This window comes from Arachis ipaensis, chromosome B1 (assembly GCF_059453495.1).
Source record: "Arachis ipaensis isolate K30076 ecotype BB chromosome B1, ASM5945349v1, whole genome shotgun sequence".
NCBI lineage: Eukaryota > Viridiplantae > Streptophyta > Magnoliopsida > Fabales > Fabaceae > Arachis > Arachis ipaensis.
This window is the reverse complement of record NC_142436.1, coordinates 55,135,948-55,280,126: the sequence shown is the minus strand read 5'-3', so window position 1 is coordinate 55,280,126 and position 144,179 is coordinate 55,135,948. Positions and strand designations below refer to the sequence as shown.

The window sequence follows — 144,179 nt, the reverse complement described above, 5'->3', positions numbered from 1 at the left end:
CTGAAAAGACCTCCAAAACTGGGAATCAGAGGACTGTTGAAGCTGATACAATGGAACAAAATGATTTAAGTTCTGATGATGAGGGAGAAGATACAAGCGAGCTAACTGCAAGTTCAACGAAAAAAGGAATGAGTCTTGACATGTATTTTAAGATACATGGGATAAATTTGGAAGATGAAGAAGATGAGGAAGATGAGGAAGATGAGCTTGATGATGCTGCAAATGATGAGGGTAATGGAGGACAAGCTAGTAATGAAGGTGCTTTTCTTGTTTTACCTTATTGTCAAAATATAGCTTGTATTACTTCTAAGTTGATTTGAGTTTAAAATTCTGTTATTTTAATCGGATTTAGGCACAATAAAGAAGAAAACTCGTGGAAAGACTATGTGCAAAAAGCTTCATGCCACTGATTTTAATGATCGACGGGAGGTGGAATTTCTTGGAGGGCAGCCTATAGGTCCAACCAAGGAGGTTGTATCTAACCTCAACCAACTCTTGGGCACAACAGTTAGAAATCCTCGTTTTGTGACTTTGCTATATACTAGTTGGCATGGTGTGCCTAAAAACCTCAAAGAGGACATGTGGGAGTATGCCAATGTATGTAAGAATTATAGATAATTTTGTTAAGATTTATTTGTTACTTTATTTATGCTAACCTTTGACATTCTAATTTGTTGTCTTGTTTAGCAAAAATTCATTCTTCCAATAACTTCAAAGCCGTGGGTAATGAACGGATTTTGTCGTGCATGGAAAAAATACAAAGGCGAAATAAAAAAGGAACATTTCTTGAAGTACAAGACAAAGAAAGAAATGATAAAGAACCGACCGTTAGAGATCCCGGAGGTTCAATTTCGCAAACTAATTCGGTATTGGAGTCTTCCGACTGTTAAGGTAATATTGTCTTTTAGTTCTTTATGTGATTAAACTTGGTGTTTTAGAAAAAGGTAGTGTGATTTTGAAAAAACAAGAAAACATGTTTATTAAGAATAATAACATCTCTTTTTCATGTTTATATTTAGGCTGTGTCTACTAAGAATGCTGAAAATAGGTCAAAGCAAACATGTCCTCACCGGATGGGTTCCACAAATTTTGGAATAGTGCGCAAGCAACTGGTAATGTAACTTATTTTTTTGTGATTTCTCATTTATATTCAGGTTGTAGTTTACTAGTTAGCATGCTTCATGTAAATTTTTCTATATGTACTCTAGCGCGACTCTAAAGAGAACAGTGAAGAACCATCAAGAGTTGAAGTTTTCATAGCAACTCGCACAAGTAAAAAAGGAAAAGAAATTGATGCTAAAACGCAAAGCACAATTGTGAGTTGTTTGTATTTGTATTTGGAAATGTACAACATTAATTCTATAGTGATTTCTATAGTGATTTCTATTAATATTGTTTGTATGCTAAATTAATGCGGCAGGCTGAACTTCAAACCCGCATAGAGGCAGGGGAAAATGATGAGGATGCATTTGTAGGAGTGTTAGGAAAGGACCAACCAGGTCGAGTTCGTTGTTTTGGGGCTTCGATTACAAAAAGCTCTCTTAAAAAGGATGAGGAGATTCGACAAGTCAAGGTTGAATACAACAACAAGGTTGAATCATTAGAGAAGAAGATGGACGGTGTATGTAGTTTATTAAAGGTATTGGTGCACCAAGTCAACCCTGGAATGAGTGAGGAAGAGGTAGCAGCCTTAGTGCAAGCTGCCCAAAATTCTCCTTTGGATGCCTCAAGTAGCAGACCGAGAAATACTCCTCGCTCCTCCGAATCAACTCATATTCCACCCAAAGATGTAAGTCACTATCTTTGGATATTCGATATATTTCCATTTAAAGTAGTTGACTTATTGTTGTTGTTGATTTTGGACATTTGATAGTGAGATAAAAGATTCTAAATGGTGCTAATGGTGTTGAATTGGAATCTGAATTCAAAGTTGTTGACTTTTTAGTAGTGTTTTATTTTGTATCTAGTGTGGCATTGAATCTCAATTTTGGATTGAATCTCAATTTTGGAAAACACGAGAAATCTTTGAAGATTTGCACTTTTTCCTAATCAAATTGGATAAAGAAAAAGAAAAGAAACCATAATTGAATTTTAATGTTTTTGTTTGTTTTGATTTTTGCAGACTCCAGAAGGAATTAATGGCTCTCATGGTATATCTCATTTTGCTTGATTTATTTATTGGGGATCGGTTATAGAATTGATCCATATGCAATTTGTATTGATTTTCCAGTTGCTAGTATAAATTGTGCATGCATGTGACTGCAGGTGCAGTATAGGGCTACAAGAATGGTTAATTTGGTTGTGAAATATATTAGGAGTTAGGGTGATACATGCCATTGTTGAGAAACATGTGACTGTTGCAGAAAAAAAAAGGAGGGGAGGGGGGGCAGTTTGATTGTTAGCTTCCTAGCTATAGCAGTACCCTTTTTTCCTTTTTTGAAAACTTTAAGAACAAAAAAAGTATCCTGGCTTTCAATGAAAGAAAAGCCTTTGCTGGTTACAATTATTGTACAACTATAATATTCATTTGTTGATAATATATGTCTCCATTTTTTGGTTTGGTATAAGATGCACTAACACAACAATATTTAAAATTATGCAGGGAAGTGCTGAAAACAGTTTCGCTCACAATGGTGATCAGTAATCATGAAGTTTTATATTTTGTAATGAAGTGTAAAGGAAGTAGATAATGTAATTCATGTTGGAATTGTAATTCATGTATTAAGAAACTGCTAGTGGATGAGACTTTGATTTTTGGTATTTTGTTAGAGTATAACTAACATGTGATCAAACACTTTCTCTGTGACAAGCTTATGAAGCAAGGATTTGTTGATTTAAAATTAGTAGTCATCTTTTAAATTTTGAAATTATCTATGATTTTGTAAGGTTTATAAAAAAAGTAGTGCCAATAGGTACTGAACTATTTTACAGCCACGCTTTAAAAGGGTGGCCATACACAACAGCAATCAACAGCCACGCTTTATAAGCGAGCTGTAATTCAGTTCAGAATCTATTGGCACGCTTCTAAAGCGTACCCATATCTCTACTTGTTGCCACGCTTTGGAAGCGTGGCGATATACGTTGCAGTGCACATGAACAGCCACGCTTTAAAAGCGTAGCTGTATCTCACACCTATTGGCACGCTTATAAAGCGTAGCCATATGTCTTGCTATTGGCACGCTTTAAAAGCGTAGCTGTATCTCACACCTATTGGCACGCTTTTAATCGTAGCCATATGTCTTGCTATTGGCACGCTTTTAATGCGTAGCTATATGGCTTGATATTGGCACGCTTTAAAAGCGTAGCCATATCTTGCTTTTGGCACATTTTAAAAGCGTAGCAATAGTTCACACATATGGCCACGCTTTAAAAGCGTCCCGGTCTTTAAAAGCGTGGCAAGAAAAAAAGCGTGCCAATAGGTCACGAAAAGCATGGCGATAGAGCAACCGGCACCCTTGCAGTTGTGACCCTTTCAAAAGCGTGCCGGTAGCTCAAAAAGCGTGGCGAAAAGCTATCGCTACGCTTTTAAGGACTTTTCGCCACGCTTTAAAAGCGTAAATAATACTCTATACAAAAGAGGAATTTCAATACCATTGTTAAAATGTGTACCGACTTCCAACACAAAGGAAGTTTTAGAAGAAGTACACAGTGGCATCTGTGGCAATCATCTCGGAGCGCAGGCACTTACCAAAAAAGTACTCCGGGCTGGATTTTATTGGCCAACTCTATAAAAAGAAGTCACAGAGTTCATAAAGACATGTCCACCATGTCAGAAACATGCCAACTTTCATATCACCCCGCCAGAGGAGCTCATCAGCGTAACCTCACCCTGGCCATTCGCAAAATGGGGACTCGACCTTCTCGGACCTTTCCCTCAAGGATCAGGGCAAGTCAAATTTCTCATAATAGGGGTAGCTACTTCACAAAATGGATCGAGGCAGAACCTCTAGCTAACGCCACTGCTCAAAGAAGTCAAAAATTCCTATATAGAAATATTGTCACAAGGTTCGGAATTCAATACTCCACACCACAGACAATGGCACCCAATTCACAGATGCAGGCTCCAGAAAGTTAGTGGCCGACTTAAACATAAAACACCAATTCACTTCCGTAGAACATCCCCAAGCCAATGGACAAGCCGAAGCTGCCAACAAAGTCATATTGGCTGGGCTAAAACGGAGATTACAGGACGTAAAGGGAGCCTGGGCTGAAGAGCTCCCACAAGTCCTAAGGGCATACCGAACAACTCCACATTCCACCACAAAGGAATCACCCTTCCGATTAGCTTATGGAATGGAGGCAATTATCTCAGTAGAGATTGAAGAAGGGTCGCCCAGAGTGATCCACTATAATGAAGAAGCCAACTCCCAACTTCAAAGGAAAGAACTCGACCTACTTCCAGAAATCCAAGAAAGAGATCGGATCAGGGAAGAGGCATTGAAACATCGAATGGCTTTGAGATACAATCAAAAGGTAGTGTCATGAAGTTTTTCTGAGAATGACCTCATCCTAATCTGAAATGATATCGGAACAACTCGACCTGGAGAAGGAAAGCTGGTAGCAAATTGGAAAGGACCCTACCGAGTCATAGAAGTACTTAGAAAGGGCTACTACAGACTGTCCGAACCTGAAGGGCGAGAGCTTCCTAGGTCATGGCATGCCTGTAACCTAAGAAGGTACTATATTTAGGGGTGATAAAGGATCTTAGGATAAGGTGCACTTTTTTTCCTGAAAATATTTTTTAATGAGGTGCCAAGCCAAGACCTACAAATTGCCCGACTTAGAAAAAACTCCCACATGTATATATCTTCATTTTTCTTTTGAATAAAAATTGTTTATATCTTCTACAAATTCTCAAGATGTATTAATCTGAAACGCTAAAAATTCATCGCCCGATTATAAAGCTACAGATCGGCAGAAAGTGAAAATCAAATTCACTGCACGATCACGATAAAGACCAACAAAGATGAAAACCAAATTCATCAAAAGGTCGACCAAACGAGGATTAAACCCAATTTCTACAAAATCGGGAAAGATGAAAACAGAATAATGCAAGAAGTTATCGAAAGTGATCCATAGAAAGGACCTGGCGAGGTCTTAATAAAATGGATTGCTGAAAATAACTTAAAAGACCGGCCGACGTAAAGAAGTTAGACCAGTCGACCACAATAACCAAAGTTATAAAAATTAAATCCCTGGAAAGAGGTCTAGCCAACCCTATAAAAGAGTATTACTAAAATAACTTAGAAGGGCCCGACATGATGAAGTCAACCCAGAACATAAAGTTATAAAAGTAATCCCTGAAAGAGACCTGAACAAGGTCCAAAAAAGAGGATTACTAAAATAACTTTGAAGGGACCGACATGATGAAGTCGGCCCCGAACATAAAGTTATAAAAGTAATCCCTGAAAGAGACCTGAACAAGGTCCAAAAAAGAGGATTACTAAAATAACTTAGAAGGGCCCGACATGATGAAGTCGGCCCAGAACATAAAGTTATAAAAGTAATCCCTGAAAGAGACCTGAACAAGGTCCAAAAAAGAGGATTACTAAAATAACTTTGAAGGTCCCGACATGATGAAGTCGGCCCAAAACATGAAGTTATAAAAGTAATCCCTGAAAGAGACCTGAACAAGGTCCAAAAAAGAGGATTACTAAAATAACTTAGAAGGGCCCGACATAAAGAAGTCGGCCTAGAACATAAAGTTATAAAAGTAATCCCTGAAAGAGACCTGAACAAGATCCAAAAAAGAGGATTATTAAAATAATTTAGAAGGGCCCGACATGATGAAGTCAGCCCAGACCATAAGGTTATAAAAGTAATCCCTGAAAGAGACCTGAACAAAGTCCAAAAAGAGGATTACTAAAATAACTTCGAAAGGCCCGACATGATAAAGTCGGCCTCCCACAAACAAGTTATAAAAAGTAATCCCTAAAAGAGATCTAACAAAGGTCCTAACAAAACGGATTACTAGAAATAACTTCAGACCGAAGTAAGGAATTTGACATACAAGTTGGACCCAAACATCCACAACCTCAAAAGAATCAAGCCACAAGTATGAAAATACAAAGGCAATCACAAGAGGTCGGACAACAAGGCTCCAACAAAACCTAAAAAGGTACCAGACAGATGCAAGACAAACATGTTATGCAAAGCACAAAGTTATAATAATAACAAACTCAAGAGGCTACCAACAGTCACCCCCAAGATCTTGAGAAACTACTTTGTTTTTCAAAATAAAATTGCTAAACAAGCAACTAAAATAGTATCACAAAGTCAGAACCAATTACAAAATATAAAAAGTTCAAAGCCCACAAGCCGAGCTATATACACAAACATCCAGGATAATCATTGAGGATTTAAAGACTTCTCAGCTACATCAGCACGGGATGAAGGAGGGCGAGTCTGAAGAGGCACCGCATCCACTGTCCCATCATCCCGGTTCAAGATTTGGTAATCAGGATCCGACCGGGAATGACCAGCCTCAGCTGAAGGAATTGAAGAAGTCGGCACAACAGAAGTTTTGGCGGCAGGCACAGGAGGAGGTTCGACATCATCATCATTATCAGGGTCATCAGGGACAATCTTACCGTCCTTCACAACGTTGTCCAAGCTGAAGAGAGTAAGGTCGAGCTCGGTGCAAGAACCCGAACCTGCTCCTTCAGGTTCTCATAAGCAGCATTTACGCTGCCTACAAAGTGACCCTGAGCTCGGCATAATCAGCTCGGGCATACTCCAGATCATCCCTGAGACGCATCATTTCTCTATAAGTCGTGACATAACTCTCCTTGTGCCTCAACGCCGTGTCTTCAGCCAACTTCACAGAAGCTGCCAAGGCAACAGAACTAGTCTTCTCACCCTCCAACTCTTTCTCTAGCTTGGTCACCTTCACCTCGAGCTCCTCCTTTAAACCCATCATCCGATCAAACTCCAACTTGGCCTCCTCCATGAAGGCCTTTGTAGCATGAAGGGGAAGATCTTGGGCAGTCTGATATAAGACCACCCCCATGTGTGCCATCTTGATGCTGCTTTGAGTAATAAAATCCAGATGGCAAAGAAGAGAAACATCGTCAGTAGGGATGGTACCATAAGGACCGATTTACTGGTCCACAAACTCGACAGCATCGAAATCAGGGGCATCAAGGTTAAAAGGCTCGGCTGTTTTTTGCTTTTTTTTAGAGGAGGAGCGCCAGTAGGAGAAGAGTTAGTAGCAGAAGACTGAGTAAGATCAAATAAATGAGTTGGAGGGGTAGGGATTATCCTTCCTGACCCTGAAGCAACTGAGACCGGTTTCTTAGGAGGAACCTGCGAAGATCCCTCGCCAGCAGCCTTAGACGAAGCAAGCTGAGCTGCGGTAGCCTTCTTGGCCTTCTTAAAGGCCTTCATGGAATCTGAAGTGTTGGCCATCTCTGAAACAAACAGAAGACCAACAAAGCCAAGTTACAAATCAGAAAAGAAGACAAATTAGAAAAGAAGTAAAAACAGATAGAAAAAAGAAGTCGACCACTTCCCAGCTCGGTTCGGAGAAGCGAGGGGTCCCCTAGAAACCTCTTAGTGTCAAGATAAGGAGGTTGCCCCCAATTCTCCTCCAACACACTCACAAAGGCCTGCTCGACCTCGTCCAACATCTCCCACGAATACCTCGACACAACAACATTCTTTTGCCACTCTAAAGGAAAGGTAGGTTCATCATTCTCATCCAGGAAAAAGGGCCGAGCTCATTCAACAGCCCGGACCTTGAAAAATTAGTTCTTAAAATCACGGAAAGATTCGTCGTACATGGAAAAAACTTTCTTTCCCTGAGAAGCTCGGAAAGAAACCTAGGCAGCCTTCTTCTTAACCACCCCAGGTTTTGTTAAAACAAATAGGTAAAAGAAGAGGGATTGGGAAGGATGGACACCCAGTTCACGACACAGCAATTGAAAGATTTTTATAAAGACCCAAGAGTTGGAGTGGAGTTGGGATGGAGCTATATTACAAGACCATAACAGGTTGGTCTCAAAAGGAGTGAAAGGAAGAGTAATATTCATCTGACTAAAAAAGAAGTCATACGCAGAGAAAAAAGGATGGTCTCCAACAACCCGAGTAGAAAAGCAAACTCTCTCTTCAGAAGTAGGAGATACAAGCTCATAATTCTTTTCATTAGTACTAATACTACAAACCCTATGAAACTTCCTAAGCTGCTCACAAAATTCAGAATCAACCAGCAAAATACACAGAAGAACCATAGAATCCACCCAGTTGTCCATGCCATCAGGGACTTGGGAGGATATCTCGACAATATTTTTACGAGAATACATGAGGTCAACTAGTCCTACAACAAAGAAAAAAAAGAAAAAGTGGGATTACTACCAAAACAACCCGAAAAAATTAGGTAATAACTTGGATAGCAAAATTAAAGAGCAAGCAGTAGACTCAGCAGTAAAAGGGAAACCCCAGGACTCACACCAAAGTCCAGAGGCACCCTTTGGGGGTAGCAATAAAGAACCATCATACATCAAAGCATGCCAAATGGAAATCACCAAAAACGCAACCTTTTTCAAAAATCAAACAGCTTATTATTTCCAAATGTTTCAAAATCAGAGGACACAATCAGAGATCAGAGATAAAGCATTCAAAGCCCTAGAAGCATCAACTATCAGGAAACAAGAGAAGGTTCATGCAAAATCAAAGAAACTCTTAGAACGCATCTTACAGGCAACCAGGCACGACAAAAACACAGAAAAGATTCAAGCTTTCCAACGCAAAATTAAGCAAAGATCAAAACCTTTCAGAAATAGAAAGTAAAAGAGGAGAAAAAGAAAACCAACCTGTTAAAGAAGAAGGAGGTGATGAAAGAAGCAACAAAGAAGCCACGAAGCACGAAGACGGAAGAACTTAAGAAACGAAAGGGTAAAAACGCCGAAAGTCAGAAAAAGCGAAGAGAGAAAGCTGAAGCTTCAAAAATTCAAATGATACGAAGAGGGAAGCGAAAGGAACGGCAAAAGAGGAGTTACATGAGTCTTTAAAAACCCTCGTACGTTTCCAAGAAAAGGCACGGAGAACAAAACGCCTGTACCATTAAAAGATGAGAGAGGAAAATGTTCCGCATTCAGGCTTCCAAATAAAAGCTCTACAACAAGTTTGACAAATGCTCGAGCTCGATTTTTTCAAATAAGAAGATCAAAGTCTAGCAAAAGGACACGATCTCAAAGGAAAGACCGAGCTCAAGTAGGGGCACTGTTCACACCCTGGGTCGAGATGTCCAACCCGGAATGATAGACGATAAGCAAACCGACCTCTTCAGATCAGGAACATCCGACCTCTTCTCCAAGAGCTCGACCAAATCGCTATAGAGGCCTAATAATAGCCCAAATACAGGAACACGACCCAAATCCAAAGGCAGCCCAAGCCTACAGAGATAAGTGCGGTTCTTTTGAAGATAAGATGACTTCACTTAAAGATAAGATAAGATAAGATAAGATAACTAACTTATCTTATTTAAAAAGGCCACTCCACACCATTATAAATACACTGGGGCACCCAGGTATAACTCATACTCTGATTCTACTAAAAACCTGCTTAATACCCTTGCTAACTAATGAGCGGATAATTTATACGCTTTTTGGCATTGTTTTTAGTATGTTTTCAGTAGGATCTAGTTACTTTTAGGGATGTTTTCATTATTTTTTATTTTAAATTCATATTTCTGGACTTTACTATGAGTTTGTGTGTTTTTCTGTGATTTCAGGTATTTTCTGGCTGAAATTGAGGGACTTGAGCAAAAATCAGATTCAGAGGTTGAAGAAGGACTGCTGATGCTGTTGGATTCTGACCTCCCAACACTCAAAATGGATTTTCTGGAGCTACAAAACTCAAAATGGCGCGCTTCCAATTGTGTTGAAAATTAGACATCCAGGGCTTTCCAGAAATATATAATAGTCGATACTTTGCCCAAGTTTAGACGACGCAAACTGGCGTTCAACGCCAGCTCTCTGCCCAATTCTGGCGTCCAGTGCCAGAAACAAGTTGCAAAGTGGTGTTCAACGCCCAAACTGGCACAAAAGCTGGCGTTCAACTCCAAGAATGACCTCTCCACGTGTAGACTTCAAGCTCAGCCCAAGCACACACCAAGTGGGCCCCGGAAGTGGATTTATGCATCAATTACTTACTTCTGTAAACCCTAGTAGCTAGTATATTATAAATAGGACATTTTACTATTGTATTTGAGATCTTTGGATCATCTTTGGACGCCTAGTTCTTAGATCATGGGGGTTGACCATTCGGCCATGCCTGGACCTTTCACTTATGTATTTTTAACGGTAGAGTTTCTACACTCCATAGATTAAGTGTGGAGCTCTGCTGTTCCTCAAAGATTAATGCAAAGTACTACTGTTTTCTATTCAATTCAACTTGTTCCGCTTCTAAGATATTCATTCGCACTTCAACCTGAATGTGATGAACGTGACAATCATCATCATTCCCTATGAACGCGTGCCTGACAACCACTTCCGTTCTACATTCGATTGAATGATTATCTCTTAGATCTCTTAATCAGAATCTTCGTGGTGTAAGCTAGATTGATGGCGGCATTCATGAGAATCCGGAAAGTCTAAACCTTGTCTGTGGTATTCCGAGTAGGATTCTGGGATTGAATGACTGTGACGAGCTTCAAACTCGCGAGTGCTGGGCGTAGTGACAGACGCAAAAGGAGGGTGAATCCTATTCCAGCATGATCGGGAACCTCAGATGATTAGCCGTGCCGTGACAGGGCATCTTGGACCATTTTCACAAGAGGAGGGGATGTAGCCACTGACAATGGTGATGCCCTTGCATAAAGCCAGCCATGGAAAGGAGTAGGATTGATTGGATGAAGGCAGCAGGAAAGCAGAGATTCAGAGGAACGAAAGCATCCCTATATGCTTATCTGAAATTCTCACCAATGAATTACATAAGTGTTTCTATCCTTATTTTCTGTTTAATTATTATTAATATTCAAAAACTCCATAACCTTTTGATATCCGCCTGACTGAGATTTACAAGGTGACCATAGCTTGCTTCATACCAACAATCTCCGTGGGATCGACCCTTACTCACGTAAGGTTTATTACTTGGACGACCCAGTGCACTTGCTGGTTAGTTATGCGAAGTTGTGAAGATATGTTTAAACCATGGTTCTATGCATCCGTTTTTGGTGCCATTGCCAGGGAATCAATTTCGAACAATAATTCACAACCTGAGTAACAATTTCGCATACCAAGTTTTTGGCGCCGTTGCCGGGGATTGTTCGAGTTTGGACAACTGACGGTTCATCTTGTTGCTCAGATTGGGTAACTTTCTTTTCGTTTTCTTTTCAAAAATTTTTCCAAAATTTTTCAAAAATCTTTCAAAAATTTCTCCTTTGTTTTCAAAAAAAAAATGTTTTCAAAAATATATTTTTCTTCAAAATTTTTAAGAATGAATTCTAGTGTTTCATGAAGCATGTTGAAGCCTGACTAGCTATAAAGCCATGTCTAAATTCTTTTGGACTGAGGCTTCCAAACCATCAGCATAGAGGCAAGTTACTTTGAAAAGTAATGAGCAGTATATTCTCTGATGTTATATGCTAAAGCTTGGCTGGCTATTAAGCCATGCCTAACCCTCAGATTGGAGCTTTAGACTAAGAATGCTAGATTCCTGGAATTCATATTAAAAATTTTTGGAATCCTTATTTTTGTTTTTCAAATAATTTTCGAAAAAAATTTAAAGAAAATACAAAAAAAAAATCATAAAATCATAAAAAAATCAAAAAATATTTTCATGTTTCTTGTTTGAGTCATGAGTCATGTTATAAGTTTGGTGTCAATTGCATATTCATATTGCATTTTTCAAAAATTGCATTCATGCATGTGTTCTTCATGATCTTCAAGTTGTTCTTGGTAAGTCTTCTTGTTTGATCTTGATGTTTTCTTGTTTTGTGTTGTATGGTATTTTTCATATGCATTCTTGGATTCTTAGTGCCTAAGCATTAAAGATTTCTAAGTTTGGTGTCCTGCATGTTTTCTTTGCATAAAAAAATTTTCAAAAATATGTTCTTGATGTTCATCATGATCTTCATAGTGTTCTTGGTGTTCATCTTGACATTCATAGCATTCTTGCATGCATTCATTATTTTGATCCATAACTTTCATGCATTGCATCATTTTTCTTGTTTTTCTCTCTCATCATAAAAATTCAAAAATAAAAAAAATATCTTTCCCTTTTTCTCTCTTAAAATTTCGAAAATTAGATTTGACTTTTTCAAAATTTTTAAAATCTAGTTGTTTTTATGAGTCAAATCAAATTTTCAATTTAAAAAAAAAATCTTATCTTTTTCAAAATCTTTTTCAAAAATCAAATCTTTTTTCAATTTTTTTAGTTATTTTCAAAAATTTCAAAAATATTTTTCTTAATTTTACATCATATTTTCGAAAATAACATCATCAATTAATGTTTTGATTCAAAAATTTCAAGTTTGTTACTTACTTGTTAAGAAAGATTCAAACTTTAAGTTCTAGAATCATATCTTGTGATTTCTTGTGAATCAAGTCATTAATTGTGATTTTAAAAATCAAATCTTTTTCAAAAACTAATTTAAAAAATATCTTCTTATCTTATCTTTTTCAAAAATTTGATTTCAAAATATCTTTTCTAACTTCCTAACTTCTTATCTTTTCAAAATTTGTTTCAACTAACTAACTAACTTTTTGTTTGTTTCTTACCTTTTTCAAAACTACCTAACTAACTCTCTCTCTCTCTCTAATTTTCGAAAATATCTCCCCTCTTTTTCAAAATTTCTTTTTAATTTACTAATTATTTTAATTTTTGATTTTAATTTTCGAAAAAAACTACTAACCTTTTTCAAAAACTATTTTCGAAAATCACTAACTCCTTTTCAAAAATTATTTTCGAAAATTCTCCCTTTCTCTCATTTCCTTCTATTTATTTATTCATCTACTAACATCTCCTCATCTTCACCCCTATTCCTTTTCTTCTTCTACTAACAATAAGGAACCTCTTTACTGTGACATAGAGGATTCCTCTTCTTTTCTTTTTCTCTTCTCTTTCTTATGAGCAGGGATAAAGAAAAAGGCATTCTTGTTGAAGCTGATCCAGAACCTGAAAGGACTCTGAAGAGAAAACTAAGAGAAGCTAAATTACAAGAATCCAGAGACAACCTTATTGAAAATTTCGAACAAGTAAAGGAGATGGCAGCCAAACCCAACAACAATAATGCAAGGAGAATGCTTGGTGACTTTACTGCACCTAATTCCAATTTACATGGAAGAAGCATCTCCATTCCTACCATTGGAGCAAACAATTTTGAGCTGAAACCTCAGCTAGTTTCTCTGATGCAGCAGAACTGCAAGTTTCATGGACTTCCATCTGAAGATATTTTTCAGTTCTTAACTAAATTCTTGCAGATCTGTGATACTGTTAAGACTAATGGAGTAGATCCTGAAGTCTACAGGCTCATGCTTTTCCCTTTTGCTGTAAGAGACAGAGCTAGAATATGGTTGGACTCTCAACCCAAAGACAGCCTGAACTCTTGGGATAAGCTGGTCATGGCTTTCTTAGCCAAGTTCTTTCCTCCTCAAAAGCTGAGCAAGCTTAGAGCTGATGTTCAAACCTTCAGACAGAAAGAAGGTGAATCCCTCTATGAAGCTTGGGAAAGATACAAGCAGCTGACCAAAAAGTGTCCTTCTGACATGCTTTCAGAATGGACCATCCTGGATATATTCTATGATGGTTTATCTGAGCTATCAAATATGTCATTGGATACTTCTGCAGGTGGATCCATTCACCTAAAGAAAATGCCTGCAGAAGCTCAAGAACTCATTGACATGGTTGCTAATAACCAGTTTATGTACACTTCTGAGAGGAATCCTATGAGTAATGGGACGCCTATGAAGAAGGGAGTTCTTGAAATTGATACTCTGAATGCCATATTGGCTCAGAACAAAATATTAACTCAGCAAGTCAATATGATTTCTCAGAGTCTGAATGGAATGCAAACTGCATCCAACAGTACTCAAGAGGCTTCTTATGAAGAAGAAGCTTATGATCCTAAAAACCCTACAATAGCAGAGGTGAATTACTTAGGTGAACCTTATGGAAACACCTATAATCCATCATGGAGAAATCATCCAAATTTCTCATGGAAGGATCAAAAGCCTCAACAAGGCTTTAATAATGGTGGAAGAAATAGGTTTAACAATAGTAAACCTTTTCCATCATCCACTCAGCAACAGACAGAGAACTCTGAACAAAATACCTCTAATTTGGCAAACTTAGTCTCTGATCTGTCCAAGGCCACTGTAAGTTTCATGAATGAAACAAGGTCTTCCATTAGAAATTTGGAAGCACAAGTAGGCCAGCTAAGTAAAAGGATCACTGAAATCCCTCCTTATACTCTCCCAAGCAATACAGAAGAGAATCCAAAAGGAGAGTGCAAGGCCATTGAATTAATTACCATGGCCGAACCCACAAGAGAGGAGAAGGACATGAATCCCAAGGAGGAAGACCTCCTGGGACGTCCAGTGATCAACAAGGAGCTTCCCTCTGAGGAACCTATGGAATCTGAGACTCATCTAGAGACCATAGAGATTCCATTGAACCTCCTTATGCCATTCATGAGCTCTGATGAGTATTCCTCTTCTGAAGAGAATGAGGATGTTACTGAAGAGCAAGCTGCCAAGTTCCTTGGTGCAATCATGAAGCTAAATGCCAAATTATTTGGTATTAAAACTTGGGAAGATGAACCTCCCTTGTTCACTAATGAACTAAGCGATCTGGATCAACTGACATTGCCTCTGAAGAGACAGGATCCTGGAAAGTTCATAATACCTTGTACCATAGGCACCATGATCTTTAAGGCTCTGTGTGACCTTGGTTCAGGAATAAACCTCATGCCCCTCTCTGTAATAGAGAAACTGGGAATCTATGGGGTGAAAGCTGCTAAAATCTCATTAGAGATGGCAGACAATTCAAGAAAATAGGCTTATGGACAAGTAGAGGACGTGTTAGTAAAGGTTGAAGGCCTTTACATCCCTGCTGATTTTATAGTCCTGGATACTGGAAAGGAAGAAGATGAATCCATCATCCTAGGAAGACCTTTCCTAGCCACAGCAAGAGCTGTGATTGATGTGGACAGAGGAGAATTGATCCTTCAATTAAATAAGGACAACCTTGTGTTTACAACTCAAGGATCTCTCTCTGCATCCATGGAGAGGAAGCAGAAAAAGCTTCTCTCAAAGCAGAGTCAACCAAAGCCCCCACAGTCAAACTCTAAGTTTGGTGTCAAACCCCCATATCCAAACTCTAAGTTTGGTGTTGGGAGGTCTCAACAAAGCTCTGCACATCTGTGAGGCTCCATGAGAGCCCACTGTCAAGCTATTGACATTAAAGAAGCGCTTGTTGGGAGGCAACCCAATGTTTATTTATCTAATTTTTTTTTTCATGTTTTCTTAGGTTCATGATCATGTGGAGTCACAAAATAAATGAAAAATTTATAAACAGAATAAAAAACAATGGAAGAAAAATCACACCCTGGAGGAAGCACTTGTCTGGCGTTCAACGCCAGAACAGAGCATGGTTCTGGCGCTGAACGCCCAAAATGGGCAGTATCTGGGCGCTGAACGCCCAAAATGGGCAGCATCTGGGCGCTGAACGCCAGAATTGCACCCTGGAGAGGAGCTGGCGTTGAACGCCCAGAACAAGCATGGTTCTGGCGTTCAACGCCAGAAATGGGCAACAAATGGGCGTTGAACGCCCAAAATGGGCACCAACCTGGCGCTGAACGCCCAGAGTTGTGTGCAAGGGCATTTTACATGACTAATTTAGTGCAAGGTTGTAAATCCTTGAACACCTCAGGATCTGTGGACCCCACAGGATCATCTTAGGATCTGTGGACCCCACAGGATCCCCACCTACCTCCACTCACTTCTTCTCACCCCTCTTTCACACAATCCCATAAACACTCTTCCCCAAAATCCTTCACCAATCACCTCAATCTCTCTTCCCCATCACCTCTTCACCACTCACATCCATCCACTCTTCCCCATAAACCTAAGTCATAAACTCCACCTACCTTCAAAATTCAAAATCAATTTCCCACCCAAACCCACCCTAAATGGCCGAACCTACCCCCCTCCCTTCCCTATATAAAGCCTTCCATTCTTCCTCATTTTCACATAACACAACCCTCTCTTTCCCTTCTTGGCCGAAACACACCTCCCCCCCTTTTCTCCATATTTTCATCTTCTTCTTCTTCTTCATCTAATTCTTTCTTTTCTTGCTCGAGGGCGAGCAAAATTCTAATTTTGGTGTGGTAAAAGCATAAGCTTTTTGTTTTTCCATTACCATTGATGGCACCTAAGACCGGAGAATCCTCTAGAAAAGGGAATAGGAAGACAAAAGCTTCCACCTCCGAGTCATGGGAGATGGAAAGGTTCATCTCCAAAGCTCATCAAGACCACTTCTATGATGTTGTGGCCAAGAAGAAGGTGATCCCCGAGGTCCCTTTCAAACTCAAGAGAAATGAGTATCTGGAGATCCGACATGAAATCCAAAGAAGAGGTTGGGAAGTTCTAACAAACCCCATCCAACAAGTCGGCATCTTCATGGTTCAAGAGTTCTATGCTAATGCATGGATCACCAAGAACCATGATCAAAGTAAGAACCCGGATCCAAAGAACTATATTACAATGGTTCGGGGGAAATACTTAGATTTTAGTTCGGAAAATGTGAGGTTGGCGTTTAACTTGCCTATGATGCAAGGAGATGAACGCCCCTACACTAGAAGGGTCAACTTTAATCAAAGGTTGGACCAAGTCCTTATGGACATATGTGTGGAAGGAGCTCAATGGAAGATTGACTCCAAAGGCAAGCCGGTTCAACTAAGAAGATTGGACCTCAAGCCTGTGGCTAGAGGATGGTTGGAGTTCATCCAACGCTCCATCATCCCCACTAGCAACCGATCTGAAGTTACTGTGGATCGGGCCATCATGATCCATAGTATCATGATTGGAGAAGAAGTAGAGGTTCATGAAGTCATCTCCCTTGAACTCTACAAAATAGCCGAAAAGCCCTCTCCTGGGGCAAGGCTAGCTTTTCCTCATCTTATCTGCCATCTATGTTACTCAGCTGGAGCTTTCATAGAAGGAGACATTCATAGTGAGGAAGAGAAGCCCATCACTAAGAAAAAGATGGAGCAAGCAAGAGAAACCATTCATGGAGCTCAAGAGGCGCATGAAGCTCATCACCATGAGATCCCAGAGATGCCTCAAATGCATTTTCCTCCACAGAATTTTTGGGAGCAAATCAACACCTCCCTAGGAGAATTAAGTTCCAACATGGGACAACTAAGGGTGGAACATCAAGAGCACTCCATCATCCTTCATGAAATAAGAGAAGATCAAAAAGAAATGAGGGAGGAGCAACAAAGACAAGGAAGAGACATAGAAGAGCTCAAGGACATCATTGGTTCCTTAAGAAGGAAACGCCACCATCACTAAGGTAGATTGATTCCTTGTTCTTATTTCTTCTGTTTTTTTTTTCGTTTTCTATGTTATGTGCTTATCTATGTTTGTGTCTTCATTACATGATCATTAGTATTTAGTAACTTTGTCTTAAAGTTATGAATGTCCTATGAATCCATCACCTCTCTTAAATGAAAAATATTTTAATTCAAAAGAACAAGAAGTACATGAGTTTCGAATTTATCCTTGAACTTAGTTTAATTATATTGATGTGGTGACAATGCTTCTTGTTTTCTGAATGAATGCCTGAACAGTGCATATGTCTTTTGAAGTTGTTGTTTAAGAATGTTAAATATGTTGGCTCTTGAAAGAATGATGACTAGGAGACATGTTATTTGAAAATCTAAAAAATCATAAAAATGATTCTTGAAGCAAGAAAAAGCAGCAAAGAACAAAGCTTGCAGAAAAAAAAAAGAGCGAAAAAAAAATAGAAAGAAAGAGAAAAAGCAAGCAGAAAAAGCCAAAAGCTCTTAAAACCAAGAGGCAAGAGCAAAAAGCCAATAACCCTTAAAACCAAAAGGCAAGGGTAATAAAAAGGATCCCAAGGCTTTGAGCATCAGTGGATAGGAGGGCCTAAAGGAATAAAATCCTAGTCTAAGCGGCTAAACCAAGTTGTCCCTAACCATGTGCTTGTGGCGTGAAGGTGTCAAGTAAAAACTTGAGACTGAGCGGTTAAAGTCAAGGTCCAAAGCAAAAAAAGAGTGTGCTTAAGAACCCTGGACACCTCTAATTGGGGACTTTAGCAAAGCTGAGTCACAATCTGAAAAGGTTCACCCAATTATGTGTCTGTGGCATTTATGTATCCGGTGGTAATACTGGAAAACAAAGTGCTTAGGGCCACGGCCAAGACTCATAAAATAGCTGTATTCAAGAATTATCATACTGAACTAGGAGAATCAATAACACTATCTGAACTCTGAGTTCCCATAGATGCCAATCATTCTGAACCTCAATGGATAAAGTGAGATGCCAAAACTATTCAAAAGGCAAAAAGCTATAAGTCCCGCTCATTTGATTGGAGCTATGTTTCATTGATAGTTTGGAATTTATAGTATATTCTCTTCTTTTTATCCTATTTGATTTTCAGTTGCTTGAGGACAAGCAACAATTTAAGTTTGGTGTTGTGATGAGCGGATAATTTATATGCTTTTTGGCATTGTTTTTAGTATGTTTTCAGTAGGATCTAGTTACTTTTAGGGATGTTTTCATTAGTTTTTATGTTAAATTCACATTTTTGGACTTTACTATGAGTTTGTGTGTTTTTCTGTGATTTCAGGTATTTTCTGGCTGAAATTGAGGGACTTGAGCAAAAATCAGATTCAGAGGTTGAAGAAGGACTGCTGATGCTATTGGATTCTGACCTCCCTGCACTCAAAATATATTTTTCTTCAAAATTTTTAAGAATGAATTCTAGTGTTTCATGAAGCATGTTGAAGCTTGACTAGCTATAAAGCCATGTCTAAATTGTTTTGGACTGAGGCTTCCAAACCATCAGCATAGAGGCAAGTTACTTTGAAAAGTAATGAGCAGTATATTCTCTGATGTTATATGCTAAAGCTTGGCTGGCTATTAAGCCATGCCTAACCCTCAGATTGGAGCTTTAGACTAAGAATGCTAGATTCCTGGAATTCATATTAAAAATTTTTGGAATCCTTATTTTTATTTTTCAAATAATTTTCGAAAAAAATTTAAAGAAAATACAAAAAAAAAAAAATCATAAAATCATAAAAAAAATCAAAAAATATTTTCATGTTTCTTGTTTGAGTCATGAGTCATGTTATAAGTTTGGTGTCAATTGCATATTCATATTGCATTTTTCGAAAATTGCATTCATGCATGTGTTCTTCATGATCTTCAAGTTGTTCTTGGTAAGTCTTCTTGTTTGATCTTGATGTTTTCTTGTTTTGTGTTGTATGGTGTTTTTCATATGCATTCTTGGATTCTTAGTGCCTAAGCATTAAAGATTTCTAAGTTTGGTGTCCTGCATGTTTTCTTTGCATAAAAAAGTTTTCAAAAATATGTTCTTGATGTTCATCATGATCTTCATAGTGTTCTTGGTGTTCATCTTGACATTCATAGCATTCTTGCATGCATTCATTATTTTGATCCATAACTTTCATGCATTGCATCATTTTTCTTGTTTTTCTCTCTCATCATAAAAATTCAAAAATAAAAAAAATATCTTTCCCTTTTTCTCTCTTAAAATTTCGAAAATTAGATTTGACTTTTTCAAAATTTTTAAAATCTAGTTGTTTTTATGAGTCAAATCAAATTTTCAATTTAAAAAAAAAATCTTATCTTTTTCAAAATCTTTTTCAAAAATCAAATCTTTTTTCAATTTTTTTAGTTATTTTCAAAAATTTCAAAAATATTTTTCTTAATTTTACATCATATTTTCGAAAATAACATCATCAATTAATGTTTTGATTCAAAAATTTCAAGTTTGTTACTTACTTGTTAAGAAAGATTCAAACTTTAAGTTCTAGAATCATATCTTGTGATTTCTTGTGAATCAAGTCATTAATTGTGATTTTAAAAATCAAATCTTTTTCAAAAACTAATTTAAAAAATATCTTCTTATCTTATCTTTTTCAAAAATTTGATTTCAAAATATCTTTTCTAACTTCCTAACTTCTTATCTTTTCAAAATTTGTTTCAACTAACTAACTAACTTTTTGTTTGTTTCTTACCTTTTTCAAAACTAGCTAACTAGCTCTCTCTCTCTAATTTTCGAAAATATCTCCCCTCTTTTTCAAAATTTCTTTTTAATTTACTAATTATTTTAATTTTTTATTTTAATTTTCGAAAAAAACTACTAACCTTTTTCAAAAACTATTTTCGAAAATCACTAACTCCTTTTCAAAAATTATTTTCGATAATTCTCCCTTTCTCTCATCTCCTTCTATTTATTTATTCATCTACTAACATCTCCTCATCTTCACCCCTATTCCTTTTCTTCTTCTACTAACAATAAGGAACCTCTTTACTGTGACATAGAGGATTTCTCTTCTTTTCTTTTTCTCTTCTCTTTCTTATGAGCAGGGACAAAGAAAAAGGCATTCTTGTTGAAGTTGATCCAGAACCTAAAAGGACTCTGAAGAGAAAGCTAAGAGAAGCTAAATTACAACAATCCAGAGACAACCTTATTGAAAATTTCGAACAAGTAAAGGAGATGGCAGCCAAACCCAACAACAATAAGGCAAGGAGAATGCTTGGTAACTTTACTGCACCTAATTCCAATTTACATGGAAGAAGCATCTCCATTCCTACCATTGGAGCAAACAATTTTGAGCTGAAACCTCAGCTAGTTTCTCTGATGCAGCAGAACTGCAAGTTTCATGGACTTCCATCTGAAGATCTTTTTCAGTTCTTAACTGAATTCTTGCAGATCTGTGATACTGTTAAGACTAATGGAGTAGATTCTGATGTCTACAGACTCATGCTTTTCCCTTTTGCTGTAAGAGACAGAGCTAGAATATGGTTGGACTCTCAACCCAAAGACAGCCTGAACTCTTGGGATAAGCTGGTCACGGATTTCTTAGCCAAGTTCTTTCCTCCTCAAAAGCTGAGCAAGCTTAGAGCTGATGTTCAAACCTTCAGACAGAAAGAAGGTGAATCCCTCTATAAAGCTTGGGAAAGATACAAGCAGCTGACCAAAAAGTGTCCTTCTGACATGCTTTCAGAATGGACCATCCTGGATATATTCTATGATGGTTTATCTGAGCTATCAAAGATGTCATTGGATACTTTTGCAGGTGGATCCATTCACCTAAAGAAAACGCCTGCAGAAGCTCAAGAACTCATTTACATGGTTGCTAATAACCAGTTTATGTACACTTCTGAGAGGAATCCTGTGAGTAATGGGACGCCTATGAAGAAGGGAGTTCTTGAAATTGATAATCTGAATGCCATATTGGCTCAGAACAAAATATTGACTCAGCAAGTCAATATGATTTCTCAGAGTCTGAATGGAATGCAAGCTGCATCCAACAGTACTCAAGAGGCTTCTTATGAAGAAGAAGCTTATGATCTTAAAAACCCTGCAATAGCAGAGGTGAATTACTTAGGTGAACCTTATGGAAACACCTATAATCCATCATGGAGAAATCATCCAAATTTCTCATGGAAGGATCAAAAGCCTCAACAAGGCTTTAATAATGGTGGAAGAAACAGGTTTAACAATAGTAAACCTTTTCCATCATCCACTAAGCAACAGACAGAGAACTCTGAACAAAATACCTATAATTTGGCAAACTTAGTCTCTGATCTATCCAAGGCCACTGTAAGTTTCATGAATGAAACAAGGTCTTCCATTAGAAATTTGGAAGCACAAGTGGGCCAGCTAAGTAAAAGGATCACTGAAATCCCTCCTAGTACTCTCCCAAGCAATACAGAAGAGAATCCAAAAGGAGAGTCCAAGGCCATTGAATTAATTACCATGGCCGACCAGCAGACACGTCAGCGCCGACCAGCACAAAAGATCTCGTCCAAGATCGGCCTACAATTTCAGGTAACCCTCGGAACACCAACCTTGTCATCCTCTGGTGCACGAAATTGTGATCATTAACAATGGCGCCAAAGACTTGGAGCTCTCAAACGTGAATCACACTTTGTCACAATTCCGCACAACTAACCAGCAAGTGCACTGGGTCGTCCAAGTAATACCTTACGTGAGTAAGGGTCGATCCCACGGAGATTGTCGGCTTAAAGCAAGCTATGGTCATCTTGTAAATCTCAGTCAGGCGGATTCAAATGGTTATGGAGGATTGATAATTAAAAGATGAATAAAACATAAAATAAGATAAAGATAGAGATACTTATGTAATTCATTGGTGAGAATTTCAGATAAGCGTATGAAGATGCTTTGTTCCTCCTGAACCTCTGCTTTCCCATAGCCTTCTTCAATCATTCATACTCCCTTCCATGGCAAGCTTTATGTTGGGCATCACTGTTGTCAATGGCTACTTCCCGTCCTCTCAGTGAAAATGTTCTACGCACGCTGTCACCGCACAGCTAATCATCTGTCGGTTCTCAATCATGTTGGAATAGGATGCATTGATCCTTTTGCGTCTATCACACGCCCAACAATCGCGAGTTTGAAGCTCGTCACAGTCATCCCTTCCCAGATCCTACTCAGAATACTACAGACAAGGTTTAGATTGTCTGGATCTCAGGAATGGCCGCCAATAATTCTAGCCTATACCACGAAGGTTCTAATCTTAGATTTGAAACCCAAGAGATACACATTCAAGCTTGTTTGCATGTAGAACGGAAGTGGTTGTCAGTCACGCATTCATAGGTTAGAATGGTGATGAGTGTCACATAATCATCACATTCATCATGTTCTTGGGTGCGAATGAATATCTTGGAGAAGAAATAGACTTGAGTTGAATAGAAAAATAATAGTACTTGTATTAATTCATGAAGAACAGCAGAGCTCCACACCTTAATCTATGGTGTGTAGAAACTCCACCATTGAAAATACATAAGAACAAGGTCTAGGCATGGCCGTGAGGCCAGCCTCCCAAAAGCGTGAAAAGGTCTATCAAAAGTATATGACTAATCAAAGATAAAAATACAATAGTAAAAGGTCCTATTTATAGAGAACAAGTAGCCTAGGGTTTACAGAAATAGGTAATTAATGCAGAAATCTTCTTCCGGGCTCACTTAGTGTGTGCTTGGGCTGAGCATTGAAGCTTTCATGTGTAGAGATTTTTCTTGGAGTTAAACGCCAGCTTTTGTGCCAATTTGGGCGTTTAACTCCAGCTTTTATGCCAGTTCTGGCGTTTTGACGCCAGAATTTTTGTGCTGACTTTGAACGCCAGTTTGGGCCATTAAATCTTGGGCAAAGTATGGACTATTATATATTTATGGAAAGCCAAGGATGTCTACTTTCCAAAGCAATTGAGAGCATGCCAATTGGGCTTCTGTAGCTCCAGAAAATCCACTTTGAGTGCAGGGAGGTCAGAATCCAACAACATCTGCAGTCCTTTTTCAGCCTCTGAATCAGATTTTTGCTCAGGTCCCTCAATTTCAGCCAGAAAATATCTGAAATCATAGAAAAACACACAAACTCATAGTAAAGTCCAGAAATGTGATTTTTAAATAAAAACTAATAAAAACATAATAAAAACTAACTAAAACATACTAAAAACAATGCCAAAAAGCGTTTAAATTATCCGCTCATCACAACACCAAACTTAAATTGTTGCTTGTCTCCAAGCAACTGAAAATAATATAGGATAAAAAGAATAGAATGTACAATGAATTCCAAAAACATCTATGAAGATCAGTATTAACTAGATGAGCGGAGCTTTTAGCTTTTTGCTTCTGAACAGTTTTGGCGTCTCACTTTATCCTTTGAAGTTCAGAATGATTGGCATCTATAGGAACTCAGAATTTAGATAGTGTTATTGATTCTCCTAGTTAAGTATGTTGATTCTTGAACACAGCTACTTTATGAGTCTTGGCCGTGACCCAAAGCATTTTGTTTTCCAGTATTACCACCGGATACATAAATGCCACATACACATAACTGGGTGAACCTTTTCAGAATGTGACTCAGCTTTGCTAGAGTCCCCAATTAGAGGTGTCCAGAGCTCTTAAGCACACTCTTTTTTGCTTTTGGACCACGACTTTAACCGCTCAGTCTCAAGTTTTCACTTGGCACCTTCACGCCACAAGCACATAGTTAGGGACAGCTTGGTTTAGCCGCTTAGGCCAGGATTTTATTCATCTGGGCCCTCCTATCCACTGATGCTCAAAGCCTTGGATCCTTTTTATTTTACCCTTGCCTTTTGGTTTAAAGGGTTATTGGCTTTTTCTGCTTGCTTTTTCTTTTTCTTCTTTTTTTTTGCATATATATATTTTTTTTTCTGCAAGCTTTTCACTACTTTTTCTTGCTTCAAGAATCAATTTTATGATTTTTCAGATCATCAAATAACATTTCTCCTTTTTCCATCATTCTTTCAAGAGCCAACAATTTTAACATTCATAAACAACAAATTCAAAAATATGCACTGTTCAAGCATTCATTCAGAAGACAAGAATTATTGCCACCACATCAAAATAATTAAACTGTTTTAAAATTCGAAACTCATGTACTTCTTTTTCTTTTTCAATTAAAAACATTTTCCATTTTAAGAAAGGTGATGGATTCATTTTCATAGCTTTAAGGCATAGACACTTAGACACTAGTTATCATGTAATAAAGACACAAACATAAATAGACATAAGGCATAATTTTCAAAAAACAGAAAATAAAGAACAAGGAAATTAAAGAACGGATCCTCCTTAATGATGGCGGCTTGTTCTTCCTCTTGAAGATCTTATGGAGTGCTTGAACTCCTCAATGTCTCTTCCTTGCCTTTGTTGCTCCTCTCTCATGGTTCTTTGGTCTTCTCTAATTTCATGGAGGAGGATAGAATGCTCTTGGTGCTCCACCCTTAGTTGTCCCATATTGGAACTTAATTCTCCTAGGGAGGTGTTAATTTGCTCCCAATAGTTTTGTGAAGGAAAATGCATCCCTTGAGGCATCTCAAGGATTTCATGATGAGGAATTTCCTCATGCTCTTGTCCATGAGTGGGATATCTTGTTTGCTCTATCCTTTTCTTAGTGATGGGCTTGTCCTCTTCAATGAGGAGTCTTGGCCACAACTTCATAGAAGTGGTCTTGATGGACCTTTGAGATGAATCTCTCCATCTCCCATGACTCGGAGGTGGAAGCTTTTGCCTTCCCTTTCCTCTTTCTAGAGGTTTCTCCGGCCTTTGGTGCCATAAATGGTTATGGAAAAATAAAAAGCAACGCTTTTACCATACCAAACTTAGAAGGTTTGCTCGTCCTCTAGCAAAAGAAGAAGGAAGAGAGTAGAGGAAGAAGAAATAGAGGAGATGGAAGGGGGTTAGTGTTTTGGCCAAGGGGGAGAAGTAGTGTTTAAGATGTGTAAAAATGAAAGGGTGAAGATGGGTTTATATAGGAGTGGGGAGAGGGTAAGTTTCAGCCATGTATGGGTGGGTTTGGGAGGGAAAGTGGTTTGAATTTGAATGGTGAGGTAGGTGGGGTTTATGATGGATGGATGTGGATTGGTGAAGGGTTTATGGAGAAGAGGGTAGGATTTGATAGGTGAGGTATTTTTGGGGAAGAGGTATTGAGGTAATTGGTGAAGGGTATTTGGGGAAGAGTATTATGAAAAGGTGTGAAGAAGAGAGAGAGTGAGTTGAGGTTGGTGGGGATCCTGTGGGGTCTACAAATCCTGAGGTGTCAAGGATTTCTCATCTCTGCACCAATTAGGCATGCAAAATGTCTTCTACTGCCAATCTTGGCGTTAAACACCAGGCTGCTGCCCATTTCTGGCGTTTAACGCTAGCTTCTTACCCTTTTCTGGCGTTAAACGCGAGTCTGGTGCCCATTTCTGGCGTTAAACACCCAGAATGGTGCCAAACTGGGCGTTTAACGCCCATTCTGCTGCCCTTACTGGCGTTTAAACGCCAGTAAGCTTCTCCTCCAGGGTGTGCCATTTTTCATTCTATTTTTCATTCTGTTTTTGTTTTTTCAATTGTTTTTGTGACTTCACATGATCATCAACCTACAGAAAACATAAAATAACAATAGAGAATAAATAAAATTGGGTTGCCTCCCAACAAGCGCTTCTTTAATGTTAGTAGCTTGACAGTGGGCTCTCATGGAGCCTCACAGATACTCAGAGCATGATGATGGCCTCTCAACACCAAACTTAGAGTTTGGTTGTGGCCTCCTAACACCAAACTTAGAGTTTGGTTGTGGCCTCCTAACACCAAACTTAGAGTTTGAATGTGGGGATTTTGTTTGACTTTGTATTGAGAGAAGCTTTTCATGCTTCCTCTCCATGGTTACAGAGGGAGATCCTTGAGCCTTAAACACAAGGGAGTCCTCATTCACTTGAAGGACTAATTCTCCTCTGTCTACATCAATCACAGCTTTTGCTGTGGCTAGGAAGGGTCTACCAAGGATGATGGATTCATCTATACACTTCCTAGTGTCTAGGATTATGAAATCAGCAGGGATGTAGTGGTCTTCAACCTTTACCAAGACATCCTCTACAAGTCCATAAGCCTGTTTCTTTGAATTGTCTGCCATCTCCAGTGAGATTCTTACAGCTTGTACCTCAATGATCCCTAGCTTCTCCATTATAGAGAGAGGCATGAGGTTTATACTTGACCCTAGGTCACACAGAGCCTTCTCAAAGGTCATGGTGCCTATGGTACAAAGTATTGAGAACTTCCCAGGATCTTGTCTCTTCAGAGGTAATTTCTGCCTAGTCAAGTCATCCAGTTCTTTAGTGAGGAATGGAGGTTCATTCTCCCAAGTCTTATTACCAAATAACTTGGCGTTTAGCTTCATGATTGCTCCAAGGTACTTAGCAACTTGCTCTTCAGTAACATCTTCATCCTCTTCAGAGGAAGAGTACTCATCAGAGCTTACGAATGGCAGGAGTGAATTCAATGGAATCTCTATGGTCTCTGTGTGAGCCTCAGATTCCCATGGTTCCTCATGAGGAAACTCCTTGGAGGCTAGTGGACGTCCAGTGAGGTCTTTCTCAGTGGAGATCACTGCCTCTTCCTCCTCTCCAGGTTCGGCCGTGTGGGTCATGTTGATGGCCTTGCACTCTCCTTTTGGATTCTCTTCTGTATTGCTTGGAAGAGTACTAGGAGGGAGTTCAGTAACTTTCTTACTCAGCTGACCTACTTGTGCCTCCAAATTTCTAATGGAGGACCTTGTTTTAGTCATGAAACTTTGAGTGGTTTTAATTAGATCAGAGACTACAGTTGCTAAGTCAGAGTGGCTCTGCTTAAAATTCTCTGTCTGTTGCTGAGATGATGATGGAAAAGGCTTGCTATTGCTAAACCTGTTTCTTCCACCATTATTGTTATTGAAGCCTTGTTGAGGCCTCTATTGGTCCTTCCATGAGAGATTTGGATGATTTCTCCATGAAGGATTGTAAGTGTTTCCATAGGAATCTCCCATGTAATTCACCTCTTCCATTGCTGGGTTCTCAGGATCATAAGTTTCTTCTTCAAATGAAACTTCTTTGGTACTGCCTGTTGCTGCTTGCATTCTAGACAGACTCTGAGAAATCATATTAACTTGTTGAGTCAATATTTTGTTCTGAGCCAGTATGGCATTCAGAGTATCAATCTCAAGAACTCCTTTCTTCTGACTTGTCCCATTATTCACAGGGTCACTTTTAGAAGTGTACATGAATTGGTTATTTGCAACCATTTCAATGAGTTCCTGAGCTTCTGCAGGCGTCTTCTTCAAATGAAGAGATCCTCCAGCAGAGCTGTCCAATGACATCTTGGACAATTCAGACAGACCATCATAGAAGATACCTATGATGCTCCATTCTGAAAGCATGTCAGAAGGACACCTTCTGATCAATTGCTTGTATCTTTTCTATGCTTCATAGAGGGATTCACCTTCCTTCTGTCTGAAAGTTTGGACTTCCACTCTAAGCTTGCTCAATTTTTGAGGTGGAAAGAACTTTGCCAAGAAGGCATTAACTAGCTTTTCCCAAGAGTTCAGGCTTTCTTTAGGTTGTGAGTCCAACCATGTCCTAGCTCTGTCTCTTACAGCAAAAGGGAAGAGCATAAGTCTGTAGACCTCAGGATCAACCCCATTAGTCTTGACAGTGTCACAGATTTGCAAGAATTCAGCTAAGAACTGATGAGGATCTTCCAATGGAAGTCCATGAAACTTGCAATTCTGTTGCATTAGAGAAACTAATTGAGGCTTAAGCTCAAAATCGTTTGCTCCAATGGCAGGGATAGAAATGCTTCTCCCATAGAAGTCAGGAGTAGGTGCAGTAAAGTCACCAAGCACCTTCCTTGCATTGTTGGTGTTTTCGGCTGCCATGGCTTCTTCTTGTTTGAAAAGCTCTGTTAGGTCCTCTATAGAGAGTTGTACTTTAGCTTCTCTTAGCTTTCTCTTCAAGGTCCTTTCGGGTTCAGGATCATCCTCAACCAGAATGTCTTTGTCCTTACTTCTGCTCATATGAAAGAGAGAAGAAGAAAGTATGGAATCCTCTATGTCACAGTATAGAGATTCCTTGAGGTGTCAGAGAAAAAGAAGAATAGAAGGAGAAGGTAGATAGAAGAGAATTCGAACTTATCAAGAAGGATAGAGTTTGAATTGTACCTTGAGGAGGAGTGTTAGTCCCTTAAATAGAAGGATGTGAGAAGAGGGGAAGAATTTTCAAAATTAAAGTAAAAGATTTTGAATTAATTAAAAGAAATTTTGAAAATTTGGTAAAGGTTTTTCGAAAATCAAGATTGGGAAAGAAATTAAGTGATTTTTGAAAAAGATTTTGAAATTAGAAATAAAAAAGATATGATTGAAACTTAATTTTGAAAAAGATGTGATTGAAAAGATATGATTGAGAAGATATGATTGAAAATCAAATTAAAAAGAGAAAGTTTTAAAATTAAAGTTGATTACTTGACTAACAAGAAATTAGAAGATATGATTCTAGAATTAAAACTTTTGATCCTTTCTTAAGAGGCAAGTAACAACTAGAAAATTTTGAATTGAATCACTAATTGTGGCAAGGATTTTCGAAAAAAGTAATAAAAAAAATTGAAAAGAAATTGATTTTGAAAAGATATGATTGAAAAGATATGATTTGAAAAAAATTTGATTTTGAAAAATTATGAATATTTGAAAAAGATTTGAATTAAAAACAAAATCTTCCCTCTAGTGTCTTCCTGGCGTTAAACGCCCGGAATGGTATCCATTCTGGCGTTTAACGCCCAAAATCCTACCTTTTTGGGCGTTTAACGCCCAGCCAGGTACATTGGCTGGCGTTTAAACACCAGTTTTCCTTCTTCACTGGGCGTTTTGAACGCCCAGCTTTTTCTGTGTAATTCCTCTGCTGAATATTCTGAATTTTCAATTCTCTGTGTTATTAACTTGAAAAGACACAATTAAAAAATTTTTTGAATTTTTAAATGATGAGAAACAATAATAAAAGAATGCAACTAAGATCAAATAAACAATGCATGCAAGACACCAAACTTAGAAGTTTGTATACTACGGACTATAACAATTTGAAAATGCATATAAGAAACAACAAAAGACACAAAATAAGAGAAATTAAAGATCAGAGCACTGAAATCATCAAGAACAACTTGAAGATCAATGAAGAACATAATGCATATATTTAAAAAATGCAAGAAGAATAAAGACATGCAATTGACACCAAACTTAAAAATTGACACTAGACTCAAACAAGAAACATAAAATATTTTTGATTTTTATGGTTTTATAAATTTTTTGTGATTTTTCGAAAATTGAGTGGAGAAGAAAGGGATTCAAAATTTTTAATAAGAGTTCCAGGAATCATTGCAATGCTAGTCTAAGACTCCGGTCCAGGAATTAGACATGGCTTACTAGCCAACCAAGCTTTCAATGAAAGCTCCGGTCCAAAACACTAGACATGGCCAATGGCCAACCAAGCTTTAGCAGATCATTGCTAACAACAGCAAAATTGATAGAAATCAACAAGCTCTTGTGATGATAAGTTGAAACCTCGGTCCAATAAGATTAGACATGGCTTCACAGCCAGCCAGACTTCAACAGATCATCATGAAACTCTAGAATTCATTCTTAAAAACTCTGAAGAACAAAATAGAAAAAAAATTTTCGAAAATAAAAAGTAAAATTACCTAATCTAAGCAACAAGATGAACCGTCAGTTGTCCAAACTCGAACAATCCCCGGCAACGGTGCCAAAAACTTGTACACGAAATTGTGATCATCAACAATGGCGCCAAAGACTTGGAGCTCTCAAACGTGAATCACACTTTGTCACAATTCTGCACAACTAACCAGCAAGTGCACTGGGTCGTCCAAGTAATACCTTACGTGAGTAAGGGTCGATCCCACGGAGATTGTCGGCTTGAAGCAAGCTATGGTCATCTTGTAAATCTCAGTCAGGCGGATTCAAATGGTTATAGAGGATTGATAATTAAAAGATGAATAAAACATAAAATAAGATAAAGATAGAGATACTTATGTAATTCATTGGTGAGAATTTCAGATAAGCGTATGAAGATGCTTTGTTCCTCCTGAACCTCTGCTTTCCCATTGCCTTCTTCAATCATTCATACTCCCTTCCATGGCAAGCTTTATGTTGGGCATCACCGTTGTCAATGGCTACTTCCCGTCCTCTCAGTGAAAATGTTTTACGCACGCTGTCACCACACGGCTAATCATCTGTCGGTTCTCGATCATGTTGGAATAGGATCCATTGAACCTTTTACGTCTGTCACACGCCCAACAATCGCGAGTTTGAAGCTCGTCACAGTCATCCCTTCCCAGATCATACTCAGAATACCATAGACAAGGTTTAGACATTCCGGATCTCAGGAATGGCGGCCAATAATTCTAGCCTATACCACAAAGGTTCTAATCTTAGATTAGAAACCCAAGAGATACACATTCAAGCTTGTTTGCATGTAGAACGGAAGTGGTTGTCAGTCACGCGTTCATAGGTGAGAATGGTGATGAGTGTCACATAATCATCACATTCATCATGTTCTTGGGTGCGAATGAATATCTTGGAGAGGAAATAGACTTGAGTTGAATAGAAAAATAATAGTACTTGTATTAATTCATGAAGAACAGCAGAGCTCCACACCTTAATCTATGGTGTGTAGAAACTCCACCATTGAAAATACATAAGAACAAGGTCTAGGCATGGCCGTGAGGCCAGCCTCCCAAAAGTGTGAAAAGGTCTATCAAAAGTATAAGACTAATCAAAGATCAAAATACAATAGCAAAAGGTCCTATTTATAGAGAACTAGTAGCCTAGGGTTTACAGAAATAGGTAATTAATGCAGAAATCTTTTTCCGGGCCCACTTAGTGTGTGCTTGGACTAAGCATTGAAGCTTTCATGTGTAGAGACTTTTCTTGGAGTTAAACGCCAGCTTTTGTGCCAGTTTGGGCGTTTAACTCCAGCTTTTATGCCAGTTCTGGCGTTTTGACGCCAGAATTTTTGTGCTAGCTTTGAACGCCAATTTGGGCCATCAAATCTTGAGCAAAGTATGGACTATTATACATTTCTAGAAAGCCCAGAATGTCTACTTTCTAACGCAATTGAGAGCGTACCAATTGGGTTTCTATAGCTCCAAAAAATCCACTTTGAGTGCAGGGAGGTCAAAATCCAATAGCATCTGCAGTCCTTTTTCAGCCTCTGAATCAGATTTTTGCTCAGGTCCCTCAATTTCAGCCAGAAAATACCTGAAATCACAGAAAAATACACAAACTCATAGTAAAGTCCAGAAATGTGATTTTTAAATAAAAACTAATAAAAACATAATAAAAACTAACTAAAACATACTAAAAACATACTAAAAACAATGCCAAAAAGCGTATAAATTATCCGCTCATCATCCTCCAATTTTCTTCCACTCCTAAGTTGGATTGCTTTACATTCTTCTTTGGGATTTGGAATGGTATCACTTGGGAAGGTATTGGTTGGTCTCTCTGGTTTTTTGGACAATTGGCCTATTAGTCTTTCCAGGTTTCTCAGTGAAGCTTCATAGTTTTTATTAGCTATCTCTTGATGTTTCATCATCTTCTTCATCATCATCTCCAGATTGGAGATTCTTTGGGACTCTTGGGGTGATTGTGGTTGAGTGTGAGATGAGTATGGTTGGGGGAAATTGTTTTGGTTAGTTGATGGGTTGTGGGGTGGATAGAAGTTAGAATTGGGGTAGTTGTTTCGTGGTTTGCTGTATGGATTTTGATTAGTTTGCTGATGGTTCTGGTGGTTTGTGCGGGAGTTGCTTAAGTTGGAATTCCTTTGCCATGAATTTTGGTTCTGGTTATCTCCCCACCACAGATTGGGGTGGTTCCTCCAAGAAGGGTTGTAAGTGTCACCATGAAATTCATTTTGACCAGCACCTTGGTTGTGCATATAGTTAATTTGCTCTGGCTGCTGTTCTTCATAGATTTCTTCATTCTGCCCCACCCAGCTAGTGGTTGATTTGTAGTGTTCACTGCTGTAATTTGAAGACCATCAATCCTCTTGTCCATTATTTCCATCTGCTGCTGGATTTGTTGGTGCATCACTTTGTTTTGTGCCAAAATAGTATCCACATCTTCCAGCTCCAACACACCCTTCCTTTGAGCTAGTTGGAATTGCCTTTGATGACCATAGAAGTATTGGTTGTTGGTCATAGTGTCTATGAGATTTTGGGCTTCCTCAACTGTCTTCATCAGTTGTACTGAGCCTCCTACTGAATAGTCAAGGGCCTCTTAAGCTCTCAGTGTCAATCCTTTGTAGAAGTTTTGAAGTCTATCCCATTCACTGAACATCTCTAGTGGACACTTCCTGATTAAGGTCTTGTATCTCTCCCAGGCATCATACAGTGACTCTCCATCCATTTGAGTGAATCTTTGTACCTCTGTCTTCAGTCTGATGATCCTTTGAGGTGGATAGAATTTGGCTAGGAATTTGCTCACTAGATCTTCCCAGTTTTTGATGCTCTCCTTGGGGAATGTATCTAGCCACTGAGATGCCTTGTCTCTCAAGGAGAATGGAAGTAGCTACAGCTTATAGATGTCAGGATGCACACCATTTGTTTTGACAGTTTCACAAATCCTTAAGAAGATGGCTAAGTGCTGGTTTGGATCTTCAAGTGGACCTCCTCCATAGGAACAATTGTTCTACACCAGAGTAATAAGTTGAGGCTTCAACTCAAAGTTGTTTGCATGAACATTGGGAGTGAGTATGCTACTCCCGCAGTGTCTAGGATTGGAGAAAGTGTAAGAAGCTAGAACTCTCCTCTGAGGTGGGCCATTGTTGTTGGCCACTTCCTCTGGTAGATTAGGGAGATTTCCTTCCATCTCTTGGTCTTCCTCTTCTGAGTCTTCTTCTCCAACAACTCCCTTTCCTCTCGCTTCTCTTCTCAATCTCAAAAATGTTCTCTCTGGCTCAGAATCAAAGGAGGTGGACTCACCTCTTTTTCCTCTTGGCATCAAACAATAACAAAACCAGAAACCAAAAACAAATCACTTTACTGCTAGAGTGAGATTAAAGTTAGCTTAAACAAAATCTCAAATAGTTAGTATGCTTAACAAAAACAAAGAAAAATGCTTAATCTAGATTATCACCTACTTAATCATTGTCAATCTTTATCAATCCCCGGCAACGGCGCCAAAAACTTGATGAAGGAAAAACGATTCCACACAAACTCATCGGCAACTGTACCGGGTTGCATCAAGTAGTAATAACTCACAGAAGTGAGGTCGATCCCACAGGGATTGATGGATTGAGCAACTTTAGTATTGTGATGAATTTAGTTAAGCGAATATTTGATGGATTTGGTGAAATTTTGATTAACAGACAATAAATTGCATGAAAATAAAATGCAGAAAGTAAATTAGCAGAATCTTAAATTGCAGAAGAAATAAATTGCAGAAACATAAAGTGTAAGAAATTAAAAGAGCTGAAACTTAAATTGCAAGAAAGGTAAATAACTGAAACTTAAAGTGCAAGAAAGTTAAATTGCTGAATCTAACTTGACAGGAAACTTAAATTGCATGAAGAATAAAGGGATTTGGGTGCTGGGAATCAGAACAGAACTAGAAAATGTAAAGTGCAGTAAACTAGAGAACTCTCAGATGAAGAAATTCAAATCAGGATTTCAGTACCAAAACAGAAATGTGAAATTGCAGAAGAATCAAAACAGAATGAAAACTTAGATCAACTTTAAAATCCTAAAAAGGAAATTTACAATTGCAGAAGATTAACAAAAATAGAAAGAAAATTTAGATCTCAATTGCTCTCTTAACAAAACAGAAAAGAAGAAATTGCAGAAGAAAAAAAAACAGAAAGTAAACTATGATCAGATCTCCAACTCATAAAACTATCAAAGGAAAAATAAAAGAAAACACCACGATGAAGGAATTCAGAACAATTCTTCAATCCGAAGTCTAAGACCCAAAATAGAAAAGTAAAATTTACAGAAGGAAGAAAACGAAATAGAAGGAAAAACTCAGATCTGATCTCAATTCTAAAATTCTAAAAGGAAATTAAAAGAAGAGAGCTCCCCAATGAAATCAAATTCCTATCTATTTATACACTTTCCAATTCTGGCTTCCCGTACTTGGAGTGGGCTTTTCGGCCTTTTATGAAGTGGATCAGAATGGCACTTTTTTTGCAGCTTCCAGGGGAACGTTGCGTTCTCAAAGTGAGTGCAGTGTTCATTCACCCACGCATGCGCGTCCTATGCGCGTGCGCGTCTTTTTGCGTTTCTGCTCATCGACGCGTACGCATCACATATGCGTGCACGTCACTATTAACTCCAGATCTAGCCATGCTTGCACGCCATACTCACGCGTACGTGTCGTTGATAGCGTTCTCTTATCGAGCGCTACATTTGCTTAATGAACACTGTCCACGCGTGCGCGTCATCACGCGTATGAGTGGGTAGCAAAATATCCAATCCATACTTCAGTGCCATCCACGTGTAAGCGTGCTTCATCCCAGGTGACCCATCGACGCGTGCGCGTCATGAACACGTACGCGTCGGTTGCAAAACTTTGCTTCCAAATTTGAATCTGCCCAAACACGCTCGCTTACTGAACATAACGCTCTCTTCAAAAATGAGCGCCAACCACTTCCACGCGTAAGCATCCCGTACGCGTGCACGTCGCAAGTGAGTGCGGCGTTCTTCATTTTAACGCAACGTTATTCTGCCGTGCTTCTTGTTCTCTTCATTTTCTCACCTAAAATCAACCAAACAAGCAATTAAAGTCTCACCAAAATCACAAGGTTTTTGCATCATTAATAATCATCACTTAATTCCTGCATAAATCTCATAATTTTGTATAAAATAAATGATGGTTGATTGAATCAAAATAATCATGAAATTCCACTCCAACCACTCACTTAATGTGCAAGAAAGTGCATAAAACCTAATGAAACAAATGAAAAATTCTTGTGAAACTAGCATAAGATGACTTGTCATCAGAGGGTGGTTCATCATAATAAGGATGTGGTGTTTCATCACTTTTCATCTTTTCTACTTGTTGCACAACACACTTCAATTCCTTGTTCTCAAGTTGAGATTCTTTAGCCATGAGAGCTTCGGGTGCTGTTTGGCTTACCACTCACTCCATTTGATGAAGGGTTGCTTGAAATTGGTCCAGTGTGTCCTTAAGATGATCCCTTGACCCTTGTTCTGCTTGCATATCATAAGTAGGATCATAAGGCTCTCGGATTGATGGATATGGACATGGTGTATTTGGAGGTGGTGGTTCCTGGGAGTAATTGGGTTGGAAGTGGGGTGGCTTTATGTATGGCTCATATGGTTCATAGGGTGGTTGGTATGGTGGATAAGGGTTAGGATCATATGAGGGTGTTTGGTAGTAGGGGGCTTGTGAGTATGGGGGGTTCAATGCTATGTTGAGGAGGGGGTTCATAGGCGTATGGCGGGGCTTGTTGGTAACTACAAGGAGGTCCACCATAGCTATTAGATTGATACGCATCTTGGAATGGCTCTTGCTCATAGTACGTTGGTGGAGGTTATTGCCAAGAGGGTTGATCAAATCCTTGTGGCTCCTCCCATCTTTGATTATCCCATCCTTGATGCATGTTCTCATTATAGCTTCCATTCCCTACAACATAATTTGAACCAAACTCATAGCCAAAAGGATGAGAATTCATAGTAGCAAGTAAAAACAAAAACTAATAAGAATTAATGAAAATAAACTCCTAAAACTAGAAACACTAATAAAGAAACAAAAAAGCAAAATTATTCACAATATTCACAATAACCAATAATAAGGCACACGTTTTCAATTCCCCGGCAACGGCGCCATTTTGATGAACGAATTTTTGCTAGTAAAGAATTCACAATAAATCCTCGTTGCTAGTATAGTTTCTAAACCAACAAAGAATCCTGACGAACGGATTTTTGCTAGTAAAGAATTCACAAATAAATTCTCGTTGCAAGTATAGTTTCTAAACTAACAATAATCCTTTCATAAAAAAACTTGTTTGTCACTTAAGCAAACTCAATAAAAATAAACCGAAGTATTTAAACCTCGGGTCGTCTCTCAAGGAATTGCAGGGAGGTGTGCTTATAATTGGTTATGGAAAGGTATATTTTGGGGTTTTTTAAGATAAGAAGCAAGAATAGTAAATGGCAAGAAGGTAGACTAATGATCATGAAAAACCTTGGCAAGGTTTGAGAACTGGATGTCCTATCCTAGTTATCCTTATCAATTGTAATGAGAATTGTTCATTGCTCCCACTAGGTCAACCTCTAACTATGAAGGTAAGTTAAGTGGATAAATTAGTTTGATTCCTCAGGTCCTAGTCAATTCCTAAGGAAAGACTAGAGTTATTGGAATTCAAATCAACTAACAAAGATAACAATTATCAATTAACAAGGAGTTTGATAACTCAAGTGTCTCCAATTACTCAACCCAAGCTGAGGATGTAAAAAGCTAAATTAAATCATAAATATGAAATACTTCTAATTGCAATAAATAGAAAATCAAATTAAACATGAGAATTCATAAATTAAATAGCAACATAAAGTAATCAACAAGGGAAAGCAAATAAACTAGAATAATAGAACAAATAAAAATAGAAGAGAAAACTAAATAAGAAAAGCTAATCCTAAAATCCTAAAACCCAAGAGAGAGGAGAGAGCCTCTCTCTCTAGAAACTACATCTAAAACTTGATTAATGTGAAGGAAAAGTTGTGTGAATGGATTCACCCACTCTGTAGCCTCTAATCTGTGTTTGTTGGGCCGAAAACTGGGTCAAAAATAACCCAGAAATCACTGGGGACAATTTCTGATACGTTCAGCATGTCGCTCTGTCACGCGTACGCGTCATCCACGCATACGCATGGATTGAACTTTCGCCAGGTCACGCGTATGTATAATCCACGCGTGCGAATCGCCTAACAGCACGCCAACTATAACAAATTATATATCATTTCGAAGCCCCGGATGTTAGCTTTCCAACGCAACTAGAACCGCCTCATTTGGACCTCTGTAACTCAAGTTATGATCGATTGAGTGCGAAGAGGTCAGGGCTGGCAGCTTTGCAGTTCCTTCAGCTTCTTGTATTCCTTCCACTTTTTCATACTTCCTTTCCATTCTCTAAGCCATTCCCGCCCTGTAATCTCTGAAAATACTTAACACACATATCAATATATCGAATGGTAACAAGATAGGATTAAACATAGCAAGTTTAAGGCCAAAGAAGCATGTTTTCAATCATAGCACAAAATTAGGAAGGAAAGTGTAAAACATGCAATTTACATGAATAAGTGTGAGAATAATGGATAAAATCCACTCAATCAAGCACAAGATGTACCACAAAATAGTGGTGCATCAAATCTCCCCACACTTAAACATTAGCATGTCCTCATGCTAAGCTCAAGAGAAGCTATAGGAGTGAAGATGAATGGTAGAAAGTATGAGATGCAGCCTATAAATGCAACTATATACTAAGTGTTTCTGTCTACTTGGTTAAATGCAAATAAGTTCTTCAAGACAAATATAAATCAAATTTCACCAATTCAAATCATACAATAAAAGATAAGTAAACTTGTAAGAAGATAGCTCATGAAAGCAGGAAACATAGAATCAAGCATTGAACCCTCACTGGTAGTGTATATGCACTCTAATCTCTCAAGTGTCTAGGGTCAATCACTCTACTCTTCTCTAATCATGCTTTCTAAAACTTTGTTCTTCATCTAACCAATCAACAAGTATTTAGTATACCAATGCAAACATCATGAGGTCTTTTCAAGGTTGTAATGGGGCTAAGGTAAGGGTGAGGATATATATATGGCCAAGTGAGCTAAAATATGAATCTTTGATTAACCTAAGCTCTCACCTAACACACACACACACACACACTCTATGTGATTCTAAAATTATGCTTAGCTACCCAAAATTCCCACTTTTTGCATTACATACTCATGCATAAACTTTTCTTTAATTTTATTACATATGCATTGATCTTTTTATGAAGAAGAATGCAGTATGCAGCTAATTTATGCAGAGATGATGAATGGATACTGAGAAAAACAAAATAAAATAAAGTTAAGGAAGAAAACTGAAAGGTCGTACCATGGTGGGTTGTCTCCCACCTAGCACTTTTCTTTAATGTCCTTAAGTTGGACAGTTCACTAGCTCAATCTTCTGCTATAGGTGGATCCTCCAAGAGGAAGATCTCCAGCTCCTTGTTTTTCTTCATCCTCTGACCGTGGTATAGCTTTAAGCGATGTCCATTGACCTTGATGAATTTGGAGCTTGAAGGATGACTCAGGTGAAAGACTCCGTATGGCTTTGCCTTCTCGATTCTGTAGGGACCTTCCCATCTGGATCTCAGCTTGCCTGGAATGAGCCTCAGTCTGGATTTGTAAAGGAGAACCAACTCCCCAGGTCTGAATTCTCTCCTTTTAATGTTCTTGTCATGCACAGCCTTCATCTTCTCTTTGTATAGCCTGGAGTTATCATATGCTTCTAGGCGAAGGTTCTCTAATTCCTGTAGTTGCATCTTCCTTTCAGCTTCGGCCTTCTCAAATCCCATGTTGATCTCTCTTACTGCCCAGAATGCTTTGTGTTCTACCTCGACTGGGAGGTGACAGGCCTTTCCATAAACTAGGCGGAAGGGGCTCATCCCTATAGGTGTCTTGTATGCTGTCCGATATGCCCAAAGCGCATCGTGTAGCCTAGTGCTCTAGTCCTTCCTATGAGGCTTGACTATCTTCTCCAGGATATGCTTTAACTCTCTGTTAGACACCTCTGCTTGTCCATTACTCTGAGGATGGTAGGCTGTCGCTACCTTGTGAATAACGCCATGCTTTTTCAGTAGAGCGGTCAATCTCCTGTTACAAAAATGGGTGCCTTGATCACTCACAATTGCTCGTGGTGATCCAAAGCGACAGATAATGTGGTTTCTAACAAAAGAGACAACAGTGTTAGCATCATCAGTATGGGTAGAAATTGCTTCCACCCATTTAGAGACATAATATACAGCTAACAATATATATAAGAAATCGCTAGAATTTAGAAACGGACCCATGAAGTCAATGCCCCACAAATCAAAAATCTCACAGAACAACATAATTTTTTGGGGCATCTCATCCCTCTTGGATATATTACCAAACCTCTGGCATGGGGAACAAGATTTACAGAAGGCAGTAGCATCTTTAAAAAGAGTGGGCCACCAGAATCCACAGTCTAAGATTTTTCTAACTGTCCTTTGAGGACCAAAATGGCCACCACTCTCAGAGGAGTGGCAGGCCTCCAAAATGGTCTGGAATTCTGATTGAGACACACACCTTCTAATTATCTGGTCAGTACCATACCTCCATAAATACGGATCATCCCATATATAATATTTGGACTCGCTTTTCAGTTTGTCCCTTTAATGCTTAGTAAAATTGGGAGGGAAGGTATGACTAACTAGATAATTAGCTATAGGCGCATACCAAGGGACTACTTCGGATATTGCATGCAAGCTGTCAAATGGAAAAGCATCATTGATAGGAGTGGATTCATCCTTAATGTGCTCAAGGTGACTCAAATGGTCCGCCACTAAATTCTGAGAACCACTCTTATCCTTAATTTCTAAATCAAATTCTTACAGCAACAGTTTCCAACGTATTAGCCTTGGTTTGGACTCTTTTTTAGCTAATAAATACTTTAGAGCTGCATGGTCTAAGTACACTACCACCTTAGTACCAAGTATGTATGCTCAGAATTTATCCAGAGCGAAAATAATAGCCAGAAGCTCTTTTTCAGTGGTGGTGTAATTAGACTGAGTAGCGTCTAAGGTCTTTGAAGCATATGCAATTACAAAAGGATCCTTACCTGTGCGCTGGGCCAGCGCTGCTCCTACAGCATGGTTAGAGGCATCACACATAATCTCAAAGGGCTAGCTCCAGTCTGGTCCTCTCACAATTGGAGCTCGAGTCAAGGCGATCTTTAGCTTATCAAACGCTTCCATACAATCCTCACTCAGCTCGAATTCAACATCCTTCTACAGCAGTCTGGATAAGGGCAATGCTATCTTACTAAAGTCCTTGATGAATCTCCGATAGAAACCTGCATGGCCAAGGAACGAACGGACTTCCCTTACAGAGGAGGGGTAAGGTAAACTAGAAATGACATCTACCTTTGCTGGATCTATAGTAATACCAGTATTAGAGACAACATGTCCTAGAACAATACCTTGTTTGACCATAAAATGACACTTTTCAAAATTTAAAACAAGGTTTGAACTAACACACCTGTCTAATACTCTAGATAAACTATCCAAGCAAAGGCTAAAGGAATCACCGTATACGCTAAAATCATCCATAAAAACCTTCATACAGCTCTCAATAAGATCAGAGAAAAAACTCATCATGCACCTTTGGAAAGTGGATGTGCATTGCATAAGCCAAAAGGCAATCTCTTGTAAGCATAAGTTCCAAAGGGACATGTAAAAGTAGTCTTTTCCTGATCTTCAGGAGCTATATGAATCTAGAAATAGCCTGTGTAACCATCTAAAAAGTAATAATGTGATTTACCTGACAGGCGATCCAGCATTTGATCAATGAAAGGCAGGGAGTAGTGATCCTTACGAGTGGCCTGGTTGAGGCACCTGTAATCAATGCAAACCCTCCAAGAATTCTACACTCTAGTTGTTATGAGCTCTCTTTGCTCATTCTTCACTGTAGTGACTCCAGACTTCTTGGGCACCACTTGTACTGGGCTGACCCATTCGCTATCTGAGATGGGGTAGATGATATCTGCCTCAAGTAATCTGGTCACTTCTTTCTTGACAACCTCCAAGATGGTGGGGTTCAGTCTTCTTTGGGGTTGACGGATAGGCCTTGCTCCCTCTTCTAAAAATATTCTGTGCTCACAAAATTGAGGGCTGATGCCTACTATATCCGCCAAGCTCCACCCAATAGCCTTCTTGTGTCTTCTTAGCATACTAAGCAACTGCTCCTCTTGTTGGGAAGTGAGTTCCCTTGTAATGATGACTGGGAGCTTCTGATTATCCTCAAGGTAAGCATACTTGAGGTGGGGTGGAAGGGGCTTTAACTCCAATTTCTGCTCCTGACTGGGCACTGGATCTTTTGGAGCTAGTGATAATGGTAAAGTGTCCTCATTGTGTTTAGAGGGTTTTCCCACACTTGGACCATGCTCCATGTGCATCTCTTCTATTTCTTCTTGGTGAACTGCAGCTACAGTCTCATCAATGATGTCGAACTGGAAGATGGAATGATCTTCCGGAGGGTGCTTCATGGCTTCATTGAGATTGAAGCTTACTGCTCGGCCATCTATCTCAAAAGAATAAGTTCCTGAGAAGGCATCCAGCTTGAACTTTGAAGTCTTCAGGAATGGTGTTCCAAGTAGGATGGATGACGGTCTTCCTGAGTCATTCTGGGGCATGTCCAAGATATAGAAGTCAATGGGAAATGTGAGCCCCTTAATGCTTACTAGCACGTCCTTAGCAATTCCAACCACTAAAATAATGCTTTTATCTGCTAACACAAAATGAGCTTCCGACCTTTTTAAGGGAGGGAGCCTCAAAGCATCATATATAGATGATGAGCGGATATTTTATACGCTTTTTGGGGTTAATTTCATATAGTTTTTAGTATGTTTTAGTTAGTTTTTAGTTTATTTTCATTAGTTTCTAGGCAAAATTCATATTTATGGACTTTACTATGAGTTTGTGTATTTTTCTATAATTTCAGGTATTTTCTGGCTGAAATTGAGGGAGCTGAGTAAAAATCTGATTCAGGCTGAAAAAGGACTGCTGATGTTGTTGGATCCTGACCTCTCTGCATTTGGAATAGAATTTCTGGAGCTATAGAAGTCCAATTGACGCGCTTCTAATTGCGTTGGAAAGTAGATATCCAGGGCTTTCCAGCAATATATAATTGTTCATACTTTGCTCAAGGATAGATGACGTAAACTGGTGTTCAACGCCAGTTCCATGTTGCTGTCTAGAGTCCAGCGCCAGAAACACGTTACAAGTTGGAGTTCAACGCCAGAATTACGTTACAGCCTGGCGTTGAACACCCAAAACAGCCCAGGCACGTGAGAAGCTTTAGTCTCAGCCCCAGCACACACCAAGTGGGCCCCAGAAGTGGATTTCTGCACTATCTATCATAGTTTACTCATTTTCTGTAAACCTAGGTTACTAGTTTAGTATTTAAACAACTTTTAAAGATTTATTTTGTATCTCATGACATTTTAGATCTGAACTTTGTAATCTCTGATGGCATGAGTCTCTAAACTCCATTGTTGGGGGTGAGGAGCTCTGCTGTGTCCTGATGAATTAATGCAAGTATTTCTGTTTTCTATTCAAACATGTGTGTTCCTATCTAAGATATCCATTCGCACTTCAACATGAATGTGATGAACGTGACAATCATCATCATTTCCCCACGAACGTGTGCCTGACAACCACTTCCGTTCACCGTAGAATGAATGAATATCTCTTGGATCTCTTAATCAGAATCTTCGTGGTATAAGCTAGATTGATGGCAGCATTCAAGAGAATCCGGAAAGTCTAAACCTTATCTGTGGTATTCCGAGTAGGATTCAGGGATTGAATGATTGTGACAAGCTTCAAACTTGCGAGTGCTGGGCATAGTGACAGACGCAAAAGGATAGTAAATCCTATTCCGGTACGATCGAGAACCTACAGATGATTAGCCGTGCGGTGACAGCGCACCTGGACCTTTTTCACTGGAAGGATGGATGGTAGCCATTGATAACGGTGATCCACCAACACACAGCTTGCCATAGGAGGACGTGCGTGCGTGAATCAGAAACAGAGGAAAGCAGAATTTCAGAAGACAAAGCATCTCCAAAACTCCAACATATTCTCCATCATTGCATACAAGTATAATTTGTGTTCTGCCCTTTTATTCCTTGCAATCAAATTTGATAAGTGAATTATTTTATTGTTTTCCTGAATAAGAGTTACAAGATAACCATAGATTGCTTCAATGCAACAATCTCCGTGGGATCGACCCTTACTCACGTAAGGTATTGCTTGGACGACCCAGTGCACTTGCTGGTTAGTTGTGCGAATTTGTGAAGAATTGTGATTTTCAATTTCGTGCACCAAGTTTTTGGCGCCGTTGTCGGGGATTGTTTGAGTTTGAACAACTGATGGTGAATCCTGTTGCTTAGATTAGGAAAATTTTGTCTTTTGGGTCAGAGTCTTTTATATTCTTTTCAAAAAAAAATTAATATAAAAATAAAAATAATATTTTTTCTTAGTTATTAAAAATATTTTTCAAAACAAGTGTTACATTTACTGCCCATTTGGCTAGAGCGTTGGTCTGTGTTCTTGGTAAATTGGGTACCTTCTTTTTAAAATTCTTTTTCAAAAATAATTTTTACATTAAATCTTGTGAATCTTCAAAGTGTTCTTGAGTTTTCCTTGTGTCTTGATCTTAAAATTTTTAAGTTTGGTGTTCCTTGGTGTTTTCCCTCCAAAATTTTCGAAAACAAGGAGCATTAGATCTAAAAATTTTAAATCTTGTGCTATCTTATTGTTTTTCTCTCTCCTCTTTAAATTCAAAAATATCTTTTCTCTCTATTTTAAAGCAAATTTTCGAAATTTACCTTTAAAATTCAGATTTTTATTTCAAAATTTAAAACCTTTTTCAAAAATCATCATATCCTTTTCAAAATTTCCTAACCACTTTCTCTCTCCTCATTTTTTTGAAAATCTTCACCCATTTTTATTTATTTTATTTTAATTTATTTTTGAAATAAATAATTAAATAAATAAATAAATAAAAATAATTTTTTTTATTACATCATCTCCCTTTCTCCATCATGGATCTAAGTGGAAATGAACAGTCTAGAAGGACTCTGGGGTCATATGCTAACCCCCCTACTGCTTCATATGGGAGTAGTATCTGCATACCCTCCATTGGAGTCAGTAGCTTTGAGTTGAATCCTTAGCTCATTATCATGGTGCAGCAAAGCTGCCAGTATTCCGGTCTTCCACAGGAAGAACCTACAGAGTTTCTGGCACAGTTTTTACAAATTGTTGACACAGTACATGATAAGGAAGTAGATCAGGATGTCTACAGATTATTACTGTTTCCATTTGCTGTAAAAGACCAAGCCAAAAGGTGGTTAAATAACTAACCTAAGGCTAGCATAAGGACATGGAAACATCTGACAGAAAAATTCCTGAATCAATACTTTCCTCCAAAACGGATGACACAGCTAAGGCTGGACATCCAAGGCTTTAAACAAGGAGATAATGAATCTCTTTATGATGCCTGGGAGAGATATAGAGAGATGCTATGAAAATGCCCCTCTGAAATGTTTTCAGAGTGGGTTCAGTTAGACATCTTCTATTATGGGCTTATAAAAAGAGCTCAGATCTCTCTAGATTACTCAGCTGGTAGATCTATCCACATGAGAAAGACAATTGAAGAAGCTCAAGAGCTCATTGATACAGTTGCCAGAAATCAGCATCTGTACCTAAGCAATGACCCTTCCATGAAAGAAGAGGTTAAAACAGTAACTGCTGAACTCAGTCCTGTAGAACAAGCTGCTGAATTCAATCAGCAATTGGACTTTCTAACACAACAGTTAGCCGAATTCAAAGATAGACTACAAGAGACAAGGATGGCTAATATAAATATGGAAGAACAATTGAAGCAAACAAAACAGCAGCTGTCAAAACAAATAACAGAAGAATGCCAAGCAGTTCAATTAAGAAGTGGAAAAACATTAAATACCCCACCTCAAGGCAGCAGGAAGCCAAGGAATGAGAAAACCACCCAAAATCCATCTGAGGACAGTAAGAGCCCAGGAAAAAATAAGTCTGGCATTAAAACGCCAGAAATTGGGTGAAAGGCTGGCGCTGAACGCCCAGACCATGCTCAAAACTGGCGTTCAACGCCAGAAACAAGCAAGGAACTGGCGTTGAACGCCCAAAAGAAGCACAGTTCTGGCGTTCAGATGCCAGGAACAGATGAGGAATTGGCGTCTAACGTCACTCCAGCTTCTAACTCTGGCACTCAAATGCCAGAGAGGGATCAGACACACATAAGTGCTGATGACAACCCCTCTAAAAAGGCTTCTTCAACTATTGCTGTAGGAAATAAACCTACAGCAACCAGGGTTGAGAAATATAAAGCCAAGATACCTTATCCTCAAAAACTCCGCCAAGAGGAGTAGGATAAACAATTTGCTCGCTTTGCAGATTATCTCAGGACTCTTGAAATTAAGATTCTGTTTGCGGAAGCACTTGAGCAAATACCTTCTTATGCCAAGTTCATGAAAGAGATCTTGAGTCATAAGAAGGATTGGAGAGAAACTGAAAGAGTTTTCCTCACTGAAGAATGCAGTGCAGTCATTCTAAAAAGCTTTCCTGAAAAACTTAAAGATCCCGGAAGCTTTCTAATACCATGCACATTAGAGGGAAATTGCACCAGGACAGCTTTATGCGATCTTGGGGCAAGTATCAACCTAATACCTGCATCCACTATCAGAAAGCTTGGTTTAACTAAAGAAGTTAAACCAACCCGGATATGTCTCCAACTTGCTGATGGCTCCATTAAATACCTATCAGGCGTGATTGAGGACATGATTGTCAGGGTTGGGCCATTTGCCTTTCCCACTGACTTTGTAGTGCTGGAGATGGAGGAGCACAAGAGTGCTACTCTCATTCTAGGAAGACCTTTCCTAGCAACTGGACGAACCCTCATTGATGTCCAAAAGGGGGAAGTCACCCTGAGAGTCAATGAAGATGAGTTTAAGTTGAATGCTGTCAATGCCATGCAGCACCCAGACACACCAAAAGACTGCATGAAAGTTGATCTTATTGACTCTTTGGTAGAAGAGATCAACATGGCTGAGAGTCTCGAATCAGAGCTGGAAAACATCTTTAAAGATGTTCCACCTGATCTAAAGGATTCAGAGGAATTGAAAGAATCTCTGAAATTTCCTCATGAAGAAGAAAAACCTCCTAAACCCGAGCTCAAACCATTACCACCATCCCTGAAATATGCATTTCTGGGAGAGGGTGATACTTTTCCAGTGATCATAAGCTCTGCTTTAAATCCACAGGAAGAGGAAGAACTAATTCAAGTGCTAAGGACACACAAGACAGCTCTTGGGTGGTCCATAAGTGACCTTAAGGGCATAAGCCCAGCTAGATGCATGCACAAGATCTTATTGGAGGACAATGCTAAGCCAGTGGTTCAACCACAGAGGCGGCTAAATCCAACCATGAAGGAAGTAGTGCAGAAAGAGGTCACTAAATTACTGGAGGCTGGGATTATTTATCCTATTTCAGATAGCCCCTGGGTGAGTCCTGTTCAAGTTGTCCAAAAAAAGGGAGGCATGAAAGTGGTTCATAATGAAAAAAATGAACTGGTTCCTACAAGAACAGTTACAGGGTGGCGTATGTGTATTGATTACAGAAGGCTCAATACAGCCACCAGAAATGATCATTTTCCTTTACCATTCATAGACCAGATGCTAGAAAGACTAGCAGGTCATAATTATTACTGCTTTTTGGATGGCTATTTAGGCTACAACCAAATTGCAGTAGATCCCCAGGATCAAGAGAAAACAGCATTCACATGTCCATCTGGAGTATTTGCTTACAGAAGGATGCCTTTTGGGCTGTGTAATGCGCCTGCAACCTTTCAGAGATGCATGCTCTCTATTTTCTCTGATATGGTGGAAAAATTTCTGGAAGTCTTCATGGATGACTTCTCAGTATATGGAGACTCATTCAGCTCCTGTCTTGATCACCTAACACTGGTTTTGAAAAGATGCCAAGAGACCAACCTGGTTTTAATCTGGGAAAAATGTCACTTTATGGTGACTGAAGGGATTGTCCTTGGGCATAAAATTTCATACAAGGGAATAGAGGTGGATCAAGCTAAAATAGAGGTAATTGAAAAACTACCACCACCTGCCAATGTTAAGGCAATCAGAAGCTTTCTGGGGCATGCAGGATTCTATAGGAGGTTTATAAAGGATTTTTCAAAAATTGCAAAACCTCTAAGCAACCTGCTAGCTGCTGACACGCCATTTGTGTTTGACACAGAATGCCTACAGGCATTTGAAACTCTGAAAGCCAAGCTGGTCACAGCACCAGTTATCTCTGCACCAGACTGGACATTACCATTCGAATTAATGTGTGATGCCAGTGATCACGCCATTGGTGCAGTACTGGGGCAGAGGCATGACAAGCTTCTACATGTCATTTATTATGCTAGCCGTGTTTTGAATGATGCCCAGAAAAATTACACAACCACAGAAAAAGAATTGCTTGCAGTGGTTTATGCCATTGACAAGTTTAGATCATACTTAGTAGGATCAAAAGTGATTGTGTACACAGATCATGCTGTTCTTAAATATCTACTCACAAAGCAGGATTCAAAACCCAGACTCATAAGATGGGTGTTGCTTCTGCAAGAGTTTGATATAGAAATAAGAGACAGAAAAGGGACAGAGAACCAAGTGGCTGACCATCTGTCCCGGATAGAACCAGTGGAAGGGGCGTCCTCCCCCTTTATTGAGATCTCTGAAACTTTTCCGGATGAGCATTTGTTCACCATTCAGGAATTACCATGGTTTGCAGATATTGCAAACTACAAAGCTGCAAGGTTCATTCCCAAGGAGTACAGCAGGCAACAAAAGAAAAAATTAATTACTGATACAAAGTACTACTTGTGGGATGAACCCTATCTCTTTAAGAGATGTGCAGACGGTATAATCCGTAGGTGTATGCCTAAGGAAGAAGCACAAAGGATCTTATGGCATTGCCATGGGTCACAATATGAAGGTCATTTCGGAGGTGAGCGAACAGCCACCAAAGTCCTCCAATGTGGTTTCTACTGGCCTACACTTTACAGAGATTCCAGAGAGTTTGTTCGTAACTGTGACAGTTGCCAGAGAGCTGGTAATTTGCCTCACAGTTACGCCATGCCTCAACAAGGAATCTTGGAGATTGAGTTGTTTGACGTATGGGGTATTGATTTCATGGGGCCTTTCCCACCATCATACTCAAACACTTATATTCTGGTGGCGGTTGACTATGTATCAAAGTGGGTAGAGGCCATTGCCACACCTACCAATGATACTAAAACAGTACTAAAATTTCTCCAGAAACATATATTCAGCAGGTTTGGTGTCCCTAGGGTACTAATCAGTGATGGGGGCACTCACTTCTGCAACAAACAGCTTTACTCTGCCATGGTCCGGTATGGGATTCACCATAAGGTGGCAACTCCATATCATCCACAGATAAATGGGCAAGCTGAAGTCTCTAACAGAGAACTAAAAAGAATCCTGGAACGGATTGTAAGTACCCGTAGAAAAGATTGGGCACGAAGCTTGGATGATGCTTTGTGGGCTTACAGAACAGCATTCAAGACTCCCATAGGGACCTCTCCTTACCAACTTGTGTATGGTAAGGCTTGTCACCTGCCCGTGGAACTGGAACATAAGGCCTACTGGACAACCAGATTCCTTAACTTTGATGCCAAATTAGCTGGAGAGAAAAGATTGCTCCAGCTGAATGAGCTAGAGGAATTCAGATTCACTGCTTTCGAAAATGCCAAGCTTTATAAAGATAAATAAAAAGGTGGCATGACGAAAGCTGTCATCTAGAATCTTTGAACCAGCACAAAAGGTTCTGTTGTTTAACTCTAGGCTCAAGCTATTTCCCGGGAAACTGAAGTCCCGGTGGAGAGGACCATATGTGATTACAAGTGTATCACCATATGGTTATGTGGAGCTTCAAGATATTGATTCTGATAAGAAGTTCATTGTTAATGGACAGAGAATCAAGCACTATCTTGAAGGTAATGTTGAGCAAGTGTGCTCAAAGCTGAGGCTAGATTAAAAACTCAGCAAGGTCCAGCTAAAGACAATAAATAAGCGCTTGTTGGGAGGCAACCCGGCCAGGGGGCATCACTTCCTCTAAGCATTTTGCCCTATTCTTGATTTTATTTGTTTACATAAAGTTCATCGATACTAAGGTAAAGAGTCAATTGTATAAGTTTACAGGGTTACAGAAGGATTCTGCACACAAAACAGAGAAAAAGAGCTCACTGGCAAGAAAACGCCAGTAAAAGTCTGTTTTGGGCGTTCAACGCCCAAAAGAAGCATCCACTGGGCGTTGAACGCCAGTAAGGATAGCCATCTGGGCGTTAAACGCCAGAAAGAAGCATCTTCTGGGCGTTGAACGCCAGAAAGAAGCTCCTTCTGGGCGTTTAACGCCAGATTTACAGCGTCCTGGGCATTCAGAAAAACGCCCAGTGACAAAGGAGTTCCTGGCATTCAACGCCAGAAAGAAGCAATAGCTGGGCGTTGAACGCCCAGGAGAAGCAGCAGTTGGGCGTTGAACGCCCAAAACATGCAGCGTTTGGGCGTTCAAACGCCAGGATGGTGGGGAGGAGGTAAATTCGTTTTTTCTTCATATTTTTCATTTTAATCTTAATTTTCATGTTTCAATTCATGATTTCTTGCATAAACATGTTACAAACCCTGATTTCTAAAATCCCTAATTTCAAAAAAAACCCCACTTTAAAAATATCAAATGTATCTTAATCCATAAGCACAAATCATTTTTTCAATCCAATTCAACTCTTTTTCAAAAATTTTCAAAACAAATCTATCTCTTTTCATTCAAAAATCTTTTCAACTAATCAATATCTTTTTCAAATCTCCATATTATCTTTTTCAAAAATCCAATTTTATCTTTTTCAAATATCCTTCATATCTTTTCAATTTTAAATTATATCTTTTCTTATCATACTTATCTCTTTTTTTTTAAATCATATCTTCTATCTTATCTTTCTCCCTACTTTCGAAAACCCCCCCTCCCTTTTAAAAACCCATTCGGCCTCCTTCCTCTCATCCACCATTCAACACTAGCTCTCCTTCTATCCCTCTCCTTTCTTATCTTTTGCTTGAGGACAAGCAAACCTCTAAGTTTGATGTGTTTATCCGTGATCACTAAACCATACCCACTAAGATCATGGCTCCTAAAGGAAAACAACCCACTCCAAGAGGCAAGAAAGAGAGTGTTCCAAAATCACTTTGGAATCAAGGGAGGTTCTTAACCAAAGAACATTCAGACCATTACTACAAAATAATGGGTCTAAGATCTGTGATCCCAGAAGTCAAGTTCAATCTGAAAGAAGATGAATATCCGGAGATCCAAGAGCAGATTCGAAACAGGAACTGGAAAGTCCTAGCTAATCCTGAAACGAAAGTGGGAAGGAATATGGTTCAAGAATTCTATGCTAATCTGTGGCAAACAGACAGGCAGAGAATATCTGGAGCTGCCCTCTATGACTACAGGACTGTGGTCAGAGGAAAGATTGTTCACATCCACCCTGACAAAATCTGGGAGATCTTTAAGCTACCTCAGCTGAAAGATGACCCAGACTCCTTCAATAGGAGAATGATAAGAACAAACAAGGGCCTGGATAAGATTCTAGAGGATATATGCATCCCTGGAGCCAGGTGGACCACCAGCACGAAGGGTGCCCCAAGTCAACTCAAGAGAGAAGATCTCAAACCAGTCGCCAGAGGATGGCTGGACTTCATTGGGCGTTCTATATTGCCCACCAGCAACCGTTCTGAAGTCAATATTAGAAGAGCAGTGATGATCCATTGCATTATGTTGGGAAAAGAAGTAGAAGTTCATCAACTGATCCCATCTGAATTCTACATACTTGCCAACAAGAAATCCAAGGATGCCAGGTTGGCTTATCCAAGCCTAATCTCTATGCTCTGCAAAGATGCTGGAATAAAGATGAGAATAACAGAGTATATCTCAGTGGAGCAACCAATCACTAAAATCACAATGGAAAAACAACAAATGCAGGATGACCCCATCAAGAGGAGGGCACAAGAATTCCTACCAGAACTTCCTCAATTTGAATACTGGGAGCATCTTGAGGCATCTGTCACTAAGTTGCAAGAAACCATGGACCAATTGAAGGAAGAACAGCAAAATCAAAATAGCATGCTTTGCAAACTGCTCAGAGAATAAGAGGTGCAAGGGCGTGAATTAAGAGAACTAAGCGTCAGAAACTATCTCTTGAAGGTCCAAGCACCCCACAGACTAAAGAGGCATCCGCTTCCCAAAGTCAAGGTTGTTGAGTTCTGATCTTAACCTTAACCCTGTGATAACTTTCTTTTCTATTATTTGAGTTTCACCTTAGGAGTCATATAATGGCAATTAGTATTTATATTTTGATTTTATCCCCAATTAAGCTATAATTTATTTTTCTCATCATCATTAAACATGAATAAAATAGAAGATTTTCTTTAGAACAAGGAGGCAATAATTTTTGAGTTTTTAATAAAACAAATTCTAATTGTTTACATGTGGTGGCAATGCTTTCTGCCTTCTGAATGAATGCTTGAACAGTGCATATGTCTTTGGAATTTGATGTTCTTGAATGTTAAATACGTTGGCTCTTGAAAGAATGATAAACATGAGACATGTTATTGGTAACCTGAAAAATCATAAAAATGATTCTTGAAGCAAGAAAAAGTAGTGAATACAAAGCTTGCAAAAAAAAAAGTAAGCAGAAAAAGCCAATAACCCCTTAAAACCAAAAGGCAAGGGTAATAAAAAGGATCCAAGGATTTGAGCATCAGTGGATAGGAGGGCCTAAGGAAATCAAATCCTGGTCTAAGCGGCTAAACCAAGCTGTCCCTAACCATGTGCTTGTGGCATGAAGGTGTCAAGTGAAAACGTGAGACTGAGCGGTGATGAGCGGATAATTTATACGCTTTTTGGCGTTGTTTTTAATATGTTTTTAGTAGAATCTAGTTACTTTTAGGGATGTTTTCATTAGTTTTTATGTTAAATTCACATTTCTGGACTTTACTATGAGTTTTTGTGTTTTTCTGTCATTTCAGGTATTTTCTGGCTGAAATTGAGGGACTTGAGCAAAAAATCAGATTTAGAGGTTGAAGAAGGACTGCTGATGCTGTTGGATTCTGACCTCCCTGCACTCAAAATGGATTTTCTGGAGCTACAGAACTTAAAGTGGCGCGCTTCCAATTGCATTGGAAAGTAGACATCCAGGGCTTTCCAGCAATATATAATAGTCTATACTTTGCCCAAGTTTAGATGACGCAAACTGGTGTTCAACGCCAGCTCTCTGCCCAATTCTGGCGTCCAGCGCCAGAAACAAGTTGCAAAGTGGAGTTCAACGCCCAAACTGGCACAAAAGCTGGCGTTCAACTCCAAGAATGACCTCTCCACGTGTAGACTTCAAGCTCAGCCCAAGCACACACCAAGTGGGCCCCGGAAGTGGATTTATGCATCAATTACTTACTTCTGTAAACCCTAGTGACTAGTTTATTATAAATAGAACTTTTTATCATTGTATTCGTAGTCTTGGTTACTCCGGTTCCCCTCTGGGGCCGAGACCAATGAACTCCATTATCACTTATGTATTTTCAACGGTAGAGTTTCTGCACTCCATAGATTATGGTGTGGAGCTCTGCTGTTCCTCAAGGATTAATGCAAAGTACTACTGTTTTCTATTCAATTCAACTTATTCAGTTTCTAAGATATTCATTCGCACTTCAACCTGAATGTGATGAACGTGACAATCATCATCATTCCCTATGAACGCGTGCCTGACAACCACTTCCGTTGTACATTAGATTGAATGAGTATCTCTTAGATCTCTTAATCAAAATCTTCGTGGTATAAGCTAGATTGATGGCGGCATTCATGAGAGTCCGGAAAGTCTAAACCTTGTCCCTGGTATTCTGAGTAGGACTTTGGGATTCAATGACTGTGACGAACTCCAAACTCGCGAGTGCTGGGCGTAGTGACAGACGCAAAAGGATAGTAAATTCTATTCCAGTATGATCGAGAACCTCTAAGATGATTAGCCATGCAGTGACAGCGCATCGGACCATTTTCACAGAGAGGAATATGATGCAACCAATGACAAGGGTGATGCCTCCAGACGATTAGCCGTGCTGTGACAGAGCATTTGGATTATTTTTCCGAGAGGATTGAAAGTAGCCATTGGCACCGGTGACATCCTTACACAAAGCCAGCCATAGAAAGGAGTAAGACTGATTGGATGAAGACTGCAGGAAAGCAGAGGTTCAGAGGAATGAATGCATCTCCATACGCTTATCTAAAATTCTCACCAATGATTTACATAAGTATTTCTATCCTTATTTTAGTATTAATTTCGAAAACTCCATAACTATTTTATATCCGCCTGACTGAGATTTACAAGGTAACCATAGCTTGCTTCATACCAACAATCTCCGTGGGATCGACCCTTACTCACGTAAGGTTTATTACTTGGACGACCCAGTGCACTTGCTGGTTAGTTATGCGAAGTTGTGAAGATATGTTTAGACCATGGTTCTGTGCATCCATTTTTGGTGCCATCGCCAGGGAATCAATTTCGAACAATAATTCACAACCTGAGTAACAATTTCACATACCATGTTTTTGGCGCCGTTGCCGGGGATTGTTCGAGTTTTCGGCAAGCTTTTGGTCCGGTAACATCAGTGCCAAGTTTGATCCGGCAACAACACCAAGTTTTTGGCGCCGTTGCCGAGGATTGTTCGAGTTTGGACAACTGACGGTTCATCTTGTTGCTCAGATTAAGTAACTTTATTTTTGTTTTCTTTTCAAAAAGTTTTCAAAAATCTTTCAAAAATTTCTCCTTTGTTTTCGAAAAAAAAAAAAGAAAAAAAAAAGAAAAAAAAATGTTTTCAAAAATATATTTTTTTTCAAAATTTTTAAGAATGAATTCTAGTGTTTCATGAAGCATGTTGAAGCCTGACTAGCTATAAAGCCATGTCTAAATTCTTTTGGACTGAGGCTTCCAAACCATCAGCATAGAGGCAAGTTACTTTGATAAGTAATGAGCAGTATATTCTCTGATGTTATATGCTAAAGCTTGGCTGGCTATTAAGCCATGCCTAACTCTCAGATTGGAGCTTTAGACTAAGAATGCTAGATTCCTGGAATTTATATTAAAAATTTTGGAATCCTTATTTTTGTTTTTCAAATAATTTTCGAAAAAATACAAAAAAAATTAGAAAATCATAAAAATCAAAAATATTTTTTGTGTTTCTTGTTTGAGTCTTGAGTCATGTTATAAGTTTGGTGTCAATTGCATGTTCATCTTGCATTTTTCAAAAAAATTCATGCATTCATAGTGTTCTTCATGATCTTCAAGTTGTTCTTGGTAAGTCTTCTTGTTTGATCTTTGCATTTGCATGTTTTGTGTCTTTTCTTGTTTTTCATATGCATTCCTGAATTCTTTATGTCTAAGCATTAAAGAATTCTAAGTTTGGTGTCTTGCATGTTTTCTTTGCATTAAAAATTTTTCAAAAATGTGTTCTTGATGTTCATCATGATCTTCATAGTGTTCTTGGTGTTCATCTTGACATTCATAGCATTCTTGCATGCATTCATTGTTTTGATCCATAACTTTCATGCATTGCATCATTTTTCTTGTTTTTCTCTCTCATCATAAAAATTCAAAAATCAAAAAAATATCTTTCTCTTTTTCTCTCTTAAAATTTCGAAAATTAGATTTGACTTTTTCAAAAAATTTTAAAATCTAGTTGTTTTTATGAGTCAAATCAAATTTTCAATTTAAAAAAAATCTTATCTTTTTCAAAATCTTTTTCAAAAATCAAATCTTTTTTCAATTTTTTTTAGTTATTTTCGAAAATTTCAAAAATATTTTTCAAAAATCTTTTTCTTAATTTTACATCATATTTTCGAAAATAACATCATCAATTAATGTTTTGATTCAAAAATTTCAAGTTTGTTACTTACTTGTTAAGAAAGATTCAAACTTTAAGTTCTAGAATCATATCTTGTGATTTCTTGTGAATCAAGTCATTAATTGAGATTTTAAAAATCAAATCTTTTTCAAAAACTAATTTCTATCATATCTTTTCAAAAATATCTTCTTATCTTACCTTTTTCAAAAAAGTGATTGCAAAATATCTTTTCTAACCTCCTAACTTCTTATCTTTTCAAAATTTGTTTCAACTAACTAACTAACTTTTTGTTTGTTTCTTACCTTTTTCAAAACTACCTAACTAACTCTCTCTCTCTAATTTTCGAAAAAATCTTCCCTCTTTTTCAAAATTTCTTTTTAATTAGACTAATTATTTTATTTTTTATTTGAATTTTCGAAAAACTACTAACCTTTTTCAAAAACTATTTTCGAAAATCACTAACTCTTTTTCAAAAATTATTTTCGAAAATCCTTCTCCCTCATCTCCTTCTATTTATTTATTCATCTACTAACACTTCTCTTCATCTCACATCTCTGCTCCTATCATCACCTTGGTGTTTGGATTCTTCATTCTTCTTCACCCCTATTCCTTTTCTTCTTCTACTAATAATAAGGAACCTCTTTACTGTGACATAGAGGATTCCTCTTCTTTTCTTTTTCTCTTCTCTTTCTTATGAGCAGGGACAAAGAAAAAGGCATTCTTGTTGAAGCTGATCCAGAACCTGAAAGGACTCTGAAGAGAAAACTAAGAGAAGCTAAATTACAACAATCCAGAGACAACCTTATTGAAAATTTCGAACAAGTAAAGGAGATGGCAGTCGAACCCAACAACAATAATGCAAGGAGAATGCTTGGTGACTTTACTGCACCTAATTCCAATTTACATGGAAGAAGCATCTCCATTCCTACCATTGGAGCAAACAATTTTGAGCTGAAACCTCAGCTAGTTTCTCTGATGCAGTAGAACTGCAAGTTTCATGGACTTCCATCTGAAGATCCTTTTCAGTTCTTAACTGAATTCTTGCAGATCTGTGATACTGTTAAGACTAATGGAGTAGATCCTGAAGTCTACAGGCTCATACTTTTCCCTTTTGCTGTAAGAGACAGAGCTAGAATATGGTTGGACTCTCAACCCAAAGACAGCCTAAACTCTTGGGATAAGCTGGTCACGGCTTTCTTAGCCAAGTTCTTTCCTCCTCAAAAGCTGAGCAAGCTTAGAGCTGATGTTCAAACTTTCAGACAGAAAGAAGGTGAATCCCTCTATGAAGCTTGGGAAAGATACAAGCAGCTGACCAAAAAGTGTCCTTCTGACATGCTTTCAGAATGGACCATCCCAGATATATTCTATGATGGTTTATCTGAACTATCAAAGATGTCATTGGATACTTCTGCAGGTGGATCCATTCACCTAAAGAAAACGCCTACAAAAGCTCAAGAACTCATTGACATGGTTGCTAATAACCAGTTTATGTACACTTCTGAGAGGAATCCTGTGAGTAATGGGACGCCTATGAAGAAGGGAGTACTTGAAATTGATACTCTGAATGCCATATTGGCTCAGAATAAAATATTGACTCAGCAAGTCAATATGATTTCTCAGAGTCTGAATGGAATGCAAGCTGCATCCAACAGTACTCAAGAGGCATCTTCTGAGGAAGAAGCTTATGATCCTGAGAACCCTGCAATAGCAGAGTTAAAATACATGGGTGAACCATATGGAAACACCTACAATCCATCATGGAGAAATCACCCAAATCTCTCATGGAAGGATCAAAAGCCTCAACAAGGCTTTAATAATGGTGGAAGAAACAGGTTTAGCAATAGCAAGCCTTTTCCATCATCCACTCAGCAACAGACAGAGAATTCTGAGCAGAATCCATCTAGCTTAGCAAATTTAGTCTCTGATCTATCTAAGGCCACTGTGAGTTTCATGAATGAAACAAGGTCTTCCATTAGAAATTTGGAAGCACAAGTGGGCCAGCTGAGTAAAAGGATCACTGAAATCCCTCCTAGTACTCTCCCAAGCAATACAGAAGAGAATCCAAAAGGAGAGTGCAAGGCCATTGAATTAATTACCATGGCCGAACCCACAAGAGAGGAAAAGGACATGAATCCCAAGGAGGAAGACCTCCTGGGACGTCCAGTAATCAATAAGGAGCTTCCCTCTGAGGAACCTAAGGAATCTGAGACTCATCTAGAGACCATAGAGGTTCTATTGAACCTCCTTATGCCATTCATGAGCTCTGATGAGTATTCCTCTTCTGAAGAGAATGAGGATGTTACTGAAGAGCAAGCTGCCAAGTTCCTTGGTGCAATCATGAAGCTAAATGCCAAATTATTTGGTATTGAAACTTAGGAAGATGAACCTCCCTTGTTCACCAATGAACTAAGTGATCTGGATCAACTGACATTGCCTCAGAAGAGACAGGATCCTGGAAAGTTCATAATACCTTGTACCATAGGCACCATGATCTTTAAGGCTCTGTGTGACCTTGGTTCAGGAATAAACCTCATGCCCCTCTCTGTAATAGAGAAACTGGGAATCTATGGGGTGCAAGCTGCTAAAATCTCATTAGAGATGGTAGACAATTCAAGAAAATAGGCTTATGGACAAGTAGAGGACGTGTTAGTAAAGGTTGAAGGCCTTTACATCCCTGCTAATTTCATAGTCCTGGATACTGGAAAGGAAGAGGATGAATCCATCATCCTAAGAAGACCTTTCCTAGCCACAGCAAGAGCTGTGATTGATGTGGACAGAGGAGAATTGATCCTTCAATTAAATAAGGACAACCTTGTGTTTACAACTCAAGGATCTCTCTCTGCATCCATGGAGAGGAAGCAGAAAAAGCTTCTCTCAAAGCAGAGTCAACCAAAGCCCCCACAGTCAAACTCTAAGTTTGGTGTTGGGAGGCCACAACCAAACTCTAAGTTTGGTGTCAAACCCCCATATCCAAACTCTAAGTTTGGTGTTGGGAGGTCTCAACAAAGCTCTGCACATCTGTGAGGCTCCATGAGAGCCCACTGTCAAGCTATTGACATTAAAGAAGCGCTTGTTGGGAGGCAACCCAATGTTTATTTATCTAATTTTATTTTTGTTTTTCATGTTTTCTTAGGTTCATGATCATGTGGAGTCACAAAATAAACGAAAAATTTATAAACAGAATCAAAAATAGCGGAAGAAAAATCACACCCTGGAGGAAGCACCTGTTTGGTGTTCAACGCCAGAACAGAGCATGGTTCTGGCACTGAACGCCCAAAATGGGCAGTATCTGGCGCTGAACGCCCAAAATGGGCAGCATCTGGGCGCTGAACGCCAGAATTGCACCCTGGAGAAGAGCTGGCGCTGAACGCCCAGAACAAGCATGGTTCTGGCGTTCAACGCCAGAAATGGGCAACAAATGGGCGTTGAATGCCCAAAATGGGCACCAACCTGGCGCTGAACGCCCAGAGTTGTGTGCAAGGGCATTTTACATGCCTAATTTGGTGCAAGGTTGTAAATCCTTGAACACCTCAGGATCTGTGGACCCCACAGGATCCCCACCTACCTCCACTCACTCTCTTCTCTCTTCTCAATCATCCTCTATTCCCAATAAACACTCTTCCCCAAAACCCTTCACCTATCACCTCCATCTCTCTTCCCTATTAACCCTTCACCACTCACATCCACCCACTCTTCCCCATAAACCTACCCAATAAACTCCACCTACCTTCAAAATTCAAATCAATTTCCCACCCAAACCCACCTATATGGCCGAACCTTAACCCCCCCTCCCTTCCCTATATAAAGCCTTCCATTCTTCCTCATTTTCACACAACACAACCCTCTCTTCTCTTCTTGGCTGAAACACACCTCCCCCCTCTTCTCCATCTTTTCTTCTTCTTCTTGATCTAATTCTTTATTTTCTTGCTCGAGGGCGAGCAATATTCTAAGTTTGGTGTGGTAAAAGCATAAGCTTTTTGTTTTTCCATTACCATTGATGGCACCTAAGACCGGAGAATCCTCTAGAAAAGGGAAAGGGAAGACAAAAACTTCCACCTCCGAGTCATGGGAGATGGAAAGATTCATCTCCAAAGCTCATCAAGACCACTTCTATGATGTTGTGGCCAAGAAGAAGGTGATCCCTGAGGTCCCTTTCAAACTCAAAAGAAATGAGTATCCGGAGACCCGACATGAAATTCAAAGAAGAGGTTGGGAAGTTCTAACAAATCCCATCCAACAAGTCGGCATCCTAATGGTTCAAGAGTTCTATGCCAATGCATGGATCACCAAGAACCATGATCAAAGTAAGAACCCGGATCCAAAGAACTATGTTACAATGGTTCGGGGGAAATACTTGGATTTTAGTCCGAAAAATGTGAGGTTGGCGTTTAATTGCCTATGATGCAAGGAGATGAACGCCCCTACACTAGAAGGGTCAACTTTAATCAAAGGTTGGACCAAGTTCTCATGGACATATGTGTGGAAGGAGCTCAATGGAAGATTGACTCCAAAGGCAAGCCGGTTCAACTAAGAAAATTGGACCTCAACCCTGTGGCTAGAGGATGGTTGGAGTTCATCCAACGCTCCATCATCCCCACTAGCAACCGATCTGAAGTTACTGTGGATCGGGCCATCATGATCCATAGCATCATGATTGGAGAAGAAGTAGAGGTTCATGAAGTCATCTCCCTTGAACTCTATAAAATAGCCGAAAAGCCCTCTCCTGGGGCAAGGCTAGCTTTTCCTCATCTTATCTGCCATCTATGTTACTCAGCTGGAGCTTCCATAGAAGGAGACATTCACATTAAGGAAGAGAAGCCCATCACTAAGAAAAAGATGGAGCAAGCAAGAGAGCCCATTCATGGAGCTCAAGAGGCGCAGGAAGCTCATCACCATGAGATCCCGGAGATGCCTCATATGCATTTTCCTCCACAAAACTATTGGGAGCAAATCAACACCTCCCTAGGAGAATTAAGTTCCAACATGGGACAACTAAGGGTGGAACATCAAGAGCACTCCATCATCCTTCATGAAATAAGAGAAGATCAAAAAGCAATGAGGGAGGAGCAACAAAGACAAGGAAGAGACATAGAAGAGCTCAAGGACATCATTGGTTCCTCAAGAAGGAAACGCCACCATCACTAAGGTGGACTCATTCCTTGTTCTTACATTCTCTGTTTTTCGTTTTCTCTATGTTAAGTGCTTATCTATGTTTGTGTCTTCATTACATGATCATTAGTAGTTAGTAACTTTGTCTTAAAGTTATGAATGTCCTATGAATCCATCACCTCTCTTAAATGAAAAATGTTTTAATTCAAAAGAACAAGAAGTACATGAGTTTTGAATTTATCCTTGAACTTAGTTTAATTATATTGATGTGGTGACAATGCTTCTTGTTTTCTGAATGTATGCTTAAACAGTGCATATGTCTTTTGAAGTTGTTGTTTAAGAATGTTAAATATGTTGGCTCTTGAAAGAATGATGACAAGGAGACATGTTATTTGATAATCTGAAAAATCATAAAAATGATTCTTGAAGCAAGAAAAAGCAGCAAAGAACAAAGCTTGCAGAAAAAAAAGAGTGTGCTTAAGAACACTGGACACCTCTAATTGGGGACTTTAGCAAAGCTGAGTAACAATCTGAAAAGGTTCACCCAATTATGTGTCTGTGGCATTTATGTATCCGATGGTAATACTGGAAAATAAAGTGCTTAGGGCCACGGCCAAGACTCATAAAATAGCTGTGTTCAAGAATCATCATACTGAACTAGGAGAATCAATAACACTATCTGAACTCTGAGTTCCTATAGATGCCAATCATTCTGAACCTCAATGGATAAAGTGAGATGCCAGAACTATTCAAGAGGCAAAAAGCTATAAGTCGCGCTCATTTGATTGGAGATATGTTTCATTGATAGTTTGGAATTTATAGTATATTCTCTTCTTTTTATCCTATTTGATTTTCAGTTGCTTGGGGACAAGCAACAATTTAAGTTTGGTGTTGTGATGAGTGGATAATTTATACGCTTTTTGGCGTTGTTTTTAGTATGTTTTTAGCAGAATCTAGTTACTTTTAGGGATGTTTTCATTAGTTTTTATGTTAAATTCACATTTCTGGACTTTACTATGAGTTTGTGTGTTTTTCTGTGATTTCAGGTATTTTCTGGCTGAAATTGAGGGACTTGAGCAAAAAATCAGATTTAGAGGTTGAAGAAGGACTGCTGATGCTGTTGGATTCTGACCTCCCTGCACTCAAAATGGATTTTCTGGAGCTATAGAACTCAAAATGGCGCTCTTCCAATTTCATTAGAAAGTAGACATCCAGGGCTTTCCAGAAATATATAATAGTCCATACTTTGCCTAAGTTTAGATGACGCAAACTGGCGTTCAACGCCAGCTCTCTGCCCAATTCTGGCGTCCAGCGCCAGAAACAAGTTGCAAAGTGGAGTTCAACGCCCAAACTGGCACAAAAGCTGGCGTTCAACTCCAAGAATGACCTTTCCACGTGTAGACTTTAAGCTCAGCCCAAGCACACACCAAGTGGGCCCCGGAAGTGGATTTATGCATCAATTACTTACTTCTGTAAACCCTAGTGACTAGTTTATTATAAATAGAACTTTTTATCATTGTATTCGTAGTCTTGGTTACTCCGGTTTCCCTCTGGGGCCGAGACCAATGAACTCCATTATCACTTATGTATTTTCAATGGTAGAGTTTCTGCACTCCATAGATTAAGGTGTGGAGCTCTGCTGTTCCTCAAGGATTAATGCAAAGTACTACTGTTTTCTATTCAATTCAACTTATTCAGTTTCTAAGATATTCATTCGCACTTCAACCTGAATGTGATGAACGTGACAATCATCATCATTCCCTATGAACGCGTGCCTGATAACCACTTCCGTTCTACATTAGATTGAATGAGTATCTCTTAGATCTCTTAATCAGAATTTTCGTGATATAAGCTAGATTGATGGCGGCATTCATGAGAGTCTGGAAAGTCTAAACCTTGTCCGTGGTATTCCGAGTAGGACTCTGGGATTGAATGACTGTGACGAACTCCAAACTCGCGAGTGCTGGGCGTAGTGACAGACGCAAAAGGATAGTAAATTCTATTCCAGTATGATCGAGAACCTCCAAGATGATTAGCCATGCAGTGACAGCGCATCGGACCATTTTCACAGAGAGGAATAGGATGCAACCAACGACAAGGGTGATGCCTCCAGACGATTAGCCATGCTGTGACAGAGCATTTGGACCATTTTTCCGAGAGGATTGAAAGTAGCCATTGGCACCGGTGACATCCTTATACAAAGCCAGCCATAGAAAGGAGTAAGACTGATTGGATGAAGACAGCAGCAAAGCAGAGGTTCAGAGGAATGAATGCATCTCCATACGCTTATCTGAAATTCTCACCAATGATTTACATAAGTATTTCTATCCTTATTTTAGTATTAATTTCGAAAACTCCATAACTATTTTATATCCGCCTGACTGAGATTTACAAGGTGACCATAGCTTGCTTCATACCAACAATCTCCGTGGGATCGACCCTTACTCACGTAAGGTTTATTACTTGGACGACCCAGTGCACTTGCTGGTTAGTTATGCAAAGTTGTGAAGATATGTTTAGACCATGGTTCTGTGCATCCGTTTTTGGTGCCATCGCTAGGGAATCAATTTCGAACAATAATTCACAACCTGAGTAACAATTTCGCATATCAAGCGGTTAAAGTCAAGGTCCGAAGCAAAGAGAAGAGTGTGCTTAAGAACCCTGGACACCTCTAATTGGGGGCTTTACCAAAGCTGAGTCACAATCTGAAAAGGTTCACCCAATTATGTGTCTGTGGCATTTATGTATCCGGTGGTAATACTGGAAAACAAAGTGCTTAGGGCCACGGCCAAGACTCATAAAAGTAGCTGTGTTCAAGAATCAACATACTGAACTAGGAGAATCAATAACACTATCTGAATTTTGAGTTCCTATAGATGCCAATCATTCTGAGCTTCAATGGATAAAGTGAGATGCCAAAACTGTTCGGAAGCAAAAAGCTACTAGCCCTGCTCATTTAATTAGAATCTGAGCTTCACTCAAAAACTCTGAGATATTATTGTTTCTTGACTCATTTGTATTCTATTTTATTTATCTAGTTGCTTGAGGACAAGCAACAGTTTAAGTTTGGTGTTGTGATGAGCGGATATTTTATACGCTTTTTTAGGGTTAATTTCATATAGTTTTTAGTATGTTTTAGTTAGTTTTTAGTTTATTTTCATTAGTTTCTAGGCAAAATTCATATTTCTGGACTTTACTATGAGTTTGTGTGTTTTTTTGTAATTTCAGGTATTTTCTGGCTGAAATTGAGGGAGCTGAGTAAAAATCTGATTCAGGTTGAAAAAGGACTGCTGATGCTGTTGGATCCTGACCTCTCTGCACTTGGAATGGAATTTATGGAGCCACAAGAGTCCAATTGACACGCTTTCAATTGCGTTGGAAAGTAGAAATCTAGGGCTTTCCAACAACATATAATAGTCCATACTTTGCTCAAGGATAGACGACGTAAACTGGCATTCAACGCCAGTTCCATGTTGCTGTCTGGCGTCCAGCGCCAGAAACACGTTACAAGTTGGAGTTCAATGCCAGAATTACGTTACAGCCTGGCGTTGAACGCCCAAAACAGCCCAGGCACGTGAGAAGCTTTAGTCTCAGCCCCAGCACACACCAAGTGGGCCTCAGAAGTAGATTTCTGCACTATCTATCTTAGTTTACTCATTTTCTATAAACCTAGGTTACTAGTTTAGTATTTAAACAACTTTTAGAGATTTATTTTGTATCTCATGACATTTTAGATCTGAACTTTGTAATCTCTGACGGCATGAGTCTCTAAACTCTATTGTTGGGGGTGAGGAGCTCTGCTGTGTCCTGATGAATTAATGCAAGTATTTCTGTTTTCTATTCAAATATGTGTGTTCCTATCTAAGATATCCATTCGCACTTCAACATGAATGTGATGAACGTGACAATCATCATCATTCCCCCACGAATGCGTGCCTGACAACTACTTCCATTCACTGTAGAATGAATGAATATCTCTTGGATCTCTTAATCAGAATCTTTGTGGTATAAGCTAGATTGATGGCAGCATTCAAGAGAATCCGGAAAGTCTAAACCTTGTCTATGGTATTCCGAGTAGGATCCAGGGATTGAATGACTGTGACAAGCTTCAAATTCGCGAGTGCTGGGCGTAGTGACAGATGCAAAAGGATAGTAAATCCTATTCCGGTACGATCGAGAACCTGCAGATGATTAGCCGTGCGGTGACAGCGCACCTGGACCCTTTTCACTGGAAGGATGGATGGTAGCCATTGACAACGGTGATCCACCAACACACAGCTTGCCATAGGAGGACGTGCATGCGTGAATCAGAAACAGAGGAAAGCAGAATTTCAGAAGACAAAGCATCTCCAAAACTCCAACATATTCTCCATTATTGCATACAAGTATAATTTGTGTTCTACCCTTTTATTCCTTGCAATCAAATTTGATAAGTGAATTATTTTATTGTTTTTCTAACTAAGAGTTACAAGATAACCATAGATTGCTTCAAGCCAACAATCTCCGTGGGATCGACCCTTACTTACGTAAGGTATTGCTTGGACGACCTAGTGCACTTGCTGGTTAGTTGTGCGAATTTGTGAAGAATTGTGATTTCCAATTTCGTGCACCAATAGACAAAGGCCTAAAACTCACGCACGCTCCTAAATCACACATGCAGTCAGAAAATATTACACCCCCAATGGTACAGTTAACCATGCATGGACCTGGGTCACTACATTTTTCAGGTATATCCCTTATTAAAGCAGATATGGAACTACCTAAAGGAATAGTTTCTAATTCATTAGTTTTATCCTTATGTATGCACAAATCCTTTAGAAACTTTGCATATTTAGGTACTTGCTGAATAACATCAAAAAGGGGAACAGTTACTAACGAACGAGATTTTTGCCAGTAAAGAATGTCATAAAAATAGTCGCGTTGTAGATATAGTTTCTAAACCAACAAAAATCCCTTTCGTGCAAACGTTTTGGTTGTCACAAGTAACAAACCCCTTAAAATTGATAACCGAGTATTTAAACCTCGGGTCGTCTTCTCAAGGAACTGCAGGGAAGTATGTTCTTATTATTGGTTATGGAGATTGTAAATTCGGGGTTTTAAGAATGAGGAACAAATATGACAAATGATTTAAATAGCAATTAAAATAAATAAATACTGTAAAGCAAACTCTTGGTAAGGCATGAGAAATTAGAGGTCCTATCATAGCTATCCTTATCAATGATGATGATGGTTGAATCCTAATTCCACTTTGTTAACCTTTACTAAGATAAAGGAAGGTCAAGGGATTAATTGACTTGATCTTCGAATCCTATTTATTTCCTAAGAAAAGATTGGGATTATGGAAGTTCAATTCAATTAACAAAGATAACAATTATCAATTATGCTGTTGAATTGGATAACTCCTGAGTTACTGATTTCTTAACCAAGACCAAAAGGAGAAAAATAAATCTACTTGGAATAAAAATGTCTTCAGAGTAAAAGTAACAATAGCATGAATAAGAGTAATCACTATTAAACTGAAATACCTCAAACAACATTAATAAAAGAGTAATCTGTAACATGAAAGGATTCATAAAGTAGCTTGCAAAAGTAAATAAAAGGAATATTGAACCTGATCAAAAGAGATAATCTTGAAAGTGAATAAAAATCCTAAATCTAAATCCTAATCCTAAAGAGAGAGAGAGAGAGAATCTCTCTCTAAACTAAATCTAATTCATGCAAAGTAAAAATTGGCGAGCTCCCCCTGAATGGATGCATTCCCTCACTTCATAACCTCTGGTCTATGCCTTCTGGACTTGGATTTGGGCAAAAAAGGGCTTCAGAAATCGCTGGGAGCGTTTTCTGTAATTTCTGGTGCGTAGCCTCTGTCACGCGTCCGCGTGGGTCACGCGGTCGCGTCGTTCGGAGCTTTTCCTTGCCACGTGGTCGCGTCAGTCAAGCGACCGCGTCATATTCGTTCTGCTTAAGGCGCGCAGTCGCGTTAGTCATGCGGCCGCGTCGCTGTTGATTCGCGCTTGGCACGCGATCGCGTCGTCCATGCAATCGCGTGGATGCCAGTTTCTTCAAGGACTCCGTTTTGTACTTTTCTTCCATTTTTGTATGTTTACTTTCCATCCTTTGAGTCATTCCTGCCTTAGAAGATCTGAAACTACTCAACACACTAATCACGGCATTGAATGGAAATAAAGGTAATTAAAATAACTAATTTTAAAGCATAGGAAACATATTTTTCACATACATCACATAATAAGGAAGGAAAAGTAAAACCATGCAATTAATCTGAATAAGTGGGTGAAGGATTGAATAAATCACTCAAATTAAGCACAAAATATATCATAAAATATGGATTTATCAGTTACCTCAATCTTTTTGAAGATTTCTACCATTTTGGGATCAAGTTCCATCTGCTTTCTGGACTTCCTTGCAAGGTGTAGAAATGGGATAGAAATGGCGTCTCTTTCAGCTTCAGCTTCCTTTGGTTCTCCATTCCTTGGTTGAGTTACTTCTTCTTCAACCATGTCTTGTACTTCATCTTCCTCTTCAACATCCTCTACTTCTACCATGTCCTCAACTGGGGCGTGTTCTTGTGGGCTTGGCTCCTCATGATTCCTCTCTTGCAGTGTGGTTTCGGACCTCAAAGTGATGGCATTGATGCCACCTTTGGGGTTGGGTAAGGGTTGAGAAGGAATTCCACTGGAGCTTACAGGTTGAGTGTTAGAGATACTCGATGATCCCATCTGGGAGACGAGAGATTGTATAGCAGAAGTTAGACCGTTAAGTGTACTTTCCATGGTCTTTTGTCCTTGCACAAGGGACTGAAGCAACTTGTCATTAGAAGAAGAGGGGTAAGTAATCTGAGGAATCTGCTGTTGGTTGTTCTGAGGTCATTTGGACTGCCTTAGGTGAGGTGCTCTATAAGGCTGGTTCTGATTCTGCTGTTGATAGGAATGGTTCTGCTGATTCTGGTTCTGCTGATTGTTATTATTATTCCACCTCTGATTGCTATTATGGTCTCTTCCTCCTCTGTTGTAGTTGTCCCTCCAACCTTGGTTGGAATTATCTCTCCAGCCCTGGTTGGAGTTGTCTTGCCAACCTTGGTTATAGTTCCCACCTTGGTTATAGTTGCCGCCTTGTTGATAGAATCCTTGATTTGGGCGGTCATAGAAATTGTGAGTAGCTGCCAAGGTGTTGTCCTCTTGATGGAGCTATGGACACTCGTCAATGTAGTGATTATAATTAGCACATATTCCGCATACTCTTTGAGGAACCAGTTTTTGACTATGTTAGGGTGAGGGGGGTTGAGATTATTGTTGATTCAGATGTATCTGTATCAGTAGGTTGGTCATTGATAAACCACTATTTTGTGGTTTATCTTGTGCTAATTTGAGTGGTTTTTATCAACTCTTTACACGCTTACTCATACTATTTGCATGATTTTGCAATTCCTAAATTTATTCTATGATTGAAAACTTGCTTCCTAAGCCTTTAAATTGTGTATTTTTAATGACCTTTCGTACCATTCGATCCCGTGATCCGTGTGTTCAGTGTTTTCAGGCTTTACAGGGAAGGAATGGCTTAGAGGATAGAAAGGAAGCTTGCAAAAATGGAAGGAGCACAAAAAATAAAGGAGATAACCAGCGAGAAGTGATGCGCACGCATGGCTCACGCGTGCGCGTGATTTGGAGAAATTTACAGCGACGCATGTGTGTACTTGACGCGTACGCGTGGAGGCGAATCTGCACAGCGACACGTGTGCGTACCTGACGCGTACGTGTGACACGCAAAGATGACCAGCGACGCGTATGTGTGATATGCGCGATCTGCAGAAATCACAGAAAATGCTGGAGGCGATTTCGGGCCGAGTTTGGACCCAGTTTTTGGCCCAAAAACACAGACTAGAGCCAGGGAACAGCAGAGACTCAACAGACATTCTCATTACGCATAGTTTTAGTTTAGTTTTTTGAATCTTAGAGAGAATTCTACTCCTTCCTCTAGGGTTCTTCACATTCACAATTTTAGAGTTTCATGCTTTTGCATTTGGATACTGAGAAGAATCATCACCTCCGTTGAAGTTTCATTATTCTAGTTTGTTTTCTTATTCCTTTACTTTTTACTGCCCATTAACCCTGTTTGGATAAGTATGTTGTATTTTGGGATTTATTAATGCAAGGAACCATTTTTACTTTTAATTGATTTTTAATTATTGTTTATCATGTCTTCCTTTTATTCCCTTTTTAATTATGTGAAGTTTATATTCATGATAATGGAGTAGTTTCCTAACTTGATTGGGAGTTGATTAAAAGGAGAACCTTGAGTTAGAATACTCAAATGTTAATCCTAATTGGTAGTTGATAACTGACAACTCTAGTCTCTCACTCTAATCCTTCCTTAGGAGAGGATTAGGACCTGAGAATATAGTTAGTTAGTTAGTTACTTGACTTTCCCTTATTAATTAAGGGATGACCAAGTAGAGCAATAACCTTTTATTATTACACTTGGAAAATTCCAACAAGGATAGAAATTCCAATTAATCTTCTCTCAGACAAGGCTTTTAATTGAATTATATAAATTCTCTCGTTAGTTTTCGTTGCTTAATTTTACAATTATTTATTTTTCTATTTCTGAAACTCAAAATTTCTGGGAAAAACCTCTAACCGATAAGCTGCACTCTTTTGTCAACTCGTTGGGAGACGACCTGGGATTCATACTCCCAGTATTTTATTCTTAAATCTGTGACAACTCTTCTAAATTGATAAGTGGATTTTTGCTGGTTAAGAACTGTACTTGCAACGTATTTCTATTATTAATTTCTTAATCGGCCAATTTTCGCCACGTCAATTTTTGGCGCCGTTGCCGGGGAGTTGCAATAGTGTGCTAATTTATTGGTTGAAATTTATTTATTTGTATTTTATCTTATTTTGTTTTATTGCCATGAGCTGTATGTTTCTTTTGTTGAATGACGCATTCAGTCATCTCACACACAGCATGTGTGAAAGCAGTAGTCTCACTGCCAGGGGAGACCTCTGCAATAGCTTTGGGATGGTTCCTGTGTCTGGCATTCCGAGTGGACTCAGCTAGATCGGCAATCAGCTGCCACGCTTCTGTTGCCATCTTGTACTTCTTCAGAGAGCCATTACTTGCAGCATCTAGTGTGGTCTTGTCCTGATGCTTCATGCCTTGTGTGAAGTAGCTGATCAACACCATCTCATCAATCTTGTGGTGGGGACATGAATCTAAGAGGTTCCTGAAGTGTTCCCAGTACTCATAAAGGTTTTCTGACTCTCCTTGGATAATGCAGGAGATCTCTTTCCTCAGTATGTCTGTAACTTCAGCCGAAAAGTATTTGTCCAGGAACTCTCTCCTGAGTGAAGCCCAGTTGGTAACGACCGCTTCAGGTTGAGTGTAGAACCACTTCCTTGCCTTTCCCTCAAGAGAAAATGGGAAGGAGATCAGCCAAATAGTAGTCTCATCTGCACCATGACGCCTAACAGTAGAACAGGCCGTCTGAAAATCCCTGAGGTGCTTTATAGGCTCCTGAGAAGGTAAGCCATGAAAATTAGGTATTAGGTTGATTAGCGAAGTCTTCAGTTCAAAATCTGCAGCCAGATTTGGCTGACGCACTAGATACAGTTGCAGGGTAAAGTCTAGGGCTCCAGCTTCCTGGAGAGTAATTCTCCTGGGCTCTGTCATGTCACCTGCACGTAAATCAACTAAATCAATAGTAGGTGAGCCTGTTTCTTCCTCAAATGGCGGTTCAGATTCACTCTTAGATAAAACTGGTGAATTGGCAACAACCACTTCACTACCCTCAGAGGCTAATCGATGCTGAGCTCGCCTATTATGTGAAAGAGTTCTTCCGATTTCAGGATCAAATGCGGCTAAGCTCGAATCAGGCAGTGAACGCGTCATTCAACGAAAGAAACATATAGCTCATGGTAATAAAACAAAATAAAATAAAATGCAAATAAATAAATTCCAACCAATAAATTAGCACACGTTTGTAAATTCCCGGCAACGGTGCCAAAAATTGACGTACAGATTTTTGCTAGTAAAGAATTAACGGATAAATTCTCGTTGCAAGTATAGTTTCTAAACTAATAATAATCCTTTCATACAAAAACTTGTTTGTCACTTAAGCAAACCCAATAAAAATAAACCGAAGTATTTAAACCTCGGGTCGTCTCTCAAGGAATTGCAGGAAGGTGTGCTCATAATTGGTTATGGAAAGGTATATTTTGGGGTTTTTTAAGATAAGAAGCAAGAATAGTAAATGGCAAGAAGGTAGACTAATGATCATGAAAACCCTTGGCAAGGTATGAGAACTGGACGTCCTATCCTAGTTATCCTTATCAATTGTGATGAGAATTGGTCATTACTCCCGCTAGATCAACCTCTAACTATGAAGGTAACTTAAGTGGATAAATTAATTTGATTCCTCAGGTCCTAGTCAATTCCTAAGGAAAGACTAGAGTTTTTGGAATTCAATTCAACTAACAAAGATAACTATTATCAATCAACAAGGAGATTGATAACTCAAGTGTCTCCAATTACTCAACCCAAGTTGAGGATATAAAAAGCTAAATTAAAATCATAAATATAAAATACTTCAAATTGCAATAAATAGAAAATTAAATTAAACATGAGAATTCATAGATTAAATATCAACATAAAGAAATCAACAAGGGAAAGTAAATAAACTAGAATAATAGAACAAATAAAAGTAGAATAGAAAACTAAATAAGAAAAGCTAATCCTAAAATCCTAAAACCTAAGAGAGAGGAGAGAGCCTCTCTCTCTAGAAACTACATCTAAAACCTGACTAATGTGAAGGAGAAGTTGTGTGAATGGATTTTCCCACTCTGTAGCCTCTAATTTGTGTTTTTGGGCCAAAAATTGGGTTAAAAACAACCCAGAAATTGCCCCCAGAGATTTCTGATACGTCCAGCATGTCGCTCTGTAACACGTACGCGTTGTCCACGCATACGTGTGGATTGAACTTTCGCCAGGTCACGCGTGCGCGTCACCTAACAGCACCGCAACTATGGCAAATTATATATCATTTCAAAGCCCGGATGTTAGCTTTTCAATGCAACTGGAACCGCCTCATTTGGACCTCTGTAGCTCAAGTTATGATCGATTGAGTGCGAAGAGGTCAAAGCTGACAGCTTTGTAGTTCCTTCAGCTTCTTGTATTCCTTCCACTTTTGCATGCTTTCTTTCCATCCTCTAAGTCATTCCTACCCTGTAATATCTGAAAACACTTAACACACATATCAAGGCATCGAATGGTAACAAGAGAGGATTAAACATAGCAAGTTTAAGGCCAAAGAAGCATGTTTTCAATCATAGCACAAAATTATGAAGGAAAGTGTAAAACATGCAATTTACATGAAAAAGTGTGAGAATGGTGGATAAAATTCACTCAATCAAGCACAAGATGTACCACGAAATAGTGGTGCATCAAATCCTTTCATACAAAAATTTGTTTGTCACTAAAGCAAACCCAATAAAAATAACCGAAGTATGAAACCTCAGGTCGTCTCTCAAGGAATTGCAGGGAGGTATGTTACTATTGGTTATGGGGTTGTATCTTTTTGGGTTTTGAGTTTAAGGAACAAGGAAAGTAAATGACAAGAGAATAAACTAACAACTAGAAAAGCTCTTGGCAAGGTATGAGAACTAGACATCCTATCCTAGTTATCCTTATTAATTGTGATGAGAATTGTCCATTGCTCCCACTTACTTAACCTCTAATTATGAAGGAAACTAAATCAATTTGATTCCTCAAGTCCTAGTCAACTCCTAAGGAAAGACTAGCTTTAGAGGGATCCAAATCAACTAGCAACTTTCAACTATCAATCAACAAAGGAGTTTGATAACTTAAGAGTCTCCAATTACTCAACCAAAGCCAAGAGGAGAGAAATCTACACTAAAATCCAACCAAGCATTTTCTCAAATACTTGGAAGTCACAACATAAAAGCATAGAAAAGTAATAAGAGATAATAAAATCCAAACAACCAATTGCAAGCATCAATAATATAAATTGAAGAAAACAATCATAAATATGAAATACCTCAAATTGTATTAAATAGAAAATCAAATCTAACATGAGAATTCATAAACTAAATTGGAGAATAAATAAATCAACAAGAGAAGATAGATAAACTAGAGTAGTAGAATAAATAAGAGTAGAAGAAAAACTAAATTGAAATAGAGTAGAAATCTAAAATTGGAAATAGCTAAACCTAAGAATCCTAAAACCTAGAGAGAGGAGAGAGCCTCTCTCTCCAGAAAACTACATCTAAGACCTAAAATTATGTGAATGAATGTTGTATGAATGAATGAATGATTCTCCCAATCCACAGCCTCTAATCTGTGTTTTTCGGGCTTGAAACTGGGCCAAAAATAGCCCAAAAATCGCCCCCAGCGTCTACTGCAATTTATGCACGTGGCGCATGTCACGCGTACGCGTACATCACGCGTACGCGTCGACGGTCTTCTACGCGTGTCACATGTACGCATATATCACGCGTGCGCGTCACCTAACAGTATGGCAACTATGGCAAAATGCATATCATTTCGAAGCTCCGGATGTTAGCTTTCCAACGCAACTAGAACCGCCTCATTCGGACCTTTGTAGCTCAAGTTATGATAGATTTAGAATGAAGAGGTCAGGCTTGACAACTTAGCAATTCCTTCAATTTTTTGTAATTCTTCCACTTTTGCATGCTTCCTTTCTATCCTCTAAGCTATTCCTACCCTATAAACCCTGAAAGCACTTAACAAACATATCACGGCATCGAATGGTAATAAGAGAGGTGATGACATGTCATCATGTCATGTTTTTCTATGCTTTTTCATACAAGATATTGATTATTAGTGCTTAAATATTGAATGCTTTTGTGCTTAAATGGTATATTTCTTTGATCTTTTAATTTTATAAACTTTGTAGGAAATAAGTGGAAAAAGAAGTAAAAAGCACAGAATAAGCTATAAAGGAGAAAAAAGGAATTCTGGGGCACATTTTGGAGCTTGGGCACACTTTGGAGCCTTAGGCCACGCTTTTAAAAGCATGGCCCATGATTTAAACAAAGAAAAGGCTCTTGGCGCGAAAACGTCACAACGCGCACGCGTCGGGCAAGGAATTTTGAAGAACTATGCATACGCGTGGAAATGACTAGCGTTCATTTGCATAGAGAATGCTACGTTCACTAAGCCAGCATTTTCGGGCAAGTTAAAATTTGGAGGCAAAGTTATGCAAACGACGCGCACGCGTGCTTGACGCGCACGCGTCGACGGTGCACCTGGGACAAAGCACGCGCACGCGTGGCTGGCGCTGAAGCTTGAATTGAGATTTTGCTACCCACGCGCACACGTGCATGACGCGCACGCGTGGAGTAGCGTTCACTAAGCTAACGTAGCGCTCGATAAGAAAACGCTATCAACGACGCGTACGTGTGAAAGGAGCGCGCGAGCTTTAGGAGCTGAAGATTGATAATGACGCGTACGCGTACATGACACGTACGTGTCGATGGGTCAGATTGCCAAAGCATGCGTAAGCGTGAAGGACACATACGTGTGGAAAGCCCAAAACGCAAAAAGTACGCGCACGCGCAGAGGACGCATACGCGTGGGTGCAAAAGCGTTCCGCTCACTTAATGAACACTACGCTCTCCTGGAAGCATCACCTCTGCCCAATTTATCTTATTCCAAGCCTAAGTGAACTTCAAAGCAAGCAGAGCCCATTTTCATCACTCAAAGGCACAAGAAATAGTTAGAATAGGAATTTTATTTGAATTGTAATTTGTTTCAATTTCAATTTCATTTTCATTTTGTAAAGTCTATATAAAGGCATCAGTTTCATTTCAAAGAAGAGGGAGAGCACAGTAGGAGTAGGAGTAGAATAGAAGGCTCAGGCTGGAGGATTAGAGACTCCAGATCTCTCTTGGAGGATTAAAGACTCCAGAGAGCTTAGCATAGTTTGATACACTCTTAGCTTTCTGCATTTGTTACATTTCAGTATTGAATTCAATTTAAATTTTCCTGTAATTCTGTTCCTCTACAATTTTCATTTGAGTTTGCTGTGATCTGAATTTACTTTTCATGCAATTTAAATATTCTACAATTGTTATGAGTTTTGAATTACTGCTTCCTTTAGTTTCCCTGCACCTAACTCCCTTTACATTTGCTGCAATTTACATTTCTTGCTATTTAAGATTCTGTTAATTTACTTTCTGCAATTTAAATTCATTGCAATTTACTTTTTGCTAGTTCAATTTCACCCAATTCACAACTGATAGCTTGACTAAATTAATCACCTCACTAAAGTTGCTTGATCCATCAATCCCTGTGGGATCGACCTCACTCTTGTGAGTTATTACTACTTGATGCGACCCGGTACACTTGCCGGTGAGTTTGTGTGGAATCGTTTTTCCCTCATCAAGTTTTTGGCGCCGTTGCCGGGGATTGATATAGATCGACAATGATTAAGTGGGTGAGAAGTTTAGATTAAGAATTTTCCTTGTTTTTGTTCTTTTAATTTTCTGTTTTAAGCTGATACCAACGTGTTTGAGTTATTGCCTCACTAAGAAATTCTCATCTGTGATATGAATTTCAATTTTCATTGGTGATGTATTTTACAAAATTCAAATGGAGTTCAACTCATCTTATGATCAAACAAATTTCATGGGATATTACCCACCATCACCAAATGACTATTCTAATGGTGGTTGGGAATATCACCAAGAAATCACAGATTCTGAGCACTCCAATCAATGGAGATATGCTTCAGAGCCACAAGATGAGCAAGAGAATCATATGGGATATTTCCCACCACCACAATGTGATTTAATTCATTATCCTAATGGTGGCTGGGAGTATCACCAAGAATTAACAGATTCTGAGCAACCCAATCAATGGGGATATGCCTCAGAAAATGATCAAGACAATTTCATGAGATATTGCCCACCACCACAAGATGATTTAGATCATTATCCTCATGGTGACTAAGAATATCAACAAAGAATGAGGGAGTATGAACAATCAAGTGAAATGAACTACTTCCCAGAGCCACAAAGTAACTCATATTGTTATAATACTGACATAAATTATGGCTGTGAAGGGAATTTCAATGTTTCATCTTTTGTTTATCAAGAAACATCATCATTTGATTGTGCTGTCAATTCATACATGGAAGATTGTCCCCAATGCAACAAAATGATCCACACTTTGATGAATTCTACAATGATTCACATTGTAGGAGGGAGGATCAAAACCAAACAGCATTCAATAGTTCATACTCCACTCATCAAGAAACATCATCACTGGAGTGTGCTTTCAATAAATTCATGCAAGATTGTCCCCCAATGCCACAAGATGATCCATACTGTGATGAATTCAAAAATTCTTCAAGTTGTGCTTGGGAGGATCAAAATCAGAGAGCACCCAATGTGTCATACTCCATTAATCAAGAGCCATCATCACTTGAGCAAACCTTCAATTCATTCATGTTAAATTGTGCAACCTCACCTCCCAGTTTTCCACTTGAAAATTTTTCATCACTTGATTTTACCTCAACACAAAGCCTCCCTCAAGATCCATACAACTCATTTCACCAACCACAAAATTCATTCCACTACACAGGAAACTCATCTCAACAGTCATAAAACTCATTTCATAACTCACAAGATTCATTCCAGACTACTCAAAACAACCTCACCACAACATATCCATATACACAAAATTTCTCTCAACCTTCATCTTTTGAGCTAGTAGCTGAGGATCCCCTTCAAAAGTCCAGAGAATTATTGGAAAGACAAGAGCAATCCTGGAGAGAACAAGAAATCCTTCTTCAAAAGATGGATGACCACTTGGAGAAAATAAGGAAACACTCAAAACTGCTAAGCAAGAAAGATGAAGACCAATTGGTGGATGTAAAGGACGAAGTAGAAGAGCAAGATGAAGAGGTCTCTGTGTCAAGTGAATTTTCAGTGAAGAAGGAGGAGATGGTAGAGGTATTTGAACCTGAACTTGCATATCCACAGAAGCCACTTGAGATGACAAGGGAACATGAAAACTTACAACCCTCACAAATTTCCGTGAACCAAAACGTCTCAGCACTTAAATCCATGATTGAAATATATGAAGAGGAGATGAAGAAATCTTGGGAAGATCAACAAATCTCCTCCATAAAAGTGCTATTAAATTAAATGTTGAGTGCAAAAAAGAAAGTAGAAGAACAAGAAAGTGAGGAAGACAATCAAGAGAGTCCATACTCAAGTGAGGCAGAAAGTTGCATAGAAGAAGGGCTCACTAAACCACCAATTCAAAAGGCTTTTGATGAAGATAAAGCTCCAACAATCACACAACCACCAAGTCTTGATATCCAAGAAGTGAAGGCAACTAACAAGAGCACCGAGAAGAGGATTGTGACCAAGATACCAAGGACAACATTCAAGAAAAGGTCAACTACGAACAATCTTACCCCTGATCCAGCAAGCAAGCTCAAACAAGCAACTTATAAAAGAAAGCTTGCTGAGGAGAGACCAAAACAGGGGACAATAGCTGAATCTTCTCCCCCTTAAGGTCATTTCTCTTAACAAACTGGAAGAAGAGGAAGAAAGTGAAGAACAACATGTCAAGCTAAGGACACTAAAAGAGTGCTTGTTGGGAGACAACCTGATGAGCGGATAATTTATACGCTTTTTGGCATTGTTTTTAGGTAGTTTTTAGTATAATTTAATTAGTTTTTACTATGTTTTTATTAGTTTTCAAGCAAAATTCACATTTTTGGACTTTACTATGAGTTTGTGTGTTTTTCTATGATTTCAGGTATTTTTTGGCTGAAATTGAGGGACCTGAGCAAAATCTGATTCAGAGGCTGAAAAAGGACTGCAGATGCTGTTGGATTCTGACCTCCCTGCACTCGAAATGGATTTTATGGAGCTACAAAAATTCAAATGGTGCGCTCTCAATTGCGTTGGAAAGTAGACATCCAGATATTTCCAGCAATATATAATAGTCCATACTTTGCCCGAGTTTTGACGACGCAAACTAGCGTTCAAACGCCAACTTCCTGCCCTATTCTGAAGTTAAACGCCAGAAACAGGTTACAAACCAGAGTTAAACGCTACAAACAGGCTGCAACCTGGTGTTTAACTCCAAGAGAAGCCTCTACATGTGTAAAGCTCAATGCTCAGCCCAAGCACACACTAAGTGGGCCCCGAAAGTGGATTTCTGCACTATCTGCACTTAGTTACTTATTTTCTGTAACCCTAGCTACTAGTTTAGTATAAAAACAACTTTTAGAGACTTACTATGTACCTCATGACATTTTCTACACTTCACATTGTATTTCTGACGGAATGAGTCTCTAAACCCCATGATTGGGGGGAGGAGCTCTGCTGTGTTTCGATGAATTAATGCAATTACTACTATTTTTCAGTCAATCACGCTTGTTTCTATTCTAAGATATTCACTCGCACTTCATCCTGATGAATGTGATGATCCGTGACACTCATCATCATTCTCATCTATGAACGCGTGCCTGACAACCACCACCGTTCTATCTGTATTAGCTTGAGTGTGTATCTCTTAGCCTCCTGGTTCACGATCAGAGTCTTCGTGGTATAGGCTAGAACTATTAGCGGCCATTCCTGAGATCCGGAAAGTCTAAACCTTATCTGTGGTATTCTAAGTAGGATCTGGGAAGGGATGACTGTGACGAGCTTCAAACTCGCGAGTGTTGGGCATAGTAACAGACGCAAAAGAATCAATGGATTCTATTCCAACATGAGTGAGAACCGACAGATGATTAGCCGTACAGTGACAGCGTATTTGGACCATTTTCACTGAGAGGATGGATGGTAGCCATTGACAACGGTGATTCACCAACATAAAGCTTGCCATGGAAGGAGACCTGCGTGCGTGAAGAAAAAGACAGTAGGAAAGCAGAGATTCAGAAGACAGAGCATCTCCAAAACCTCAATCTGTTCTCTATTATCGTATAACACGTATTATTTATTTTACGTTAATTACTTCTCATAAGCCCAACCATTTTTATTATTAATTTCCTGATGCACGGAAACTTGTCTCTCAACAAATTTTCTTTCGGCAAGTATACCGAATTGTCGTCAAGTAAAAACTCACAATAGAGTGAGGTCGAATCCCACAGAGATTAACGGATTAAACAATTAATAGTTGATAAATTATCCTAGTCAGACGAATCAGATTGGAGTGATAAGCAACAAGAAAATGTAAATTGCATGAATGTAAAGGAAAAACTATAAAGTGCAGAAAAGTAAAATGGCAAGAAAAGTAAATGTAAGAACTAAAAATAAAATGAACATTGGGATCTAGAGATATTGCAATCCTCCGGATCAAGTTCATTCTCATCTCTTTCTCAATCAATGCATTCATTGATCTCCTTGGCAATCTTAAGTGATTGGATCCCAATTCCTTGGCAACCCAATCTCTCTAAGCTTGAACAATTTTCCAATTCCTTGATTTAATTGCTCATGGAAAGAGATGAAGTTTAGTCACTGATTATACCACACACATTCATAGATCAAAGTATTGGTAGGATTAAATATCACAATATCCATCCAACCCCAACCTAATCTAATGTGAGAGAGCATTTCTAGCATGATCTCCTCATTCCTCTTCCAAGGTTTAGAGGAAATCCAAGTATGAGCAATTTCTCTTCCGAGACAATTACCCAATTGGATGAAGATCGAAAGCTCTCTAGTAAAATCAAGAGAAAAGAAAGAAGAAGAAGAATAAGAACGACAATTAATCCATTGAATCACAATAGAGCTCTGTAACCCAATGAAAAGAGTTAGTTGATCATTGTTCTACCAAAATAGAAAAGAAAGAAAGTGCAGAAAAGTAAAGATGAAGATTAAAACTAAAATTGAAACTTCAAAATTCATAAATGAAAAGTACAAAGAAAAGAAAGAGAAGGAAAAGTGTGTGAGGGAAGGGAGTTCGAAAACCCCTCTTTAATCCCCAATTCTAGAATGAATTTAATGTAGAAACTAAGGCCTTTTTATAGGCTCTCCTAAATTACAAAATGAAATTAAAAGCAAATTACAATGAAATGAAAATTAACTATTCTAGATGCTTCTTGTGGCCGTGATGGATTGATACTTGTGGGCTTGCTTCCTTGAGGTTGGGTGGTCCTTGTAAGTGAATCAAGTTGAGGTCCAGGTGCTAATGTCAGTGCTAACGTTAGCCACACTAACGCTACAAGTGTGGCGTTAGTGCTGAAGTTAGTGTGGCTAGCGTCACACTTGCTACCCAGTTGGTGTTTTTAGGGCTTAAAAGATGCCTCTAGTTTGTACTCCAATTTCATGCCTACTATAGAGTATTATATATCGTTGGAAAGCTCTGAATGTCAGCTTTCTAATGAAACTAAAATCACCTCAATTGGACTTCTGTAACTCAATTTATTCTCCTTTGAAGGGGACAGGGTTGCTGGCATAGTGGCTGGCGTTATTGGCAAAAGTGAGTGCCAATAATGTCCGCGTCCAGGGGGTTAATATTGCCAGGTTCTGGAGCTCAAACTTAATGTCCACCCCATACTATTATATATTGTTGGAAAGCCCTGGATGTCTACTTTCCAACGCCTATGAAAGCGCATCATTTGAAGCTCTACAACTCGAGTTACACTTCTTGGAAGGTGAAGAGGTCAGCTGGCCTTACTACAGGTTGATACCATGTTAATCTTTGCACTTTTGGGGCAGGTTTTTTCTCTCAAATTTAGTGTCCACCATGTAGTTCAATATATGCTTGGAAAGCTCTGGAATCCTACTTTCCAATGCCACTAGAATCACCTCATTTGGAGATTTGTGGCTCAAGTTATCCTTGTTTGAAGAAGGCATGGTCAGGCTGCCGGGTGAGATTTTGCCCACGTTAGTATCCACGTTAGTGTAACTAACGTGGCCACTAACATAGGCCTTCTTTGCTTCGCAAATATTAGTGGCATTCACTTTTTCCACTAACTTTCACAGCTGCCTCCTTTCTTCCACGTTAATGCCCACGTTAGTGTAACTAACGTGGCTATTAACATGGGTCTTCTTGGCTTCACAAACGTTAGTGGCGTTCACTTTTTTCACTAACTTTCACAGCTGCCTCCTTTCTTCCACGTTAATACCATTAACTTTCTCACTAACGTTGAGGCTTCTCCTATTCTTCCACGTTAGTGCCCACGTTAGTGGAGCTAACGGGGTCGCTAACATGGGTCTTCTTGCCCTTCGCTAACGTTAGTGGCATTAACGTTCTCACTAACTTTCCAAGCTTTCCTTCCTTCCACTTTAATGGCCATGTTAGTGGCACTAACGTAGCCACTAACGTGGCTCTTCTCTGCTTCTTGTTACCTGAAATCAATCAAACAAAGTACATAAAAGTCTTGCTCTTAATCATGAGATCATGCATCATCCATTTTATCATTCAATTCATGCATAATTCTCATGAAATCATTCAAAATTCACAATGTTTGCTTGAATCATGGTATGAATGCTTTTTCAACCAAATACTTTCTTATTTCCTAAGAAAATGCATGAAACCAACCTAAAGCATACAAAAAATGGCTAGTAAAATTAGCCAGGATGCCCTGGCATCACAACACCAAACTTAAATCTTGCTTGTCCCCAAGCAAGAAAAGAACTATGCACAAAGAATTCTCTTAATTGGAATGTATTGAAGAATTGCTTATGATGCCTTAGTGGGTGAAGTGAATAAGTGACACTGGGGTTAACTCTAATTTGTAGGCTTATGCAAGGATTCCAGTGCTCATTAGTCCTTACATTTTGGAAGTCTTAGATCTTAGGACTTTTATTCAAATGATATTATAGAATCCTCTTTATAGATTGTCACCTTTGAAGCAGCACTTATTTTCTAGCATTTTTTCTTTTCTTTCTGTATCTTGGCCTCGACTCTAGGTATCATGTCTCAAAGTGGCTTTTTATGATAAGCTTTCAATCAATACTCCCAAACCAGTTGGTCTAAGGTATTAGGTGTTGAAGCACCCCTTAGGATATACTTGCTCAAGCCTCTCTCTTTGATACAAATCCACCACAAGCATTTAACTAGGACAATAACTCTTTGAGTTCTTGTTTCTTTTTTTTCTTCCTAGTAATTGATGCTCAGAGCCTTGGGCTTGTTCTTTGTTTTTCTTTTTCTTTTGTTTTCTTTTTGCTTCTTCTTGGATCAATAAATGTTTGAGAAATTCCATAATACTTCTCTAAATTTCAATTCCTATCTATGAGCTCCATGCAAGTTTTCACAAACATGCAACCTCAATACACAATCATACAATGAGAACCTCCACTCCTCTTAATCTTTTGCTTGCCCCAAAAATTCTTTAACATTTTCCTTTCAAAAGAATGATTTCTTTGTTGCAATATTAAAGATATTGGGTGCAAGTAAAATTCAAGATGATAATCGTGATATCATAGCAACATGTTACAAATCAAATATCAAATTATGCTTATTCACAAGGAGTAATCACACATGCATAAATAGAAGACAATCATGCAATTTAAAGTGTTGGAAATAAGTAAGAGGAAAAAGAAACTTTACCACCTTGTAGTTCATCTTCATTGTTGTTGTCCTTTTTCTCCTATTCTTCCTCTTCCCACACTAAATTTAGAATGATTACTTATCCTCAAGCAACAAGTAAAACAGTGGTGATGGGTTTATGATAGATCATGAATGTCTTAGAATAAAGTGTGAGTATGCATGTGTTTCAGCAAGCAAGATTAAGGATCACAAAAAAGGCACAAGAACTAAAAACAGCAACATTGTGATGGCATTAATAAGTTGTGTTGGCATGGTACTTTGCATGAAAGTTAAGTGCCAACACCAAACTTAGTGTGACACTGTCATTTTAGAATGATGCAAATACCTAGTGAAGATTGAAAATCATTTTGTTGCATGGTAACACCAAACTTAGAATGCAATCATATGTCAAATTATTGAAAGTAAACTAAGCAAGGAAAGAAAATGTTACCTACGGTTGGGTTGCCTCCCAACAAGCGCTCTTTTAATGTCATTAGCTTGACATGTTGTTCATGAATTTCTTCCTCTTCTTCCAGTTTGTTAAGAGGAATGACCTCAAGAGGAAAGAGGAGCCAGTTAATGCCCCTTGTTTTGAGTGCCTCTCTCCAGCAAGCCTTCTTCTGTTGTTAGCTTGAGTAAACTTGCTTATTGGGGTAGGGGTGGGATGGCTTTTGGTTGACCTTTTCTTCTTCATGGATATTATCCTTCTTTTCTTGGTCACCATCCTCTTTTTAGTGCTCATGTTGATTGCTGATGAGCGGATAATTTATACGCTTTTTGACATTGTTTTTAGTATGTTTTTAGTAGGATCTAGTTACTTTTAGGGATGTTTTCATTAGTTTTTATGTTAAATTCATATTTCTGGACTTTACTATGAGTTTGTGTGTTTTTCTGTGATTTCAGGTATTTTCTGGCTGAAATTGAGGGACTTGAGCAAAAATCAGATTCAGAGGTTGAAGAAGGACTGCTGATGCTGTTGGATTCTGACCTTCCTGCACTCAAAGTGGATTTTCTGGAGCTACAAAACTCGAAATGGCGCGCTTCCAATTGCGTTGAAAAGTAGACATCCAGGGCTTTCCAGAAATATATAATAGTCCATACTTTGGCCAGGAATTGACGACGTAAACTGGCGTTCAACACCAGCCTTCTGCCCAAATCTGGCGTCCAGCGCCAGAAAAGGATCCAAAACCAGAGTTGAACGCCCAAACTGGCACAGAAACTGGCGTTCAACTCCACAAATGGCCTCTGCACGTGCTACACTTAAGCTCAGCCCAAATACACACCAAGTGGGCCCAGGAAGTGGATTTATGCATCAATTACTTACTCATGTAAACCCTAGTGACTAGTTTATTATAAATAGGACCTCTTACTATTGTATTAGGTATCTTTGGTCTCAGTTTTATTCCATTGTTCATCTTTGGATTACCTTATGATCCTTTGATCACGTTTTAGGGGGCTGGCCATCTCGGCCATGCCTAGACCTTCACTTATGTATTTTTAACGGTAGAGTTTCTACACTCCATAGATTAAGGTGTGGAGCTCTGCTGTTCCTCAAAGATTAATGCAAAGTACTTCTGTCTTCTATTCAATTCTTCTTATTTCGCTTCTAAGATATCCATTCGCACCCAAGAACATGATGAAGGTGATGATTATGTGTGACGCTCATCATCCTTCTCCCTTATGAACGCGTGCCTGACAAACACTTCTGTTCTACATGAATTAAGCTAGAATGAGTATCTCTTAGATCTTCTAACCAGAATCTTCGTGGCGTAAGCTAGAATGATGGCGGCATTCAAGAGAATCCGGAAGGTCTAAACCTTGTCTGTGGTATTCTGAGTAGGATTCAATGATTGAATGACTGTGACGAGCTTCAAACTCGCGAGTGCTGGGCGTTAGTGACAGACGCAAAAGGAGGGTGAATCCTATTCCAGCATGATCGGGAACCGACAGATGAATAGCCGTGCCGTGACAGGGGGCGTGAGCATATTATTCACTGAGAGGAGGGGATGTAGCCACTGACAACGGTGATGCCCTTGCATAAAGCCAGCCATGGAAAGGAATAAGACTGATTGGATGAAGATAGCAGGAAAGCAGAGGTTCAGAGGAACGAAAAGCATCTCCATTCGCTTATCTGAAATTCCTACCAATGAATTACATAAGTATCTCTATCCCTATTTTATTATATAATATTCGAAAACACCATTATCACTTTATATCTGCCTGACTGAGATTTACAAGGTGACCATAGCTTGCTTCATACCAACAATCTCCGTGGGATTCGACCCTTACTCACGTAAGGTATTACTTGGACGACCCAGTGCACTTGCTGGTTAGTTGTATCGAAGTTGTGACAATTATGAATTAAGATCAGAGCACCAAGCTTTGGAGCCATTACCAGGATTTGTTCGAACCTGGAGATCACAATTTCGTGCACCAAGTTTTTGGCGCCGTTGCCGGGGATTGTTTGAGTCTTCGGCAAGCTTTTGGTCCGGTAACATCAGTGCCAGATTCCCTTTTGATCCGGCAACAGCACCAAGTTTTTGGTGCCGTTGCCGGGGATTGTTCGAGTTTGGACAACTGACGGTTCATCTTGTTGCTCAGATTAGGTAATTTTCTCTTTATTTTATTTTCAAAAAAAATTTTTCAAAAACTTTTTCAAAAAAAAAATTCTTCTTTGTTTTCGTTTTTCTTCAAATAAATTTTCGAAAAAAAAAATGTTTTCAAAAATAAATTATTCTATGGCTTCAGAATTTTTAAGAATGAATTCTAGTGTTTCATGAAGCATGATTGAAGCCTGGCTGGCTGTAAAGCCATGTCTCAATCCTTATACCCAAGAGAAGAGCTTCTTTATCTTTCTTAGCCAATTGGCTGTTGAATGTAAGGAATGTCAGGCGTGTCATGTCTGAGTTACATACTAAAGCTTGGCTGGCTATTAAGCCATGCCTGACCCTTTGATTGGAGCTTTAGAGCATAAGATTCCTGGAATTCATATTGAAAAATTTGGAATCCTTATTTTTCTTTTTTAAAATAGTTTTTCGAAAAATATAAAATAAAAATCCAAAAAAAAATTAGAAAATCATAAAAATCAAAAATATTTTGTATTTCTTGTTTGAGTCTTGAGTCATATCATAAGTTTGGTGTCACTTGCATATGCATCTTGCATTTTTTCGAAAATTCTCATGCATTCATGGTGTTCTTCATGATCTTCAAGTTGTTCTTGGTAAGTCTTCTTGTTTGATCTTGATGATTTTTTGTTTTGTGTCTTTTCATGTTTTTCATATGCATTCTTGAATTCTTAGTGTCTAAGCATTAAAGAATTCTAAGTTTGGTGTCTTGCATGTTTTCTTTGCATTAAAAATTTTTCAAAATTATGTTCTTGATGTTCATCTTGACATTCATAGTGTTCTTGGTGTTCATCTTGACATTCATATCATTCATGCATGCATTCATTGTTTTGATCTAAAAATTTCATGCATTGCATAATTATCATGTTTTTCATAAAAATTTCAAAAATCAAAAAAATATCTTTCCCTTTTTCTCTCATCAAATTCGAAAATTGAGTTGACTTTTTCAAAAATTTTTAAAATCAAGTTGTTTCTTATGAGTCAAATCAAATTTTCAAATTTGAAAATCTTATCTTTTTCAAAATCTTTTTCAAAAATCAAATCTTTTTCAAAATTCTTAGTTATTTTCGAAAATTCCAAAAATATTTTTCAAAAATCTTTTTCTCATTTTAAATCATAATTTTCGAAAATAACTTAAACAATTAATGTTTTGGTTCAAAAATTTGAAGTTTGTTACTTGCTTGTTAAGAAAGATTCAAACTTTAAGTTCTAGAATCATATCTTGTGATTTCTTATGAATCAAGTCATTAATTGTGATTTTAAAAATCAAATCTTTTTCAAAACTAATTTCAATCATATCTTTTCAAAAATATCTTCTTATCTTTTCTTTTTCAAAAATATCTTTCCAAAATATCTTTTCTAACTTCCCAACTTCTTATCTTTTCAAAAATTTGTTTCAACTAACTAACTAACTTTTTGTTTGTTTCTTAACTTTTTCAAAACTACCTAACTAACTCTCTCTCTCTCAATTTTCGAAAATATCTCCCCCCTTTTTCAAAATTTCTTTTTAATTAACTATTATTTTAAATTTTAAATTCTAATTTTCGAAAAAAAAAGAAAAAAAAATTTCGAAAAAAAATACTAACAATTTTCAAAAAAAAAACAATTTTCAAAAATCACTAACTCTTTTTCAAAATAATTTTCAAAAATTATTCCTCCCCCATCTCATTCTATTTATTCATTCATGTCCTAACATCTCATCTCACATTCCAATCCTCACAGTTGTGTTTCTTCCTTTACATCACATCCTTTATCTCCCCCTCTTCTTCTACTTACAAAGGGATCCCTATACTGTGGTATAAAGGATCTCTATTATTATTATCATTTTTCTGGCCATTCTTCCTTGTCATATGAGCAGGAGCAAGGATAAGAACATTCTTGTGGAAGCAGATCCAGAAACTGAAAGGACTCTGAAGAGAAAATTAAGAGAATCTAAAATACAACAATCCAGAGATAACCTTTCAGAAATTTTCGAACAGGCAGAGGAGATGGCAGCCGAAAATAATAATAATGAAAGGAGGATGCTTGGTGACTTTACTGCACCTAATTCCAATTTACATGGAAGAAGCATCTCCATTCCTGCCATTGGAGCAAACAACTTTGAGCTGAAACCTCAATTAGTTTCTCTGATGCAGCAGAACTGCAAGTTTCATGGACTTCCATCTGAAGATCCTTTTCAGTTCTTAACTGAATTCTTGCAGATATGTGATACTGTAAAGACTAATGGAATAGATCCTGAAGTCTACAGGCTCATGCTTTTCCCTTTTGCTGTAAGAGACAGAGCTAGATTATGGTTGGATTCTCAACCCAAAGATAGCATGAACTCTTGGGATAAGCTGGTCACGGCTTTCTTAGCCAAGTACTTTCCTCCTCAAAAGCTGAGCAAGCTTATAGCTGATGTTCAAACCTTCAGACAGAAAGAAGGTGAATCCCTCTATGAAGCTTGGGAAAGATACAACAGTTGACCAAAAAGTGTCCTTCTGACATGCTTTCAGAATGGACCATCCTGGATATATTCTATGATGGTTTATCTGAGTTATCAAAGATGTCATTGGACACTTCTGCAGGTGGATCCATTCACCTAAAGAAAACACCTGCAGAAGCTCAAGAACTCATTGACATGGTTGCTAATAACCAGTTCATGTACACTTCTGAAAGGAATCCTGTGAGCAATGGGACGCCTATGAAGAAGGGAGTTCTTGAGGTTGATACTCTGAATGCCATATTGGCTCAGAATAAAATATTGACTCAGCAAGTCAATATGATCTCTCAGAGTCTGCATGGAATGCAAGCTGCATCCAACAGTACTCAAGAGGCATCTTCTGAAGAAGAAGCCTATGATCCTGAGAACCCTGCAATAGCAGAGGTAAATTACTTAGGTGAACCTTATGGAAACACCTATAACTCAACATGGAGAAATCATCCAAAATTCTCATGGAAGGATCAAAAGCCCCAACAAGGCTTTAATAATGGTGGAAGAAACAGGTTTAGCAATAACAAGCCTTTTCCATCATCAACTCAGCAACAGACAGAGAACTCTGAACAAAATGCTTCTAATTTAGCAAATCTAGTCTCTGATCTATCTAAGGCCACTGTAAGTTTCATGAATGAAACAAGGTCTTCCATTAGAAATTTGGAAGCACAAGTGGGCCAGCTGAGTAAAAGGATCACTGAAATCCCTCCTAGTACTCTCCCAAGCAATACAGAAGAGAACCCAAAAGGAGAGTGCAAGGCCATTGACATAAGCGCCATGGCCGAACCTGTGAGGAGAGGAGAGGACGTGAATCCCAAGGAGGAAGAACTCCTGGGACGTCCAGTGATCAATAAGGAGCTTCCCTCTGAGGAACCAAAGGACTCTGAGGCTCATCTAGAGACCATAGAGATTCCATTAAACCTCCTTATGCCCTTCATGAGCTCTGATGAGTATTCCTCTTCTGAAGAGAATGAGGATGTTACTGAAGAGCAAACTGCCAAGTTTCTTGGTGCAATCATGAAGCTGAATGCCAAATTATTTGGCATTGATGCTTGGGAAGTTGAACCTCCCTTGTTCATCAATGAACTAAGTGATCTGGATCAACTGACATTGCCTCAGAAGAGACAGGATCCTGGAAAGTTCATAATACCTTGTACCATAGGCACCATGATCTTTAAGGCTCTGTGTGACCTTGGTTCAGGAATAAACCTCATGCCCCTCTCTGTAATAGAGAAACTGGGAATCTATGGGGTGCAAGCTGCTAAAATCTCACTAGAGATGGCAGACAGCTCAAGAAGACAGGCTTATGGACAAGTAGAAGATGTATTAGTAAAGGTTGAGGGCCTTTACATACCTACTGATTTCATAGTCCTGGATACTGGAAAGGAAGAGGATGAATCCATCATCCTAGGAAGACCTTTCCTGGCCACAGCAAGAGCTATGATTGATGTTGACATAGGTGAAATAGTCCTTCAATGGAATGAGAACTCCCTTGTATTCAAAACTCAAGGATCTCCCTCTGCAACCATGGGGAGGAAGCAGGAAAAGCTTCTCTCCAAGCAAAGTCAACCAGAGCCCCCACAGTCAAACTCTAAGTTTGGTGTTGGGAGGCCACAACCAAACTCTAAGTTTGGTGTTGAACTCCTATATCCAAACTCTAAGTTTGGTGTTGGAGAGTCTCAACAAAGCTCTGCACATCTGTGAGGCTCCATGAGAGCCCACTGTCAAGCTATTGACATTAAAGAAGCGCTTGTTGGGAGGCAACCCAATGTTTATCTAATTCTTATTTTTATTGTTTTCCATGTTTTCTTAGGTTCATGATCATGTGGAGTCACAAAATAAATAAAAAAAAAATCAAAAACGGAATCAAAAACAGCAGAAGAAAAATCACACCCTGGAGGAGCATCTGTCTGGCGTTCAAACGCCAGAACAGAGCATAGTTCTGGCGCTGAACGCCCAGAATGGGAGCATCCTGGCGCTGAACGCCCAGAACAAGCATGGTTCTGGCGTTCAACGCCAGAAATGGCAGCAAAGGGGCGTTGAACGCCCAAAATGGGCACCTACCTGGCGCTGAACGCCCAGAGTTGTGTGCAAGGGCATTTTGCATGCCTAAATTGGTGCAGGGATGTAAATGCCTTGACACCTCAGGATCTGTGGACACCACAGGATCATCTCAGGATCTGTGGACCCCACAGGATCCCCACTTTACCTCCTCATAATCCTAGTTTTTATTTCCACATCTTCTTCTTCATCTATTCCTTCTTCTTTTGCTCGAGGGCGAGCAACATTCTAAGTTTGGTGTGGTAAAACAATTATGTAAAGGATCTATAGCTCAGTGGTAGAACATTTGACTGCAAATCAAGAGATCCCTGAGATACCTCAGGGGATACATTTTCTTCCACACAATTCTTGGAAGCAACTAAGGGTGGAATATCAAGAGCACTCCATCATCCTTCATGAAATCAGAGAAGATCTAAAAGCAATGAAGGAGGAGCAACAAAGACAAGGAAGAAACATAGAAAAGCTCAAGGACATCATTGGTTCCTCAAGAAGGAAACGCCACCATCACTAAGGTGGATTCATTCCTTGTTCTTCTTTCTCTGTTTTTCGTTTTCTATGTTATGTGCTTATCTATGTTTGTGCCTTCATTACATGATCATTAGTAATTAGTAACTTTGTCTTAAAGATATAAATGTCCTATGAATCCATCACCTCTCTTAAATGAAAAATGTTTTAATTCAAAAGAACAAGAAGTACATGAGTTGCGAATTTATCCTTGAACTTAGCTTAATTATATTGATGTGGTGGCAATGCTTCTTGTTTTCTGAATGTATGCTTGAACAGTGCATATGTCTTGTGAAGTTGTTGTTTAAGAATGTTAAATATGTTGGCTCTTGAAAGAATGATGACTAGGAGACATGTTATTTGATAATCTGAAAAATCATAAAAATGATTCTTGAAGCAAGAAAAAGCAGCAAAGAACAAAGCTTGCAGAAAAAAAAAAAAAGAAATAGGCAAAAAAAAAATAAATAATAGAAAGAAAAAGAAAAAGCAAGCAGAAAAAGCCAATAACCCTTAAAACCAAAAGGCAAGGGCAAATAAAAAGGATCCCAAGGCTTTGAGCATCAGTGGATAGGAGGGCCTAAAGGAATAAAATCCTGGTCTAAGCGGCTAAACCAAGCTGTCCCTAACCATGTGCTTGTGGCGTGTAGGTGTCAAGTGAAAACTTGAGACTGAGCGGTTAAAGTCAAGGTCCAAAGCAAAAAAAAGAGTGTGCTTAAGAACCCTGGACACCTCTAATTGGGGACTTGAGCAAAGCTGAGTCACAATCTGAAAAGGTTCACCCAATTATGTGTCTGTGGCATTTATGTATCCGGTGGCAATACTGGAAAACAAAGTGCTTAGGGCCACGGCCAAGACTCATAAAGAAGCTGTGTTCAAGAATCATCATACTAAACTAGGAGAGTCAATAACACTATTCGAAATCTGAAGTTCCTATAGATGCCAATCATTCTGAACCTCAATGGATAGAGTGAGATGCCAAAACTATTCAAGAGGCAAAAAGCTATAAGTCCCGCTCATATGATTGAAGCTCTGTTTCATTGATAGTTTGGAATTTATAGTATATTCTCTTCTTTTTATCCTATTTGATTTTTAGTTGCTTGGGGACAAGCAACAATTTAAGTTTGGTGTTGTGATGAGCGGATAATTTATACGCTTTTTGACATTGTTTTTAGTATGTTTTTAGTAGGATCTAGTTACTTTTAGGGATGTTTTCATTAGTTTTTATGTTAAATTCACATTTCTGGACTTTACTATGAGTTTGTGTGTTTTTCTGTGATTTCAGGTATTTTCTGGCTGAAATTGAGGGACTTGAGCAAAAATCAGATTCAGAGGTTGAAGAAGGACTGCTGATGCTGTTGGATTCTGACCTCTCTGCACTCAAAGTGGATTTTCTGGAGCTACAGAACTCGAAATGGCGCGCTTCCAATTGAGTTGGAAAGTCGACATCCAGGGCTTTCCAGAAATATATAATAGTCCATACTTTGGCCAAGAATTGACGACGTAAACTGGCGTTCAACGCCAGCCTTCTGACCAAATCTGGCGTCCAGCGCCAGAAAAGGATCCAAAACCAGAGTTGAACGCCCAAACTGGCACAGAAACTGGCGTTCAACTCCACAAATGGCCTCTGCACGTGCTACACTTAAGCTCAGCCCAAATACACACCAAGTGGGCCCAGGAAGTGGATTTATGCATCAATTACTTACTCATGTAAACCCTAGTGACTAGTTTATTATAAATAGGACCTCTTACTATTGTATTAGGTATCTTTGGTCTCAGTTTTATTCCATTGTTCATCTTTGGATTACCTTATGATCTTTTGATCACGTTTTAGGGGGCTGGCCATCTCGGCCATGCCTGGACCTTCACTTATGTATTTTTAACGGTAGAGTTTCTACACTCCATAGATTAAGGTGTGGAGCTCTGCTGTTCCTCAAAGATTAATGCAAAGTACTTCTGTCTTCTATTCAATTCTTCTTATTTCGCTTCTAAGATATCCATTCGCACCTAAGAACATGATGAAGGTGATGATTATGTGTGACGCTCATCATCCTTCTCCCTTATGAACGCGTGCCTGACAAACACTTCTGTTCTACATGAATTAAGCTAGAATGAGTATCTCTTAGATCTCCTAACCAGAATCTTCGTGGCGTAAGCTAGAATGATGGCGGCATTCAAGAGAATCCGGAAGGTCTAAACCTTGTCTGTGGTATTCTGAGTAGGATTCAATGATTGAATGACTGTGACGAGCTTCAAACTCGCGAGTGCTGGGCGTTAGTGACAGACGCAAAAGGAGGGTGAATCCTATTCCAGCATGATCGGGAACCGACAGATGAATAGCCGTGCCGTGACAGGGGGCGTGAGCATATTATTCACTGAGAGGAGGGGATGTAGCCACTGACAACGGTGATGCCCTTGCATAAAGCCAGCCATGGAAAGGAATAAGACTGATTGGATGAAGATAGCAGGAAAGCAGAGGTTCAGAGGAACGAAAAGCATCTCCATTCGCTTATCTGAAATTCCTACCAATGAATTACATAAGTATCTCTATCCCTATTTTATTATATAATATTCGAAAACACCATTATCACTTTATATCTGCCTGACTGAGATTTACAAGGTGACCATAGCTTGCTTCATACCAACAATCTCCGTGGGATTCGACCCTTACTCACGTAAGGTATTACTTGGACGACCCAGTGCACTTGCTGGTTAGTTGTATCGAAGTTGTGACAATTATGAATTAAGATCAGAGCATCAAGCTTTGGAGCCATTACCAGGATTTGTTCGAACCTGGAGATCACAATTTCGTGCACCAATTGCCTTCACCACCTTGATTTCAAGACTTGGGTGTTGTATGATGGTTGGAGCATCCTCTTCATCAAGTGCTTCTTGAATTGGTGGTTCAATGAACTCACCCTTTAAGTAACTTTCTATTTTATTGGAGTAGTGTAGACTCCCTTGATTGACTTCCTCTCTTTCTTCTACATGATGTTGCATTGAGTTTTTTGGAAGTGAGTTTGCATGTTCCTTTGTCACCCTTAGTAGCCTCTGTGGGTATGGAGCTTTGGGCTTATATACTCTCATAACCTCCTCCTTCTTGATAGAAATCTCACTTGGTATGGGTGCCTCCTTTTCTTGTTCTTCTGATTCCTCCATTGTTCTTGACCTTTGAATGAACTCCTCTATTTCTGGAGAGAGTGAAGTGGTCTCTCTTTGTGATCTCAGCTCTTCAATGAATTATTCTTCAGAATAGAGTTGTGCATTCTGTCTCAATTTTTCTTCATGGTCTCTTTTTGCTATTTCCTCCTCTTCGTTTGTCTTTATCATTTCTTCAAGGAGGAGTTCTATCCTAGCGAGTCTCTCTTCTTCTCTACTTTTTTTGAGTTCTTCAATGATGAGTTCCATCCTAGCAAGTCTATCTAAAGGATGTTGGGTAGGTTGTAATGGTTGGTCGGGGTTGGCTTGTGAATGGAATTGGTTGTTTTGTGGTTGTGTGTTCTGAAAGTGGTACGACTCTTGTGGGTAGTGGATTGAGTTTTGTGGATGGTGAAATGAATTGTATGGATTTGGGATAGACTTTTGTGCTGAGGCATACTCAAATGATGAAGAATTTAGGCATGTAAAACTTGGAGGTGAGGTTGTATAATTGAGAGGTGATGGCTCTTGATGAATGGGGTATGAATGAGTTAAATCTCTTTGGTTTTGATCTTCCCAGGCACAGCTTGAGTAGTGATCAAAGTCATCAACATATGGACCATTTTGTGACCCTAGGAAGCACCCCATTTCATCTTCTTGATATTCCCAACCACCATTATCATAATAACCTGAATTATTTTGTGGTGGTGAGAAGTATCCCATGTAACTTGATTGACCAAAAGATGATCTATACTCCATTTTTCTTCAAAATACTCTGTACCAAACAACAATCACCAAGATAAAAGAGATTTGGAATTCCCCTTGTCACAGATGAGGAAATTCCCAGTGAGGCAATATCACAAACAGTTAGTTAGCAAAAGAAAATAAAGAAACAAAAAAAAATGATGACAAAAGAAAAATGTCTAATCTAGTAAATCAATCAACCGGTAGTTTGTTAATCAATATTAATCCCCAGCAACGGCGCCATATACTTGATGCACGGACACTTATCTCTCAACAAATTTCCTTTCGGCAAGTATACCGAATTGTCGTCAAGTAAAAACTCACAATAGAGTGAGGTCGAATCCCACAGAGATTAACAGATTAAGCAATCAATAGCTGATTAATTATCCTAGTTAGACGAATCAGATTGGAGTGATAAGCAACAAGAAAATGTAAATTGCATGAATGTAAAGGAAAAACTATAAAGTGCAGAAAAGTAAAATGGCAAGAAAAGTAAATGTAAGAACTAAAAATAAAATGAACATTGGGATCAAGAGATATTGCAATCCTCCGGATCAAGTTCATTCTCATCTCTTCCTCAATCAATGCATTCATTGATCTCCTTGGCAATCTTAAGTGATTGGATCCCAATTCCTTGGCAACCCAATCTCTCTAAGCTTGAACAATTTCCCAATTCCTTGATTTAATTGCTCATGGGAAGAGATGAAGTTTGGTCACTGATTATACCACACACATTCATAGATCAAAGTATTGGTAGGATTAAATGTCCCCCGAACCTAATCCAATGTGAGAGAGCATTTCTAGCATGATCTCCTCATTCCTCTTCCAAGGTTCAGAGGAAATCCAAGTATGAGCAATTTCTCTTCCGAGACAATTACCCAATTGGATGAAGATCGAAAGCTCTCTAGTAAAATCAAGAGAAAAGAAAGAAGAAGAAGAATAAGAACTACAATTGATCCATTGAATCACAATAGAGCTCTGTAACCCAATGAAAAGAGTTAGTTGATCATTGCTCTACCAAAATAGAAAAGAAAGAAAGTGCAGAAAAGTAAAGATGAAGATTAAAACTAAAATTGAAACTTCAAAATTCATAAATGAAAAGTACAAAGAAAAGAAAGAGAAGGAAAAGTGTGTGAGGGGAGGGAGTCCGAAGACCCCTCTTCAATCCCCAATTCCAGAATGAATTTAATGTAGAAACTAAGGCCGTTTTATAGGCTCTCCTAAATTACAAAATGAAATTAAAAGCAAATTACAATGAAATGAAAATTAACTATTCTAGATGCTTCTTGTGGCCGTGATTGATTGATACTTGTGGGCTTGCTTCCTTGAGGTTGGGTGGTCCTTGTAAGTAAATCAAGTTGAGGTCCAGATGCTAATGACAGTGCTAACATTAGCCATACTAACGCTACAAGTGTGGCGTTAGTGCTGAAGTTAGTGTGGCTAACGTCACACTTGCTACCCAGTTGGTGTTTTTGGGGCTTAAAAGATGCCTCTGGTTTGTGCTCCAATTTCATTCCCACTATAGAGTATTATATATCGTTGGAAAGCTCTGAATGTCAGCTTTCTAACGCAACTAAAATCAACTCAATTAGACCTCTGTAACTCAATTTATGCTCCTTTGAATTGGGCAGGGTTGCTGGCATAGTGGCTGGCGTTATTGGCAAAAGTGAGTGCTAATAACGTCCGCATCCAGGGGGTTAATATTGCAAGGTTCTGGAGCTCAAACTTAATGTCCACCCCATACTATTATATATTGTTGGAAATCCTTGGATTTCTACTTTCCAACGCCTTTGAAAGCGCATCATTTGGAGCTTTACAACTCGAGTTACACTTCTTGGAAGGTGAAGAGGTCAGCTGGCCTTACTACAGGTTGATACCATGTTCATCTTTGCACTTTCGGGGCAGGTTTTCTCCCTTAAATTTAGTATCCACCGTGTAGTGCCATATATGCTTGGAAAGCTCTGGAATCCTACTTTCCAATGCCACTGGAATCACCTCATTTGGAGCTTTGTGGCTCAAGTTATCCTTGTTTGAAAAAGGCATGGTCAGGCTGCCGGGTGAGATTTTGCCCACGTTAGTGTCCACGTTAGTGTAACTAACGTGGCCACTAACGTAGGCCTTCTTTGCTTCGCAAACGTTAGTGGCGTTCACTTTTTCCACTAACTTTCACAACTGCCTCCTTTCTTCCACGTTAATGCCCACGTTAGTGTAACTAACGTGGCTATTAACGTGGGTCTTCTTGGCTTCACAAATGTTAATGGCGTTCACTTTTTCCACTAACTTTCACAGCTGCCTCCTTTCTTCCACGTTAATACCATTAACTTTCTCACTAACATTGAGACTTCTCCTATTCTTCCACGTTAGTGCCCACGTTAGTGGAGCTAACGGGGTCGCTAACGTGGGTCTTCTTGCCCTTCGCTAACGTTAGTGGCATTAACGTTCTCACTAACTTTCCAAGCTTTCCTTCCTTCCAGTTTAATGGCCACGTTAGTGGCACTAACGTGGCTCTTCTCTGCTTCTTGTTACCTAAAATCAATCAAACAAAGTACATCAAAGTCTTGCTCTTAATCATGAGATCATGCATCATCCATTTTATCATTCAATTCATGCATAATTCTCATGAAATCATTCAAAATTCACAATGTTTGCTTGAATCATGGTATGAATGCATTTTCAACCAAATACTTTCTTATTTCCTAAGAAAATGCATGAAACCAACCTAAAGCATACAAAAAATGGCTAGTAAAACTAGCCAAGATGCCCTGGCATCATTTCCTGACTAAGAATTACAAAATAACCATAGCTTGCTTCAAGCCGACAATCTCCGTGGGATCGACCCTTACTCACGTAAGGTATTACTTGGACGACCCAGTGCACTTTCTGGTTAGTGGTACGAGTTGTGAAAAGTGTGATTTACAATTCGTGCACCAAGTTTTTGGTGCCGTTGCCGGGGATTGTTCGAGTTTGGACAACTGACGGTTTATTTTGTTGCTTAGATTAGGAAAAATTTTTCTTTTTTGGTTTAAAGTCTTCTATTATTGTTTTTATTTGAAAAATTTTTTTAAAATCCGTATTTTCTTTTTCAATTTTTTTTCAAAAATTTTTATAAACTAATAATTGAGTTTTTTTGTTTGAGTTTAGTTTCATATTTTAAATTTGGTGTCCTTTGTGTTTTTGTTTTCCTAAAAATTTTTCAAAAGTTGTTCTTAGCGTTCATCGTGATATTCAAAGTTTTCCTGTTTGTTTCCTTTGTTTTGATCTAAATATTTAAGTTTGGTGTCGTTTTTACTATTTTTCTCTTCATTAAATTCAAAAATATTTTTCCTCTTTATTCTAATTGATTTTCGAAATTTTCTTTAAAAAATTCAGATTTTTATTTTAAAACTTTCTATTTTATCTTATCTTAGTTTTAAAAATTCAAAATTCAAATCTTTTTTGAAAATCATATTCAAAAATTTTCAAATCTTTTCAATTAATTAGTCAATTCAACAATCAAATTTCTTTTTATTTTCCTTTTTTTTAATTTTTGAAATCCATATTTTATTTTTTTATTATTTTACTTTATTTTATTTTGTTTTATTTTCTTTTTTTAATTCGGTTATTTTTAATTAAATAAAATAAAAATAAAAATATATTTTACTTGCAATTCACATCATCTCCCTTTATCCATCATGGACTTAAGTGGAAATGAACAGTCCAGAAGGACTCTGGGGTCATATGCCAACCTCATTACTGCTGTATACGGGAGTAGTATCTGTATACCTCCCATCAAAGCAAGCAGTTTTGAGCTAAATCCTCAGCTCATTATCATGGTGTAGCAAAATTGTCAGTATTCCGATCTTCCACAGGAAGAACCTACTGAGTTTCTGGCGCAGTTCTTGCAAATTGCAGACACAGTACGTGACAAGGAAGTAGATCAGGATGTCTACAGATTATTACTGTTTTCATTTGATGTAAAAGATCAAGCTAAGAGGTGGTTAAATAACCAACCCACAGCAAGCATAAGAACATGGAAACAATTATCAGACAAATTCCTAAATCAATATTTCCCTCCAAAAAGGATGACACAGCTAAGGATGGACATCCAAGGCTTTAAACAAGAGGATGATGAATCCCTTTATAACGCCTGGGAGAGGTACAGAGGGATGCTAAGGAAATACCCCTCTGAAATGTTTTCAGAGTGGGTACAATTAGACATCTTCTACTATGGGCTTACAGAAAAAGCTCAGATATCTCTAGACCATTCAGCTGGTGGATCTATACACATGAGAAAGACTGTTGAAGAGGCTCAAGAGCTTATTGATATAGTTGCTAGAAATCAACATCTGTACATAAGTAATAAGTCTTCCATGCAAGAAGAAGCTAAGGTATAAGGTAGTATCAACTGACTTTAGTCCTCAGGAACAAGTTGCTGAACTCAATCAGCAACTATTTCTATAACAAGACAGTTAGCAGAATTTAAGGAGATGCTACAAGAGACCAGAATTGCTAACAAGGATATGGAATCACAATTGAATCAGACAAAACAGCAGTTATCAAAACAGATAACAGAGGAATGCCAAGCAGTTCAATTAAGAAGTGGAAGAACGTTAAATACTCCAACTCAAAGTAGCAGAAAGCCAAGAAAAGAACAGCTGACAAAGGATGAACAACCTGCTACCCAAAATCCCTCTGAGGACAGTAAAAGCCCAGAGAGGAATAGGTCTGGCGATCAAATGCCAGAAACAGGTGAAAAACTGGCATTAAACTCCAAATCCACGTCCAGTTCTGGCGTTCAAACGCCAGAAAAGGGTAGGAACCTGGCGTTAAACGCCCAATCCATGTCCAGTTCTGGTGTTCAAACGCCAGTGAGGGATCAGACACCTGCAAGTGCTGATACTAACTCCCTCAAGAAGGCTTCTCAACCTGCCTCTGTAGGAAATAAACCTGCAGCAACTAAGGTTGAAGAATATAAAGCCAAAATACCTTATCCTCAGAAACTCCGCCAAACGAAATAGGATAAACAATTTGCTCGCTTTGCAGACTATCTCAGGACTCTTGAAATAAAGATTCTGTTTGTAGAGGCACTTGAGCAAATATCCTCTTATGCTAAGTTCATGAAAGAAATCTTAAGTCATAAGAAGGATTGGAGAGAAATAGAAAAGTTTTTCACACTGAAGAGTGCAGTGCAGTCATCCTAACAAGCTTACCAGAGAAGCTTAACGATCCCGGAAGCTTTATGATACCATGCACATTAGAGGGTACTTGTACCAAAATAGCTCTATGCGACCTTGGGGCAAGTATCAATCTAATCCCTGCATCTACTATCAGAAAGCTTGGCTTGGCTGAAGAGGTCAAACCAACCCGGATATGTCTTCAACTTGCTGATGGCACCATTAAACATCCATCAGGTATAATTGAGGACATGATTGTCAAGGTTGGGCCATTTGTATTTCCCACTGACTTTGTAGTGCTGGAAATGGAGGAGCACAAAAGTGCAACTCTCATTCTAGGAAGACCCTTCCTAGCAACTGGACGAACCCTCATTGATGTCCAAAAAGGGGAGGTGACCTTAAGAGTCAATGAGGACGAGTTCAAGCTGAATGCTGTTGAGGCAATGAAGCATCCAGACACATCACAAGACTGCATGCGTGTTGATATTATTGACTCCTTGGTAGAGGAGATCAACATGGCTGAGAGTCTCGAATCAGCGCTAGAAGATATCTTTAAAGATGTCCAGCTTGATCTAGAGGAATCAGAGGAAATAAAAGAGCATCTAAAAATTCCTTGGGAAGAGGAGAAACCTCCTAAACCCGAGCTCAAACCACTACCATCATCCCTGAAATACGCATTTCTGGGAGAAGGTGACACTTTTCCGGTGATCATAAGCTCTGCTTTAAATCCACAGGAAGAGAAAGTATTACTTCAAGTGCTGAGAACACACAAGGCAGCTCTTGGGTGGTCCATAAGTGATCTTAAGGGCATCAGCCCAGCAAGATGCATGCACAAGATCCTATTGGAGGATGATGCTAAGCCAGTGGTTCAACCACAGAGGCGACTAAATCCAGCCATGAAGGAAGTGGTGCAGAAAGAGGTCACCAAGTTACTGGAGGCTGGGATTATTTATCCCATTTCTGATAGCCCCTGGGTGAGCCCTGTCCAAGTTTTCCCCAAGAAGGGAGGCATGACAGTGGTTCATAATGAAAAAAATGAAATGGTTCCTACAAGAACAGTTACAGGGTGGCGTATGTGTATTGATTACAGAAGGCTCAATACAGCCACCAGGAAGGATCACTTTTCTTTACCATTCATAGACCAGATGCTAGAAAGACTAGCAGGTCATGAATACTACTACTTTTTGGATGGCTATTCAGGTTATAACCAAATTGCAGTAGATCCTCAGGACCAAGAGAAAACAGCATTCACATGTCCTTCTAGAGTGTTTGCCTAGAGAAGGATGCCTTTTGGTCTGTGCAATGCACCTGCAACCTTTCAGAGGTGCATGCTCTCTATCTTCTCTGATATGGTAGAGAAATTTCTGGAAGTCTTCATGGATGACTTCTCAGTATTTGGAGACTCATTCAGCTCCTGCCTTGACCATCTAGCACTTGTTCTAAAAAGATGTCAAGAGACCAACCTAGTTTTAAACTGGGAAAAATGTCACTTTATGGTGACTGAAGGAATTGTCCTTGGGCATAAAATTTCAAACAAGGGAATAGAGGTGGATCAAGCTAAAGTGGAAGTAATTGAAAAATTACCACCACCTGCCAATGTTAAAGGCAATCAAAAGCTTTCTGGGGCATGCAGGATTCTATAGGAGGTTTATAAAGGATTTTTCAAAAATTGCAAAATCTCTGAGCAATCTGCTAGCTGCTGACATACCATTTGTGTTTGACACAGAGTGTCTGCAGGCGTTTAAAACTCTGAAAGCTAAGCTGGTCACAGCACCAGTTATTTCTGCACCAGACTAGACATTACCATTTGAACTAATGTGTGATGCCAGTGACCATGCCATTGGTGCAGTACTGGGACAGAGGCATAAGAAGCTTCTGCATGTCATTTATTATGCTAGCCGCGTTTTAAATGATGCCCAGAAAAATTACACATTCACAGAAAAAGAATTTCTTGCAGTGGTTTATTCCATTGACAAGTTTAGATCATACTTAGTAGGATCCAAAGTGATTGTGTATACTGACCATGCTGCTCTTAAATATCTACTCACAAAGCAGGATTCAAAACCCAGGCTCATAAGATGGGTGTTGCTTCTGCAAGAGTTTGATATAGAAATAAGAGACAGAAAAGGGACAGAGAACCAAGTGGCTGATCATCTGTCCCGGATAGAACCAGTAGAAGGGGCGTCCTTTCCCTCTATTTAGATCTTTGAAACCTTTCCCGATGAGCAATTATTTGCCATTCAGGAAATACCACGGTTTGCAGAAATTGCAAACTATAAAGCTGCAAGATTCATACCCAAGGAGTACAGCAGGTAACAAAAGAAAAAATTAATTACTGATGCAAAATACTACCTGTGGGATGAACCATATCTCTTTAAGAGATGTGCAGACGGAATAATCCGTAGGTGTGTGCCTAGAGAAGACGCACAAAAATTCCCCAAATGTGAAATAAAGCATTACACATGGGGTAAAAATAAACATTGAAACATGAGCATGTAACATCAAAAGTGGGAAAATATGGGAAAATAGGTAAAGAAGCTTTGCTTTAGAAAGTATGTATGTTAGGTGAGATCTTAGACTAATTAAGGATTCACTTATTAGCTCACTTAGCCTTATAGATATACCCTTACCTTTACCTTGGCCCCATTACAACCTTAATTCAAGACCTCATGAATTTTGGTATGTCTATATTCTATAATTGTTGATTGGTTAGATGAAGAACAAAGTTATAGAAAGAAAGAATAAAAGGAAGAATAGAGTGATTAACCCAATAAACACTGAGTGACTAGAGAGTAAACACAAAATCAGTGAGGGTTCAATAGCTCATTAACATATATCTCTTCTTAGATTATTAATTGTCTTTCAAGTTTATAAAATGTTTTTTTTTTCTTTCCCATCTCAATTGTAAAGGCACTTTATCACTATCTAAAGTTTGGCTACATATATATATGACTCCTTGAAAATGTGAATTAATTCAACTACATGCAAGCTTTATATTCAAGTGAATAAAAATTAGAATTGCATGATGCATCATTCATTTAGGTAGTTGCATTTAGATTAGATTACATTGCATGACATTGCACCACTTTAACCTTACCTTACTCTTTATCTTGGACTTAGCATGAGGACATGCTATTGTTTAAGTGTGGGGAGGTTGATAAACCCATATTTTATGATATATTTTGTGCTTAATCTGAGTGATTTATTCAATCCTTCACCCACTTATTCATATTAACTGCATGGTTTTACTTTCCCTTCCTTATTATGTGATGTATGTGAAAAACATGTTTCCTATGCTTTAAAATTAATTATTTTAATTACCTTTATTTCCATTCGATGACGTGATTAGTGTGTTGAGTAGTTTCAGATCTTCTAAGGCAGGAATGACTCAAAGGATGGAAAGGAAACATACAAAAAAGGAAGGAAAGCATAAAACGAAGTTTGTGAAGAAACTGGTAGCCACGCGATCGCATGGACGACGCGGCCGCATGCCAGTGCGAAGAGAGCGCGATGCGAACGCGTGACTAACGCTATCGCGCGCCTCGAGCTAAACACATATGACGCGGTCACATGACTGACGCGACCACGTGCCAAGGAAAACTACAAATGATGCGACCGCGTGACCCACGCGGACGCGTGACAGAGGCCACGCACCAGAAATTGCAGAAAACGCTCCCAGCGAATTCTGAAGCCCTTTTTGGCCCAAATCCAAGTCCAGAAGGCATAGACCAGAGGTTATGAAGTGGGGGAATGCATCCATTCAAAGAGAGTCTCCACTTTAGTTAGTTTTCATGATTTAGATTTAGTTTAGAGAGAGGTTCTCTCCTCTCTCTTCTCTCTTTAGGATTAGGATTTAGAATTAGGATTTTATTCGCTTTCAGGATTATCTCTTTATCAGGTTCAATATTCCCTTTTATTTACTTTCGCAATTTAATTTATGAATTCTTCGATGTTACAGATTACTTTTTTGAATTAATGTTATTTGAGGTATTTCAGTTTAATATTGCTTTATTTTATTTATGTTGCTATTATTCCCAATCTGAAGACATTTTTATTCCAGTAGATTTACTTTTCTCCTTTTGGTCTTGGTTAAGAAATCAGTAACTCAGGAGTTATCAAACTCAAACATGATTGATAATTGTTATCTTTGCTAATTAAATTGAACTTTAATAATCCTAATCTTTTCTTAGGAAATAAATAGGATCCGAAGATCAAACCAATTAATCCCTTGACCTTCCTTTATCTTAGTAAAGGTTAATAAAGTGGAACTAAGATTCAATTTTCATCATCATTGATAAGGATAGCTAGGATAGGACCTCTAATTTCTCATACCTTGCCAAAAGTTTATTTACAGTCATTTATTTATTTTACTTGCCATTTAAATTGCTTGTTCTTCATTTACTTTATTTGCTAATTAAACTATTCACTCCTCATTCTCAAAACCCCAATTTACAATCTCCATAACTAATAATAAGAACATACTTCCCTGCAGTTTCTTGAGAAGATGACCCGAGGTTTGAATACTTCGGTTATCAATATATTTAGGAGTTTGTTACTTGTGACAACCAAAACGTTTGTACGAAGGGATTTCTGTTGGTTTAGAGACTATATCTACAACGCGACTATTTTTATAAAATTCTTTACTGGCAAAAATCCTAACGTCAGACGTATGGGGTATTGACTTCATGGGGCCTTTCCCACCATCATACTCAAACACTTATATTCTGGTGGCAGTCGAGTATGTATCCAAATGGGTAGAGGCCATTGCAACACCCACCAATGATACTAAGACAGTGCTGAAGTTCCTCCAGAAACATATCTTCAGCAGGTTTGGTGTCCCTAGAGCACTAATCAGTGATGGGGGCACTCACTTCTGCAACAAACAACTTTACTCTACTATGGTCCGATATGGAATTAGCCACAAGGTGGCAACTCCATATCATCCACAGACAAATGGGCAAGCTGAAGTCTCTAATAGAGAACTAAAAAGAATCCTGGAACGGACTGTAAGTACCCGTAGAAAGGATTGGGCAAGAAGCTTGGATGACGATCTGCGGGCATACAGAACAGCATTCAAGACTCCTATAGGGACCTCTCTATACCAGCTTGTGTATGGTAAGGCCTGTCATCTGCCCGTGGAACTGGAGCATAAGGCCTACTGGGCAACCAGGTTCCTAAACTTTGATGCCAAATTAGCTGGAGAAAAAAGATTGCTCCAGCTGAATGAGCTAGAGGAATTCAAACTCACTACTTTCGAAAATGCCAAGCTTTACAAAGAGAAAGCAAAAAGGTGGCATGACAGAAAACTGTCATCTAGAGTCTTTGAACCAGGACAGAAGGTTCTGCTGTTTAACTCTAGGCTCAGATTATTTCCCGGGAAACTAAAATCCCGGTGGAGGGGACCATATATGATTATAAGTGTGTCAACATATGGCTTTGTGGAGCTTCAAGACATTGATTCTAATAAGAAGTTCATTGTTAATGGACAGAGAGTCAAGCATTATCTTGAAGGCAATTTTGAGCAAGAATGCTCAAAGCTGAGACTAGATTAAAAGCTCAGTAAGGTCCAGCTAAAGACAATAAAGAAGGGCTTATTAGGAGGCAACCCAATTTTTACTTATCTATGTTAATTTTCTGTTTTCCATTTTTATTTTATGTTTTCTTTAGGATGATGATCATGTGGAGTTACAAAAATCAAAGCAAAATCAAAAACAGCATTAAAAATAGCTCACCCTGGAGGAAGAGCTTACTGGCGTTTAAACGCCAGTAAGAAGCATCAGACTCGTGTTTAACACCAGAAAGAAGCATCAAGCTGGCATTAAACGCCAGAAACAAGCTATAGTCTGGTGTTTAACGCCAGAAATAAGTACCAACTTGGTGTTAAACACCAATAAAGGGAGAAAAGCTGGCGTTTAACGCCAGAAACAAGCAGCAGTCTGGCGTTAAACGCCAGGATTGCACTCTAAGGGCATTTACAGGCCTGAATGGAGCAGGGATGCTAAGTCCTTGACCCCTCAGGATCTGTGGACCCACAGGATCCCCACCTACCCCACCCTCTTTTCCATACTATCTTCACCACTCACATCCATCCATCATAAACCCCTCATACACACTATCACCCTCCCTTGGCCGCACCCACCACACATCTCCATCTCCTCCTTTCTTTCTTCTTTTGCTCGAGGACGAGCAAACAGTTTAAGTTTGGTGTGGAAAAAGCCCCGCTTTTTAATTTTCCATAACCATATGGCACCTTTCATAAGATTAGAGAAGATCAAATAGCTATGAGGGAGGAGTAACAAAGGCAAGGAAGAGACATAGAGGAGCTCAAGAGCACCATTGGTTCTTCAAGAGGAAGAAGACGCCACCCTTACTAAGGTGGACCCGTTCCTTAATCTCCTTATCTATTTATTTTTTCTGTTTTCGCTCTCTATGCTTTATGTTTATTTATGTTTGTGTCTTTCTTACATGATCATTAGTGTCTAGTGTCTATGCCTTAAAGTATGAATGTCCTATGAATCCATCACCTTTCTTAAATGAAAAATATTTTTAATCACAAAAGAACAAGAAATACATGATTTCAAATTCATCCTTGAAATTAGTTTAATTATTTTGATGTGGTGACAATACTTTTTGTTTCTCTGAATGAATGCTTGAACAGTGCATTTGTCTTTTGAATTTGTTGTTTATGAATGTTAAAATTGTTGGCTCTTGAAAGAATGATGAAAAAGGAGAAATGTTATTTGATAATATGAAAAATCATAAAATTGATTCTTGAAGCAAGAAAAAGCAGTGAAAAGCAAAAGCTTGCGAAAAAAATTGGCAAAAAAAAAAGAAGAAAAAGCAAGCAGAAAAAGCCACGAGCTTTTTAAACTAAAAGGCAAAAGCAAAAAGCTAGTAACCTTTTAAACCAAAAGGCAAGGGCAAAATAAAAAGGATCCAAGGCTTTGAGCATTAATGGATAGGAGGGCCCAAAGGAATAAAATACTGGCCTAAGTGGCTAAACCAAGCTGTCCCTAACCATGTGCTTATGGCGTGAAGGTGTCAAGTGAAAAGCTTGAGACTGAGCGGTTAAAGTCGTGATCCAAAGCAAAAAAAAAAAAAAAGAGTGTGCTTAAGAACCCTGGACACCTCTAATTGGGGACTCTAGCAAAGTTGAGTGATAAACCACTATTTTATGGTTTATAATGTGTTTAATTGTGTGGTTTTATCATGATCTTTACCCACTTATTCATATAATTAGCATGCATTTATATTTCCTTCCTAAAATTATTACATGATTTAAAACTTGCTTCCTAGAGATTTTTAATTATGTATTTTAATTCTCCTTTATTCCATTCGATGCCGTGATCTGTGTGTTAAGTGTTTCAGGCTTTATAGGGCACGAATCAGTTGGAGATTGGAAAGGAAGCTTGCAAAAATAGAAGGAACACAAGAAATTAAGGAGATGACCAGCGAGAAGTGACGCGGCCGCATGGCTCACGTGACCGCGCGAAAGAGAGGAAATCGCAGTGACGCGGCCGCATGGCTCACGCGACCGCGCGGATTGGAATAGCATAAGTGACGCGGAGGCATGGACGACGCGCCCGCGTGGCAAAGATAAACGCCGAATGACGCGTCCGCATGAATGACGCGATCGCGTGACGTGCGTGATCTGCATAATCTGGAGAATTCGCTGGGGGCGATTTTGGACCCTGTTTTGACCCAGTTTTCGGCCCAGAAAAGCAGACCAGAGCCAGAGAACATGCAGAAACGAAAACAACATTCATTCTACACAATTTTAGTTTTTAGATCTAGTTTTACCCCTCCTCTAGGTTTTCTCTCTACACATTCATAGTTCTTAGGATTTTTATTTTCTATTGCTCTTTGCATTGGGATATTGAGAAGAGTTATTACCTCATCAAGACTTCGTCATTCTAGTTCGTTTTCTTTACTTGGCTTTACTCTTCCATGTCCTTTAATTTATTCACTTTCACTATTGGATTATTTTAGAATTTATTAATACAAGAATTACTTTTATTTTTAATTGATTCCTTTGAGTTTTATTTATCATGTCTTTCTTTAATTCCCTTTCCTATGTTATGAGTTCTACATTCACAATGAGCGAGTAGTTCCCTAACTTGATGGGGAGTTGATTGAAAGGAACCCTTGAGTTGGAATGCTCAAAGGAGAAATTGTAATTGGGTTTATTGTTGGATTGCTCTCTAGTCACTAATGCCAGTCCTTCCAAATAAGCGGATTGGGACTTGTGAATAGAAACAGCATTCCAACTTGTTTGACTTTCCCTTACCTAGTAAGGGATAACTAAACAGAACAACCTTCAATTATCAATTAATCTTGAGAGTACTGCAGCAAGAATAGGGCTTCCAACTAATCTACTCCCAGTCAAGGCTTTTATTTAAATTACTTAATTTCTCCAATTTAATTTTCTGTTTATTCAACTCAAACTCTTTTTTTGAAAACATCTGATTAATAAAATAGCACACCTTTCTGCAACTCGTTGGGAGACGACCTGGGATTCATACTCCCAGTATTTTAATTTTAATTTTTGTGACAACCCTTCTAAATTGATAAGCGGATTTCTGGTTGGTTAAGAACTATACTTGCAACGCATATCTTATAACAATTCTTAACTCGCCAATTTCTGCCACGTCAATTTTTGGCGCCGTTGCCGGGGAGTTGCAATAGAGTGCTAAAGTTATTAATTGGAATTTTATTTATTTGTATTTTATTTTATTTTGCTACTATGAGCTGCTTGTTTCTTTCGCTAGATGACGCATTCACTTCCTGATCCAAGCTTGCCAGTATTCGATCCTGAGATTGAAAGAACTATTTCACAAATAAGGCAAGCTCGACGTCGGTTAGTCCTCTCTGAGGGCGGATCTGAAACGTCATTTGAGGAAGAAACCAGCCCCCGTTCTACTGATTTGGTTGATTTACGTATCGGTGACATGGCAGCACCTAAGAGAGTTACTATCCAGGAGGCTGGAGCCCCTGATTTTACAATGCAACCGTTTCAAGCGCATCACCCAGCGGTGGCTATAGACTTTGAAATAAAGACTGCACTGCCCAATTTGATGCCCAAGTTTCATGGCTTACCTGCTCAAGAGCCTATCAAGCACCTGAGAGATTTTCAAGCAGCCTGTTCTACTGTCAGGCGTGACGGTACAGATGAAACTTCAATTTTGTTGAAAGCTTTCCCGTTTTCTCTTGAGGGAAAGGCAAGAGAGTGGTACTACACTCAACCCGTAGCAACTGTATCCAACTGGGATACACTGAGAAGAGAATTCTTGGAAAAATTCTTTCCCGCTGAAGTTACTGATAAACTGAGGAAAGATATTTCTATGATTGTTTAGGACGAATCCGAGACTCTCTATGAATACTGGGAGCGCTTCAATAATCTTCTGGAAGCTTGCCCCCACCATTTGATTGATAAGATAGTGTTACTCAGTTACGTCACACAGGGCATGAGGCCCCAAGATAAGACCACATTGGAAAGTGCTAGCAATGGGTCTATGAAAAAGTACAAGACCACTGATGAGGCATGGCAATTGATTAGCAACTTAGCTGAATCTACACGGAATCACAGGCAGAAATAAGGCCGTTCAAAAGCCATTACAGAAGTATCCTCTAGCAGAGAGACTGCTGCTCTAACTTACAGCATCTGTGAAATGACCAACTTGCTGAAGCAGATGCAATTGAATCAACAACAAGTTCAGCAAGCTCAACCTTCTCCACCACAGCAAAACCAATAGTTAGTCCCACAGAGATTTTACGGAATCTGTGCTGATTATAGCCACTATACTGATGAATGTCTGCAGCTCCAGCAGGAAGACAACACCGTGGCAGCCACTCATAACTTCTATGACCACCCCAACCAAGGGTACAATCAAAGTGGCAATTACAACCATGGATGGCAGGACAATTCTAACCAGAATTGGAGGGACAACAACAATAGAGGAGACAGAGACAATCAGGAAAATCAGAGGTGGAATAATAACAACAACAGGCAATAGAACCAGTACCAGCCATACAGAGCACCTCACCAGAGGCAATCCCAAGGACCACAGAATACCCAATAGCAGACCTCTCAAATTACCTATCCTTCTTCATCTACTAATGATGACTTATTACAATCTATTGATCGGAGACAACAGACCATGGAAAATAAATTAATGCCACTCTAAATGGTCTGAACGCTACTTTGCAAGCTCTTGTCTCATAGATTGGATCAATGAATAACTCCAATAACCAGCATTTGAGCTCCAGTGGAATTCCCTCTCAACCATTACCCAATCCCAAGGGTGGCATTAATGCCATCACCCTAAGGTCCGGAACCACACTACAGGAGAGGAACCAGGAGGAGCCAAGCCCACCAGAACACACCTCAGCTGAAGAGGTAGTGGAAATAGAAGATGTTGAAGAGGAAGAAGGCATACAGGACATAGCTGAAAAAGAAGAAGTTCAACCACAGGAGGAAGCATCAAAAGGCGCAGACACTGCAGAAGACACCACTCATATTCCATTTCCACAACTTGCAAGGAAGCCCAGGAAGCAGCTGGAACCTGATCCAAAAATGGTAGAGATATTCAAAAAGGATGAGGTAACTGTTCCTCTATTTGATGTTATTCAACAGGTACCTAAATATGCAAAGTTTCTAAAAGATTTATGTATACATAAAAACAAAATTAATGAATTAGAAACTATTCCTTTAGGTAGTTCCATATCTGCTTTAATGGGTGGTTTACCTGAAAAATGTAGTGACCCAGGTCCTTGTATGGTTAATTGTACTATTGGTGGTGTGATAATTTCTGACTGCATGTGTGATTTAGGAGCATGTGTAAGTATAATGCCTTTGTCTATATATGATATTTTGAGGCTCCCTCCCTTAAAAAGGTCAGCAGCTCGTTTTGTGTTAGCAGATAAAAGCATTATTACAGTGGTTGGAGTTGCTGAAGATGTATTAGTAGGCATTAAGGGACTCACATTCCCCACTGATTTTTATATTCTGGAGATGCCCCAAAATGACTCTGAGAAGCCGTCATCAATCCTACTTGGAAGACCTTTCCTGAAGACATCAAAGTTCAAATTGGATGCTTTTTCAGGAACATACTCTTTTGAAATAGATGGTCGAGTAGTAAGCTTCGATCTGAATGGAGTTCTGAAGTACCCTCCAGAAGATCATTCTATCTTCCAGTGTGACATCATTGACGAAACCGTAGCTGAAGTTCACCAGGAGGAGTTAGAAGAGAAGCACACAGGACAAGGTCCGAGTGTGGGGACACTCTTGAACGACAATGATGGCACTTCGCCATTTTCACCAGCTTCAGACAATCCAGAGCCTGACCATGAGCAGAAGTTAGAGTTGAAACCCCTTCCTCCACACTTCAAATATGCTTACCTTGAGGACAAGCAAAAGTGTCCAGTTATCATTGTAAGGGATCTCACTTCTCAACAAGAAGAGCAGTTACTTAGTGTGCTGAGGAGGCACAAGAAGGAAATTGAGTGGAGTTTGGCGGATATAGTAGGCATCAACCCTCAAGTCAGTGAGCATAGAATATTTTTAGAAGAGGGAGCAAGACCTGTCCGTCAACCCCAGAGAAAACTGAACCCCACTATCTTAGAGGTTGTCAAGAAAGAAGTGACCAGACTACTAGAGGCAGATATCATCTATCCCATTTCAGACAGTGAATGGGTGAGCCCAGTACAAGTGGTGCCCAAGAAGTCTGGCGTCACTACAGTGAAGAATGAGCATGGAGAGCTCATAGCAACTAGAGTACAGAACTCTTGGAGGGTCTGCATTGATTACAGACGCCTCAACCAAGCCACTCGTAAGGATCACTATCCTCTTCTATTCATTGATCAAATGCTGGATCGCCTGTCAGGTAAATCACATTATTATTTTTTAGATGGTTACACAGGTTATTTCCAGATTCATATAGCTCCTGAGGATCAGGAAAAAACTACTTTTACATGTCCTTTTGGGACTTATGCTTACAAGAGAATGCCCTTTGGCTTGTGCAATGCACCAGCTACCTTCCAAAGGTGCATGATGAGTCTTTTCTCTGATCTTATTGAGGATTGTATGGAAGTTTTTATGGATGATTTTAGTGTGTATGGTGATTCCTTTAGCCTTTGCTTAGATGGATTGTCTAGAGTATTAGATAGATGTGTCAGTACAAACCTTGTATTAAATTTTGAAAAATGTCACTTTATGGTAAAATAAGGTATTGTACTAGGACATGTTGTGTCTAATACTGGCATTTCTGTAGATCCAGCAAAGGTGGATGTTATTTCTAGTTTACCTTACGCCTCTTCTGTGAGGGAAGTCTATTCGTTCCTTGGCCATGCAGGTTTTTACAGAAGATTCATTAAGGACTTCAGTAAGGTAGCACTTCCCTTATCCAGACTACTGCAGAAGGATATTGAGTTCGAGTTCAGTGAGGATTGCAAACAAGCATTTGATAAGCTGAAGACCGCCCTGACTCAAGCTCCAATTGTGAGAGGACCAGACTGGAGCCAGCCATTTGAAATAATGTGCGACGCCTCCAACCATGCAGTAGGAGCAGCACTGGCTCAGCGTGAAGGTAAGGATCCTTTTGTTATCACTTATGCGTCTAAAACTTTAGATGCCGCTCAGTCCAATTACACTACTACTAAGAAAGAGCTTCTTGCTATTGTTTTTGCTCTGGATAAATTCTGAGCCTATTTACTTGGTACTAAAGTAGTAGTGTATTCAGACCACGCAGCTCTAAAGTATCTATCAGCTGAAAAGGAGTCCAAACCAAGGCTTATACGTTGGATACTACTATTACAAGAATTTGATTTGGAAATTAAGGATAGGAGCGGTAACCAGAATCTAGTGGCAGACCACTTGAGTTGCCTTGAGCACATTAAGGATCATTCTAATCCTATAGATGATAATTTCCCATTTGATAACCTGCAAGCAGTATTTGAGGTAGTCCCTTGGTATGCACCTGTAGCTAATTATCTAGTTAGCCGCACTTTTCCTCCAAACTTTTCTAAGCATCAAAGAGACAAGCTGAAAAGTGAGTCTAAATATTATATATGGGATGACCCATATTTATGGAGATGTGGTGCTGACCAGGTAATTAAGACAGTGTGTACCTCAATCAGAATTTCAGTCCATCTTAGAGGCCTGTCACTCATCTGAGAGTGAAGGACATTTTGGCTCTCAAAGAACAGCTAGAAAAATCTTAGACTGTGGATTCTGGTGGCCTACTCTTTTTAGAGACGCTGCTAAATTTTGTAGATCTTGTTTTCCATGCCAAAAATTTGGTAATATATCCAAGAGGGATGAGATGCCTCAACAAATTATGCTTTTCTGTGAAATTTTTTATGTTTGGGGCATTGACTTCAAGGGTCCTTTTTCCAAATTCTAATGGTTATTTTTATATATTGTTAGCTGTGGATTATGTTTCCAAATGGGTGGAAGCAATTTCTACCTGCACTGATGATGCTAACACTGTTGTTTCCTTTGTGAGAAACCACATTATTTGTCGCTTTGGATCACCACGAGCAATCGTGAGCGATCAAGGCACCCATTTTTGTAACAGGAGACTAACAAGATTAATGAAGAAGCATGGGATCATTCATAAGGTTGCAACAGCATACCATCCTCAGACTAATGGGCAAGCCGAGGTGTCAAACAGAGTCACGCAGGAGCATGGCTGGAGGCGTGCCAATGGCACAAATTGCCCCACGTGACCGCGTCACCGACGCGTCCGCGTCGAGTGGGAACATTGGCCTCCCACGCGACCGCGTCACCCACGCGGCCGCGTGCCCTGGAATTCGACGTAAAAAGGGTGCAAGACCGAAAGTTGTGCTAGAGTGGTGCTGGATTAGTGCTGAACGCACAATTCTTCCCACGCGGCCGCGTGACCGACGCAACCGCATCACATCCTTCTAATGGCCACTCACGCGATCACATGCCCCACGCGATCGCGTCACCCAATATTTGGCAATTAATGATTTTGAACAGAGAGTTGTGCGAGTGCAAGGCTGCCCTCACGCCAGTGGCATAAAATGGGTCACGCGACCGCGTGACCGACGCGACTGTGTCAATCAGTAAAACGGGTCCCATTACGTCTTTCCAAGCACTCACGAGTCCTCCTTCACTGCGGACATGGCCGTTCTACTATGGTGCATCCTTACAGACCAACCTCTGAACCTACCAAGACACATCCGGAATGCCATGGGATACGTACAAATCGTGGGCAACTTACCTTTCCCCGCCTTGGTCTCAGATCTTATCTCAGCAGCCAGAGTCTCCTTCAGAGCTGGGGACACCAAAGCCATACTTCCACGGGATGATCAATATGTCCCTAATGGGAAATATATCAGACCCTCAGCAGCCACTACAAGCCAGCCCACTGAACCGGCTCAGGACATTTCTCCTTCCGTACCACAAGCACCTACAACAGACCAACTGCTCCATCAGATACTCGACAGGTTGGATCGGCAGGAACACAAAGCTAAGATGAGAGAGCGCCGTAACAAGCACCGATTCACATACCTCAAGGAGCTGATTATGGGAAAATTCAAGGACTCAGACACCCCGGACTCCACTTCCTTTACCAGCATAGGGAGCCATGATGGTCCCAACTGTGGAGATACTGCTACCAGCCCACCCCTATTCCTGACAGATGGCACCGAAGAAGGTGCAAAGCCTTAAGTGTGAGGAAGTCGGTCAGTACCTGACTTTCGGAGGTAATTTCTCTTCCCTAAACACCAATAAATTAGGATATTTAGTTAGTTTTTCTTTTGTAGAATAGGATAAATTGCATAGTAATAGATTAGTTGCATGCATGTTCTACTTGATTGAAAAGACAATAAGTTTCTTCTAAGACTCTATTTTTGGAACAAATTTTCACTAATTTTAATTAAAATTTTTATGTTAAATTTGCTTGAAGTTGTATTTGGAACATGATTTTTAAGCTAAAGAACACACAACCTGTGAGATTTGAGCCTTTATGCATGGTTACATTATTTAACCATAATTATTTTATTCTTGTGTGTTTACTTCTCTATGATTGTGATCTATATTTTGTTCCATCCTATATGTCCAATGTTTATTATATTTATATGTTTGCATATGATTGAGGCCATTAATTGTTTAACTCACTTATCCAAATTAAGCCTACCCTTTCAATTACCTTTGTTAGCCACTTTAAGTCTTTAAATCCCATTTGTTCTATATTTTACCACATTACTAGCCTTAAGTAGAAAAACAATTATATATCCCAAATTGAATCTTTGGTTAGCTTAAGATAGAATTGTGTGTGCTAATTAAGTATGGGAAATTGTGGGAACAAAAGATAATAAGGGAGTGTATCATGATAATATAATGGGAATTTGGAAACCTACTCATGTGAAACTATAAGAATAAAAAATCTATGTGCATTGATAAGCTATGTTTATTTTTATGTTTATGAAAAAAAATAAAAAATATTCAATAAATAAATAAGGGGACAAAATTACCCCAATGCTAAGTTAAGAATTCAAGGATCAATGCATGTATGATAAAATTAAAATAAAAAGTTGATACATGAGTATGGAATGTGAAAGGAAATTCTGGGTAGCTAGGTATGAATTCTAAAGTTATATAGAATATATATAGGTTATGTTAAAGCTTGGGTTAATTAAAGATTCAGTTTATAAGCTCACTTAACCATATATGTATCCTTACCATTACCTTGGCCCCATTACAACCTTGAAAAGACCTCATGATGTTTGCATTGGTATATTAAATGTTGTTGATTGGTTAGGAGAAGAACAAAAAAAAATTTAGGGAGCATGATTAGAGAAGGATGGAGTGATTACCCTATACACTAGAGAGACTAGAGTGTACATGCATCTTCAGTGAGGGTTCAATGCTTGAAATTCTATGTTCCCTGCTTTCATGAGCTATCTTCTTGCATTTTTATCTGTTCTTGCTGTATGAGAATTGAATTAGTGGAATTTGATTTGTAATTGTTTTGAAGAGCTTATTTACTTTTGATCAAGTGGACAAGAATCATATAGTTGCATTTACATATATAGGTTGCATTGCATTGCATGAGTTCTACATGTTCCTACTCATTTATTTTATCTCCTTCAACTAAGCATGAGGACATGCTAATGTTTAAGTGTGGGGAGGTTGATAAACCACTATTTTATGGTTTATAATGTGTTTAATTGTGTGTTTTTATCATGATCTTTAAACACTTATTCATATAATTAGCATGCATTTATATTTCCTTCCTAAAATTATTACATGATTGAAAACTTGCTTCCTAGAGACTTTTAATTATTGTATTTTAATTCTCCTTTATTCCATTCGATCCCATGATCTGTGTGTTAAGTGTTTCAGGCTTTATAGGGCACGAATGAGTTGGAGATTGGAAAGGAAGCTTGCAAAAATAGAAGGAACACAAGAAATTAAGGAGATGACCAGCGAGAAGTGACGCGGCCGCATGGCTCACGCGACCGCTCGAAAGAGAGGAAATCGCAATGACGCGGTCGCATGGCTCACACGACTGCGCGGATTGGAATAGCATAAGTGACGCGGAGAAAGAAGGATGTTGCAAATTCAAGAGTTGGAAGAATTCAGAGCTGAAGCTTATGAGAATGCCAAAATTTACAAAGAAAGAACAAAGAAGAAGCATGACAGCAACATAGCCCCAAGGAAATTTGAAGAAGGACAAAAAGTATTGCTCTACAATTCTAGGCTGAAGCTATTTCCAGGGAAGCTAAAATCAAGGTGGTCTGGACCATTCCTTGTCACCAAGGTCTCCAAATATGGACAAGTAGAAATCATGGAAGAAAAGTCACAACGAACCTTCATTGTGAACGGTCAAAGACTCAAACATTACTTGGGAGATGTGGAGGAGAAGGACAAAGTTAAATATCACCTCAACTGAGGAAGCTGACCGTCAAGCTAATGACGTTAAAGAAGCGCTTGTTGGGAGGCAACCCAACCTGAGGTAATACCTTGTTGCTGTTTCTTTTATTTGTTTCAATAAAAAGGGTGAAGTAGTTTCTGTGCATTGCAAAGAATTAAGTTTGGTGTTTCACACCAAACAATGAATTCATGGATCAATAATTCAAAGGGGAATGTGTGACTCTAAGTTTGGTGTTCCACCATAAAGATCAACTGAACACAACAACCTTTGAATTATATGAAAGGAACAACCATTCTAAGCAGTCACAGAAATGCTTAAAACCCTTAGTAGCAACTTCATTCCAAGAGAACTCAAGGATTCAAAGAACAGAGAAGTAAGTGGGAGACTAAGTTTGGTGTTCACACACCAACCTAAGACTCCGATACTTACCCACACATAGTTGAGCTAACCACTCAAGTGCTTGAGAAGCAAGCAACTTCATCACTCTTTGCAGGAAAAGAAACAAGAATCTTAAAGCATGAAGCAACATTTAGGAGAAGAAGGAGAAATCAAATTGTTTCCTGACAACAAAGAGAAAACAAGGAATTTCACAAGGTGGTATTGTTCCTTGATAATTCTTTAAAAAGGGCAAACAAAAGCATGCGTGTTCTGGTTTAAACTGTAAATGTTGAATCTTTCTGTTATGTGGAGTTTTTTTTAGTATGAGTGTCTGTTTATTGCTTTGAATAAAGTGAATGCCTAGATGTTTGGATATAACTTCACCTTCTTAAACGAGTGCTTGCCATGCTTGTTCTGTTTCCAAAAATAAAAGAAAAGTTTGAACAAAAGTAACTTGGCTAAATTAGTGACAAATCAAGTAGAATTAAGTGGTGGTATGCATGCTTGATTGTTTAGTCAGATCACTAGAATTAGAGTGTAGAATTATCATTCTTTGTGTAGAAATTGAAAACTGTCTATGGATCTTGATGAATAAATGTCTTTGGCCATGAAAAAGAAAGAAAAAGAAGAAGAAAAAGCCACTGAAAAAGGGCAACCAAAAAGCAAAAAAATTGAGAAAATAAGCTAGGTACCAATGGTTTGAACTTCTGAGACAAATGCCTGTGGTGTTTATGTATTAAGGATATGCTTGGATGAATAGGTTCTGAGGAGTGTTTCAACACTTGGTAACTTGGGTTAACTAACCCGGGATTATCAACCAAAAGTCCATTATCAAGAGCAACCTAAATACAAAACATTTAGTCACACAAAGAGGTGCTGGGCACCAATGTCTCAAGAAGAAATGTGAACTAAAATGCCTAAAGTGGATATGTGTAGTGCACTGATAAGAAAAAGAAAATGCCAAAGGCTTGTGCAACACATGACACTAAGCAAACAAGGAGCAAAAGAAGCTCTAAGAAAAAGAAAAGAAAAACAAAGAAGAGAAAAGTGCCAAAGACATAAAAATAACAAGAGGCCATAGCAGTGTTTGATGGATGCAATGAAAAAGTGATAATCTTACCTGATAAGTATGAAAAAGTGATGCTGCAACTTTCTGCATAAAACCCTTCTGAGGAACTTCAAATGCTTGCTAATATAGCCAATGTAATTGCTTTCTGTTTCATACTTTCTTCTTAAATAACTCAGGACTTGCTTAGGGACAAGCAAGTATTAAGTTTGGTGTTGTGATGCCAAGGCATCTTAGGCTAGTTTCACTAGCATTTTTCTGTTAGTTTTAGTTGTTTTATGCATTTTCTTGAGCTTAAAGCAACCAAAAATGGTTAAATGAAGAACAAAGCAATGAACCATCCAAACAATATGATTTTGATGCAAATTCCATGAGTTTTAGTTATATTACTTGAATGCTATGAATGGAAGATTTCTCATGAAATTTTGCAAGACTTTGATGTATTTGTTTGGATGATTTCAGGGAAGAAGAGGCTAAGCAAGGAAGCAACAAAATCAATAAAGGAAGCTTGAATATCACATGTGGAGTTTAAGTTCCAGTTTAAGCCTAAACTGGAGCTTAAACGCCAGAATCATGAAGGCTAAGGAATGCTGGAATTGAAGTTTAACCTCCAGTTTAACCTTAAACTGGAGGTTAAACGCCAGAATGGAAAGTCTCACCAAAGAAGCATGCCCACGTTTAACCTCCAGTTTGACCTTAAACTGGAGGTTAAACGCCAGAATGAGAATGCCACTCAGCAAGGAGTCCACGTTTAACCTCCAGTTTAACCTTAAACTGGAGGTTAAACGCCAGAAGTGGGAATAGCACCAGGGAGCCATTTCCACGTTTAAGCTCCAGTTTGACCTCAAACTGGAGCTTAAACGTGTTCGACAGCCTTTCTCCTCCAGGGTTGCTCTCTCCATTTCCACGTTTAACCTCTAGTTTGACCTCAAACTGGAGGTTAAACGTGTTCGACACCTCCAGGGCTACCATTCTAAGCTTCCACGTTTAACCTCCAGTTTGACCTCAAACTGGAGGTTAAACGTGTTCGACCTCCAGGATGCCTCCTTCCTTTTCCACGTTTAACCTCCAGTTTAACCTTAAACTGGAGGTTAAACGTGTTCGACCTCCAGAGCTGCCCTTCCTTTATCCACGTTTAAGCTTCAGTTTAACCTTAAACTGAAGCTTAAACGTGTTCGACTACATTACTCTCCAGGGCTGCCTTCTTCCATTTCCACGTTTAAGCTTCAGTTTAACCTTAAACTGAAGCTTAAACGTGCTTCTACAAAAAGGCTCACTGGAAGTATCTGGCGTTTAAGCTGCAGTTTAAGCTTAAACTGCAACTTAAACGCCACTCTTGGAAAAGGTTTATGGACCAAAAATATTGTGGTTAAGTTAGTAATTGAGCACAAACATTAACTTAAACTTATTCTGGTATGAAACCCAATTGAATATCATGGTTTATGGGATTGGGCCTGAAGGATTGATGAGTTTGAAATCTCAATTTATTGAGTCATGTGTCATTATTTGATTATCACTAAGTTGGCTCAATGAATGTTACAGAATTTGGATCAACAGCCTCATCAAGATTATGGATCATAAACCCAAGGCAAAAGGAAAGCATGGAGAGGCCTCAAAGCCCAAGAAACACAACAGAAGCTCAATATAGAAAGTGTATAAATAGGATAGAATTTAAGTTAGAAAGGGACCTTTTACTTTTACCTTCACTTTTAGCTAGTTTTCATATCTTTGTAATTGAATTCAGAGCTATGACTCACTAAACCCCCTTTCATTGGGTTAGGGAGCTCTATTGTAATTCAATGAATCAATAATAGTTTATCTTCTTCTTCAATCTTTTCTCTTGAATTTTGTTAGAAAGCTTCTCGATCTAATTCCATTGGGTAGTTGTCTTGGGAAAGAAACTACCCATAATTGGGATCCTTCGGAACCTTGGGAAAGGAATGGAGGATTCATGCTAGAGAAGCTTTCTCACAGTGAATTGGATTGGGGTTTGGATGGATATTGTGACATGTAATCCTACCAAATTGTGGTTCATGAAACTGTGTGGTATAATCAGTGATCGAACATCATCTCTTCTTATGAACACTTAAACCAAGGGATTGGGAATTTGTTCATTTTTAGAGAGTATTGGTGAGCCAAGGGATTGGGATCCAATCATATAAGATTGCCAAGCAAAATTCAATGAACGCATTGCTTGAGGAAGAGATAAACATGTTTTGATTTGGAGATCTCAATATCTCCTATAACCCAATGAATCCCCCAATTCTGATTTCCATCTTCTCTTTACATTCTGCAACTCCATTCATGCAATCAACCCCCATTCCCTTTTAATTTCAGCAATTTAGTTTCTGCTCTTTAATTCATGCAATTTAAGATTTCGCCATTTAATTTTTTTGTCATTTATTTTTCCCGCCAATTTTACATTCCGCAATTCTCATCTCAAATCTTGATTCCGCTCAACTAGAACACACTTCTAATCCGAATTGCTCACTCAACCAATCCTTGTGGGATTCGACCTCACTCTATTGTGAGTTTTTACTTGACGATAACCGGTGCACTTGCCGGAAGGAATTTTGCCGATCGTGCAATTTCCTAAATCGTAGCATAACTAGTTTATGCGCATCAAGTTTATGGCGCCGTTGCCGGGGATTGGTTTTCGATTGACAATTCTCAAATTGGAAGCTAACTAGATTGAGCAATTTCTCTTGCTTTGTTAATTCTGTTCAAGTTACTTGTTGAATTTTAATTTCTGCACTCGGTTACATGTTTTCTTTCTTTATGCCTTTAAATTCAAGCAACTAACTCACTGACTCACTAACTGTTTGAATTAATTCCTCAATTGCTCTAACCATACTCTTCCATTAACCAAGAGTATTTCACTTGTTTGTGCCTGTGCTGTGTTCTTGTATGACAGGTAGGAGAGGAGAGACATCAACTCCTCCATATACCGAACCAGAGAGGACCCTTCATAGACTGAGAAGGGAAGCAAGAGGGAAGAGAGTAGTGGGAGAAGAGGAATCTGAAGGAGAATCTGAGGATAATTTTGAGGAAGCTCTAGATCTCAACATGGATAGAGAAGTTCACAACCATGAGAGAGCTGATGGAAACAATGCCATTCCTGAGAGGAGGGTTCTTAGTTCATACATAAACCCAACCTCTGGGAATTGTGGTAGCAGCATCCAGAAACCACCCATTCAGGCCAACAATTTTGAACTCAAACCACAGCTAATATCACTTGTGGAGAATCATTGTTCATTTGGTGGAAGTGCTAATGAAGACCCAAACCAACATCTCACAAAATTCCTGAGAATTTGTGACACTGTGAAGTCCAATGGAGTCCAGGAAGATGCCTATAAACTGCTTTTGTTCCCATTTTCACTTAGGGACAAAGCAGCTAAGTAGCTGGAATCATTCCCAAGGGGGAGTCTAACAACATGGGATGAGGTGGAAAGCAAGTTTCTGGCACGTTTCTACCCCCCACAAAAGGTCAATAGGCTTCGATCTGAGGTTCAGACTTTTAGACAACAAGATGGTGAAACTCTCTACGAGGCATGGGAGAGATTCAAGGACTTGACAAGGAAATGCCCACCAGACATGTTCCATGATTGGGTGCAATTGCATATTTTCTATGATGGACTCTCTTATGAATCAAGGAAGGCTGTAGACCATTCATCAGGAGGTTCATTGAACAGGAAAAAGACTATGGAAGAGGCCATTGAAGTGATTGAGACAGTGGCTGAGAATGAGTACTACTATGCATCAGAAAGGCACAACACTAAGGGAGTCATGGAGCTGAACCATGTTGATACAATTCTAGCCCAAAACAAGGTGTTTGCCAAGCAACTAGCAGAGCTTACCAGGCAATTAGAAACAAAGCAAGTGGCTGCAATACACACACAAGATCAAGAGGAAGTAAGCATTGAAGGAGGTGATTGGGATGAGGCCAATTATGTGGGAAACCAACAAAGGCAATCATATGACCCACATTCCAACACTTACAACCCAGGCTGGAGAAACCACCCAAACTTTGGGTGGGGGAACCAACAAACCCAACCACAAAACCACAAACCTTACAACCACAACCAACATAACAATTCCACATACCAAAACTCCAACCAAAGATCATACCAAGCCACACAAAACACTTACCCCCAACCATCATATCATGGCCAAAATAATCAACCTACCCAACCTAATCCGAACCAACAATTTCAAGATCAATTAAACCGGATAGAAGGAATGCTTGCAACCATGAGCCAAGACATAACCGAATTGAAAGCTTTTAAGGAAGAAGTAAATTCTAACTTGCAAAACCAAGGAGCTGCCATCCAGAAGCTAGAAAATCAAATTTTGTATTTGACTAAGCAAGCCCCTGGGACAAGCGGCTCTCATGCTGCCAAGGCTATTGCAAGGGAAGAATGTAAGGCCATAACCCTCAGAAGTGGAAAGAATCTAAAGGAGATCTCAAAGGAAACCACAGAGGATGAAGCAAAGGAAAATGTGAAAGACAAAGAACAAGGACGATCTTTTACACCGTCTGCAACAAAAGAAAAAGAAAAAGAGGTCCTGAAGCCTTACACACCTAAAGCACCTTATCCTCAACGTTTGATGAAAAGTGAAAAGGATGGCCAATTCTCCAGGTTCTTGGAGATTTTCAAGAAGCTTCAAATCAACATTCCCTTTGCTGAGGCAATAGAGCAAATGCCACTCTATGCAAAATTCTTAAAAGAATTAATGACCAAGAAGAGAAGCTGGAGAAATGAGGAAACTGTGTTGTTAACTGAAGAATGCAGTGCCATCATTCAGCACAAATTGCCTCAGAAATTGAAGGACCCAGGCAGTTTCCAAATCCCCTGCATCATAGGAGAAGTCATGGTGGAGAAGGCCTTGTGTGACTTAGGGGCCAGCATCAATTTGATGTCGCTAACAATGATGAGAAGAATGAAGATTGAGGAAGCCAAACCAACAAGAATGGCCCTCCAATTGGCAGATCGAACTTTTAAATTCCCTCATGGGATAGTTGAGGATTTGTTGGTGAAAGTGGGAGAATTTATATTTCCTGCTGATTTTGTGGTGTTAGATATGGAGGAAGAAGCCAAAGCTTCAATAATTCTGGGAAGACCCTTCCTAGCTACTGCTGGAGCCATCATAGATGTACAAAAGGGTGAACTCACTCTTAGACTACATGATGAGAAATTGGTGTTTAATGTATTCAAGGGAATGAGCTATCCATCAGAATCACTAAGGGAATGCATGAGGGTTGATGTAGTGGACATTGCAGTACAAGAAACTTTTGAGGAAACAATAAAGGAAGTGGCAGAGGAGGAGTTCACCAAGGATATTGAAGTTAGTGATATCAAGGGTGCTGACACAACCATGCTAAGCATGCCAGAGAGAGTGAAAGAAGAAAAGGAAGCACCAAAACCTGAGCTCAAAGCATTGCCCCCTAATCTCAAGTATGCATACTTGGGTAGTGATGAGAGTCACCCTGTTATCATTAGCTCTGCCCTTAGCCAAGAACAGGAAGAAGAATTGATCAAGGTGCTGCAAACTCATCAAGATGCCATTGGATGGACCCTAGCTGATTTGAAGGGGATAAGTTCATCCATATGCATGCATAAAATCTTGTTAGAAGAGGATGCTAGACCCTCCATTCAAGCTCAGAGAAGATTGAATCCCGTCATGAAAGAAGTGGTACAAAAGGAAGTCAGGAAGTTATGGCAGGCAGGGGTAATCTACCCCATTTCTGATAGCCCATGGGTTAGTCCCATCCATGTAGTTCCCAAGAAAGGTGGCATAACTGTGGTGCCAAATGAGAAGAACGAACTCATACCCACAAGAACCGTCACTGGGTGGAGGATGTGCATAGACTACAGGAAGCTCAATGAAGCCACCAGAAAGGATCATTTCCCACTCCCATTCATGGATCAGATGCTTGAAAGGCTTGCCGGACATGCTTACTATTGCTTCTTGGACGGATATTCAGGCTACAACCAAATAGTAGTTGATCCTAGTGATCAAGAGAAAACATCATTTGTTTGTCCATATGGAGTTTTTGCTTATAGACGCATGCCCTTTGGATTGTGCAATGCACCTGCCACTTTCCAAAGATGCATGCTGTCCATCTTTTCGGACATGATTGAAAAATTTATTGAGGTCTTCATGGACGATTTTTCTGTGTTTGGGGATTCTTTTCCCAGCTGCCTACACCACCTTGCCTTGGTGCTTAAGAGGTGCCAAGAGACTAACCTAGTATTAAACTGGGAAAAGTGTCATTTCATGGTCACAGAAGGAATAGTCCTTGGCCACAAAATCTCTAATAGAGGCATGGAGGTGGACAGAGCTAAGGTGGAAATCATTGAAAAACTACCTCCACCAAGTAATGTCAAGGCAGTTAGGAGTTTTTTGGGACACGCTGGTTTTTACAGAAGGTTTATTAGAGACTTTTCTAAAATAGCCAAACCTTTGAGTAACTTGCTTGTCTCTGATACACCCTTTGTATTTGATAAAAATTGCATGCTAGCCTATGAACTTTTGAAGCAAAAACTTTCCTCTGCACCTATCATTGCCCCACCTGATTGGAACTTACCTTTTGAACTGATGTGTGATGCATCAGACCTTGCTATTGGGGCAGTGTTAGGACAAAGGAAAGACAATTTGGTACATGTGATTTATTATGCCAGTAAAGTCTTGAATGCTAACCAAAGGAATTACACAACCACTGAAAAAGAACTCTTGGCAATAGTCTTTGCATTTGACAAATTTAGATCCTATCTCATTGGATCTAAAGTCATTGTCTTCACTGATCATTCAGCTTTAAAATATTTACTTGCTAAACAAGAATCTAAACCAAGACTTATTAGATGGGTTCTTTTGTTGCAGGAATTTGACATTGAAATCAAAGACAAGAAGGGTGTAGAGAACAAGGTGGCAGACCATTTATCAAGGATACCATGTGAAGAAGGAAGCACACAAAGCACACATATAAATGAGTACTTTCCTGATGAACAACTCATGGTAATTCACAAAGCACCCTGGTTTGCAGACATAGCAAACTTCAAGGCCACTGGGAGTTTACCGTTGGAATTTAACAAACATCAAAGGAAGAAATTGGTAAATGATGCCAAATACTTCATCTGGGACGAACCATACTTGTTCAAAAAATGTTCCGATGGCATACTCAGAAGATGCATATCCGAGGAAGAAGGAAGGGAAGTCTTATGGGACTGCCATGGCTCCACTTATGGAGGGCATTTTGCAGGAGAAAGAACAGCAGCTAAGGTGTTGCAGTGTGGTTTTTATTGGCCCACTATCTTCAAAGATGCAAAAGAATTAGTGAAGCACTGCCATGAATGCCAGAAAGCGGGGAACCTGCCAAGAAGAAATGAAATGCCACAACAATTCATTCTGGAACTTGAATTGTTTGATGTATGGGGGATAGATTTCATGGGACCATTTCCCTCCTCATACTCAAATAATTACATTCTTGTGGCAGTAGACTATGTCTCCAAATGGGTTGAAGTAATAGCAACTCCAACCAATGATAATAAGGTAGTCATGAACTTCCTCAGAAAACACATTTTTTGCCGTTTTGGGGTTCCAAGAGCAATCATCAGTGATGGAGGAAGCCACTTCTGCAACAAACCATTAGAGGCATTGCTTCTAAAATATGGAGTCAAACACAGGGTAGCCACACCATACCATCCACAAACAAGTGGGCAAGCCGAAATATCTAACAGAGAACTCAAAAGGATCCTGGAAAAGACTGTGGGAACTTCAAGGAAGGACTGGTCGATTAAGCTAGATGATGCTCTTTGGGCATATAGGACAGCTTTCAAAACACCAATTGGAATGTCTCCTTACCAACTAGTATACGGAAAAGCTTGCCATTTGCCACTGGAGTTGGAGCACAAGGCATACTGGGCCTTGAAACTTTTGAACTTGGACAGCAAAGCTGCTGGAGAAAGAAGGATGTTGCAAATTCAAGAGTTGGAAGAATTCAGAGCTGAAGCTTATGAGAATGCCAAAATTTACAAAGAAAGAACAAAGAAGAAGCATGACAGCAACATAGCCCCAAGGAAATTTGAAGAAGGACAAAAAGTATTGCTCTACAATTCTAGGCTGAAGCTATTTCCAGGGAAGCTAAAATCAAGGTGGTCTGGACCATTCCTTGTCACCAAGGTCTCCAAATATGGACAAGTAGAAATCATGGAAGAAAAGTCACAACGAACCTTCATTGTGAACGGTCAAAGACTCAAACATTACTTGGGAGATGTGGAGGAGAAGGACAAAGTTAAATATCACCTCAACTGAGGAAGCTGACCGTCAAGCTAATGATGTTAAAGAAGCGCTTGTTGGGAGGCAACCCAACCTGAGGTAATACCTTGTTGCTGTTTCTTTTATTTGTTTCAATAAAAAGGGTGAAGTAGTTTCTGTGCATTGCAAAGAATTAAGTTTGGTGTTTCACACCAAACAATGAATTCATGGATCAATAATTCAAAGGGGAATGTGTGACTCTAAGTTTGGTGTTCCACCATAAAGATCAACTGAACACAACAACCTTTGAATTATATGAAAGGAACAACCATTCTAAGCAGTCACAGAAATGCTTAAAACCCTTAGTAGCAACTTCATTCCAAGAGAACTCAAGGATTCAAAGAACAGAGAAGTAAGTGGGAGACTAAGTTTGGTGTTCACACACCAACCTAAGACTCCGATACTTACCCACACATAGTTGAGCTAACCACTCAAGTGCTTGAGAAGCAAGCAACTTCATCACTCTTTGCAGGAAAAGAAACAAGAATCTTAAAGCATGAAGCAACATTTAGGAGAAGAAGGAGAAATCAAATTGTTTCCTGACAACAAAGAGAAAACAAGGAATTTCACAAGGTGGTATTGTTCCTTGATAATTCTTTAAAAAGGGCAAACAAAAGCATGCGTGTTCTGGTTTAAACTGTAAATGTTGAATCTTTCTGTTATGTGGAGTTTTTTTTAGTATGAGTGTCTGTTTATTGCTTTGAATAAAGTGAATGCCTAGATGTTTGGATATAACTTCACCTTCTTAAACGAGTGCTTGCCATGCTTGTTCTGTTTCCAAAAATAAAAGAAAAGTTTGAACAAAAGTAACTTGGCTAAATTAGTGACAAATCAAGTAGAATTAAGTGGTGGTATGCATGCTTGATTGTTTAGTCAGATCACTAGAATTAGAGTGTAGAATTATCATTCTTTGTGTAGAAATTGAAAACTGTCTATGGATCTTGATGAATAAATGTCTTTGGCCATGAAAAAGAAAGAAAAAGAAGAAGAAAAAGCCACTGAAAAAGGGCAACCAAAAAGCAAAAAAATTGAGAAAATAAGCTAGGTACCAATGGTTTGAACTTCTGAGACAAATGCCTGTGGTGTTTATGTATTAAGGATATGCTTGGATGAATAGGTTCTGAGGAGTGTTTCAACACTTGGTAACTTGGGTTAACTAACCCGGGATTATCAACCAAAAGTCCATTATCAAGAGCAACCTAAATACAAAACATTTAGTCACACAAAGAGGTGCTGGGCACCAATGTCTCAAGAAGAAATGTGAACTAAAATGCCTAAAGTGGATATGTGTAGTGCACTGATAAGAAAAAGAAAATGCCAAAGGCTTGTGCAACACATGACACTAAGCAAACAAGGAGCAAAAGAAGCTCTAAGAAAAAGAAAAGAAAAACAAAGAAGAGAAAAGTGCCAAAGACATAAAAATAACAAGAGGCCATAGCAGTGTTTGATGGATGCAATGAAAAAGTGATAATCTTACCTGATAAGTATGAAAAAGTGATGCTGCAACTTTCTGCATAAAACCCTTCTGAGGAACTTCAAATGCTTGCTAATATAGCCAATGTAATTGCTTTCTGTTTCATACTTTCTTCTTAAATAACTCAGGACTTGCTTAGGGACAAGCAAGTATTAAGTTTGGTGTTGTGATGCCAAGGCATCTTAGGCTAGTTTCACTAGCATTTTTCTGTTAGTTTTAGTTGTTTTATGCATTTTCTTGAGCTTAAAGCAACCAAAAATGGTTAAATGAAGAACAAAGCAATGAACCATCCAAACAATATGATTTTGATGCAAATTCCATGAGTTTTAGTTATATTACTTGAATGCTATGAATGGAAGATTTCTCATGAAATTTTGCAAGACTTTGATGTATTTGTTTGGATGATTTCAGGGAAGAAGAGGCTAAGCAAGGAAGCAACAAAATCAATAAAGGAAGCTTGAATATCACATGTGGAGTTTAAGTTCCAGTTTAAGCCTAAACTGGAGCTTAAACGCCAGAATCATGAAGGCTAAGGAATGCTGGAATTGAAGTTTAACCTCCAGTTTAACCTTAAACTGGAGGTTAAACGCCAGAATGGAAAGTCTCACCAAAGAAGCATGCCCACGTTTAACCTCCAGTTTGACCTTAAACTGGAGGTTAAACGCCAGAATGAGAATGCCACTCAGCAAGGAGTCCACGTTTAACCTCCAGTTTAACCTTAAACTGGAGGTTAAACGCCAGAAGTGGGAATAGCACCAGGGAGCCATTTCCACGTTTAAGCTCCAGTTTGACCTCAAACTGGAGCTTAAACGTGTTCGACAGCCTTTCTCCTCCAGGGTTGCTCTCTCCATTTCCACGTTTAACCTCTAGTTTGACCTCAAACTGGAGGTTAAACGTGTTCGACACCTCCAGGGCTACCATTCTAAGCTTCCACGTTTAACCTCCAGTTTGACCTCAAACTGGAGGTTAAACGTGTTCGACCTCCAGGATGCCTCCTTCCTTTTCCACGTTTAACCTCCAGTTTAACCTTAAACTGGAGGTTAAACGTGTTCGACCTCCAGAGCTGCCCTTCCTTTATCCACGTTTAAGCTTCAGTTTAACCTTAAACTGAAGCTTAAACGTGTTCGACTACATTACTCTCCAGGGCTGCCTTCTTCCATTTCCACGTTTAAGCTTCAGTTTAACCTTAAACTGAAGCTTAAACGTGCTTCTACAAAAAGGCTCACTGGAAGTATCTGGCGTTTAAGCTGCAGTTTAAGCTTAAACTGCAACTTAAACGCCACTCTTGGAAAAGGTTTCTGGACCAAAAATATTGTGGTTAAGTTAGTAATTGAGCACAAACATTAACTTAAACTTATTCTGGTATGAAACCCAATTGAATATCATGGTTTATGGGATTGGGCCTGAAGGATTGATGAGTTTGAAATCTCAATTTATTGAGTCATGTGTCATTATTTGATTATCACTAAGTTGGCTCAATGAATGTTACAGAATTTGGATCAACAGCCTCATCAAGATTATGGATCATAAACCCAAGGCAAAAGGAAAGCATGGAGAGGCCTCAAAGCCCAAGAAACACAACAGAAGCTCAATATAGAAAGTGTATAAATAGGATAGAATTTAAGTTAGAAAGGGACCTTTTACTTTTACCTTCACTTTTAGCTAGTTTTCATATCTTTGTAATTGAATTCAGAGCTATGACTCACTAAACCCCCTTTCATTAGGTTAGGGAGCTCTATTGTAATTCAATGAATCAATAATAGTTTATCTTCTTCTTCAATCTTTTCTCTTGAATTTTGTTAGAAAGCTTCTCGATCTAATTCCATTGGGTAGTTGTCTTGGGAAAGAAACTACCCATAATTGGGATCCTTCGGAACCTTGGGAAAGGAATGGAGGATTCATGCTAGAGAAGCTTTCTCACAGTGAATTGGATTGGGGTTTGGATGGATATTGTGACATGTAATCCTACCAAATTGTGGTTCATGAAACTGTGTGGTATAATCAGTGATCGAACATCATCTCTTTTTATGAACACTTAAACCAAGGGATTGGGAATTTGTTCATTTTTAGAGAGTATTGGTGAGCCAAGGGATTGGGATCCAATCATATAAGATTGCCAAGCAAAATTCAATGAACGCATTGCTTGAGGAAGAGATAAACATGTTTTGATTCGGAGATCTCAATATCTTCTATAACCCAATGAATCCCCCAATTCTGATTTCCATCTTCTCTTTACATTCTGCAACTCCATTCATGCAATCAACCCCCATTCCCTTTTAATTTCAGCAATTTAGTTTCTGCTCTTTAATTCATGCAATTTAAGATTCCGCCATTTAATTTTTTTGTCATTTATTTTTCCCGCCAATTTTACATTCCGCAATTCTCATCTCAAATCTTGATTCCGCTCAACTAGAACACACTTCTAATCCGAATTGCTCACTCAACCAATCCTTGTGGGATTCGACCTCACTCTATTGTGAGTTTTTACTTGACGATAACCGGTGCACTTGCCGGAAGGAATTTTGCCGATCGTGCAATTTCCTAAATCGTAGCATAACTAGTTTATGCGCATCACCAGAGCCAGAGAACATGCAGAAACGAAAACAACATTCATTCTACACAATTTTAGTTTTTAGATCTAGTTTTACCCCTCCTCTAGGTTTTCTCTCTACACATTCGTAGTTCTTAGGATTTTTATTTTCTATTGCTCTTTGCATTGGGATATTGAGAAGAGTTATTACCTCATCAAGACTTCGTCATTCTAGTTCGTTTTCTTTACTTGGCTTTACTCTTCCATGTCCTTTAATTTATTCACTTTCACTATTGGACTATTTTAGAATTTATTAATACAAGAATTACTTTTATTTTTAATTGATTCCTTTGAGTTTTATTTATCATGTCTTTCTTTAATTCCCTTTCCTATGTTATGAGTTCTACATTCACAATGAGCGAGTAGTTCCCTAACTTGATGGGGAGTTGATTGAAAGGAACCCTTGAGTTGGAATGCTCAAAGGAGAAATTGTAATTGGGTTTATTGTTGGATTGCTCTCTAGTCACTAACGTCAGTCCTTCCAAATAAGCGGATTGGGACTTGTGAATAAAAACAGCATTCCAACTTGTTTGACTTTTTCTTACCTAGTAAGGGATAACTAAACAGAACAACCTTCAATTATCAATTAATCTTGAGAGTACTGCAGCAAGAATAGGGCTTCCAACTAATCTACTCCCAGTCAAGGCTTTTATTTAAATTACTTAATTTCTCCAATTTAATTTCCTGTTTATTCAACTCAAACTCTTTTTTTGAAAACATCTGATTAATAAAATAGCACACCTTTCTACAACTCGTTGGGAGACGACCTGGGATTCATACTCCCAGTATTTTAATTTTAATTTTTATGACAACCCTTCTAAATTGATAAGCGGATTTCTGGTTGGTTAAGAACTATTCTTGCAACGCATATCTTATAACAATTCTTAACTCGCCAATTTCCGCCACGTCACTGAGTCACAATCTGAAAAGGTTCACCCAGTTATGTGTCTGTGGCATTTATGTATCCGGTGGTAATACTGGAAAATAAAGTTCTTAGGGCCACGGCCAAGACTCATAAAGTAGCTGTGTTCAAGAATCAACGTACTGAACTAGGAGAATCAATAACACTATCTAAATTCTGAGTTCCTATAGATGCCAATCGTTCTAAACTTCAAAGGATAAAGTGAGATGCCAAAACTGTTCAGAGGCAAAAAGCTACGAGTCCCGCTTATCTAATTGGAGCTAATTTTCATTGATATTTTGGAATTTATAGTATATTCTCTTCTTTTTATCCTCTTTTATTTTCAGTTGCTTGGGGACAAGCAACAATTTAAGTTTGGTGTTGTGATGAGTGGATAATTTATACGCTTTTTGGCATTATTTTTAGGTAGTTTTTAGTATAATTTAATTAGTTTTCAAGCAAAATTCACATTTCTAGACTTTACTATGAGTTTGTATGTTTTTCTGTGATTTCAGATATTTTCTGGCTGAAATTGAGGGACCTGAGCAAAATCTGATTCAGAGGCTGAAAAAGGACTGCAGATGCTGTTGGATTCTGACCTCCCTACACTTGAAATGGATTTTCTGGAGCTATAAAAATCCAAATAGTGTGCTCTCAATTGCGTTGGAAAGTAGACATCCACGGATTTCCAGCAATATATAATAGTCCATACTTTGCCCGAGTTTTGATGATGCAAACTGGCATTCAAACGCCAACTTCCTGCCCTATTCTGAAGTTAAACGCCAGAAATAGGTTACAAATCAGAGTTAAATGCCACAAATAGGCTGCAACCTGGCGTTTAACTCCAAGAGAAGCCTCTACACGTGTAAAGCTCAATGCTCAACCCAAGCACACACCAAGTGGGCCCCGGAAGTAGATTTCTGCACTATCTGCACTTAGTTACTTATTTTCTGTAACCCTAGCTACTAGTTTAGTATAAAAACAAAATTTAGAGACTTACTATGTACCTCATGACATTTTCTACACTTCACATTGTATTTCTGACGGAATGAGTCTCTAAACCCCATGATTGGAGGGAGGAGCTTTGTTGTGTTTCGATGAATTAATTCAATTACTACTGTTTTTCATTCAATCACGCTTGTTTCTATTCTAAGATATTCACTCGCACTTCATCCTGATGAATGTGATGATCTGTGACACTCATCATCATTCTCACCTATGAACGCGTGCCTGACAACTACCTCCGTTCTATCTGCATTAGCTTGAGTGTGTATCTCTTAGCCTCCTGGTTCACGATCAGAGTCTTCATGGTATAGGCTAGAACTATTGGCGGCCATTCCTGAGATCCAGAAAGTCTAAATCTTGTCTGTGGTATTCCGAGTAGGATTTGGGAAGGGATGACTATGACGAGCTTCAAAATCGCAAGTGTTGGGCATAGTGACAGACGCAAAAGAATCAATGGATTCTATTCCAACATGAGTGAGAACCGACAGATGATTAGCCGTGCGGTGACAGCACATTTGGACCATTTTCACTGAGAGGATAGATGGTAGCCATTGACAATGGTGATCCACCAACATACAGCTTGCCATGGAAGGAGACCTGCGTGCGTGAAGAAGAAGACAGTAGGAAAGCAGAGATTCAGAAGACAGAGCATCTCCAAAACCTCAATCTGTTCTCCATTACCGCATAACAAGTATTATTTATTTTATGTTAATTACTTCTCATAAACCCAACCATTTTTATTATTAATTTCCTGACTAAGAATTACAAAATAACCATAGCTTGCTTCAAGCCGACAATCTCCGTGGGATCGACCCTTACTCACGTAAGGTATTACTTGGATGACCCAATGCACTTGCTGGTTAGTGGTACGAGTTGTGAAAAGTGTGATTTACAATTCATGCATGATGCCAGGGCATTCTGGCCAGTTTCACTGACCTTTTCTTTATGGTTTTAAGGTAGTTTCATGCACTTTCTAAGGTAACAATAAAGAAAAGGTCCAGCACGACAATTTCGCAATTAGGGCAGTGTTAGGACAGAGGAAAGATAACTTGGTCCATGTGATATACTATGCCAGCAAAGTCCTCAATGATACTCAAAGAAACTATACCACTACTGAAAAGGAGTTGCTGGCAATAGTTTTTGCATTTGACAAGTTTAGATCATACCTCATTGGCCTAAAGAAAACTACCTTAGGTTGGGTTGCCTCCCAATGAAGCGCTCTTTTAGCGTCGCTAGCTCGACGATTTCTCCATCAGTTGAGATGATATTTCATTTTGGGGCTTTCCCCCATGTTGCCCATGTAGTGCTTGAGCCTTTGTCCGTTCACAGTGAACGTCCTCCTTGAACTTTCCTCCATGATTTCTATGTGTCCATATAGCGAGACCTTTGTGACAAGAAAAGGTCCTGACCACCTTGACTTGAGTTTCCCAGGGAAAAGTCTTAATTTGGAGTTCTAGAGGAGCACTTGCTGTCCTTTCTCGAAGCTCCTGGGTGTTAGATGGACGTCGTGCCTTTTCTTTGCCTTTTCTTTGTAAATTTTGGCATTTTCATAGGCTTAGATCTGAATTCCTCCATTTCCTGCAGCTGTAAGACCCTCTTTTCACCAGCAGCAACACTATCAAAATTTAGTAGCTTGAGAGCCCAGAGGGCTTTGTGTTCCAACTCCAATGGTAAATGACAGGCCTTTCCATACACCAGTTGATATGGGGACATCCCGATTGGTGTTTTGAATGCCGTTCTGTATGCCCAAAGAGCATCATCCAGCTTTTTTGACCAATCCTTTCTTGATGCTCCTACAGTCTTTTCCAGGATCCTTTTTAGCTCTCTGTTAGATATCTCGGTTTGCCCACTGGTTTGGGGTGGTAAGGTGTGGCAACCTTGTGTTTCACTCCGTATCGTAGGAGGAGAACTTCTAGTGGTCTGTTACAAAAATGGCTCCCTCCATCATTGATGAGTGCTCGTGGGACTCCGAACCGGCTAAAGATGTTCTTTCTGAGGAAGTTCATAACCACTTTGTTGTCATTCGTTGGGGTTGCAATAGCCTCTACCCACTTGGAAATGTAATCCACTGCTACCAAGATGTACTTGTTTGAATATGAGGTTGGGAATGGTCCCATGAAATCGATTCCCCACACATCAAACAGTTCCAGTTCTAGGATGAAATTTTGTGGCATCTCATTTCTTTTGGGTAGGTTTCCAGCTCTTTAACATTCATTGCAGTTCTTTACTAGTTCTTTGGCATCCTTGAATAGGGTGGGCCAAAAGAATCCGCTTTGTAACACCTTGGCCGCAGTTCTATCCCCTCCAAAATGGCCTCCATAGCACGAGCCGTGGCAGTTCCACAAGACCTCTCGTCCCTCTTCTTCCGAAACACATCTTCTCAGGATTCCATCTGAACACTTCTTGAAGAGATATGGTTCATCCCAAACAAAATACTTTGCGTCATTGATGAGCTTTCTTTTTTTATGTTTGTTGATTTCTGGAGGTAAAGCCCCAGTTGCCTTAAAATTGGAAATATCTGCAAACCAGGGTACTCTGTGAATCGTCATCAACTGTTCATCTGGGAAGAACTCATTTACATTTGTATCATGTGTTCCTCTTTTATCATGAGGGATTCTGGATAGGTAATCTGCTACCTTGTTCTCCACTCCTTTCTTGTCTCTGATTTCAATATTGAATTCCTGCAACAATAAGATCCATCTTATTAGTCTTGGTTTTGATTCTTGCTTGGCAAATAAATATTTAAGTGCTGTGTGGTCTGTGAAGACAATCACTTTGGCACCAATGAGGTATGATCTAAACTTGTCAAATGCAAAAACTATTGCCAGCAACTCCTTTTCAGTAATGGTATAGTTTCTTTGAGTATCATTGAGGACTTTGCTGGCATAGTATATCACATGGACCAAGTTATCTTTCCTCTGTCCTAACACTGCCCCAATTGCGAAATCAGATGCATCGCACATCAGTTCAAATGGTAAATTCCAATTAGGTGGGGAAATGATAGGGGCAGAGGATAGCCTCTTTTCAAGTTTTCGAATGCTAGCATGCACTTCTCATCAAAGATAAATGGTGTATCAGATACAAGGAGATTGCTTAAAGGCTTGGCTATCTTTGAAAAATCTTTAATAAACCTTCTGTAAAAGCCAGCATGTCCTAGAAAACTCCTAATTGCCTTAACATCACTTGGTGGGGGTAATTTTTCAATGAGTTCCACTTTAGCTCTGTCCACCTCAATGCCTTGGTTAGAAACCTTATGGCCAAGAACTATTCCTCCTGTCACCATAAAGTGACATTTCTCCCAGTTCAAAACCAAATTAGTCTCTTGACATCTTTTCAATACCAGGGCCAGGTGATTTAGGCAATTAGGAAAGGAATCTCCGAATACTGAGAAGTCATCCATAAAGACTTCGATGAATTTTTCTATCATATCTGAGAAAATGGAGAGCATGCAGCGTTGGAAAGTATTGATGCTAGTTTCACTGACCTCATCTCTATCTGCTTTGTTTAATTTCAATAAATTGGCATATGATTACATTCTAAGTTTGGTGTTGCCCAGCAACAATTTGTTTTCAATCTTTCTGGATGATTGCATCAAATCAAAAATGAAAGTGTCACACTAAGATTCTAAGTTTGGTATGCCACGTATTTTCTATGCAAGTTATTCAGCAACACTACTTGTCTGCATAATCATAATGCCTTTGCAGTGTTATCTTTCTTTTAGTTAGACAATTTTATTTTTCTCTTTACTTTAGTCATTTCGGTATTTTTAATGCTTTCATTTATTTTGCTCCTTAACTGTTTTTGTTAATACCTCACCAAGAAATCCTTATTCATGACAGATTCTTGGCTTGGTGATTGTATTTAACATATAACAGTTTCATTTGCTTAGTTTTAGTTCAAATAAATGGACATGTGATTGCATTCAAAGTTTGGTATTGCTATGCAAAAAAAAATTATTTCTAATCTTTATTGGATACTTGCATCAATTCCAAGTGAAAGTATCACACTAAGTTTGGTGTGCCACTATCTTTTATGCAATGTATGATGCACACCCTTCTTATTTTTACAATCGCAATGTCTCTGTTTCCTGTGCCTTCACTGTTATTTTTTATTTTGCTTGCTTAAACACATGTACCACTAACATTTTTATTGTATAAGACATTCATGGTCCATTTTAGACCCCATCACCATTGTTCTAATTGTTGCTTGAGGATAAGCAAGCATTCTGAGTTTGGCATGGGAAGGGAAAGAATAGAAGGAAAAGGACAACAACAGGGAAGATGAACTACAAGGTTGTAACACTCCTTTCTCCTCCTACTTACTTCAAGCACTGAAAATTGCATGATTGTCTTTATCTTCTTTGTATGCATGTGTTTTATGAATAAGCATAGTTTGATTACTGATTTTTAACATCTTGCTGTGATATTATGACTACCAACTTGAGTTTTGTGAGTTCAAAAGCAATAAAGTATCATGATCATAAACAAACAAGGGACTAAAGAAGAATTTAGCATGAGCATACAAGTATTGGAAGGCTAGTATGATTAATTGTTTCTCAATTGCATTAGATTTTATTCAATTGAAGTTTTTATCTATGACATTTTATGAAATTTTTGAAATCATGAAAACCTTGAAGAAGCAAATGCAGTTAAGGCAAGAAAAGCAAAAGGAAAAGAATGAGAAAGCTGAAGGCTCTGAGTACCAATGACAATTCAATTGTCAAGTACTTGTGGTGTTTGTGTATCAGGTAAAAAGCTTGAAAACAAAACACTTAGGGTCAAGGCTAGGCACAAGTGCAAATGCACTCCCTCAAAGCTCAAGGCTCTGAGCATCAATGATTAGAGAGTCAAGAAAAGAAACAAATAAGCTTAAAGAAGTCCTCTAATTAAATGCTTGTGGTGCTTATGTATCAAGTGGTAATACTTGAAAACAAAGCATTTAGAAGACGTAGCTTTGTTATCAACTCATAGGGCAAAAAACCGCAAAGGATAAGCTAATAAAAAAATGAAAAGCTTGTTTCAAGGAAGAAATATAAAGAAAAGATTTCATAAAATGAGCTAGATAGAAGCATCAATCATTTACATTTCTTTTGTGATTGTGGCATGCATAGAAAACTAGCCAACTATGAACATCAAATTGCTATTCTTCTCACCTTGGTTTGTCAAAATTTACTGCATGATTCTTTTCTTGCTTGGGGACAAGCAAGGTTTAAGTTTGGTGTTGTGATGACATGTCATCATGTCATGTTTTTCTATGCTTTTTCATACAAGAAATTGATGATTAGTGCTTAAATATTGAATGCTTTTGTGCTTAAATGGCATATTTCTTTGATCTTTTAATTTTATAAACTTTATAGGAAATAAGTAGAAAAAGAAGCAAAAAGCACAAAATAAGCTAAAAAGGAAAAAAAAGGAATTCTGGGGCACATTTTGGAGCTTGGGCACACTTTGGAGCCTTAGGCCACGCTTTTAAAAGCGTGGCCCATGATTTAAACAAAGAAAAGGCCCTTGGCGCAAAAATGTCACGACGCGCACGCGTACAAGACGCGCACATCGGGCAAGGAATTTTGAAGAACCACGCGTATGCGTGCATAACGCGTACGCGTGGAAATGACTAGTATTCATTTGCACAGAGAACGCTTCGTTCACTAAGCCAGCATTTTCAGGCAAGTTAAAATTTGGAGGCAAAGTTATGCAAACGACGCGCACGCGTGCTTGACGCGCACGCGTCGACAGTGCACTTGGGACAAAGCACGCGCACACGTGGCTGGCGCTGAAGCTTGAATTGGGATTTTGCTACCCACGCACACGCGTGCATGACGCGCACGCATGGAGTAGCGTTCACTAAGCTAACGTAGCGCTCGATAAGAAAATGCTATCAACGACACGTACACTTGAAAGGAGCGCGCGAGCTTTGGGACCTAAAGATTGATAATGACTCGATGGGCCAGATTGCCAAAGCACGCGTAAGCATGAAAGGCGCGTACGCGTGGAAAGCCCAAAATGCAAAAAGCATGCGCACGCGCAGAGGACGCGTACGCGTGGGTGCAAAAGCGTTCCACTCACTTAATGAACGCTACGCTCTCCTGGAAGCATCACCTCTGCCCAATTTATCTTATTCCAAGCCCAAGTGAACTTCAAAGCAAGCAGAGCCCATTTTCATCACTCAAAGGCACAAGAAATAGTTAGAATAGGAATTTTATTTGAATTGTAATTTGTTTCAATTTTAATTTCATTTTCATTTTGTAAAGCCTATATAAAGGCATCAGTTTCATTTCAGAGAAGAGGGAGAGCGCACAGTAGGAGTAGGAGTAGAATAGAAGGCTTAGGCTGGAGGATTAGAGACTCCGATCTCTCTTGGAGGATTAGAGACTCCAGAGAGCTTAGCATAGTTTGATACACTCTTATCTTTCTGCATTTGTTACATTTCATTATTGAATTCAATTTAAATTTTTCTGCAATTCTATTCCTCTACAATTTTCATTTGAGTTTGCTGTGATCTGAATTTACTTTTCATGCAATTTAAATCTTCTGCAATTGTTCTGAGTTCTGAATTACTACTTCCTTTAATTTCCCTGCACCCAACTCCCTTTACATTTGCTGCAATTTACATTTCTTGTTATTTAAGATTCTGTCAATTTACTTTCTGCAATTTAAATTCATTGCAATTTACTTTCTGCTAGTTCAATTTCACCCAATTCACAACTGATAGCTTGACTAAACTAATCACCTCACTAAAGTTTCTTGATCCATCAATCCCTATGGGATCGACCTCACTCTTGTGAGTTATTACTACTTGATGCGACCCGGTACACTTGCCGGTGAGTTTGTGTGCAATCATTTTTTCATTATCAAGAGGATTAAACATAGCAAATTTAAGGCCAAAGAATCATGTTTTCAATCATAGCACAAAATTAGGAAGGAAAATGTAAAACATCCGAATTCTATGAATAAGTGTGAGAATAGTGGATAAAATCTACTCAATTAGGCATAAGATGTACCACGAAATAGTGGTGCATCACTCATGCTTCCTCTCCTTTTGGTGCATCCTCAAGTAAGAGCACCTCCACTTTCTTTGGTAATTTGTAGCCATGGTACTTCTTCACTCTATGGCCATTCACCTTGAAGGTTGCCTCACTTTGAGGATCAATTAATTCCACCACAACATAGGACTTTACCTTCTTCACTTTGAAGGGCCCTTCCCATCTTGAACGAAGCTTTCCAGGCACGAATCTGAGCCTCGGGTTGTAGAGGAGGACTTCATCACCTTCTTGAAAATCTTTCTTCCGAATATGGTGATTATGAAATGCCTTAGTCTTCTCCTTGTAAATCCGAGCATTCTCATATGCCTCCATCCTGAGACATTCAAGCTCCTCCAGTTTCAATTTCTGGGCTACACCCACCTTGGTGATGTCCATGTTACACTGCTTCACCGCCCAATAGGCTTTATGCTCAATCTTCACTGGAAGGTGGCATGCCTTACCATAGACGACCCGAAAGGGGCTCATTCCTAACGGGGTCTTATAGGCCGTCCTGTATGCCCATAATGCATCTCCCAACCGAGAGCTCCAGTCCTTCCTTTGTGGATTCACCACTTTCTCCAAAATTCGCTTAATCTCCTAGTTGGACACTTCTGCTTGCCCATTCGTTTGGGGGTGATAGGTAGTTGAAACCTTGTGTGATATCCCATAGCGCTTCAGTAGTGCTTCTACCTTCCTGTTACAAAGTGAGAACCTTGGTCGCTCACGATTGCTCGTGGCGACCCATAGCGGCACACAATATTATTTCTAATGAAAGAAATCATGGCATTAGCGTCATCAAAGCGGGTAGGTATCACTTCCACCCACTTTGAGACGTAGTCAACCGCCAACAAAATATACAAATACTCACTTGAGTTAGGAAATGGCCCCATAAATTCTATGCCCATACATCAAAGATTTCACAAAATAACATCGGTTGCTGAGGCATTTCATCCCTTTAGGATGAATTTCCTGACTTCTGACATTGGTGACACGACACACAAAATTGGTTAGTATCCTTGAATAGTGTTGGCCACCAGAATCCACAATTCAACCTTTTTAGCCGTCTGTTGTTGGGCCAAAGTGGCCGCCACACTCGGATGAATGACAAGACTCAAGAATGGGTTGGATTTCGGATTCTGGGACACATCTACGAATTACTTGGTCTACTTCCCTCTTCCAAAAGTGAGGGTAATCCCAAATGTAATATTTGGAATCACTCCTCAACTTATCCCTTTGATGCTTTGAAAAGTTGGGAGGGAAAATCTTAGCAACCAAGTAGTTCGCCATAGGAGCAAACCAAGGAAAACTATCCGAAACAGCATGCAAACTATCCAAAGGGAATGAGTCATCAATCGAAAATGGGTCATATTTGAGATTTTCAAGGCAGCTTAGATGGTCTGCAACTAGATTTTGTGACCCACTTCGATCCCTAATCTCAATATCAAATTCTTGCAAGAGCAAGATCCAACGTATGAGCCTAGGTTTTGACACATTCTTAGTCAACAAATATTTTAAAGCTGTATGATCCATGTATATCACTATCTTGGAGCCTAGCAAGTAAGATCGAAATATATCCAATGCATGAACAATGGCTAAAATCTTTTTCTCAGTAGTGGTATAGTTAGATTGTGTTGCATGCAATGTCTTTGAGGAGTAAGCAATGATATAAGGGAGCTTACCTTCGCGCTGTGCAAGCGCGGCACCTACGGCTGATTTGACGCGTCGCACATGATCTCGAATGGTTGCGTCCAGTTATGGCCCCTCACAATTGGTGCTGTGATAAGAGCTCTCTTCAACTCCTCAAATGCTTCCGCACAAGCACTATCAAACTCAAAGTCCACGTCCTTTTGGAGTAGGCGCGACAATGGCAATTCAATTTTTCTAAAATTCTTGATAAAGCGCCTATAGAATCCTACATGCCCCAAAAAGAAATGGACCTCCCTCATAGATGAGGGCTGAGATAAACTGGTAATGACATCAACCTTGGCCGGGTCTACAGAAATGCCCTTATCAGAGACTACGTGTTCTAACACTATACCTTGTCTCACCATGAAATGACATTTTTTGAAATTTAAGACATGGTTAGTATCAACACACCTAGCTAAGACCTTGGCCAAGTTCTCCAAGAAACTATCAAATGAAGTCCCATGCACACTGAAGTCATCCATAAAGACTTCCAGACAACTCTCCATAAGATCAGAAAAGACACTAGTCATGTACCGCTGAAAAGTGGCGGGTGCATTGCATAGCCCAAATGGCATCCTTTTGTAGGCAAAGGTGCCAAAGGGACATCAGGAGCAATGTGAATCTGGAAGTAGCCAGTAAAACCATCAAGAAAGCAGTATGAGATTTACCCGCAAGTCGGTCTAACATCTGGTCAATGAATGGCAAAGGTTAGAGGTCTTTCCTTGTTGCGGCATTCAACCTCCTATAATCGATACACACCCGCCAAGCATTTTGCACTCTTGTGGTAACCACTTCACCATCTTCCTTTTTGACAGCAGTGATGCCCGATTTCTTTGGGAAAACTTGGACCGAACTCACCCATTCACTATCAGAAATCGGGTATATGATACCCACCTCAAGTAGCTTTGTGATTTCCTTTTTCACCATATCAAGGATAGTGGGGTTGAGTCTTCTTTGGGGTTGTCTAACCGGCCGAGCTCCTTCTTGGAGGAAGATACGATGCATGCACATACGTGGGTCAATTCTCACAATGTCGGCCAAGCTCCAACCGATTGCTTTCTTGTGCTTCCTTAGGACCTCTAGGAGCTTCTCCTCTTCTTGGCTAAAGAGCTCACTAGCAATAATGACCGGAAAATTTTGATTGTCCCCAAGGAATGCATACTTCAAATGAGAGGGGAGAGGCTTTAATTCACTTTTTACCTCAAGTCGAGGTTCCTTCTCACCAGGCTCATGGGATTCATTCTCAACAACTTTCCCTTGTTCACCCTCATGTTCATCCTTCTCCTCAACAATAGGGTAGCACAACTTGTTGTGATCTTTGCTTTGCACCTCCACTACTACCTCATCAATTACATCACATCGGAGGATGGAATGCTCTTCGGGTGGGTGTTTCATGGCTTCCTCCAAGTTGAACTTGATTGTCTTGTCTCCGACCTCAAAAGAGCATGTGCCGATGAAGGCATCCAATTTGAATTTAGAGGTCTTCAAGAAGGGTCTACCAAGTAGAACGGAGGAAGAACTTCTATTATCCGTTGGTGGCATTTCAAGGATATAGAAATCAACCAGAAATACCAAGTCCTTGATTGCCACAAGTACATCTTCGGCTATCCCCATTACGGTAATCACACTCCTGTCGGCTAAGGCAAATTTGGCGGCTGACCTTTTCAATGGAGCTAAGTTCAACCTTGCAAATATTGAAAATGGCATGATGCTCACGCAAGACCCTAAATCACACATACAGTCATGAAAAACGACTCCACCAATACGACAAGACACCAAACAAGGTCCAGGGTCACCAAACTTTTCCGGAATAGGCTTCATCAATGAAGAAATGGAACTAACCAATGACAATATCTCCAACTCTCCAATCCTATCTTTGTGTGTGGACAAGTCTTTTAAAAATTTTGCATACTTCGAAATTTGTTGAATGGCATCAAGAAGTGGGATAGTTACCTCAACTTTCTTGAATACTTGGCATGTTCAAATCAAACTCCGGAGTTTTCTTGGCTTTCTTTATCATGGAAGGGAATGGAATCAGAATGGATTCATCCATTGTAGCCTTCCTCTTGGGCTCCTTGGGGCTCACATCTTCATCCTCTTGCTTTGTGTCCACCTCCTCTTCTTCATGTGGAGCTTCGACAACTACTTCCTCCTCATGAATGTCTTCCAAGACCCTAGGAGGTATCTCCTCCAATGTAGTCCTCGACCGTAGTGTAATGGCATTGAGGCCGCCCTTTGGGTTTGGAAGGGGTTGAGATGGAAGGTTAGAAGAGTTTGAGGGTTGGTTGGTGTTGTTGGAGGGGGGTAAAGCCAACTTTGAGAGCATCTCGGTGATGTTGGCCAATTGAGCACTCATGCTACCACATTGTGCACTCAAGGTATTAAATTGAGCCTTGTTGTTCTCCTCATGCTTTTCCACAATAGCTCTGAGTTCGTCAACTTGGTTGGTGGAAGAGCTTGAGGGTTGGTTGGTTTGTTGTCTTTGATGTGGTGCTTAGTATATAGGGTAGTTGTTTTGGTTTTGATGAGGTGCTTGGTTGGGGTGATTTTAGTTAGGGTGATTTTGGTTGGCTTGATAGTTATTGTTGTGATGGTGTTGGGATGAAGATTGGTAGTTATTGTTGTGGTGAGAAGAAGAGTTTTTCCATCTTTGATTTTAATTGTTCCCTTGTGCATTATCCCTTCACCCTTGGTTGGAATTATTGCCATGAGAGTAGTTGTTTTGGCCTTGGTTTTGGTAGGGTAGACAGTTGTTGTGGTTCACATTGGCTACCGTAAAGGTGTACTCCTCTTGAATTTGGTGGCATTGATCGGTGTAATGCGCAGTGCTAGAACATAAACCACATATTCTCGGAGGCACTTCGGGTTGGAGGATTTGGGTTGGAGCTTGAACGGCTTGGATCGAGTGGAATGCTTTTTATTCCTTATGCATCTCCATGAGGATGGTAGTCATGTCCCCAAGCGCTTTGCTCAAGCTTGATTCGGACGGTGATACTTCCACCATACCCTTGAGGGGCTTGTTCCTCACCCTTGAATGTTGTGTAGCCTCGACGACATCATTTATCAATCTCCAAGCTTCCGTTGCCATCTTGTTCCTAGAAAGGGAACCACCACTGGCTGTGGTGAGCAACCTTCTATCCGCCTCTAAGAGACCTCCAATGAAGTAACTAATAAGCAAGTGGGTGTCAAATCCATGGCGTGGACAAGCTTCCAATAGCCTTCGGAATCGAGTCCAATACTCTTACAAGCTCTCTTGGTCCCTTTGCATTATACCAGAGATTTCTTTCCGAACATAGTCGGTCTTCTCAGGCGGAAAGAACTTGTCTAGAAACTCTCTTCTCAAGAAATCCCAGTTGGTTACCACTTTATCCGGTTGGTAGTAGAACCACTCTTTTGCTTGCCCCTCAAGAGAGAAGGGAAAAGAAAACACTATAATAGCAATCTCATCAGCCCCATGCCTTCGAGCCGTAGTGCAAGCAACTTGAAAATCCCTCAGATGTTTGATAGGGTATTGACCAGGAAGACCATGATACTTGGGGAGCAAATTGATCAAGTTACTCTTCAACTCAGTTTAGATCAAGGTTAGGGTACCTTGCTTGTAGTGGTTGAAGATTGATATCCGGAGCCCCTTGCTCATGCAAAGTGATTCGGCATGGCTCCGCCATGTATTGTTCACCTGTGGGATGCAAAGAAGTATTAGTGGTGCCAACAGAAGAATAAGAAGTTGCAGACTCTAAGTTTCTCTCAGACCCGTCTAGTGATTCGGTATGCTCTTCAAAAGAGGCCGAAGCACTAGGCGTATAGTCTAACCGACGCCTAGCTTGCCGAGTGCGTAACAAAGTCCTTTCAATTTCTAAATCAAGCTCGGCTAAGCTAGCGTTTGGTTGGGACCGAGTCATCAAACTTGGGAGTCATAGCTCATGTATAAAAGAAATCTAAACTAGAAACAAAATATTGAAAGCAAGTAAGCTATCTACACTATCTAAACTAGTAACCAACATTAAGGCATACGTTGCAACCATTCCCCGGCAACGGCACCAAAAATTTGATAGCAAGAGATTTATAATGGTCCAGAATTTCACAAAATGATTTCGTTAATAGTATAGTCCAAACCGATAGTCGAT

At 39.1% G+C, this 144,179-nt stretch overlaps 2 protein-coding genes, 4 non-coding genes and 1 pseudogene across 6 annotated transcripts; 3 read left to right on the top strand and 4 right to left on the bottom strand.

The window, feature by feature from the left end:
• The first annotated feature begins 810 nt into the window (after positions 1-810).
• LOC148576633 (uncharacterized) lies at positions 811-2,644 on the top strand. Its single transcript, XM_088502759.1, has 4 exons — positions 811-891; positions 1,020-1,112; positions 1,421-1,789; positions 2,603-2,644. Exons 1-4 carry the CDS (start codon positions 811-813, stop codon positions 2,642-2,644), a joined length of 585 nt encoding a protein of 194 aa, XP_088358885.1.
• Positions 2,645-13,604: 10,960 nt separating this feature from the next.
• LOC148576632 (small nucleolar RNA R71) lies at positions 13,605-13,712 on the bottom strand. The gene has a single exon (XR_015903556.1). It is a non-coding gene; the product is annotated as a small nucleolar RNA R71 (small nucleolar RNA).
• A 14,212-nt stretch (positions 13,713-27,924) lies between these two features.
• On the top strand, positions 27,925-28,032 carry LOC148576631 (small nucleolar RNA R71). Its single transcript, XR_015903961.1, has one exon. It is a non-coding gene; the product is annotated as a small nucleolar RNA R71 (small nucleolar RNA).
• A 28,554-nt stretch (positions 28,033-56,586) lies between these two features.
• LOC148576630 (small nucleolar RNA R71) lies at positions 56,587-56,694 on the bottom strand. The gene has a single exon (XR_015903038.1). It is a non-coding gene; the product is annotated as a small nucleolar RNA R71 (small nucleolar RNA).
• Positions 56,695-75,282: 18,588 nt separating this feature from the next.
• On the top strand, positions 75,283-133,889 carry LOC148576628 (uncharacterized; annotated as a pseudogene).
• LOC148576629 (small nucleolar RNA R71) lies at positions 120,555-120,658 on the bottom strand. Its single transcript, XR_015904403.1, has one exon. It is a non-coding gene; the product is annotated as a small nucleolar RNA R71 (small nucleolar RNA).
• A 4,480-nt stretch (positions 133,890-138,369) lies between the features above and the next one.
• On the bottom strand, positions 138,370-140,585 carry LOC107606989 (uncharacterized). The gene is made up of 2 exons (XM_016308986.2): positions 140,467-140,585; positions 138,370-138,880 (listed from the first exon to the last, which is right to left on the bottom strand). Exons 1-2 carry the CDS (start codon positions 140,583-140,585, stop codon positions 138,370-138,372), a joined length of 630 nt encoding a protein of 209 aa, XP_016164472.2.
• Between the last annotated feature and the right edge of the window lie 3,594 nt (positions 140,586-144,179).

Bases quoted from the DNA above. Each gene is read 5' to 3' on its own strand.
- LOC107606989 (XM_016308986.2), bottom strand. From the start codon at position 140,585: ATGACTAGTGTCTTTTCTGATCTTATGGAGAGTTGTCTGGAAGTCTTT. The intron at 138,881-140,466 runs GTGTGTTGATAC...ATGGGCATACAG, and splicing joins TTGGCCAAGGTCTTAGCTAG to GACGGCCTATAAGACCCCGT.
- LOC148576633 (XM_088502759.1), top strand. From the start codon at position 811: ATGATAAAGAACCGACCGTTAGAGATCCCGGAGGTTCAATTTCGCAAA. The intron at 892-1,019 runs GTAATATTGTCT...GTTTATATTTAG, and splicing joins GGAGTCTTCCGACTGTTAAG to GCTGTGTCTACTAAGAATGC. The intron at 1,790-2,602 runs GTAAGTCACTAT...AAAATTATGCAG, and splicing joins CTCATATTCCACCCAAAGAT to GGAAGTGCTGAAAACAGTTT.